Genomic DNA, 122,735 nt, shown 5'->3' on the forward strand with positions numbered 1-122,735 from the left:
CAGTCTCTGTATAATTGTTGCAGGTCCTGTACAGTCACAGTGTAATTGTTGCAGGTCCTCTACAGTCTCTGTATAATTGTTGCAGGTCCTCTACAGTCTCTGTATAATTCTTGCAGGTCCTCTACAGTCTCTGTATAATTGTTGCAGGTCCTCTACAGTCTCTGTATAATTCTTGCAGGTCCTCAGTATGACTGCAAATGTCAGTGTATTTTTTTTAGGTGTCACCTTCCGGTAAGCCGTGCTTTTTGTAAACGCCATGTTGACAGCGATGTAATTAGACAAATCTCCTCTTCTCCGCTGTTGTGATACATTAACGCCATATGTGAACGCAGCCCTAGTGCCAGGTCTCCAGTATCTGAGTTTTTATGAAGCTTATGTGTGATTATTGTTCTAGGTCTCCCAATATCTGTGTCACTATACAGAGGAAGCTGATCCGCCATTAGTCATTGGTGTACGACTAATTCTAGAATATTATTGTCCTCCACAATGTGTTATAACGCTCCGGTGTGTAATACCTCATTCACATGCACTGGGTTTTTACATGTATTTTTATATGAAAGTAATAAACAAATCATGTTTATGTTATGTTATGTTAATGTCTCTACCTCCGTACAGTGACGGATATGGATATTTAGATAATTTCTGCCCTGAGCTGAGCCTCCATGTATCTGATGATTACACGACTATTCTCCGATATAATGAAAATGTCAAACCGTAATATTAATGAGATAATAAAACCCAAATATTCTACTTTGTGTGTTTCCTTTTATTAATAAGCTCATCCTGTCCCATGTCTACAGCTCACTGAGGCCACGGGGGCGTTAATGAGAACATCATGTACCTACATCTACTAATAGATAGATAGACAGATAGATAGATAGATAGATAGATAGGAGATAGATAGATAGATAGATAGATAGATAGATAGATAGATAGATAGATAGATATGAGATAGATAGATAGACAGATAGATAGATAGATAGATAGGAGATAGATAGATAGATAGATAGATAGATATGAGATAGATAGATAGATAGATAGATAGATAGGAGATAGATAGATATGAGATAGATAGATAGGAGATAGATAGATATGAGATAGATAGATAGGAGATAGATAGATATGAGATAGATAGGAGATAGATAGATAGATATGAGATAGATAGGAGATAAATAGATAGGAGATAGATAGATAGATAGATAGGAGATAGATAGATAGATAGATAGATAGATATGAGATAGATAGATAGATAGATAGATAGATATGAGATAGATAGATATGAGATAGATAGATATGAGATAGATAGATAGATATGAGATAGATAGATAGATGAATAGATAGATATTAGATAGATAGATGGATATGAGATAGATGTGCAACACCCTCGCCGATGCAATGGCGAGGTAGGGTTTGCGAATACGTCCCACCTGCATGTAATCACCTTACACTACATGGTCCTGATAGGACATAGGGGTATTGCAGTGGTGAATCCTGCCTGGCAAGGCAGGAGTTAAGTATTTTGTATGATGCCAGATGCTGTTATCCAATGATATGTGTTACATCCTGTGCTCTGTAAGCTGAGATGTGATTGGAGGAGCAGCCACCACCTGACCAAAGGAAGGTAATAAAACCTCTGGCCAGGAATGTTCTAGAGGTCTTTCTAGGGAGATTCCAGTGTAGGAGAATCCTAGAGATCAGTGAGTGAGTGAGCAATCTCTGTCTGGCCCATACCAGAGCAGGAAGAGCCTAGCCCCTGCCTCTGAAGAGTGGAGCATCAGACTAGAGTTAGTGTAGTGAGGAAAAGGGGTATCATCTTACCTTTAAAGGTGATACCTGAAGCCCTACAGGACAAGCTGAAGCTTCCTACCAGGACACAGCTGCCTCCCAGCCTGCCCTCTACATCCAGGCTGGCGAACTATCTCCTGAGGCTCCCTCCAATTCACATCTCAGCACTCCATCTACCTGTTAAAGGCACGTTTGCTGCGGTTCCTGCGGTTCAAATAAAGAACTGTAAGTTGTTTTCTTCAACTTCTGTCTCCGTCTGGTCCCTGCTAATACGGCTGCCTTCATCACCGGCACCCTGTCCATCACCCAGAGACTCACCCTCGGGACATTAAGGGGTTGCCCCAGGGAGATCCGCTATAGCAGCCTCTCCCTCATCTTTTCTTGCCAACACCACCCTGCTGGAGACCTGCCAGGCTGTAGGACAGCCCTCCGGTTCCCCCGTACCAAGCACCGTGACAATAGCGTGCTTAGGCCGCAACCGCCAGCCACTCCGGTACCGCGGGCCCCGGCTGTCGTCAGGCCTCACCTCAAGGGCTAGGCCCCGGTGGGGGATGTTGCAAGTGGCGTCACGAATCACAGGATATATACTTCTGTGCCTTATCCTGGCACTAAAGACTGTACTTTATTAAGAAAAAGACTGTGCTGCCTAACCCTGCTGCCATCCGGGTTTAGGCCCAAGTATTTGTGTGTTTCTACATTGAACTTTATACTGCTGCCACGTGCTGTCGAGCGCCGCTCCAGCACTCAAGAGGTTAATTCCTGCAAGGACTGTGTCAGCTCTGCTACATCCGGCGCTGCTGCGCCTGAAGCATTTACCTCAGAGGCGTGTGGCGCAGCAAGTATTTCCAGCCCGCCAAATCCTCACTGGCGGGAACTCCAGAGGCGTCACTAGGCTTCGCCCCCTGCGCGAGTGGCGCGAACTACCGTGGAGGAGGAGCTGGAGCGAGTGCGGCCGGCAACGAAGAGGGTTAATCGGCCATCTTGGATTTCGGCGCAGGCCGCGCCTGAAGCCTGCCAACAGTGTGCGCCTCATCCGGAGGTCCGGCGCACGTGTCCTGCGACTGGAGGAGAACACCGCTGAGCATCACCGAGCCCCTGCTGCCTGCCGGACATCGGGAACGGAGTCCTTCATGCACCGGAGCTGTCCTGTCACCGCGGCTGATCCTGAGTGAGTACCGCTGGGGAAGTTAAAGGGGGGTAGAGATTGTTTCCGACGCTAGGTTATTGGCTCACCTCCCAGGTAAAATAGTGACTGTGTCTTAAAGTGCCCACGTCCCATTCTAGCCATCGCCCATAGCAACGGACATTGTGTAACCCTACAGACTTCCCTCAGCTAGGCCAGTCATGTCCGCCCAGGACGAAGATACGGGACTGGCGCAAGTCCCGTCCCCTGGTCCCTCCTCAGGGTACCGGAGCATGTTAAGTCCTCCAGAGAGTCCTTTCAGCCCTGCTACAACTAGTGTCCCTGGGACTCCCACCATGATGCCTCTGACTATGCCCTACTATCCGGGGGCCCCCTGGTTACCCCACTACGAGGGAGAATCACACACTCTCTCTGAATTCAGAGACAAATTGTTAGCCACCTTCGCCCTGTGTCCGTTTACAGAGGAACAGAAAGTGGGCATCCTCATCGGGCAGTTGAAAGGACCCGCTCTCCGGGAAGTCAAGTCTTGGCCCCGAGAACAGTGTCAGAATGTGGTCCAGATTCTTGATAGGCTACGCAATACCTTTGACAAGTGTACTGTCTCCGAGTTGAAGCAGAAATTCTTCGGGAAAAGACAGAAGCCCCAAGAGTCCCTCCGAGACTTTGCCCTCTCCCTACAGGAGACATGGAAGGCCATCACCTGCCTTGAGCCCAAAGACGCTGAAACCTCTGATCAAACCTTAAGGGAACAATTTATTAATGGACTTGTTGATAGAAATCAAAGGTATCAACTAAAGATCATCTCTTCTCAACATGCCCAGGCCTCCTTCCTTGAGTTTAAGGAAATTGCCATTGACATATTAGGGGACCGACCGCCTACTGGACCGCAGAAAGAGCCTGAATCCGTGGAAATGGAGGAATCTGCTCTAGCTTGCTATCCAATGCAGTCGACATCACCTACTCCTGCGGCTACGGAAGTTGCTGACTTAGCAGGACAGGTCTCTAATCTGGCGGACACCCTGCATCAAATCCTCGATCGGTTGACCCAGTTGGAAGTAACTGTCTCCGCTAGGAGGAGGAAACCTCCAGAGAACCCGGTACGGTCAGCTACTCCTCGTGAATCTCCGACTAAACAGCGCCCAAAAGAAGCGAAGTCGTTAAGCACCTGGAGTCAGAAGAAACCCCGTCAGCGGTGCAGCTACTGCCATAAATATGGGCATGAAGAGAATGATTGTCGTCAGTTAAACGACAAACCCTTGGAGCTAAGGGACGACCTCCAAGGGAAGAACTTGTAAGTCCCCGAGATGCCAACTGGATGCCCAGGTTCGTGGGGACTCGCCCCATGGTTCATGTAACCATCAATGGAGTTACCCTACCGGCCTTAATTGATACCGGATCTCAAGTGACCACCCTCCGGAGTGCTGCCTTCGAGAAGTGCCGAGGAAAAGCATCCTTAATCCAGCCTCCCAAGGCTTACTTGAACATTATTGCTACGAACGGAAAACCCGTACCCATCCGCGGCTACTGGGAGCCCACGCTAACCATTGGAGACACTGAGTTAACCAGACAGGGCGTAGTGGTGACACGTGTGCCCGAAAACGGTAACTTCTCCCTGGTACTGGGTACCAATGTCCTCCGCAACTGCTACCCTGAAGTGCTGCAGGCTCTCCACGACTCCCTGCCAACAGTGCCCAACGGTTCCCGGAAGGTAATTCAGGAGACTATGCAGGTTCTAGCGGCGCAACAGAAGTTCGCTGGCCCTAATGGGGAAATCTGCAGAGCCCGGATCAAGGATCCCCAACCTGTCCGCCTTCAACCTGGGACTGAGACGTTAGTATGGTGTCGAGCCTGCATGGGCGTCCAAGGTCAAGACTACCAGGCGATAGTAGAACCTCTACCAGCTGATGAAGACCTGCCCATTCTAGCCGCCAGGAGCCTAGTCACTGTATCCCGAGGACAAGTACCCATTCGATTACTAAATGTGGGAGACTCCCCAGTGGATCTGAGAAAGTATCAAGCTGTAGCCACTCTCTTCAGTGTCCATCCTGAAGACTTGGTGGAAACCTCTCTGTCTGCCTCTCAACAGTTGGAAGTGAAGCAAGGTGCTGAAGATGAGCCTGCCGAGCAATCCTGGTGGCTTGAGCTCAATATTGGAGATGACGATTTTACTCCTGCAGACCAAGTACAAGGTGTCCTGGATGTCGTTATGAAGCATCAACAGGCCTTCAGCAAACACCCCCTGGATTTTGGGCAGACTACTCTGATCCAACACACCATCCCTACTGGCTCTCATCCTCCTATCAAGGAACGATATCGGCCCATACCTCCAGCCCGTTACCAAGAGGTGAAGAAGCTGGTACAAGAGATGAAGACAGCCAACGTTATCCGGGAGAGTCGCAGCCCATGGGCTGCCCCGCTGGTCCTTGTGAAGAAGAAGGATGGAACCCTTCGATTCTGTGTTGACTATAGGAAAATCAACAATATCACCCACAAGGACGCCTATCCTCTGCCTCGAATCGAGGAATCCCTCGCAGCCCTAGGGTCAGCTGCCTACTTCTCTACCCTGGACCTGACCAGTGGCTACTGGCAAGTGGCCATGGCGCCAGAAGACCGAGAGAAGACGGCTTTCACCACCCCAATGGGCCTGTTCGAGTTCAACAACATGCCGTTCGGGCTATGCAACGCCCCAGGCACATTTCAACGGCTGATGGAAAGATGTTTGGGTCATCGCAACTTCGAGACCGTCCTGCTATATTTGGACGACATTATCATCTACTCCAAGACTTATGAAGACCACCTCCACCATCTAGCTGAAGTCTTCCAAATCCTGACCCAACATGGGTTGAAGGTCAAGCCATCCAAGTGCCACCTGCTACAACCTAGCGTCAAGTACTTGGGACATGTGGTGAGCGCTCATGGAATTGAGCCAGATCCAGAGAAGATTGCAGCTGTCCACGACTGGCCTACCCCATCAACCGTACGGGACATCAAAAGCTTCCTGGGATTTGCCAGTTATTACAGGCGTTTCATCCCGAAGTTTGCCCAGCTGGCGGCTCCCCTGCAAGAGCTTCTACGGGGCCTGCCAAAGGAGAGCCAACGTTCCCGAGTATCCATTGAGTGGACGGCCGAACGAGAAGCTGCCTTCCAGATGCTCAAGCAACGGCTGACTGAACCTCCGGTGTTGGGATATCCAGACTATAGTCTGCCTTTCACCCTATACACTGATGCCAGCAAGCAAGGTCTAGGGGCGGTATTTTCCCAGCTCCAAAACGGAACTGAAAGGGTCATAGCCTACGCCAGCCGTTCCCTCCGAGAACCGGAGCAAAACGACCAGAACTATAGTTCCTTCAAGTTGGAGTTTCTGGCGTTAGTCTGGGCTGTGACCGAAAAGTTCAAGGACTACCTAGCTGCATCATCTTTCACTGTCTTCACAGACAATAATCCTTTGGCGCATCTGAACACTGCACGTCTTGGAGCACTGGAACAACGGTGGGCCTCCAGACTTGCCAATTTCAGCTTTACCATCAAGTACCGGGCTGGTAAGACCAATGACAACGCCGACGTTCTGTCCCGTCTCCCTGACCAGTGGGAGGGACCCTCCACGGATGCTCAGTGGGAAGATGTGGAGATGCCAGCGTTCTATGCCCGGTTTGTGCGTCAAGATGCCCAGAGAGTTTACTCCCTACCGACAGAGGCAGCGCCAGCTACTCCTCAAGAAGAGTCAGAGCCCCCTGCGGAAAAGGACCTCTGGATGAGTCTTCAGGCTGATAGCCGTGCCATAGGAGAAGTAATGGACTATCTCTCTAGTGGGCGAGTGCCTGAAAGAATCCGGCGCAGAAGAGCTGATGGAGAACTGTCTCAATTGTGGCGCCAGAGAAAGACTCTGAGCATGCACCAGGGTCTGCTAAAGAGAAGAACTCTGGACCCTATCACTTATGACCGGATATACCAGATTGTGATTCCCAGGAGGGCCGCCAAGATAGTACTGGAAATGTACCATGACCAGTCCGGACACTTTGGCGCTCAGAAGACTGAAGCCACCCTCCGAAGGCGATTCTTCTGGGTCAACATTGAAGCCGACATTGAAGCCTGGTGTCGAGAATGCCCAGCCTGCGCCATCGCTCGAGGAGAGCGACACAATCAAAGGGCCCCTCTACGTCCCATTGTGAGCCAACGGCCCTTGGAGATCCTGGCATTGGACCACGTGAAGTTGGAGCCCAGCAGATCCGGTCACAGTTATGCTCTTACGATCATCGACCACTATACCAAATTTGTGGTTGCAGTACCTGTCAGAGATCTGTCTGCAAGGACTACCGCAGCGGCCCTGTGGAAGAGCTTCATCCTCCCCTATGGCTGTCCGGACCAGATCCTTACAGACCAAGGAACAGCATTTGAGTCCCAAGTCTTCCAGGAGCTGTGCACTCTATATGGCTGCAAGAAGCTGAGGACCACAGCCTATCATCCCCAAGGCAACGGGCTTTGTGAAAAGATGAATCAGACTCTAATCAATATGCTGAGGACTCTGACCCCTGCAAAAAGGGCTGACTGGCCAAAACTATTGCCCGAATTAGTGTACCTGTACAACAATACCATTCATTGCTCCACAGGATACACCCCGTATTATCTGATGTTCCGGAGACACGGCCATCTCCCTGCTGATATGACCTGGGACATGGAGTCCCCTGATTCCCAGTCTTTACTCCCTCAGACTGACTGGGTTCACGAACACCAGAGGCGCCTGGCGGATGCCAGAGAAGTTGTGGATCTGCGGTTGGAAGAGGCCCGAGAGAAACAAAAAAGGGACTTCGATCGTAATGCCTGTGCTGAGCCTTTTGCCCCAGGAGATCGAGTGTGGCTGCGCAACAACCATCCTACCAGTAAGCTAGATGGGCGTTGGGAGCGTGAGCCATACCTAGTTAGGGACAGTCTCTCCCTGAAGTCTACGAGATTTCAAGAGGAGACCGTCCACCACTCCGGGTACATAGGAACCGGCTGAAGAGATGTCTTCGTCCTTTTGCCCCTATGTCTACACCTCTCACCTCGTCCCCCAACTTACAGACCTCCTTGTGTTCGCCTACCCCCAGTTTCTTGGAACTTGTGACTGTGCCTCAATTCTGTTTTGTTTCCACTCCAGTAAGAGGTACCTCGCAGAGACCATCATCCCCACCGCAGTCTCCAATACTGCTGCCTGTGGAGGATGATCCGGCTCCACTGTCTGCAACCCCTGAAACATCAGAGCCAGCTGAGACTCCGACTCCAGCGCCTGAATCAGAGGACGACGATGAGGAGATTGTTATCTTCTCCAGGCCGGAACTTCGAAGGTCTCAAAGGGAGACAAAAGGTAAAGCTCCTGCGTACCTGCAGGAGTACCAGCTGGTGACCCGCAGGAGCAGGAGGCAGGTACGTTTTTCTGACACCGAAGTACTTACCACCGAGGAAGATGCAGAGTAACCCCTGAAGGGCTGTAGCCCGCTTCAGGTACTGTACTATGTACATATTGTATATTTCTGTCCTTACCCCAAAGAGCCAGAGACTTTCCTGAGACTCTCACCCCTATTTATCTCAGTCAAGAGACATACCTTGAACTGATTATTGTCATGTACTATGATAGCACCTCTTCCTCTGCCACAGCAGAGATTTCTTCAAAGGACTCTGTCCCTCTCAAAAAAAAGAGGAGACCCTTTGCTTCTTCATTGCACTTTTCCCCCACATCAAGGGCTGTACCCAGAAGATGGACTTTGTCATTAGAGACCTTCTGAGAGACTTTTGCCAGATACTACAAGGGAAAAGTGGCCATTGACTACTATTTTGCACTTAATGCCTTCCTTTTAGGTACGGACATTCTGTTTGCACTTTTTATGCCTTTCCTTTGCAGGAAAAGAGACATTTACTACCGTGCTACCCTGAGTAGCCTATCCACCTCTGTAACGTTTGTAACGTTCAAGATGTGTACCCATTGGGCTCCTAAGCCAATGTGAATTAACCTGTTTGCACACTGTCATATATGCCAGTAGTCTGCATTAACCCTTTCATAGGCTTTTCAGGTTGTAGAGTGGCTGTGTCGGACCGTCTCTATGTAGTACAATGTTTTATTGTGTCACATATGCCAATGTATGCATATATACACTATATAATTGCCGCCAGGGAAGAAGTGTTGATAAAACAAATATACAGGCCTTGGTGCAAGGAGTGGATTACAGGACATGACACCACACCTTTCCTACTGTACAGTTCGGTTTAATGGCGTCAGCGACCAACTGTCATACAGCTACATATTTTTGTCTTAGTCCGACACCAACCCAGGTGCCTGTCTCCAGGACCATGGGCGGTTTGTCCCTACACCTCACATAGCCTGCACTTCCTCGAAGTGCCCTTAGCCCCCTCTGTGCCCAAACCATCGGTAGTCGAGCCGAGGGCGGCTCTTTCAATTGCCCCCGGGGTATGCAACACCCTCGCCGATGCAATGGCGAGGTAGGGTTTGCGAATACGTCCCACCTGCATGTAATCACCTTACACTACATGGTCCTGATAGGACATAGCGGTATTGCAGTGGTGAATCCTGCCTGGCAAGGCAGGAGTTAAGTATTTTGTATGATGCCAGATGCTGTTATCCAATGATATGTGTTACATCCTGTGCTCTGTAAGCTGAGATGTGATTGGAGGAGCAGCCACCACCTGACCAAAGGAAGGTAATAAAACCTCTGGCCAGGAATGTTCTAGAGGTCTTTCTAGGGAGATTCCAGTGTAGGAGAATCCTAGAGATCAGTGAGTGAGTGAGCAATCTCTGTCTGGCCCATACCAGAGCAGGAAGAGCCTAGCCCCTGCCTCTGAAGAGTGGAGCATCAGACTAGAGTTAGTGTAGTGAGGAAAAGGGGTATCATCTTACCTTTAAAGGTGATACCTGAAGCCCTACAGGACAAGCTGAAGCTTCCTACCAGGACACAGCTGCCTCCCAGCCTGCCCTCTACATCCAGGCTGGCGAACTATCTCCTGAGGCTCCCTCCAATTCACATCTCAGCACTCCATCTACCTGTTAAAGGCACGTTTGCTGCGGTTCCTGCGGTTCAAATAAAGAACTGTAAGTTGTTTTCTTCAACTTCTGTCTCCGTCTGGTCCCTGCTAATACGGCTGCCTTCATCACCGGCACCCTGTCCATCACCCAGAGACTCACCCTCGGGACATTAAGGGGTTGCCCCAGGGAGATCCGCTATAGCAGCCTCTCCCTCATCTTTTCTTGCCAACACCACCCTGCTGGAGACCTGCCAGGCTGTAGGACAGCCCTCCGGTTCCCCCGTACCAAGCACCGTGACAATAGCGTGCTTAGGCCGCAACCGCCAGCCACTCCGGTACCGCGGGCCCCGGCTGTCTCCAGGCCTCACCTCAAGGGCTAGGCCCCGGTGGGGGATGTTGCAGATGATAGATAGATAGATAGATATGAGATAGATAGATAGATAAGAGATAGATGGATTTATAGATAGATATGAGATAGATAGATAAGAGATAGATGGATTTATAGATAGATATGAGATAGATAGATAGATATTAGATAGTTGCCTCCTCCTCAGGATGATCTCTCTCCATATTCCACATATAACTGATTAGTTCCGCAGGAGGAGAACCATCGACCCGCACATTGGATATTCGTCTCTCTGCCAATATCTCCTATTGACTGGATCTTTCTTCTGAGGAGTTTGTCTTCTAGTGACACGGACATCTCTGACCTTCCGCCGCAGACTCTTCGTCTTCATTAGGGGATGGCAGCTCTCAGATACATCAGTGATCGAATGTCTTCACCTGGCGTAATGATAGGAATGTGGAAAATCTATTGATCGAGACGATCAAACTCATAAATCATAAATCTCTACTACAGATAATATACCCGCTGTCTCTAAACTTATAAGTCACGTAGTGCTGAGGCATCATGGGATTGACAGCGAAAAGGAAATGAAAGCCAAAGAAATCTAAAAATTAAGACTGAGTCTCTACTGAAGGCTCCAATGCAAAAATCGAGTGCAATGTGTATGAAATGCAGGAATAGAAAGTTGTGTTTCTGCAGGAGGTTTCCTTTAATTCTGTTTAGAACCCCCAAGAGTTTCCATTTACACTCCATGATGATATTGATTTTTATGATGCAGCCCCTTCAAAGGATTAACATGAGATTCAGAAACCATTGTATGATTAGATCATTGTTCAAACAGCACCACTCTAGTCCTCAGGCCATGTCTGGTACTGCAGGTAAGTAACACATAATTCATACTGAATATACATGATGTAAGCAGCACATTGATGAAAGAGATGACTCAGCAGGTTTAGATTTACAGCAAATTAAGTTTAAAAAGGTAACACATGAATATTTGAAAGTGTTAGGAGAAGTATGAAAGTCGAGAAATGTCAGCGAGCGCCATGAGATTAGCTGAAATATTTATATATGAGGGGTAGAGGTTGATACTAATTGGAATATTAATTCTCTTTACAGTGGGCCACATTTATCACTTGTTTTTTCTGTTGTTTTTGCGCCTTTTCGTTTAGGCGCACCGTTTTTGCGCCCGTTTTGCGATTAAACGTCAAATTAGCCGCGCAGCTAAAATAACCACCTTTCCCTCATCTATCATTCAATTCCAGATGTTTTGCTGCGCCTAATGATATTCATCACGTGCGACTTTTGCATTTAGGCGCAAAAACGGGCGCAAAAACACTCCAGCCCGAAGGTGGCGTTATCTGAGAAGAAAGCACTGAGCCCCTTTGCAGAAGAGCTCATTTCTAGCAGCAAAGCTCAGCCAGACACTGGAACATATAATAGATACAATTAGATACATTACAGACAGGAGCTGCAGACTCTATTTACAGTTCATCACCTTCTATTTACAAAACATTCTGCAAAACGCTGAGCTCACAGCAAGAGCAAGAGAAGTTTGCACAAGTTTGCAGAAGTTTGCAGATACAACATACAAGTGTCCCCCATGTAATTCTGCACAGTGTCTGAGGGGAATACTGTGCCGAATTAAAGGGGTGCAGCAGGAGACCAGCACTGGGGGATCCCCTCCAGGAGAAGCCACTGCTGAGGAGGTCACTGGGTGCTGGGTGTCACACACCTGGGTGCTGCTGTGAGTGTTATCTTCATTCTGGGCTGTGGGAGAAGCAGAGAGGAGCTTGTAGCAGGATGACATGTAAGTGCCCGAATCTAACATTGCGCCTAAACTGCGCCTAAACTGTGTTAAAGTAAAGTGATTAATAAGAGGCAGAAAATATACTTATCACAGATGGTTGTAGCTTGTGATAATTCTGGCAAAACAGTGCGCCTGAATTTAGGCGCAACTACTACACTTAGGCACACAAAAGTGATAAATGTGGCCCCGTAAGTCTAACAAGATAAACTACAAAATTTGTCTCTGAATAGTTTCTTAAAGGGGTTGTCCACTTTCAAAAAAAGAATTGATATTGTTTGTGTAATGAAAAGCCCTGCAATTATCCAATAAACTTTCTGTTCTCAAAGCTTCATTGTTTACTTCCCATGGATTTGGCCTTTGGAAGTTTATATATGAGTTACTGCATATTAGCCAAGGGGGCTGTATAGCCAAGGGGGCGGTAACTTTTTTAAAATTTTCTTTGTATTTGTCTCTGTCTGCTGTATATGAAATTAAACGTTATTGCTCCCTTTGCTAATTTATTGGTAGTGGTCACATGAGGTGTGTTATTTAGTATTTTATACTTGCTGACAGGTCCTCTTTAAAGTTTACAAACTTTAATTGGTGGAAATCCTGGTAGTTAAAGTAAATTTACCATCAAAATCCATCCTGATAAACCAGGGACATTACTCATAGATCCATCGGGACTGTGGTAATCGTCTTATGTCTTTTATCCCTGGCCTCCTTCCTTCTAAAATCAACTTTTATGATTATGCTAATGAGCCTGAAGGGCTTTGGGGGGTGTTACCAGAGCCCCTTTGTGCTGAATATTCACAATGGGGTCTTAAATCGTCTTCTGGATCAACACTGTAGGATTATAGGTTGGACTTGTGTATTTATTCATGATTTCGGATCTCATAACCACAGACTGAGGTTGATGTATAGAAAGGGCGATGATCCCGGCTTTCTGCTGTGAGGGATGAGTATAACACTGATGAATTGCTCGGCTCGGCTTCCGAGGGATATTAAAATACATTGCTGCCATTTATAAGAGAATGCACAGCCTGACGTGGCGGCATATGTGAGAACTGATCGCTGCGCGCAGCCTCCCGTACACCAGGAAGGTTATTGCTTCATGAATTATTAAACGGCAAGAAAACTTCTATTGTACGAGTTTCCAAAAATATCACCCGCCACATTACCGCCCCGTACTGCCCTATATCAACCCCCAGGATAATTATCTTCCTGGTGGTAGATTTTATGAGCACAGTAATAGAATTTTTAAGAAGCTTTGTAGATTTTACCGATGAAATATGTTGCTGTTGCCGTAGGGCGATGGATCACTTTATTTTCTTATAATTTTCATCCAAATTGCAGGTCCTGAAATATCGACCCCTGAGATCGGTGGAGTAAAGGGATAAAGTGGAGTCAGAATACCCCTTTATGGGTTAATATGACTTCTATAGATAAGGTGTGAGTATATACTGTGAGTCTGTGTCCCTGTAATCCAGAGGTGATACATGGACAGTGGCTTCCCGCTCGCTCTCTCGCCCGCTTGCTCATCCGCCTCTGTAAGGACATTCCAGCTCAGCGTGAACTCTCCGTCAGAAATTGCTCCGAGCCCAGAATGTCACTTCCTCTCCCGGGAGGATCGGCCTCCAGATACAAGACGCTCTCGTCTCCCGTCAATGTCACGGGAAGGAAGAATCCTCTGTTATTCTCAGCGCCCGGACCGAGGAAAAACATACAAAAAGTCCAAATCCATAATAAAAGAATCATTAATATAACATAACCCCTTCCTACATATACATGCAGACGGGGGGTTAAATTGTTTTCCAGTGTTCAAGATCTCTGCTTGCTGTGTAGATTACTACATTGTTTGACCAGACCTTTGTGTATGTTAGCATACCAGACCAGACCTTTGTGTAGTAGCAGCAGGACTGTGAAATATGGATTTATATGTCAGGTTTGCACTAGGTGTGTTTCCTCACACTGCTGTGTTGTACATGTGCAACATCCCCCACCGGGGCCTAGCCTTTTCCTGGGGCCTGGAGGCAGCCGGGGCCCAGAATACCGGAGTGGCTGGCGGTTGCGGCCTAGGCACGCTCATGTCACGGTGCTTGGTATGGGGACCGGAGGGCTGTCCTACAGCCTGGCAGGTCTCCAGCAGGTGGTGTGTGCAAGAAATATGGAGGGAGAGGCTGATGTACTGGTTCTCCCTGGGGCAACCCCTGAGTGTCTGTAAGATAAGTCTCTGGGTAATGAATGGGGAGCCCGCGGTGGTAACAGCCGTATCCAGGGATCAGACGGAGGCAACGTTGTGCAAATCAACTCACGGTTCTTTATTCAACAACTGCAGGCAACGGCCAAACGATTAACAGCAGATTTCAGCAAGCTGGTGAGCTGGTGGGAGAGAGCTGGTCCGCAGGAAGGTTACATGCATTCTGGTGGTAACTGCAGGCTGGGCTGGTAAGGATGAAGCTGAGTCCAGATGGGAACCTCTGCTCTGGGGCTTAAGTCTCCTGAATTTCTGTCAGGTATCAGACGAGGTACCTCTTCTTTCTGGTAGTGGGTCTGGAGGGAGCTTCACACTGGACCTGGTTCTCTATCTACTGACTGGAATCCAAGACCATGTGCTCCGGCCCACCAGGGGTTTATATACTCCCCTGGTCAGGTGGTAGAACTCCTCCAATCAGCTTCCAGCTTGCCTCACAGTATCAAAAGAAACATCATTGGGCCAGAACATTCCACAGTGTTAACTCTTGCCTATCCCAGCAGTGGCTACAGCTGCAATTACCAAGTTACTTAGAGACCTCCCAGAGAGGTGATCAGTCTCCCTAACAGCTCCTGACATGGAGAGGGCGCTATTCACAACTACCAGTCTGCCTGTGCGTTAGCAAATGTTGCAAATGTCAGAATCTGCGATCCACAAATTCCTGGCAGAGAAAGCTCCAGCAGAGAAGCATCCTTCAAATCATCATCATCATCAGCTGGTGGGTTGTTACAATGTATCAGTCTGGAGTCCAGGCTGTTCAGCTCACAGCACATTAGCCAAAAGGGATACATTGGGCAACATTTATTAAAGTGTTTGCGCCAGTTTTTTGCACTGAAAAGAACGTGCAAACTGCTCGTACATGTAATTATAAGGTGTCTGTAATCTTTACAATGTGCAGTGTGTGTAGGGTGCAGGGGCACCAGATTTAGTAATTTTGTCTCCTGGTCTTCATGAATCTGGCGCCCCCTGCACTACTCGGGAAGTGGGCACCATTATTTTTGGTGCACTTTGTTCATGCTGCAGAATTGTGGCGCACGTTGGTAATAAATATGGTGCATAGTCCGACTTAGCAGTAACAGCCCCTTAAGGGAACATTTTTTCATTTTTGTTGGACACAAAACTGGCGCAGACACTTTATAAATACATGTACAAACAGTTTCCACGTTCTTTCTAGTGCAAAGTCAGACAGAAAACTGGTGCAGACCCATTGGGGTACAATTACTAAGGGCTTTTCCCACACTTTTTTTCGGACTTTGCACGTTCTTTTGGTGGAAATTGGTTTATTGAAGAAGTGTCTGCACTGCTACTGGGATTCGCAATACAATACAATAGCGATCCAGATTTGCTACAATGTACAGTATCAGTCTGGAATTGTCTACACTGGATACAGTTGTCATATGTCCTTATGATCAGAGATATAGGGGGAGGCCTGTGAACAACCTGCGGTAACAGAGGGGATCAGAGAAACCTCTAAACACAATGGTTTAACCCTTCGGAGACCACCTGATCAACAGCTGCAGAAAATGGAAATATAAGATGTGACGGTCAAGCTTTCGGGACTGCATCAGGCTTTCTAGAGTGACACAGATTTTATATACAAGCATTTAGCCATGAAGAGGTATCACGGTCTCAGGAAGGTGACTTTATTTGACCTATGAAAAGCAACAGGATTACTGCAGAAATTGGAAATGCCACAGCTGGCAGCTTTAAAGGGCAACTCCACAGCAGACACACAAGTGATGGAGGGGGAAGGGGCTGGTTATACACGGGGAAGACTCAGGTTTTACATTCTCCCACGCTGTACAATACACAGGTAACTAGGATATTATACAGCATGTTGTATCAGTGGGGAAATTAGAAGTGAAAGTCTTTATGGGTAATAAATTATGTAAATTAAGAAATAAGTAAAAATAGTAAAACGCAATGTTGACATCTATTCATTAGGTTCTACAATCTGTGTACGGATGATGTCAGGTGAGGCCAGGTTTTCATTGCTATTGAACGTTCATTATTTTGATTGATAAAGTATAGATAAAGAAAGGGCAGCACTCCAAAAAAATCTTGTAAGGGCGCCGTCACACGGTGTGTTCTTGGACCGTCTTGGAACGTTTTTAAACGCATGTGTTTTTGTATGATTATCATGAGTTTGGCTGGTTTGAATCTGTTTATCTTCATATCAAGAAGTGTAAGCAGCTGTGATATGGATTAAAACCAGCAAAACGCATGGTAACAATACAAAATTCATGCGTTTTCAGTCCGTTTAAAAACGGTCCAAGAATGCACCGTTTGACAGCACCCTAACGGAGAAAAGTGGACCTTTTTTCCATAACAGGCGAGGTTTCGGTTCTCTGAGCCTTTCTCAAGCAGTTGACAAGGTGATCTAGGGAGGGGAATATATTCGTTCCCTATCACCCCCTCCTTAAAGGGGGTATGTGGTCTATGATACGGAAACATAAGTGTTTAAAAAGGTGCAAAAAAATTCTCAAATACCCAAATGCGCCCAAAAAGTCACTAAGATACAACCAAAAAACATGAATTGAATTTCCATATTTTTCGGATGATAAGGCGCACCAAACTATAAGGCGCATTTTGAATAAAGGCCAGCTACGACGTCTAGGTGCATATATAAGGCGCACCGGACTATAAGGCGCAGGTTCCTGGTGGCTGCTTGGGTTAGAAGGGGGTCCAGGGGCGTGGTGTGGATGCCGAGCGGAAAGGTCGCAACCAGCTCTGGTAAAGCGACTCTCCACAGCAGTGACCCGGCAACTGTCAGCACCCCAAATAGATGCGGACCGTATTCGGCACCATCCTCCCCAAGCAGCAGCAAGGACACAGGGAGCAGAGGTGAGCGGTGACACAGGGAGATGACAACGGGCGTGGCAGAAGTTGGTTCATGCTATGGCGCATGTTGTTCGCGCCCCGTGTAGTCTGCAGTTTCCGCTGGTGATTTGCAGTGTAGGGGCGGTAGCGGGGACCCATGTAAGTAGAGTCCACTGCCCTCCTCCGACTTGCCTCCTCCAGTCACTGCCGAGTCCCCCTCTGGCACTGCCGGCCATGCAGCTGTGGCTCTGGTCTCTTCCTGCTACTGCCCTGCTCCGATGCACGGAGGGGCACGATGTTGTTATCACTGTGCCAGGGCACCGATGTGGGGTATTGTGCCCGTGTGCAGGGTGTTGGCAGGATATTGCTGGAGTGGCCCGGAGCTTGTTTCATATATAAGGCGCACCGGACTATAAGGCGCACTTTGGATTTCTAAGAAAATCTTAGTTTTTTATGTGCGCCTTATAGTCCGAAAAATACTGTAGACTAAGATAAATCTGCCCACTTATACCTTGATTGGCAACATTTTGGTATCTGCACAGTTTTGTCAAGGTTGAATATAGATAGATAGATAGATAGATATGAGATAGAGAGATAGATAGATAGATAGATAGATAGATAGATAGATAGATAATAGATAGGAGATAGATAATAGATAGATAGATAGATAGATAGATAGATAGATAGATAGATAGATAGATATGAGATAGATAGATAGATAGATAGATAGATAGATATGAGATAGATAGATATGAGATAGATAGATATGAGATAGATAGATAGATAGATAGATAGATAGATAGATAATAGATAGGAGATAGATAGATAGATAGATAGATAGATATGAGATAGATAGATAGATAGATAGATAGATAGGAGATATATATAAACATACATACATATATATATACATAATATATATTACGTGCACACCTTTGTCAAGCCTTGCATATAGATAATAGATAGATATATAGGAGACAGGATTACCTGTGACAGAAATATAACTAATGTATATTGTATCACCTCCTCACATGGCGCCCGATGCCGCTCACATCGTGGATATAAGTGATGGATCTGTGATCAGTAATTGGTTGAGGTCTAAGATGTCACGCAGCCCTCAGCCTAGCATGACCAGTGGTGAGATCGACTTCCCGTGTGCACAGCACCTGATACACATTGTGTAACCTTCACCTATGGCTGCCCTCCCAGGTATCATATTGTAGACAGGTTAGCGGCCTGTAGTGTGATCCCCTCATGGCTCGGTGTGGATAGCGTTTCCTTCATCTTTGGACAGATTGTACATTACCTGCACCGGAATGTATTATACATCAACATATTCATCTCAGATGTTACCAACCCTGATGTGAAGCCATTATACACCGCCTAGGGCCGAAGAGCTTACAATCTAATCCACTACTCCATGTACAAGCAAAAGAGAAAGTACACCACCTTTGAATTCCATTTATATTGTAAAAAACATCTGACACTTAGAAGGTCTAAAATTTCAGCACATCCAATCACAGATGAAGAATATTCCACTGGATCATTACGCAATTACCAAATCTTGAGCCAAAATTCACTGCAACCCTACTTCCTTAATAGAAATGAAGACGTCATGTAGCCTCTGTGTGCTGGAAATCAAATTCCCTTGATCAGTTGACCATCAGCCAGTGGGACCTTCTCCATACTGGCAGAAGTTTGGACAGTTTTTTTATCTGGATCATTCAGATATGTGTTAACACAATCCAAGAGGGAAAAACCTCAACAATCATCCAAGTGAAGTAATTGTTGCTCCCCATTTATCTGGAGGGGTTTATAAGGCCAGATCCAGACAATCTGACATCCATCTTTAGTAAATCCCCCTCATATTGTGGCCCCTCTCATCTCCTCCTCAAATTTTGGCCCTTCTCATCTCCTCCTCATATTTTGGCCTCTCATCTCCCATTCATATTGTGGTCCCTCTCATCACCCCCTCATATTGTGGTCCCTCTCAACACCCCCTCATATTGTGGCCCCTCTCATCTATCCATTATATTGAGGGCCCCAGGCATACCCACCATATTGTAGGCCCCTTGCCTTAATCCCCCATATTGTGGGCTTCCTTTCATAGCCGCTGCATTAAGTGGACCCCCTCGCATACCTCCCCATATTGTAGGTCCCCACTAAACTCATACCCCGCATATTGTGGGCTTTTTACTCGTATTGTACTATTGCCCCCTTAACACCTGTCCAATGTGACTGTGGCATAATGGTAGAGCAGGAAGTCAATGGCTCCCTGCTTCACCATTCCATTAAATATGATATGCATCCAGAGGACACACCCCCTTGGGACATGCAACCCCTTGAGTAGGCCTACCAGTGCACCGGGGCAGATCGGAGGGCAGTGCCAGTCTCCTGTTGAGTGCGGGCAGATGATCCAGTATTAATCACTGTCATGATGTAATGATTAGCAGGGGGCAGATTATTGTGTGTGCGGGGAGGGTGGCGGGTGCCGGTGACTCCATACTTGGCTTGACATGACCTTGTAGGACTTGTGCTCCTTTGTTTATCCTGTATCTTCCTGTAGTTCCTGATATTCGGAGAAGTCCCGCAGGAGCCGCGCTGAATACATTACGTGGCGGCATGAGAGGAATATAAATGTACGACCGTAATGATACAAGAGACAAGGCAGGATAGCCCGAGTATAAAGTGCTATGGATTTTCCTGCTCAAGGATAGAACAGATTAACCCCTTCTTACACCTGGGCCATGGGAGGGAATTAAGTAATACACAAGATATTAACCTAATAGGGCGCGTTTTACATCTTGCGCTTCATAATTCATAACTTTTTATTTTTCAGTTAATGTAGAACAGATTGTATTTCCTTGCATGTCGTGCCCTAAATTATATATATGCAGCACTCTCAAATATAATATATAGCACCTGCGGACACTATATACTTCCTGTGCTTCCAAATGATGTACATGCAGCACCTCCAGATGAAATACATGCAGTACCACCATATGCTCTGAACAGGTAGTGCTTCCGAATGATATATTTAGGCAACAAATATATAAAACCTCCAAATAATATATCCTTTCTGTGCCTCCAAATGTAATATATATTCAGCACCTCCAAACAGGGGGGGGGCCTAGGACCCACCAGTAACTGCAGCCTATGACCATCTGCACAAGATGCAATTGAATTGTGTTTTGAAACACATTTTCTGCGTCTTTAGACCTAAATAATTGTGTTCGGTAATAACAAGCCCCAAAGCAAATAACGAAGGGGCTGAGGACTGTAGGGGGTGGTTTCAAGCCTTCTGGTAGGCTGGTGGGGCTTCCCCCATTACTCCTCCCGTGTGAGGTCACCGGAGGCGATGTTTGGGGGCAGGTAAGGACCCGCCCGGTGGTTTTATAAAGTCCGAGAGTACGTGGGGGGGCCTCTTTCCTTCTGCCCCCTGGACCGAAGAGGCAAGAAGTCTCCCTCCCACCCTGCCCTCAGAATTATTTCTTTTCAGCTTTTCTTTCCTCGGTTCTGGCTGTTTCCTTCTGTTTTCCTACAGATGTCACAGCGAAGGCGGAAGTTACAAAGGCCCTAAGGCGCTGGAAGATGCCCACATGCCGGCTGCAGGGCCGCAGCCGCCATTTCGGGCGAAGTTGGTTCTCAAGATTTTGAAGATGCCAAGCGGGCCGTGCAAGTTGGGAAATGTTTTCATTTATAACGTTATTTAATAAATTATCTTAGTTGTTAATAAACGCTGTGGCCTTCCCACATTACCCAAACATTTAGTTTCCCGGTCTGTTGATGGGTGGTTAGTCTAGGTACACGGTCATGTACCAGACGGTTGGGTGGTTAGTCTAGGTACATGGTCAAGTACCAAACGGCTGGGTGGTTAGTCTAGGTACACGGTCAAGTACCAGACGGTTGGGTGGTTAGTCTAGGTACACGGTCAAGTACCAAACGGCTGGGTGGTTAGTCTAGGTACATGGTCAAGTACCAAACGGCTGGGTGGTTAGTCTAGGTACACGGTCAAGTACCAGAGGGTTGGGTGGTTAGTCTAGGTACACGGTCAAGTACCAAACGGCTGGGTGGTTAGTCTAGGTACATGGTCAAGTACCAAACGGCTGGGTGGTTAGTCTAGGTACACGGTCAAGTACCAGACGGCTGGGTGGTTAGTCTAGGTACACGGTCAAGTACCAAACGGCTGGGTGGTTAGTCTAGGTACACGGTCAAGTACCAAACGGCTGGGTGGTTAGTCTAGGTACACGGTCAAGTACCAGACGGTTGGATGGTTTATCAAGGTACACGGTCAAGTAGCAGACGGTTGGATGGTTGATCAAGGTACAGGGGCAAGTACCAAGTTTAAGGTTTGGGTTTGCCAATCCCTGCAGTCTTAGTAACGCACTTTGTTGCTACTTATCCAGCGCAAGCATTTAAGTCTAAACACGTCTGTATTCAGGGAGGAGATTCTCCAGATTCACCTAAAATGTAATAACCTGTTAAAAGCAATCACTGCCCCTGCCAGCTCCTAGTGTGGCCTCTTATCTCCCCCTCATTTTATTGGTTCTCTCATCTCCTCCTTATATTGTGAACCTTTTCATCTATACCTCATATTGTGGACCCTCATCTTCCCTGGGGATTAGCAAATTTGTCAGATGGAACAAATATTTTCCCTAAATTGGATAATACTGACTTCTGTCATCGGGGAATATGATTTTTCTGGATAAATATTGATGGAATCTACAGGAAATATTGTCCATTACTGAGAGAGACTGCCCACTGGACTCCTAAAAGTGGCAACACCCACTGGACTCCTAAAAGTGACAACGCCCACTGGACTCCTAAAAGTGACAACGCCCACTGGACTCCTAAAAGTGACACCACCCACTGGACTCCTTAAACTGACAACTCCCACTGGACTCCTTAAACTGACAACTCCCACTGGACTCCTTAAACTGACAACGCCCACTGGACACCTAAGCATATAATAATATCAAAACCATAAAATTATTCAGAATTTTTCCCTCCTCTGAGCTTGGCTTACGGTGTATGGGGGTGACTGCCACCTCTGCACCCCCTATAGTTGTTCCACTGGACAGACCCCACTATTTTGACTCCCCAGTAACTCTTGCAGGAGGCTTGGCTGTAGGGTTGGGTTTCCTACCGGAGAAGATGTAGGGAAGGACTCATCTGCAGGAGAAGCTTTATTATTAATGACAATTTGCACTAAAAGGCAATGTCAACATGTTCCTCCACTTCCTTGAATAACACTCATCTTGAATATCACGTAATGTCATCTACATGAAATTTTATAACAACATTAACATTTCAGAGGGTGAAACTTTAAATCCAGCACTCTGTAAATATTTTAGAGAACACGCAACTAAATGCCGCCGACCTTGGAAAACCGGATTATTTTTTTTTTTGCTTTTTCAGCCATTAGTTCCCCAAATTAAGCCCAGACATGACAAGTTGCTGCATTACTGTTACTAAATGTATAAAGATGGGGAAGCATCAGTCCACAAATATGCAGATGCAGCAGAGCCGAGCTTGTCATGTGATTCCAATCCCGGCATATCAGCTGTTGAAAAATCTGAAATGTCGGACTCACTGTTCCTAGACATCATACGGACATAATCCTTCATTTCACCTGTGGTGGCACTGCTGGAGAATGCAACATTGCAACAAGGTTACACCCCTTTAAAGGGGAAGTTGCTTTCTAAATTTCATTAGGCAAATCATTTTGCAAAAATATTTTTTTTAAAAAAGTGTTAGTTCCTTACACCGGTGTGAAGTGGCACCAATGTCTGAGAGGAGCCATCTGTGCCGTCAGACAACCACTCTCACCTGCACTGACCTTGGAATGTACCTGACTACTCTTTTGCCTGACACTTGGTGCTTCCCAGTGGTGTCTTCATTTCTTGGGTGGTCTTCATCTACAACAAGACTATTCCAATCGGTAGTGACCTGGTGATCTCCCTACAGTGATCTCCATAACCCATATAAAGGTCAAAGGGTGACCATCTAGACAAAGCCCTTAAGAACTTTCCAAAGGTAAAGGTGATAGAGCCGCATCACTGCCCGGTTTTAATGGGGCAAACACAGATACAATACATTGCAGTAGAGAAGTACTGCAATCTGTTGTTAGATGGATCAAGGTATTCCTAGTATAAGTCCCCTACTGGGACAGTACAAAAAAAGTTAAATTCCGAAGATGTAAATAAACATAAATAAATAAAAATACAAAAACACCACAAAAATCTTCCATTCCCTATATATAATTTTATTTTGTGTTAAAAATAATAGCATTAAAAAAAAAAACACAGCAGAAAATTGATACCATTGTGTCCGTAGTGTTCTTGGCCAAGCAGATATAACATTATTAAACCATATTGTGAAGGCTTTAAAAAAAATACAGAGCGGGGCTGGAGCGGGCATGGAGGATCTGCAATGTGTTCTTCACACATATTGTTCTTCATATACTATTGTGAAGAACACTGTTCGGCACGCGTGTCTTCCGGTAAGTTATCAGATGTACGCATCTGCAATGTGTTCTTCACTGTGTTCTTTCAATGTGTTCTTTCAGTGAAAACATCTGCAAACATCTGCAATGTGTTTTTCTTTAGTGTTCTTTCAATGTGTTCTTCTTTCAATGTGTTCTTTCTGTGAAAAATGCTCGAGTTTCCCATTGACTTCAATGGGGCTCGTTATTCGAGGCGAGCACTCGAGCATCGGGAAAAGTTCGTCTCGAATAACGAACACTTGAGCATTTTAGTGCTCGCTCATCTCTAGTCAGATCCCTTTAATAGTCCTTTTCTAATAGACACTGTGGGGCATATTTATCAGGGCCTCTGCGCACCGCCAGTGGCGCAGAGGCCCTGAAATAATCGCAAATGCTAGCTTATTGCTAGCTTTTGCGATTATTTTCCCCAATCCGCCACCTTCACGCCAGTGGGGCGTGAAGGGGAGTGAAGGGGGGGCGCGGCCGGACGGGAGTGGGCCGGCGCGGGGCGTCACTGTCCCCGCTCCTGCGCACTCGCTGCTGCCGGCGACTTTTCATACGTGTTTTTTCGTAGGATACACGTTTTTTCGTAGGATAAGCGCTGCGCTACTGGCAGCCCGATACATCAAGAGGCAGAAGCCTCTTGATTTATCGGGCTGCGAATTCGCAGCGGTGGGGCGATCATATGCTGGCGCACGAGAGCCAGCGTATGATAAATATCCCACAGTATATACTGGCTTAACATCACTAGTATATACAGTATATAATAAATATGACATGTTTTTACCCTAAACACATGGGGTTAAATATATGTTTTACAGTTTGGTAGTAAAAAGGCATTAAAAAAACCCTGACACACATCTATGAATGACTGTGCTGGCACTGACACAGAGAGGAAGACGAGCCAAAAACTACATCAAATCTGCTCTCGAGAAAATTCATTGCAGGAAGATTACAGCTCAATTTAGACAGAGACTGCACTACAGCAAAACTGAGAGTGCTGATTCGGCGACATGACCGGACACTCGCTCCTGTGATTAGATTGATGGCGGAGACCTTGGCGGTAGGATTAGGGTACAGCCGAATCCGCCAATGTATCATGTGCAGAATGATAACTGTACTGAGGCTACAGACATCGCAGTGTGATGTTACCCGGCTCTGCTACATCACTATGTGCCTTTAGGTTTACGTTTGGTTGTTATTTTATGTGTATGTAACGCCGCGGTGACAGGCGACATCTTTTACCGACAATATTTATCGTTTTGCCTAAATGAGAGCAATATATCAAGACATAGCTGAAATCCATCAGTTGGATGACGAGCTGGCGCTGATATCGAAAGTTTCAGGCTCGCGGAATGAAAACATCCGGAAATCATCTCCTGCTGCACAATGCCAGTGTGAGGTGCTACAGCACCCACAATTATTAGCGTGTTTTTGTGGCATTCATTCAGATGTCAGATTGTTGAGGGGGGGTCTCCCACATGAGCATTGGTTTGAGGAAAGGATGTGTTGTGGTGTTACTTATGGGTGCTAATACAGAATCAACGGGTAAGAGGCCTTAAAGGGCATGTTCAGGAATTAGCATTGCATGTCAATATACAATAGGGGACCTGGACTATGCACTGGTCAGCTGCTTGGGACATCATATATATCAGAGCAAGGAGATTAAAGTTTTTTGGTTTGTTTTTTCTTGTGTTGCTGAAAAAAACTAGATACGTCTTCCGGCCACTATATACAGAATAAAGCCAACTACTTCCAGCTCTGTTTATTAGCATACCTCCCAACATTTGTGAAAAGGAAAGAGGGACAAAATGGCGGCACGCGATCCCCCTAAGCCACACCCCAATCACTCCCTGGCCACGCCCCAAATTTTAGCCATATTAAAATAATAAAAATCATCTCAATAAAAAAAAAAAAAATTATCCTCATTGGGATTTGAACCCAGAACCTGCAGTGTCCATGTAAAATAATGTCACAGTGCCTCAACCAACTGAACTATAATCTCAGTGATTAACAAGGTAGAGAATTTTGGTAACTAAGAACTCTGACTATATACTGCCTTGGTATATAGGGAGGGATCTTCTCAGATTATTGTAATTATTGAGACTATTATTATTATTATGGAGATTATTATTATTATTATTATTATTATTATTATTATTATTATTATTATTATTATTATTATTATTGAGATGATTATTATTATTTTTTCTATTATTAATTATCGTCTCCATAATAATAAAAATAATAATAATAATAGTCTATAATTACAATAACAATCTCTGAGAAGATCCCTCTCTATATATCAGTGCATTAGTCTGTGTCACAGTGTAACACTGGCTGATAACACTTCTTAGTTACCAGAAATCCTCAACTCTGTATCACTGGGCTTATATCTCAGTTAGTTAAGCTTCTGTCTACAGTGCAGAGGGTCCCAGGTTCGAATCTCAGCCTGGCCAAAACTTTATGTAATTTAATTATATAAAGAGCTTGTGTCTGGGGAAGCCCTGGAGACCATATATGGACAGATCTGATCTGAAGCTGATGACGTGGTCCCTGCTCTCCGCTAAGCCGACACTTCTCTGAAAAGGATTCCCTGCCCGATGTCTGCTCTGGGGAACCCTAGGAGATGCAGTGACCATATATGGACAGATGCTGATCTGACCTGATGACGAGGTCCCTGCTCTCTCTGCTAAGCCCGACACTTCTCTGAAAAGGATTCCCTGCCCGATGTCTGCTCTGGGGAACCCTAGGAGATGCAGTGACCATATATGGACAGATGCTGATCTGACCTGATGACGAGGTCCCTGCTCTCTCTGCTAAGCCCGACACTTCTCTGAAAAGGATTCCCTGCCCGATGTCTGCTCTGGGGAACCCTAGGAGATGCAGTGACCATATATGGACAGATGCTGATCTGAAGCTGATGACGTGGTCCCTGCTCTCTGCTAAGCCGACACTTCTCTGAAAAGGATTCCCTGCCCGATGTCTGCTCTGGGGAACCCTAGGAGATGCAGTGACCATATATGGACAGATGCTGATCTGAAGCTGATGACGTGGTCCCTGCTCTCTCAGCTAAGCCCGACACTTCTCTGAAAAGGATTCCCTGCCCGATGTCTGCTCTGGGGAACCCTAGGAGATGCAGTGACCATATATGGACAGATGCTGATCTGAAGCTGATGACGTGGTTCCTGCTCTCCGCTAAGCCCGACACTTCTCTGAAAAGGATCCCCTGCCCGATGTCTGCTCTGGGGAACCCTAGGAGATGCAGTGACCATATATGGATAGATGCTGATCTGAAGCTGATGACGTGGTCCCTGCTCTGCGCTAAGCCCGACACTTCTCTGAAAAGGATTCCCTCCCGATGTGTGTAGAAGCCATTCTGTACTGTGAGTTCAGACTTTCAAAGTATTTACTATGGGGACACAGCGCCGGGACACAGCGGGACCTGGGGGGAAAATCCGTGACAATCTCATAGCTGCCCGTGACACGCGGCAGAGGTACGAAAAACGGGAAAGTCCCGTCAAAATCGGGACGGTTGGGAGCTATGTTATTAGTAATACTGACTTATTTGCTCATAGCAACCAACCACAGTTCAGCTTTCATTTTTCAAAAGCAGCATAAGAAATTAAAGCTGATCTCTGCTTGGTTACTACAGGCATTTTTGATAAATTAGGCCTCCCTAGTCTGTGTTTATGCCAGGTCGACTAACAAGCCCCCTGCAATCCTGTAGATCAATGTTTATTCCTAGAAAACCTATTTGAAAGGTTTGTTTAGGTCTACAGAAACATGGCGGCTTTCTTTGTGAAACAGGAAATTCTTGTTTTCTGTGACAACCAATCACAGTGTAGCTTTTATTTCTTACAGTGCACTGGGGAAATGAAAGCTGTGCTGTGATTGGATGCTATGGACAGCAGCGATTTTCCTTCCCCTACTCAATTCTCTACCGCCATGACTCCTGCGGTGGTCCCATTATCTTTATGTAGAAATTAATGCCAGATAATTTCTCCTAGGAAATCCCCAAAAATAATTTACATAAAAAACATTTTCTGTTCCAAATAAAACAGGGGAATAATTAAAGGAAGAAGAAGCCAGATGACAAGTCGGCTTTTTGGCTGTTCATTTGGAAACAAATATCCTACGGGTTGAGGCGATGCCAAGCACTTCATCCTTCACTGCGGAGATTAGAAGAAGATAGTCCCTGCTGGTGTGAGGAATTGTTTCTGTGTAGTCATATAGAGCTTCCTGGTATAACCTGGGGATCTCCTGTATATAATGATATATGTACAGCCGGTATAACCTGGGGATCTCCTGTATATAATGATATATGTACAGCTGGTATAACCTGGGGATCTCCTGTATATAATGATATATGTACAGCTGGTATAACCTGGGGATCTCCTGTATATAATGATACATGTACAGCTGGTATAACCTGGGGATCTCCTGTATATAATGATATATGTACAGCCGGTATAACCTGGGGATCTCCTGTATATAATGATATATGTACAGCTGGTATAACCTGGGGATCTCCTGTATATAATGATATATGTACAGCTGGTATAACCTGGGGATCTCCTGTATATAATGATATATGTACAGCTGGTATAACCTGGGGATCTCCTGTATATAATTATATATACAGAGGGTATAACCTGGGAATCTCCTGTATATAATGATATATGTACAGCCGGTATAACCTGGGGATCTCCTGTATATAATGATATATGTACAGCCGGTATAACCTGGGGATCTCCTGTATATAATGATATATGTACAGCTGGTATAACCAGGGGATCTCCTGTATATAATGATATATGTACAGCCGGTATAACCTGGGGATCTCCTGTATATAATGATATACGTACAGCCGGTATAACCTGGGCATCTCCTGTATATAATGATATATGTGCAGCCGGTATAACCTGGTGATCTCCTGTATATAATGATATATGTACAGCCGGTATAACCTGGGGATCTCCTGTATATAATGATATATGTACAGCCGGTATAACCTGGGGATCTCCTGTATATAATGATATATGTACAGCCGGTATAACCTGGTGATCTCCTGTATATAATGATATATGTACAGCCGGTATAACCTGGGGATCTCCTGTATATAATGATATATGTACAGCCGGTATAACCTGGGGATCTCCTGTATATAATGATATATGTACAGCCGGTATAACCTGGGGATCTCCTGTATATAATGATATATGTACAGCCAGTATAACCTGGAGATCTCCTGTATGTAATGATATATGTACAGCCAGTATAACCTGGGGATCTCCTGTATATAATGATATATGTACAGCCGGTATAACCTGGGGATCTCCTGTATATAATGACATATGTACAGCTGGTATAACCTGGGGATCTCCTGTATATAATGATATATGTACAGCTGGTATAACCTGGGGATCTCCTGTATATAATGATATATGTACAGCTGGTATAACCTGGGGATCTCCTGTATATAATGATATATGTACAGCTGGTATAACCTGGGGATCTCCTGTATATAATGATATATGTACAGCCGGTATAACCTGGGGATCTCCTGTATATAATGATATATGTACAGCCGGTATAACCTGGGGATCTCCTGTATATAATTATATATGTACAGCCAGTATAACCTGGAGATCTCCTGTATATAATGATATATGTACAGCTGGTATAACCTGGGGATCTCCTGTATATAATGATATATGTACAGCCGGTATAACCTGAGGATCTCCTGTATATAATGATATATGTACAGCTGGTATAACCTGGGGATCTCCTGTATATAATGATATATGTACAGCCGGTATAACCTGGGGACCTCCTGTATATAATGATATATGTACAGCTGGTATAACCTGGGGATCTCCTGTATATAATGATATATGTACAGCTGGTATAACCTGGGGATCTCCTGTGTATAATGATATATGTACAGCCGGTATAACCTGGGGATCTCTTGTATATAATGATATATGTACAGCCGGTATAACCAGGGGATCTCCTGTATATAATGATATATGTACAGCCGGTATAACCTGGGGATCTCCTGTATATAATAATATATGTACATCCGGTATAACCTGGGGATCTCCTATATATAATGATATATGTACAGCTGGAATATCCTGGGGATCTCCTGTATATAATGATTTATGTACAGCCGGTATAACCTGGGGATCTCTTGTATATAATGATATATGTACAGCCGGTATAACCTGGGGATCTCCTGTATATAATGATATATGTACAGCCGGTATAACCTGGGGATCTCCTGTATATAATGATATATGTACAGCTGGTATAACCTGGGGATCTCCTGTATATAATGATATATGTACAGCCGGTATAACCTAGGGATCTCCTGTATATAATGATAGATGTACAGCCGGTATAACCTGGGGATCTCCTGTATATAATGATATATGTACAGCTGGTATAACCTGGGGATCTCCTGTATATAATGATATATGTACAGCAGGTATAACCTGGGCATCTCCTGTATATAGTGATATATGTACAGCTGGTATAACCTGGGGATCTCCTGTATATAATGATATATGTACAGCTGGTATAACCTGGGGATCTCCTGTATATAATGATATATGTACAGCCGGTATAACCTGGGGATCTCCTGTATATAATGATATATGTACAGCCGGTATAACCTGGGGATCTCTTGTATATAATGATATATGTACAGCCGGTATAACCAGGGGATCTCCTGTATATAATGATATATGTACAGCCGGTATAACCTGGGGATCTCCTGTATATAATAATATATGTACATCCGGTATAACCTGGGGATCTCCTATATATAATGATATATGTACAGCTGGAATATCCTGGGGATCTCCTGTATATAATGATTTATGTACAGCCGGTATAACCTGGGGATCTCTTGTATATAATGATATATGTACAGCCGGTATAACCTGGGGATCTCCTGTATATAATGATATATGTACAGCCGGTATAACCTGGGGATTTCCTGTATATAATGATATATGTACAGCAGGTATAACCTGGGCATCTCCTGTATATAGTGATATATGTACAGCTGGTATAACCTGGGGATCTCCTGTATATAATGATATATGTACAGCTGGTATAACCTGGGGATCTCCTGTATATAATGATATATGTACAGCCGGTATAACCTGGGGATCTCCTGTATATAATGATATATGTACAGCCGGTATAACCTGGGGATCTCCTGTATATAATGATATATGTACAGCCGGTATAACCTGGGGATCTCCTGTATATAATGATATATGTACAGCTGGTATAACCTGGGGATCTCCTGTATATAATGATATATGTACAGCCGGTATAACCTGGGGATCTCCTGTATATAATGATATATGTACAGCCGGTATAACCTGGGGATCTCCTGTATATATTATCTGTACAGCTGGTATAACCTGGGGATCTCCTGTATATAATAATATATGTACATCCGGTATAACCTGGGGATCTCCTATATATAATGATATATGTACAGCTGGAATATCCTGGGGATCTCCTGTATATAATGATTTATGTACAGCCGGTATAACCTGGGGATCTCTTGTATATAATGATATATGTACAGCCGGTATAACCTGGGGATCTCCTGTATATAATGATATATGTACAGCCGGTATAACCTGGGGATTTCCTGTATATAATGATATATGTACAGCCGGTATAACCTGGGGATCTCCTGTATATAATGATATATGTACAGCCGGTATAACCTGGGGATCTCCTGTATATAATGATATATGTACAGCCGGTATAACCTGGGGATCTCCTGTATATAATGATATATGTACAGCCGGTATAACCTGGGGATCTCCTGTATATAATGATATATGTACAGCTGGTATAACCTGGGGATCTCCTGTATATAATGATATATGTACAGCCGGTATAACCTGGGGATCTCCTGTATATAATGATATATGTACAGCCGGTATTATTTGGGGATCTCCTGTATATAATGATATATGTACAGCCGGTATAACCTGGGGATCTCCTGTATATAATGATATATGTACAGCCGGTATAACCTGGGGATCTCCTGTATATAATGATATATGTACAGCTGGTATAACCTGGGGATCTCCTGTATATAATGATATATGTACAGCCGGTATAACCTGGGGATCTCCTGTATATAATGATATATGTACAGCCGGTATAACCTGGGGATCTCCTGTATATATTATCTGTACAGCCGGTATAACCTGGGGATCTCCTGTATATAATAATATATGTACATCCGGTATAACCTGGGGATCTCCTGTATATAGTGATATATGTACAGCTGGAATATCCTGGGGATCTCCTGTATATAATGATATATGTACAGCCGGTATAACCTGGGGATCTCCTGTATATAATGATATATGTACAGCCGGTATAACCTGGGGATCTCTTGTATATAATGATATATGTACAGCCGGTATAACCTGGGGATCTCCTGTATATAATGATATATGTACAGCAGGCATAAAAATATAATAGATCTTGCTGTATATAGTGATATGCATTATGCTGGTATAACATGGGCTTCTTCCAGTTCTACACTGCCCCCTTGGTTTCTTTCATTTGAAGCCGGTTATTTCCCTGTAATGCAGGACAACATGCATATAGCCGGGGTGTGACGTGGCGTATTGTCCCTGTGTATAGGAATCAGCTTATTCTGCCGGCATCTTTTGACCCGCGTATAATTCTCCGGGATATTTTCTTTTCATAGGCTGAGGGTTCACGGTCATATAGTTTCTCTATTATCTCGCCCTTGGAGCGTGTGACTCATAACGTTGCCTTCTCCTTATATAGTAATATAACTTACCTTGGTAACGCAATGTGCAGCTTTGTATGAGAACCAAAACATTATTAAAGCCACAGCCCGAGACCTGGTGGGGACTGTGGGACCACCCTCCGGAGTCAGTTATGGTCTCCACCAGTCTCTGGAGTCAGTTATGGTCTCCACCAGTCTCTGGAGTCAGTTATGGTCTCCACCAGCCTCTGGAGTCAGTTATGGTCTCCACCAGTCTCTGGAGTCAGTTATGGTCTCCACCAGTCTCTGGAGTCAGTTATGGTCTCCACCAGTCTCTGGAGTCAGTTATGGTCTCCACCAGTCTCTGGAGTCAGTTATGGTCTCCACCAGTCTCTGGAGTCAGTTATGGTCTCCACCAGTCTCTGGAGTCAGTTATGGTCTCCACCAGTCTCTGGAGTCAGTTATGGTCTCCACCAGCCTCTGGAGTCAGTTATGGTCTCCACCAGTCTCTGGAGTCAGTTATGGTCTCCACCAGTCTCTGGAGTCAGTTATGGTCTCCACCAGCCTCTGGAGTCAGTTATGGTCTCCACCAGCCTCTGGAGTCAGTTACGGTCTCCACCAGCCTCTGGAGTCAGTTACGGTCTCCACCAGTCTCTGGAGTCAGTTACGGTCTCCACCAGCCTCTGGAGTCAGTTACGGTCTCCACCAGTCTCTGGAGTCAGTTACGGTCTCCACCAGTCTCTGGAGTCAGTTACGGTATCCACCAGTCTCTGGAGTCAGTTACGGTCTCCACCAGTCTCTGGAGTCAGTTACGGTATCCACCAGTCTCTGGAGTCAGTTACGGTCTCCACCAGTCTCTGGAGTCAGTTACGGTCTCCACCAGTCTCTGGAGTCAGTTACGGTCTCCACCAGTCTCTGGAGTCAGTTATGGTCTCCACCAGTCTCTGGAGTCAGTTATGGTCTCCACCAGTCTCTGGAGTCAGTTAAGGTCTCCACCAGCCTCTGGAGTCAGTTATGGTCTCCACCAGTCTCTGGAGTCAGTTATGGTCTCCACCAGTCTCTGGAGTCAGTTATGGTCTCCACCAGTCTCTGGAGTCAGTTATGGTCTCCACCAGCATCTGGAGTCAGTTATGGTCTCCACCAGTCTCTGGAGTCAGTTACGGTCTCCACCAGTCTCTGGAGTCAGTTATGGTCTCCACCAGTCTCTGGAGTCAGTTATGGTTTCCACCAGCCTCTGGAGTCAGTTATGGTCTCCACCAGTCTCTGGAGTCAGTTATGGTCTCCACCAGTCTCTGGAGTCAGTTATGGTCTCCACCAGTCTCTGGAGTCAGTTATGGTCTCCACCAGTCTCTGGAGTCAGTTATGGTCTCCACCAGTCTCTGGAGTCAGTTATGGTCTCCACCAGTCTCTGGAGTCAGTTATGGTCTCCACCAGCCTCTGGAGTCAGTTATGGTCTCCACCAGCCTCTGGAGTCAGTTATGGTCTCCACCAGCCTCTGGAGTCAGTTACGGTCTCCTCCACCAGTCTCTGGAGTCAGTTATGGCCTCCATCAGTCTCTGGAGTCAGTTAAGGTCTCCACCAGTCTCTGGAGTCAGTTATGGTCTCCACCAGTCTCTGGAGTCAGTTATGGTCTCCACCAGTCTCTGGAGTCAGTTATGGTCTCCACCAGTCTCTGGAGTCAGTTAAGGTCTCCACCAGTCTCTGGAGTCAGTTATGGTCTCCACCAGTCTCTGGAGTCAGTTAAGGTCTCCACCAGTCTCTGGAGTCAGTTATGGTCTCCACCAGTCTCTGGAGTCAGTTATGGTCTCCACCAGCCTCTGGAGTCAGTTATGGTCTCCACCAGTCTCTGGAGTCAGTTATGGTCTCCACCAGTCTCTGGAGTCAGTTATGGTCTCCACCAGCCTCTGGAGTCAGTTATGGTCTCCACCAGCCTCTGGAGTCAGTTATGGTCTCCACCTGTCTCTGGAGTCAGTTATGGTCTCCACCGGCCTCTGGAGTCAGTTATGGTTTCCACCAGTCTCTGGGGTCAGTTTGGTCACTACCAGTCTCTGGAGTCAGTTATTTCCCGATTTCTGTTGCGTGAAAGTCGGCACTGATGCGCCAAAATCTGATCACGTGCGCCAGAATCCCCGGGCACTGAGGGGGCATTATACTGTGTGGGGGCACTGAGGGGGGATTTTACTATGTGGGGGTACTGAGGGGGCATTATACTGTGTGAGGGCACTGTGAGGGCATTATACTGTGTGGGGGCACTGAGGGGGCATTATACTGTGTGGGGGCTTTGACGGGGTATTATACTGTGTGGGGGCACGGATGGCGCATTATACTGTGCGGGGGCACTGAGGGGGCATTATACTGTGTGGGGGCATTGATGGGGTATTATACTGTGTGGAGGCACTGAGGGAGCATTGTACTGTGTGGAGCCACTCAGATGGGCATAATAATATATGGGGGAACTGAGAGGGTAGTATACTGTGTGGGGGCACTCAGGGGGCATTATGATATATGGGGCACTCAGAGGGTATTATACTGTGTGGGGGGCACTGAGGGGGCATTATACTGTGTGGTGGCATTGGGGGGGGGCATTATACTGTGTGGTGGCACTCGGGGGTTTTATATTGTGTGGGGGCACTGAGGGGGCATTAAACTGTGTGGGGGCACTGAGGGGGCATTATACTGTGTGGGGGCACTGAGGGTGCATTATACTGTGTGGGGGCACTGAGGGGGCATTATACTGTGTGGTGGCACTCGGGGGTTTTATATTGTGTGGGGGCACTGAGGGGGTATTATACTGTGTGGGGGAACTGAGGGGGCATTAAACTGTGTGGGGGCACTGAGGGGGCATTATACTGTGTGGGGGCACTGAGGGGGCATTATACTGTGTGGTGGCACTCGGGGGTTTTATATTGTGTGGGGGCACTGAGGGGGCATTATACTGTGTGGGGGCACTGAGGGGGGACTATACTGTGTGGGGGCACTGAGGGGGTATTATACTGTGTGGGGCACTGAGGGGGCATTATACTGTGTGGAGGCACTGAGGGGGCATTATACAGTGTGGGGGCACTGAGGGGGCATTATACTGTGTGGGGGCACTGAGGGGGCATTAAACTGTGTGGGGGCACTTAGGGGGGCATTATACTGTGTGGGGGCACTGAGGGGGGCATTATACTGTGCGGGGGCACTGAGGGGGTATTAAACTGTGTGGGGCACTGAGGGGGCATTATACTGTGTGGTGGCACTGAGGTGGGCATTATACTGTGTGGGGGCACTGAGGGGGCATTATACTGTGAGGGGGCATTATACTGTGTGGGGGCCGGAGGGGGTATTATACTGTGTGGGGGCACTGAGGTGGGCATTATACTGTGTGGGGGCACTGAGGGGGCATTATACTGTGAGGGGGCATTATACTGTGTGGGGGCCGGAGGGGGTATTATACTGTGTGGGGGCACTGAGGGGGCATTATACTGTGTGGGGGCACTGAGGGGGGCATTATACTGTGTGGGGGCACTGAGGGGGCATTATACTGTGAGGGGGCATTATACTGTGTGGGGGCACTGAGGGGGCATTATACTGTGTGGGGGCACTGAGGGGGGCATTATACTGTGTGGGGGCACTGAGGGGGCATTATACAGTGTGGGGGCACTGAGGGGGGCATTATACTGTAAGGGGGCATAATATTGTAGGGGGTTATAATACTGTTAAGTGGCAAGGGGCTGAAGTATAAGCCATAGTAACAGTCTGAGAATACCTGTGATGGGGTAACATGGGCTGTGGGCAGAGGGATACCAGGGAGCTATGGCTCTATAGGTTCTGTATTATCATCATGTACATATTGTATATATTGTCATGAGATGTTATTATGCACAATTACATCTGTTTCTAAGCTCCAAGCCCTGGACACCCTCCGCTCTGCACATTGCAGCGCTCCCTGTCACTCCACTTCTCACCACTAGGTGTCCCCTCAGACTTTGCCATAAGACACTGTCAGCTGCAGGTCTCCTATTGGCTGGCAGGACCAGTGATGCCACAGGGTAGCCCCTTTTAAGAGAAAAAGCTTAGTACATTACACCAGCTCTAGCCGTACGTCCTTCAGTGCTATAACCAGGTGGAGACCTAAGGACTGTCATCTCAACGCCACCATGAGCGAGGTAAGTGATCAGGGCTAGAAGAGCGGAACATCTGCAGCAATGCAACGCTACCTGTATTATACAGATGTAGCAGAGCCAAATGTGCTCTTCAACCATTTTTGACTTACGGTTTTACCAGCAAATCTTTGTGAACTGCCTACAGTCTTATCACTATACGTCGCACCAGGTGACAAACTCAGCACTGCTACATCCGAGGTCAGTAATAACCCTGAATGTGGTCTCTCCAGTGCTCACAAGGTGCCGGGACTTGTGGAGGACCTCATTTGCCTGTTGTGTGGGTCCTTAGAGGGTAATATTATCCACCTTTGTTTGTTCTATAATTATGTCCTATAATAACACGCGGCGTAAATCCTGAACAAACATCGCCGGGCGAGCGGGATAAATATTTCACAAGTATTGATTTGCATTCCCAGGTAACAAGTCTGCTATCGATGCATGAGATGCGGATGAATATTTAATGACGGGGGACACGGGGAATGAATGACTTTATGTTCTGCAGCGATTACACCTGGGGGATACTCTGCCGTGTACTTACATTATACATCTATATCTACATCTATATATATATAATACCGCGCTCTATACACATATGTAACACTGTGCTCTATACACATATATAATACCGCACTCTATATACTATATATAATACCGCACTCTATATACACATATATAATACAGCACTCTATATACTATATATAATACAGCACTCTATATACACATATGTAATACCGTGCTCTATATACACATATATAATACAGCACTCTATACACATATATAATACAGCACTCTATATACTATATATAATACAGCACTCTATATACACATGTATAATACAGCACTCTATACACATATATAATACAGCACTCTATATACTATATATAATACAGCACTCTATATACACATATGTAATACCGTGCTCTATATACACATATATAATACCGCACTCTATATACACATGTATAATACAGCACTCTATACACATATATAATACAGCACTCTATATACTATATATAATACAGCACTCTATATACTATATATAATACAGCACTCTATATACACATATATAATACCACACTCTATATACACATATATAATACAGCACTCTATATACACATATATAATACCACACTCTATATACACATATATAATACCGCGCTCTATATACATATATAATACAGCACTCTATATACTATATATAACACCGCACTCTATATACACATATATAATACAGCACTCTATATACTATATATAACACCGCACTCTATATACACATATATAATACCGCACTCTATATACATATATAATACCACGCTATATACACCTATATAATACCGTGCTCTATATACATATATATAATACCGCACTCTATATACATATATAATACAGCACTCTATATACACATATATAATACAGCACTCTATATACACATTTATAATACCGCACTCTATATACATATATAATACCGCACTCTATATACACATATATAATACCTCACTCTATATACACATACATTGTCTGCAGGTGACGCTTTTTCCGTGTATAGCAATACTGTATCTGCTCCAGGTAATAGCAGGAGACCCAGTCCATGGACGTCTCATAAGACACAGATGTACGGAGGATATGAGGTGCAGGAGGACGAGGCATCGATACACATTAAGACAATGTAGCGAGATAGAAACGTAGAATTAAAACTCGAGGTTATGAAACAATTCATACACTGACATTTAGGGGACACAGATATATTCTGATACTTGGAGCTGGACAGGGACACACTGACATTTTGGGTACAAGACAATGACCTGATGATATTTGAGGTACTGGATAAATAACATATTGGGGCACATTTACTTACCCGGTCCCGTCGCGATCCCCGAGGTGCGTTGTCCGAAGAGGATGTAGTCCGGCGCAATTCACTAAGATTGTGCGCCCAATATCCTGCATGTGTCTCTTCCCCGCTCAGGTCCCTGGAGTTCACCTTCTTCTTCCTGGTGCATGTAAGTGCATTGTCCGTGTATAATGCGCTGTGCGGGGAGTCACTAAGATTGTGCGCCCGATATCCTGCATGTGTTACTTCCCCGCTCAGGTCCCCGGAGTTCACCTTCTTCTTCCTGGTGCATGTAAGTGCATTGTCCGTGTATAATGCGCTGTGCGGGGAGTCACTAAGATCCAGCACCCGATATCCTGCATGTGTCTCTTCCCCGCTCAGGTCCCCGGAGTTCACCTTCTTCTTCCTGGTGCATGTAAGTGCTAGGGCTTTCAACACAATTCGAATTTTAAATCCACGCTCAGTCGGGTTGTCTGATTTGTGTTGCATAAAAGTCGGCGCAATTGCGACAAAATCCGATCGTGTGCGCCAAAAACCCCTGTTAAATGCGGCGCAAATACTGGAAATAGTCGGGAAACCCGAAGGAAATGCGGTGTGCGGACCTTTTATAAATGTGCCCCAATGACTCCTGGGGTACAGTACCTGTCATGATGACTATTGGGGCTCAGGACAATGACCCCCCATTGACACTCTGACATGTGAATTCCTGGCTCATTGATTTATGCAAACATTTCCAAGGTGTCTTGTAAAAAAAAGAAAAGGTTGTGATGTGCAGGGAACAGGACAGAACAGAGCACTGACATCCAGGTACCAGGTGCGCAAAGGCATTTGGGGTGACTTCTAAGACTTGATGGGGAACATGATAATGACAGAATGACAGTGACACGCTGACACTTGGGGTACAGGACAGGGACACGCTGACACTTGGGGTACAGGACAGGGACACGCTGACACTTGGGGTACAGGACAGGGACACGCTGACACTTGGGGTACAGGACAGGGACACGCTGACACTTGGGGTACAGGACAGGAACACGCTGACACTTGGGGGACAAGACAAGGACACGCTGACACTTGGGGTACAGGACAGGGACACGCAGACACTTGGGGGGACAGGACAGGGACACGCTGACACTTGGGGGACAGGGACACGCTGACACTTGGGGGGACAGGACAGGGACACGCAGACACTTGGGGGACAGGGACACGCTGACACTTGGGGTACAGGACAGGGACACGCAGACACTTGGGGGACAGGGACACGCTGACACTTGGGGGGACAGGGACACGCTGACACTTGGGGGACAGGACAGGGACACGCTGACACTTGGGGGACAGGACAGGGACACGCTGACACTTGGGGTACAGGACAGGGACACGCAGACACTTGGGGGGACAGGACAGGGACACGCTGACACTTGGGGGACAGGGACACGCTGACACTTGGGGGGACAGGGACACGCTGACACTTGGGGGACATGGACACGCTGACACTTGGGGGACAGGACAGGGACACGCTAACACTTGGGGTACAGGACAGGGACACAATGACACTTGGGGGACAGGACAAGGACACGCTGACACTTGGGGGACAGGACAGGGACACAATGACACTTGAGGACAGGACAGGGACACGCTGACACTTGGGGGACAGGACAGGGACACGCCGACACTTGGGGGACAGGGACACGCTGACACTTGGGGGACAGGACAGGGACACGCTGACACTTGGGGGACAGGGACACGCTGACACTTGGGGGACAGGACAGGGACACGCTGACACTTGGGGGACAGGACAGGGACACGCTGACACTTGGGGGACAGGGACACGCTGACACTTGGGGGACAGGACAGGGACACAATGACACTTGGGGTACAGGACAGGGACACGATGACACTTGAGGACAGGGACACGCTGACACTTGGGGAACAGGACAGGGACATGCTGACACTTGGGGGGACAGGACAGGGACACGATGACACTTGAGGACAGGGACACGCTGACACTTGAGGACAGGACAGGGACATGCTGACAATTGGGGGACAGTACAGGGACACGATGACACTTGAGGACAGGACAGGGATACGCTGACACTTGGGGGGGCAGGACAGGGACACGCTGACACTTGGGGGACAGGACAGGGACACGCTGACACTTGGGGGACAGGACAGGGACACGCTGACACTTGGGGGACAGGACAGGGACACGCTGACACTTGGGGGACAGGACAGGGACACGCTGACACTTGGGGGACAGGACAGGGATACGCTGACAATTGGGGGACAGTACAGGGACACGATGACACTTGAGGACAGGACAGGGATACGCTGACACTTGGGGGGGCAGGACAGGGACACGCTGACACTTGGGGGACAGGACAGGGACACGCTGACACTTGGGGGACAGGACAGGGACACGCTGACACTTGGGGGACAGGACAGGGACACGCTGACACTTGGGGACAGGACAGGGACACACTGACACTTGGGGGGACAGGACAGGGACACACTGACACCTGGGATACAGTTCAGGGGGACACTGACAGTTGGGGTGCAGAACGCTGATACTTGGGGTCAATACTCCCACCCATCATCTCCACTGATATCTTTGGATATTTCCCCTGAGCTCCTTCTTCTGATTATCGTCAATTATAACATTTTCCCCAGAAATTAAAATGGCAGAATATTTTCTGGGAGCGGGGCCCTGGGAGGACAGCCGGGGAGCAGTGCATGCTGGGAGCGGCAGCGATATCTGTGACTTCTCTCCTCCGACTTTTGTCCTCCGCCATTCATCTTTTTCGGATTTCCCATCCAAATTATGTTTTGAATTTAGAAATTTCTCTATTCAAATCAATTCCAGCAATTTCCATAAATTTCAATTAATGTCTGACTTTTTCGCGAGGCCTGAATGTCATTTCCATGGCAGAGCGATCCATCACGCCTCGGGCGGCGCTCCCTCCTGTTTTTTCTTTTTTTTTTGACTAAACAACAACCTGGTGACAAGATGATGTATGACGACTCCACTCGTCCACACTGGAAAGTTTTGGTTACGTCGCCCTCATTAACACCCGCCTTGTGCTGAGCTCAGCGCTCACATTTTGTCAATTTTTATCACCTGTCTTCTGAATTGATCGGTGAGGAGATCGCTGATGCTTTATAATCCAGGAGAATCGATTCCACCATCACTTAAACTCAACCCTGACTCAACAGTAGGTCTTATCCCCAAAGAGGGGTCTATATTCTCCAAAATGTAGGGCGAGGTCCATAGTCCACATTAGACAAGTCCCGCTATAAACCTGTTGTACTACTAGCCAGTAATAAGGCTAATCTCGTGTGTCATTTCCCTGCAGCGCCTCTATAGGCCAAATGAAGTATTACATACTAAATGCAACATTTTATACAGGAAATCTGCCATATAAATCAAACCACCCAAAATACATGTTTAAAAAACATTGGTCTTATCCCTAAATGGTTTCTTTCCATGGCTGCAATGTTAAAAAATCAGTTTGTAAACCTATATGCAACTCAATGGGGCACATTTACTTACCCGGCCGACAGAGTTCACCCGAAGTGCAGTGTCCGACATCAATGCCCTGTGCCGCGATTCACTAAGATCGTGCGCCCGATATCCTGCATGTGTCGCTTCCCCGCTCAGGTCCGACAGAGTTCACCTTCTTCTTCCCGGTGCATGTAAGTGCATTGAATGCGACACAATTTGAATATTTAATCCCGAGCTCAGTCCGAATCAGTCAGAGCATCCAATAGCTGCCCCCCCCCATTTCTTTCACATGAAATTCGACAATTTCGAAATTGACAATTCGATCGCGTGCAACACAATCCCCAATTCTATACCTGTCACAGCACCGCAAATTTAAAAAATCAGACTAAAGTGCGATCTGCAGACCCTTAGTAAATGAGCCCCAATGGGGCACATTTACTTAGCCGTCCCGTTGCGTCCGGGATTCACTAAGGTAGTTCCTCCGCCGTCCACCAGGTGGCGCTGCTGCGCTGAAGTTCCCCGGAGGCGCGCTGGAATGCCCTGAAATTCACCGGCCTATACCTGGTGAAGGTAAGTGTAATTTTCGCGACATCCATGGAAGTATAGGGAGGAGTAGAAGACCATGGAGGCTGCTGTGATTTCATGTGATCAGATATCAGAATCTGTAAAGCTCTACGGAATTTGATGGCGCTTTATAAATTAAGATTATTGTTATTATCGACTGCACAAATATTACAGGGTAAATTTTTCACAAATACATCTAGTGACAGGTTCCCTTTAACTCAATGGGACACATTTACTAAGAACAGTGCAGTGTGCACTATGTGCAGTTCCCTGTGTAGTGTGCAGGGGGCGCCAGATTCAGGATTTCTGGCCGTTCTTCATGAATCTGGCGCCCCCTGCACTGCTCCTGCACTTTTTTTTGGTGCACCTTTAACATGGGGCATGCAACACATTTCTGTTGAACTTTGCATGTTAAATCTGGCGCAGCGGGATGCCCCCCTTCATTGCAGAAGCTACTTTGTAGTATCTAACGAAGTTGTATCCCTAAATTGGTTGCCCCATGAGCAGTAAGAACGTAAGAAAGGCATCTCCTGGCCACAAGCAATACAACCTTAGAAGACGATGAAAGTTGAGACTGTTGTCAGGGTCTCACCATCTTATTCTTCTCCTATCGGTGGAGGATCATCTCCTGATGTGTAGGATGCCATCTGAATCCAAAAATTCTTCCATGGGGAGTTGGTGGCCCTCAAGAAGCTGGAAGAAGAAAGGTCAAGGAGAAATTAGTAGAGTTTTGGTGGTAGCAGAGGATAATAAGAAGCTTACGGATAACATTAGCACAGTTGACCACAGGTCTAGAAGCTAGAGGTGGCCTGTTGGACCATGAGCAATGGGTTCTGGGCGAGCAGTAAGAGGCCTCTGGGTCTTTGTTTACTTGATGGCCTAGGGCAGCAAACCTGGTTGATGGAAAGTCAAGTATTGCGCATTGTCTATTAATATTGTAATGGAGGTTCTTCAGAAAGTTACTTACTCTTTGCACACAATCTCCATGGTGGCCAAGAAATGAGGACCCCCATAGAATTCCCTAAAATGGTGTATGAAGACTGTGGGGCAGATTTACTTACCCGGTCCGTTCGCGAACCAGCGGCGCGTTCTCTGCATTGGATTCGGGTCCGGCCGGGATTCACTAAGGTAGTTCCTCCGCCGTCCACCAGGTGGCGCTGCTGCGCTGAAGTTCCCCGGAGGCGCGCTGGAATGCCCTGAAATTCACCGGCCTATACCTGGTGAAGGTAAGTGTAATTTTCGCGACACATTTTTTGTTTTAAATGCGGCAGTTTTTCCAAATCCGACGGGTTTTCGTTCGGCCACGCCCCCGATTTCCGTCGCATGCATGCCAGCGCCGATGCGCCATAATCCGATCGCGTGCGCCAAAATTCGGGGAAAGTCGGTGCAAATCGGAAATATTCAAATATACACGTCGGGAAAATGCGAATCGGGCCCTTAGTAAATGACCTCCTGTGTGTTTGTGTGAGACAATGCTACCTGGAGGACAAAGTAATAGTCAATTTGGACAAAGGTGCAGATATATTTATTGGGGCGTGAGAGTTGGAGAACACGGAGGAATGGATAGAAGAGTTGGGAGGAATCATAGAAGAAAGAGAAGTCAACAAAAGGTCCATATTTTGGCTGTTGAGCTGCAGGCAACCTCTTTTTTTGGAACAAAGCAAATTGAGTTGTTGCCCATAGTAACCCCTCAGATTGCATTCTAATATTTTTGTAGATTCTAATCTGTAATTTATTTTGAAATGAGCCCTTTTAACGTATTTTTATTCCGATAAATTATGTCCAGGAAAAAAAATGGGGGATAAGAATTTAATCCTCCTCCACCTCCTCCACCAGCTCCATCTCTTTGCTTCCTTTAATAGGTGTCGCTCCTCTGTTTACGGTGCAGTTGCAATTTTGTTCACAAATAATCATTGACATCGCTTTATACAGTCATGTGGGTGGAGCACCAGCAAAGGATTACTGCAACGTTTTGACACATCATATTTCTCAGGCTTCCCTTCTCAAAGCTGTTTAAACAAACACCAGGAGATCCTCCATAGACATGCACTGTACAGGCTGGAATACAAGTGTCTATGGGGGTGTAGCTGGACATTATTCTTTACATCTTTTATATTTGTTCTCCCTCCGCTGTCCCTTAGTGGCAGCACTGCCCATATTAGGAAATCCTGATATGATCATACAAGGCTCGTGGAGAATCAATTCTACCATCACTAAAAGTCAATTCGAGAGTCAAAATGAAGTCTTCTACCCAAAAAGGGGCCTAAGATCTCCAAAATAGGGGGCGAGGTTAGTCCATTATGAACAATCCCAACTAGGAGTGGATTGTAATACTAGTCTGTACTGGTGGGGTGATCAAGCGTTTCATTTCCTAGAGTGCCTCTGCAGGCCACATGAAGTATTGCATGCAAAATTTGACTTTTTATTAAACTTTATTGATAGATGTACATACTGGGTGCTCCAAAGAGACACATCGGTGGGATTTCCTATATAATGAAGACCACTTCTCCCTGTCACAAGAGGTGGAGTATCTATTCTCCCAGTCTACAGTCTATTTCCTTATCGGTCCATGGGATAACACAAGTACAAGAATGATTTAAAAAGCCTAGAAAGTTTTACAATTTCAGAAACTTTTTGCATCATTCAGTTTCAGGAGTATCCTGGAAGTCCAGGACCGTTCTGACGCTCTCTTGTGTATACTCCACCGGACTCATTGATCAGTGCCTGTTGTATTCAGGGGTTAATCACCATTAAGAATCTTTTTTTCCATGTGTAATGGGACGTTGTGACACGGATACGGCGGCCGTGTAGCCTGATTGGTGCTTGATAGCTGAGCATATGCCGGATGGGTAATAACAAGCGACGTTCTAATGACACGAGTGTCAGGATGATAATAACGAGCGGCGCTGCCTCCTCCTGATTAATGGAGCGCCATAATATCAGACATTAATAGTCCGCCAATCCCGCGCCCCCCCGTGTGATGAGGATGTGTCACTTGATTAATGTCCCGTCCACACTCGGCAGCGACGCCTGGGACACGTTATACTAGATGTGTAGGACCATTGTTATTCATGTAGCAGAGCTGAGTGTGTCATAGGTTCCGCATCTGCTTTGTAGACAAATGGAGGTTTGATTTATTTGCTGATACAAAGTTACAAATCCTCTGCATAGCAGTGCACTTAAAGGGGGTTTCCAAGACTAAAGATAGACATGAGATACCCTAAGGTGAGGTTCTGATGACTAACACTCCCCTGATCTGCTGTTTAAAGGGGCTGTCAGATTGGCAGTCTTTCCCTTTACTACCAGGTAAAGCACCACACTTTGTTTAGTGGCAGTGATTGGTATTGCAACTCATTCCTTTTAGTTTAAACACAACAGCTGCAAGAATGTGACATCCCTGGTTCGAAAAAGAAGCATTGTCTAAGCATTATGTGTTATTTTTACACAGATGATCCACCGGGGTTCAAGGTTTTGACCCCCATTTAATAGTCAAAAATGAATTGACAATATGCTAGATCTAAATGACAAAAAAAGTTCTGGTTCCCTACAGCCACCTAGGGGGAGCTCACTATCTTATTGTAGCTTATACATAGAACTCTATGATAACACAGTACACAGTAAGCTCCTGAGCTCCATCTAGTGGTGACTGGAATAAGGAATAATACATATCTGTGCTTAAACTCTCCTGTGCTGCTGTGGATACACAATTTAAAACACTTATATTGATCTATATTTGCAGAGTAGATATACATTGTATATACTATTCCTTTACTCCAGAACCTGATATGTGTTCTTTGATTGGATACAGTAATGTGCGCTGAGCCGCCATCCGATGGTTCACATCAGGACACGGATTTTCATGCTGCCGATAAAATCAGGAAGCGATTGTCTAATAGCTGCACATTATTGGGAGAGCGGTTATTAGCGCCTGTGTTACCGGAGCAGCGTTTCTGCACTAATAATTCTGCACATTGCAGAAATCCTGCACATGGCAACAGCGCGGATAACCAGGAGATGGAAGATGTAACGTCACAGGAGGAATGTGCTGCAGGATACACAGGACACACACAGGAGGAATGTGCTGCAGGATACACAGGACACACACAGGAGGAATATGCTGCAGGATACACAGGACACACACAGGAGGAATGTGCTGCAGAATACACAGGACACACACAGGAGGAATGTGCTGCAGGATACACAGGACACACACAGGAGGAATGTGCTGCAGGATACATAGGACACACACAGGAGGAATGTGCTGCAGGATACACAGGACACACACAGGAGGAATGTGCTGCAGGATACACAGGACACACACAGGAGGAATGTGCTGCAGAATACACAGGACACACACAGGAGGAATGTGCTGCAGGATACACAGGACACACACAGGAGGAATGTACTGCAGGATACACAGGACACACACAGGAGCAATGTGCTGCAGAATACACAGGACACACACAGGAGGAATGTACTGCAGGATACACAGGACACACACAGGAGGAATGCGCTGCAGGATACACAGGACACACACAGGAGGAATGTGCTGCAGAATACACAGGATACACACAGGAGGAATGTGCTGCAGCATACACAGAATACACACAGGAGGAATGTGCTGCAGCATACACAGGACACACACAGGAGGAATGTGCTGCAGGATACACAGGACACACACAGGAGGAATGTGCCGCAGGATACACAGGACACACAAAGGAGGAATGTGCTGCAGGATACACGGGACACAAACAGGAGGAATGTGCTGCAGCATACACAGAATACACACAGGAGGAATGTGCTGCAGGATACACAGGACACACACAGGAGGAATGTGCTGCAGGATACACAGGACACACACAGGAGGAATGTGCCGCAGGATACACAGGACACACAAAGGAGGAATGTGCTGCAGGATACACAGGACACACACAGGAGGAATGTGCTGCAGGACACACAGGACACACACAAGAGGAATGTGCTGCAGGATACACAGGACACACACAGGAGGAATGTGCTGCAGGACACACAGGACACACACAGGAGGAATGTGCTGCAGGATACACAGGACACACACAGGAGGAATGTGCTGCAGGATACACAGGACACACACAGGAGGAATGTGCTGCAGGATACACAGGACACACACAGGAGGAATGTGCTGCAGGATACACAGGACACACACAGGAGGAATGCGCTGCAGGATACACAGGACACACACAGGAGGAATGTGCTGCAGCATACACAATACACACTGTGTAGATGAATGGAGGGCACAGTTTAGCAAATATTTTATACCAAAACTCTTTATTTTTATCTTACATAAGATCTGCCCCCAAAGCACTTACATATAATCCCCACCCCAAAGCACTTACATATAATCCCCACCCCCAAAGCAGTTACATATAATCCCCACCCCCAAAGCACTTACATATAATCCCCACCCCAAAGCACTTACATATAATCCCCACCCCCAAAGCACTTACATATAATCCCCACCCCCAAAGCACTTACATATAATCCCCACCCCCAAAGCACTTACATATAATCCCCACCCCCAAATTGGTCAAATATAATCCCCACTCCCAAACTGCTCATATATAAGCCCCAACCCCAAAACTTATTGATGACTGGACCAGTTTGAATGCAGAAATCAGAGCACAAGACACACCCCCAGTGAAGCTAGCAGAGAAGCTACAATCCTGGAATATCATTCCATATATTCCAGTTCTGCTGCTACAAGCAACATACACCAAGGTATGACTCTCTCCAGGGACAATACATAGCAGAGAGCACAGGCCACAGAGGTGTGAGGAGACTCCCCCAGAAATACTTGCAGAAGCTACAATCCTACAATTAAATAGTAACAACATAACAAATGTATGATTAAGGATCTCCAGAGACAATACATAACACTGGCTGCAGTTTGCATGGTCACACCTGCTGACAGGTTCCCTTTAACTATTACACGCATCCCCCCCACCCCCTCACATATGTAACAATGCACACACAGGTCCACATTGTAGCCATATTTGGATAATGTATTTGGACAAACTATTTCTCAATTTGCAAAGGAAATTTTTTGTGCAAAAGGGGGGGGGCCTTTAACTTTTTCCAGGTTTTCCGCGTCTCTGGAAGTGGATCCAAACTATGGATCCACTTCTCTGTCCATGGTCTATGACACTATGAAGTAACTCATTATGGAGTTAACCCTGTGCTCAGGTAGAGCAGAATTTGGTGGCGCTCGTTCATTCTAATGTCATCCATCATAAGTACTTACCGTACAGGAATCTTACAAATGAGATGAGATAGATCTGATGACGGAGGAGACGCTGGTGGCATAAAGACGTGGGCTGCTAAGATTTTCGGCTTTTTAAAAATATTTCTTCTAAAATTAAGTCTGCCCCAAAAAGTTGCATGTGTTAACTGTATAATTGGCTGGCACCTACAGGGGGCACTACAAATAAAAAAGAGCCGAATTCTGCAGGACTCATTGGGGCACATTTACCCGGTCCAGTCGCGATCCAGCGGCGCGTTGTCCGACGTGGATTCTGGTCTGCCGGGATTCACTAAGGTCGTGCACCCGATATCCAGTAGGTGTCGCTGCTGCGCCGAGGTCCGCCGGAGTTCACCTTCTTCTTCCCGGTGCATGTAAGTGCTGATCTTGTGACACAAATTCTTTTTTAAATTCCGCAGCTTTTCCGAATGCGTCGGGTTGTCCAACGGCCACGCCCCCCCATTTCTGTTGCGTGCAACCCGGCGCCGATGCGCCAAAATCCGACCGCGTGCGCCAAAATCCCAGGGCAATTCGGCGCAAATCGGAAATATTCGGGAAACCTGACGAAAGTGCGGCGTTCGAACCCTTAGTAAATGAACCCCACAGTTATTGTATTCCTAGATCCTTGCTAGAAGCCGGGGTCCTGTTCCTCCCTTCAGGCCCCTGGTAAGGTGTAATTCAATGAATTTTTATCTTTATGCAAATGAGCTTCTCAGTGCACTGTGGGCGGGACCTCTCCAGCAGGTGCACCTGATTTCTTCTACCTATGTTACCCGTCACTACTTAACACTTCCCTTTTATACAAGAATTTGTATCTTCCTTAAAGGAAATCTACCATTTGATTTGATGCTTTGTGAACCAAACATACCTTGAGAATGCTGTAGCTACACTGATGCAGAAACATATCTTGTTTAATCCCCGAATTGAGTGGATTTGCTAAAAAAACTATTATGATAATGAGGCTCTTTTGCTCCTGTGGCTTCTCCAGCACTTCCCCTCTTACCCTAATTATACACTGCTCCAGAGAATGATGTAATTCCTATGTTGTCACTGACAGGCAGAAGTAATCAGTCGCTACACCATCCCCCAGCTGCTCTGTATTAGTCATCCAGCTGAGGTTGATTAGTCCTGTCTGGACAGTTCAGGAAGCTCAGTGTAATGTGTTTATGTAGGCAGCCAGCTTGCACCCAGCTTTCTCAAGGTCCTGAATTTAAGCAAAACCACTTGGATCAGGGATTAAACAAGATATGTTTCTGCATTAGTGTCGCTACAGCATTTTCAAGGTATGTTTGGTTCACAATGTATAAAAACAAATGGTAGATTTCCTTTAACAATAAGTTACAGAAAAGAGAAAATGGTTGTACCGACAATTACAGCCCCGCCTCCAGGGCACCAATAAACTAATTTGCATATAGTGGGATTTTCTCTCTAAAATTACAGATTAGTTGGGAAACAAGAAATGCTTGTGCAGAAAGCTTATAATCCGGAGGCTTTACTTACCAAATGACTCCCTTTAAAGAGGTCAAAATATCCTGTGTAGATTTATGTCTAATATCTATATAGGAAAATTGAGTTCTGTTTTTTTTAGATATAGGACAAAATCTATTGGAGAGGCATAAAAAATTCTATTCAATTCAGGGACTGTAGTCTTTTTATACATTGAATTCTTTGTTCCCACAGTGCACAGCACAGCTCCCTCTAGTGGTGACTGCAGGTAGACAACTTTATATCATTGCTCTCTTTGTCTGTGCGGGGGATTTGGAGCTGCGTATCAGTGAAATAATCATGAAAAGCTCTCAATGTATTAAGGGATAAATCGGCACAATATGTTGAGACAATATTTGGGACCCTGTTCTGTGACAATGTGATGTCATCCCCTATAGTCATCCTCCAGGATATCTTGGAGTTCGCTTCTTTTTGAAAGACTTACTGTAAATATTTACTATATATGGTGGTCTAGACGATCTTAAAAGGATGTTAGTCAAATATTTAGCTTTTTCAGTATATTAATAACATTATATATATACGCCGGGGGGGGGGGTCCCACTGATGCAGACGCAGACAGAGCTAAGTTACAGATGATTATCTTATGTTTTTCCTAAAACTGATGCTATCACTGCGCTGTTCATCCAGAACTTCATGATTCATAAGGAAAAAAAACCAGACTGATGTATCCAATCTATACAGTGTATCCAATCAGCCTAGACGCCACACCAATAACATTCTTCTTGTACTGATACATTGTAACAAACAGAGGAAAAGGGAACCTGTCAGTGGGTGTGACCATGCAGACTGCAGCCAGTGTTGGGTATTGTTCCAGAAGACATGTGTAATCAGCTCTGTATGTTGTTAGTAGCAGCAGAGCTGTGATATATGGATTTATATTCCAGGATTGTAGCTTCTTTTAGAGAGGACTGTCCTCACACTGCTGTGCTCATAGATTTTCCTCCATTGTTCTGCTCCACATCCTCTCCCTTCTGCTGTGGGTAAAAGCTGCAGCAGACTTCAGGTTGTGTGCTATAGCTTTTAGAGAAACTGTGAGTGTCTCTGCTGCTGATACATCCAGAGAACACAGCAGTGGCACAGCAGTGTTAGGACTTGTGCACTAATCATTTAATATAAGTCTATATTTCATTGTGTTGCTACTACTAATCCCACATGGAAAGACATTTGGTTACGCTTCTCTCCAGGGACAGTACCTAATACTGGTTGCAGTATTGTATTCCATTAGTTTAGTGATAAGTCAGGAGCTGCAATACCAGACCTATCCTGCAGAAAATGGTGGCGCTATGTCTGCTAAAACAAACCCTTTAAGAAATGCTGTCTCCTGCCACTACTTAGCCCGATCTTGTCTGGTAAGGTCTAAGTTGTCCAAGTTGAAGTCTATCCATGGTAGGGTGACTTGTTGGCTCTGCACCCCAGCACCCATGCACTGACATATACGGTGTATGGAGCTACAGACCCCCCGCAGACACTCACTAATGCACCTATGTATATATAAACATGTCAGGAGGACGATCCGTCTTGTGAATTGTACATTACACTTCTGGAAACCTAACAAAACCTTAAAAGCTTTGTATGAATGGAACATAGTGACCCGCGCCCCTGGTGGCACCGCTCTGAGTGCCTCGTACACGCCCGGGTACAGCCCGAAGATAAATGAGGCTGGAGAAGACCTGTCTTTGTACACAGACAGTGACTTCTTCATAGACTCAGATGTAAGAGATATATTTCTGCTTTACGAAAAGTTTACAGCAGTGTTTTCCAAAGGGGGTCCTGCACGAGCCCCTGAGAGTCATTTGGGGCAGCAAGTGATAGTCCTGTTACATAAAAAGGACATAAACCTATAATTTAGTTATCTGATCAGGGGTCTGTATGAATTTACAGGAACTGATTTGGTGTCAGAATTAGTTAAAGGGTTGAAACTTATATAAATATAAGGGTTTGATCAAAAGTTCTAATTAATTTGGGGGGCTGAATTCATTTAGGAGTCTTGGGGTTCAGGTATCCTAATTAGTTTAGGATTCTGATCTTGGGTTTGGGTCATCTTATATTTGTTATCCATGGCCTCCGTCCGTCTAAAATCAACTTTAATAATTATACTAATGAGGCTGATGGATGCTGTGCAGGTGTTACCAGAGCCCCTCCGTATTGTAGCTTCACAGGCTCTTACAATGTCTCACCCTCCCCCATGTTATCTCAGCACTTCCCCCTCCCTCTGCTTATTGTAATCTCACATGGACGGGGGAGGAAGTCCTCCTGTACAATGTAATATTCTGTGAATCTGCAACATAGAGGGGCTCTGGTAATCCCTCCCCCCTCAGAGCCCATCTGGCTCATTAGCATTATCATTATCTATGAGTAATGCCCCTGGTTTATCATGATGGATTCTGTTGGTAGATTTCTGATCTAGGGATTTAATTATTTTAGGATATTGATCTGGGGTCTAAAAAACTTTCCAGGTCTGGACTGGGGTCAGTATTTATTTAAAGGTCTTACAAATATTAGTTGTATGATGGGGGGTCCAGAGTAGATTTAGGGATCTTGTCTGGGATCTGTATTTTTCTGGGGGGTCTGGTCTGGGGTTTACATTCTCTAAGGGGTCAGATCTAAGGTCAGAATTTTCTTAGATGTGTGCTTAGGAGTAGTCTGTATTTGTTTAGAGGTCAGGTGAAGAAGCTTCACAGTGCATCATTCTGAGACTGACCTTGAGAATGTCCTTGGAGATACACGTCACACATGTTGGAATGTTGTGGCAAAAATTATTTGGGTAGCAACAAGCTGTTGGCTGCTCCCACACCAATACATTGTACAGCTGCTCCCATGAGACCTCTATGAGATCATCTATTGTCAGTAGTGATGTAATGATGGATCAGTATTATCTATATAGAGGTCATTGTACAGGGAGGGGGAGAAGATAAGCTGTGACATCATCTATTGTCAGTAGTGATGTAATGATGGGTCAGTATTATCTATATAGAGGTCATTGTACAGGGAGGAGGAGGAGATAAGCTGTGACATCATCTATTGTCAGTAGTGATGTAATGATGGGTCAGTGATATCTATATAGAGGTCATTGTACAAGGAGGGGGAGGAGATAAGCTGTGACATCATCTATTGTCAGTAGTGATGTAATGATGGGTCAGTGTTATCTATATAGAGGTCAATGTACAGGGAGGGGGAGGAGATAAGCTGTGACATCATCTATTGTCAGTAGTGATATACTGATGGGTCAGTGTTATATATATAGAGGTCATTGTACAGGGAGGGGAGGAGATAAGCTGTGACATCATCTATTGTCAGTAGTGATGTAATGATAGGTCAGTGTTATCTATATAGAGGTCATTGTGCAGGGAGGGGGAGGAGATAAGCTGTGACATCATCTATTGTCAGTAGTGATGTAATGATGGGTCAGTGTTATCTATATAGAGGTCAATGTACACGGAGGGGGAGGAGATAAGCTGTGACATCACCTATTGTCATTAGTGATGTAATGATGGGTCAGTGTTATCTATATAGAGGTCATTGTACAAGGAGGGGGAGGAGATAAGCTGTGACATCATCTATTGTCAGTAGTGATGTAATGATGGGTCAGTGTTATCTATATAGAGGTCATTGTACAGGGAGGGGGAGGAGATAAGCTGTGACATCATCTATTGTCAGTAGTGATGTAATGATGGGTCAGTGTTATATATATAGAGGTCATTGTACAGGGAGGGGGAGGAGATAAGCTGTGACATCATCTATTGTCAGTAGTGATGTAATGATGGGTCAGTGTTATCTATATAGAGGTCATTGTACAGGGAGGGGGGAGGAGATAAGCTGTGACATCACGTATTGTCAGTAGTGATGTAATGATGGGTCAGTGTTATCTATATAGAGGTCATTGTACAGGGGGGGGAGGAGATAAGCTGTGACATCATCTATTGTCAGTAGTGATATAATGATGGGTCAGTGATATCTATATAGAGGTCATTGTACAGGGAGGGGAGGAGATAAGCTGTGACGTCATCTATTGTCAGTAGTGATGTAATGATGGGTCAGTGTTATCTATATAGAGGTCATTGTGCAGGGGGAGGAGATAAGCTGTGACATCATCTCTTGTCAGTAGTGATGTAATGATGGGTCAGTGATATCTATATAGAGGTCATTGTACAGGGAAGGGGAGGAGATAAGCTGTGACATCATCTATTGTCAGTAGTGATGTAATGATGGGTCAGTGTTATCTATATAGAGGCCATTGTACAGGGAGGGGGAGGAGATAAGCTGTGACATCATCTATTGTCAGTAGTGATGTAATAATGGGTCAGTGTTATATATATAGAGGTCATTGTACAGGGAGGGGGAGGGGCTAAGCTGTGACATCATCTATTGTCAGTAGTGATGTAATAATGGGTCAGTGTTATATATATAGAGGTCATTGTACAGGGAGGGGGAGGAGAGAAGCTGTGACATCTATTGTCAGTAGTGATGTAATGATGGGTCAGTGTTATCTATATAGAGGTCATTGTACAGGGAGGAGGAGGAGATAAGCTGTGACATCATCTATTGTCAGTAGTGATGTAATCATGGGTCAGTGATATCTATATAGAGGTCATTGTACAGGGAGGGGAGGAGTTAAGCTGTGACATCATCTATTGTCAGTAGTGATGTAATGATGGGTCAGTGTTATCTATATAGAGGTCATTGTACAGGGAGGGGGAGGAGATAAGCTGTGACATCATCTATTGTCAGTAGTGATGTAGTGATGGGTCAGTGTTATCTATATAGAGGTCATTGTACAGGGAGGGGGAGGAGATAAGCTGTGACATCATCTATTGTCAGTAGTGAAGTAATGATGGGTCAGTGTTCTCTATATAGAGGTCATTGTACAGGGAGGGGGAGGAGATAAGCTGTGACATCATCTATTGTCAGTAGTGATGTAATGATGGGTCAGTGTTATCTATATAGAGGACATTGTACAGGGAGGAGGAGGAGATAAGCTGTGACATCATCTATTGTCAGTAGTGATGTAATGATGGGTCAGTGTTATCTATATAGAGGTCATTGTACAGGGAGGGGGAGGAGATAAGCTGTGACATCATCTATTGTCAGTAGTGATATAATGATGGGTCAGTGATATCTATATAGAGGTCATTGTACAGGGAGGGGAGGAGATAAGCTGTGACGTCATCTATTGTCAGTAGTGATGTAATGATGGGTCAGTGTTATCTATATAGAGGTCATTGTGCAGGGGGAGGAGATAAGCTGTGACATCATCTCTTGTCAGTAGTGATGTAATGATGGGTCAGTGATATCTATATAGAGGTCATTGTACAGGGAAGGGGAGGAGATAAGCTGTGACATCATCTATTGTCAGTAGTGATGTAATGATGGGTCAGTGTTATCTATATAGAGGCCATTGTACAGGGAGGGGGAGGAGATAAGCTGTGACATCATCTATTGTCAGTAGTGATGTAATAATGGGTCAGTGTTATATATATATAGAGGTCATTGTACAGGGAGGGGGAGGGGCTAAGCTGTGACATCATCTATTGTCAGTAGTGATGTAATAATGGGTCAGTGTTATATATATAGAGGTCATTGTACAGGGAGGGGGAGGAGAGAAGCTGTGACATCTATTGTCAGTAGTGATGTAATGATGGGTCAGTGTTATCTATATAGAGGTCATTGTACAGGGAGGAGGAGGAGATAAGCTGTGACATCATCTATTATCAGTAGTGATGTAATGATGGGTCAGTGTTATCTATATAGAGGTCATTGTACAGGGAGGGGGAGGAGATAAGCTGTGACATCATCTATTGTCAGTAGTGATGTAATGATGGGTCAGTGATATCTATATAGAGGTCATTGTACAGGGAGGGGAGGAGTTAAGCTGTGACATCATCTATTGTCAGTAGTGATGTAATGATGGGTCAGTGTTATCTATATAGAGGTCATTGTACAGGGAGGGGGAGGAGATAAGCTGTGACATCATCTATTGTCAGTAGTGATGTAGTGATGGGTCAGTGTTATCTATATAGAGGTCATTGTACAGGGAGGGGGAGGAGATAAGCTGTGACATCATCTATTGTCAGTAGTGAAGTAATGATGGGTCAGTGTTCTCTATATAGAGGTCATTGTACAGGGAGGGGGAGGAGATAAGCTGTGACATCATCTATTGTCAGTAGTGATGTAATGATGGGTCAGTGTTATCTATATAGAGGACATTGTACAGGGAGGAGGAGGAGATAAGCTGTGACATCATCTATTGTCAGTAGTGATGTAATGATGGGTCAGTGTTATCTATATAGAGGTCATTATACAGGGAGGAGGAGATAAGCTGTGACATCATCTATTGTCAGTAGTGATGTAATGATGGGTCAGTGTTAACAGAAACAGAAATGTTAAATTAGGCATGTTCCCTTACATATTATTCTTTGCCCAGTAACATCTCTGCCCCTGGGACTCGTTACCTCCCCCCCCCCCCAACCATGAACACGTGAATTCTCATATATCATACTGAAAAGACGAGAAGTTCTTTCCTGAATGTAATACTGCAGGGCTCCAATGGGGGGCACACTTCTTTTAGCCTCATATGGAGATGAACTAAAGATGACAATTCCTTTAAGTTCAGAAAGAAAACCCGTCGCTGTGCCTGGCAATGCTACCATGCCTATATTACATTTCTTCTGTAGAAGTGCTTCTTCCTGTTCTTCCACATCACAATGATACAAATTGCCTAACAGCGAGGACTCCTGCAGATCTATCACTGCTCAAGACGTCTTGTCTGAAACGATGGAAATTACCCGGGCCGTATCCTGCTGTCGCTCAATTGCCGCCTGCGCAGGAGGACGCGGACCATAGAAGAGGATGTGACAGCTATAAAGACAGCGAGATCCTCGGTGCAGAACATGGCTGCACGCGGAGTTAAGCGGCGGCCCGGACATCTATCCGTGATTGATGCCGCATCGTGATGGGACCCTCATTTACATAAGTAAATACTTTTAAACAACGATTTTAGACACTTCCCCAAGAAAAGGAACACAATGTGCGCCAGTTTTCTGTCTGACTTTGCACTAGAAGGAACGTGCACACTGCTTGTACATGTATTTATAAGGTGTCTGCGCCAGTTTTGTTGATGGATTTGTAGCCAATCCAGCACATAGATGCCCCTACCAATTAGCCATAGCTATGATTGGCTCATCTCTACACTGTATAAAGCCCCTTCTTCGCAGGAAGGTGCCTGAGCAAAATGGTTTTCTATCTGAGCAATTCATGTTTTTTCTGTGTTCCTATGTTTTTTTTTGTGTACTTGATCTCGGCTTGTTCCTTGACCAGCCTATTTTACTCCTCCTTGACTGCAGATCCCTGCTTTGACTGTGGAGCTCATTTACTAAGGGTCTGTCGGGCGCATTTTCGTCGGGTTTCCCGACGATTTCTGTTTTGCGCCGAATCACCCCAGGATTTTGGCGCACGCGATCAGATTTTGGCGCACCGGTGCCGGCTTTCACGCAACACAAATCAGGGGGCGGACCATCGGACAATACGACAAATTTGGACAACGCGCAGAATTTAACAATTAGAAATGTGTCTTCTTCCCGGTACTTACAAGCACCGGGAAGAAGAAGGTGAACGCCGGTGGACCTCAGTGCAGAAGCGACGAATGCAGAAACTCGGGCTCACGACCTTAGTGAATCACGCCGGACCCGAATCCTCGTCGGACAACGCACCGCGGGATCGCAACAGGACCGGGTAAGTAAATCTGCCCCTGTGTCTTCCCTGACCTTATCTCCTTACTCTTCCCTGACTGCAGAAACCTCCATGACTTGCCTCTGACTTGGTATCACAGCATTGTACCTTGACCTCGGCTTGTTCCTTGACTACCTCTTCTTACTCATTCTTGACTTGCATATCTATCTAGTTTGACCCCTGTGAATCCCACGCTACAACCTGATTATCAACAAACTCTTCATGTCTTCCCTGACCTTGGCTTGTACTTGATGTCTCTTTTACTGGACCTCAGTTGTTCCTGGTGACCCTGTAACTGATGCTGGATACTTAGATAAAGGTTAAAGGGGTAATACCAGAGAGTTCACTTAGATAACGTGTCTGTAGAAGTCATCACAGTTACAATAGGACCACAAATCTCTGCTAATAGCAATAAAGCATAAATCGTCTGCCATTGTTGTCACTTCAGTTTCATGTTTGATATCTATTACTAAACAGAATATGGAATTTATGATTTTGTATAAATAAATAATATAAATGCACAAGATTAAAAAAAATATATATATATCCTCATCTATTATTTTTCTTGCCCCTCCAGTGGCTATGCCCTGGGATTCACTGATCAGGGAGGATTCGAAAGGGGCAAATTTATTTATCCTAATCCTACATAACCATAAAGTAACTTTCTTCATCTTATAAAGTAATAATTATATTTGATCTGAGCTCTAGGACCTCCAACAACCTTCAGAAGTTAGTATGTTTTTGTTGTGAGGTCCTGTAAGTATCCTGCTGCCTAGTCCTTGTCTCTGACTGTCTCTGTTATGGGGGTCCTGTCAGTATCCTGCTGCCTAGCCCTTGTCTCTGACTGTCTCTGTTATGGGGGTCCTGTCAGTATACTGCTGCCTAGCCCATGTCTCTTGCTGTCTCTGTTATGGGGTCCTGTCAGTATCCTGCTGCCTAGCCCTTGTCTCTGACTGTCTCTGTTATGGGGGTCCTGTCAGTATCCTGCTGCCTAGCCCTTGTCTCTGACTGTCTCTGTTATGGGGTCCTGTCAGTATCCTGCTGCCTAGCCCTTGTCTCTGACTGTCTCTGTTATGGGGTCCTGTCAGTATCCTGCTGCCTAGCCCTTGTCTCTGACTGTCTCTGTTATGGGGGTCCTGTCAGTATCCTGCTGCCTAGCCCTTGTCTCTGACTGTCTCTGTTATGGGGTCCTGTCAGTATCCTGCTGCCTAGCCTTTGTCTCTGACTGTCTCTGTTATGGGGTCCTGTCAGTATCCTGCTGCCTAGCCCTTGTCTCTGACTGTCTCTGTTATGGGGGTCCTGTCAGTATCCTGCTGCCTAGCCCTTGTCTCTGACTGTCTCTGTTATGGGGTCCTGTCAGTATCCTGCTGCCTAGCCCTTGTCTCTGACTGTCTCTGTTATGGGGGTCCTGTCAGTATCCTGCTGTCTAGCCCTTGTCTCTGACTGTCTCTGTTATGGGGGTCCTGTCAGTATCCTGCTGCCTAGCCCTTGTCTCTGACTGTCTCTGTTATGGGGGTCCTGTCAGTATCCTGCTGCCGAGCCCTTGTCTCTGACTGTCTCTGTTATGGGGTCCTGTCAGTATCCTGCTGCCTAGCCCTTGTCTCTGACTGTCTCTGTTATGGTGTCCTGTCAGTATCCTGCTGCCTAGCCCTTGTTTCTGACTGTCTCTGTTATGGTGTCCTGTCAGTATCCTGCTGCCTAGCCCTTGTCTCTGACTGTCTCTGTTATGGGGTCCTGTAAGTTGTGATCGTTACAGGAAGCAATGAACATATAAATCAGGATGCTCTTGTATAAATATGTGCCCCCCCTCCCTCCCTTTAATCACCCTATTAAACATTAATATGCCTGGGAGCGGGACACAAATTCCGCCTCCTCCTACACAGTAACAAACTGTTTATCCTTCCATAATGTTACCCCACGGACCCTCCTGGCTTGTGCAGCGCCGGTAATTGGGAGCCGCGTCCCTTCCCGCAGCCAGAACACAGGCACCAGGGGAACGGGGACATTTCCACCTCCGTACACCTGCCACATGTAATACCTCCATTCCATGGGGGATACAGGAATAGATGATGTCCTATTATATGTGACATACGGCTGGGAGAAGTTCCCATCATATCTGATCCATATGATTTAAAGGGCTGGTGAAACATCCTTTTCTTAGGTTTTTTTTTAACTTTTTGAATCCCCATCTCACTCCCCAGTTTCTAAATTTGCATCAACACTTTGCTTGTCAATTTAATAACGTAAGAATTTTCTCTTCTTTTCTGGATCTAGAGACAAAGTTCTGGAGCTGCAAGTGTAAAGGACAAGAAATCAGGGGAAAACGGTAAGATGCGTCCACTTCTTTTCTCGATAAAAATTCTCAATGGACGTCTACCACCAGGATGAAGGATTGTAAACCAAGTACATTGACATACTGGTGTGCGCCCCCTCTGGCAGGATACACTCTCACTTTAGCTTCTTATGCCCTAGTTTTTACAAAAATATGGTTCAAACATTATTCAAATGAGCCTGAGGGGCTCCGGGCTCCATCATTTGAATACATTAGAAGTCAAAAGAAGAGTGGATCCTACCAAGGGGGCACACACCAGTATGTCAGTGCGCTTGGTTTACAATCCTTCATCCTGGTGGTAGATTTCCTTTAAAAGGGTAAAAATCAGTTGTCCCCATAACATGGTGTTGCCTCATGAGAACCCTTCTTTCTGGAGGCCGGTATAAGCCACTGCATGCACATGCAGTTGCGCATGCACGGCCAGTTTTCTATTCATTGCGGCTGCGAGGGGTAATGGAGGACCCTGTTCTCAAAGTCGAGGTGAGACTCACACCAATCTAGAGCCCAGGGGACTCGCACTGATCTAGAGCACAGGGGTCCTCCACCATACCTTTTCCGTGGCTCTTTCCACCCACCTCTATGAGACTTCATGGAATAGACAACCCATAGACGTCAATAGAAAAGTTGCACATGCGCAACCAGCACAAGAATATCGCTGGAGAACCTCTGTGCTCAAAATAGATGTGGGTCTCACCTCTAGACCTTGAGAACGGGGTCCTCCAACTCCTGTATTGTAGCCTCAGTGAATGTAATGGTCACCGCGCATGCGTTCACTGCTATGGTCATGAGGAGACTTGCGTATTCAGTCCGATAGTGGTGAAAAGGGAGAGCGCTACCATTGGTGTCCAACAAAAAGAAGAGAGGGAGGTCCTGTGTGTCCCCGCTTTTGATATAATGACTGTGGAATTTTGTGCATGCGCTCGGCCTCTTCATTTTATCCAGATTTGTTGGAGAAATCCATGTACGAGTCTCATAGACCGGTGACCTGCATGTGTGTCGGCTGCTTCCTTTAAATGGGGAACATGGATGCTAATACTTGTGATTATTGGGGGTCCCGGTGGTCAGACCCTCAGAGGAGGAAGGGGCTGAATATTCTTTTTTTTTTTTTTTGCAACAGTCACCTAAAGGGATCCGTCAGCAGTTTTGAATAAGATGTTTAGTTGTTGTGCCTGGAGAGATGTGTAATCAGACCTTTGTGTATGTATATGTAGCAGCAGAACTGTGATATATGGATTAATATTCAAGGATTATAGCGTCTGGGGGCATGTCTTCACACTGCTGTGCTCTGTGCTCTCTGCAGACAGAGTGGGGCACATTTACTAAGGGTCCGAATCGGGTTTTGCCGCCGGGTTTCCCAAATTTTTCCGATTTGTGCCGAATTGCCCCGGAATTTTGGTGCACGCGATTGGATTGTGGCGCATTGGCGCCGGCATGCATGCGACGGAAATATGGGGGTGTGGCCTTTGGAAAACCCGACCGATTCTGAAAAACCGTGGTATTTTTTAAAAAAAATGTGTCGCTTGACACGCGCTGCTAACAACATACACAAAGGGATGATTACACATCTCTCCAGGGACAATGCCTTGCACTGGTTGCAGAGAGCTAAGAGCTCAGCAGTGTGAGGACATGCCCTCTTTGCAGTAGGAGAATCCATGCAATGGATGAATCCATATTTCACAGTCCTGCTGCTACTAACAACATACATATATGGATGATTAGACCTCTCTACACTGACTGCAGAGTATTCCATACTCCGCATGGAGGTCATAGAGGACACAGACTCTGGTAAAGGTGCAGCCCTTTAAGACCTCTATAATTGCTGAATCAGACAAGCTGCCAGCAGTGGGATCACGCAGAGCAATGACCTGGCGCAGCGCCCGGGCTCGCTGTCGCAGGAATCAATGCAAGACAAAGCTGCTGCTTGAGTAAGTAATCTCGCAGAGACGATGGTTAAATAATTATGAATTTGGCAGAGCTGGAGGAGCTGCTGCGGGAGCTGCGCCACCGTGGGGGGAGAGCGGCAGCGTGCGGCGCAGGATTAATATTCCCCCCATGGTTCTTTACAACCTGCGCTTTTCCTCGAGATGAAAAGTTTTATTATCCCATTATGTAAACCTGAAAGCTAATATTTATACCGATCCCGGCGTCCGCGCACCGCGGCGCTGAATGTGGGCGCATTGTGCACCGCGCAACTGAATTATGTGCAGCCCCGAAAAGATTTATTATCTGACTGTCACTTCTCAGCCGCGGACGCAGCCGGGAGAAGGGTTTTGTCTACGGCTTTGATTTCATTATAGATCCTCCAAGAGCCGAGAAATGACATTCCCCTTTTATATAACAGCCAAATGTATGAAATAAGGAACCGCGCCATTTATGTCTGAAGGTTGTGTATGGCAGCAGATATACCAGCGTCATACAGTGTGTATATAGCAGGACCATGCAGTGTATATACAGCAGGACCATACAGTGTATATACAGCAGGACCATGCAGTGTATATACAGCAGGACCATACAGTGTATATATAGCAGGACCATGCAGTGCAGGAGCCCAAGAAGGACCAGCAACCACCAGGACTGTCTCTTACAAGTGTCTCAGCTTGGGGATGGGGCTCCCAGCAGTGCAGAGCTTGCTCAGGAATGGCGGCAGGCAGGTGTGAGGCATCTGCACGCACTGTGACACTGCGGAGACTCCCGGAGCAAGGCCTGGTGTCAAGGAGGGCAGCAAAGAAGCCACTTCTCTCCAGAAAAAACATCAGGGACAGACTGATATTCTGCAGGAGGTACAGGGAGTGGACTTCTGAGGACTGGGGGAAAGTCATTTTCCCCTTTCCGATTGTTTGGAACATCTGGAAAACAGCTTGTTGGGAGAAGACAAGGTGAGCGATGCCCCCAGTCTTGTCTCCTGCCACCTGTAAAGCATCCTGCAACCATTTGCAACATCCCCCACCGGGGCCTAGACTTTTCTTGGGGCCTGGAGGCAGCCGGGGCCCGGAATACCGGAGTGGCTGGCGGTTGCGGCCTAGGCATGCTAGTGTCACGGTGCTTGGTTTGGGGACCGGAGGGCTGTCCTACAGCCTGGCAGGTCTCCAGCAGGTGGTGTGTGCAAGAAATTAGATGAGGGTGAGGCTGATGTACTGGTTCTCCCTGGGGCAACCACTTAGTGTCTGTAGTATGAGTCCCTGGATGATAAATGGGGAGCCCTTGATGGTGATACAGCCATAGCAGGGACCAGACGGAGGCAACATTGTGCAAAAATAACTTACAGTTCTTTATTCGAACAACAGTAGGCAACGGCCTAAACGATTCCATACAAATGGCCGGATTACTGGGAAGGATCCGGAGTACTGGAAGTGCTCATGGAGAGTGAACCACAGGAGTTTGGTCATCAGCCTGGATGCAGGCTGGGATGGAGCTGTGTCCAATGCTGGAAGCTTCAGCTTTGTCCTGGGTCTTCTGTGTATCTGCGCTAGTGGTGCACTGACACTCTGTAAGCTCTATAGTGAGAGCTGAGGCCTAGGGGGCCTGTAGTAAGAGCATGTGCTCTGAGGTCTCTCTGGTAAGAGAGCTTGATGGAAAGAGAAGGGAGTGTCATTTCCTGTCCAGGGGTTTTGTTACTCCCTCTGGTCAGGTGGTGGCTCACTCTCCAATCACACTCCAGTTTACAATGACGCACGTGATTGGACATTAACAGTATACAATAATATTAACCCTTGCCTATCTAGGCAGAATCTACGGCTGCATAATTTCCTCTAGATGTACTGAATGGTACAAGGGGCTTTTTCGCAACCACTCCTCTGCCCATGCATTGGCAGGGGTGTTGCACATTCATGTGTGGGGTGGCTTCTCAGCCTCTCACATTTTTGCCTAAAAACACCTCCATGAATAAAGAATGGGACCAGAATGTCCTCCAAGAGCAACTTCTCCCAACCCTCCAGGAGCAGATGGTGATCAGCAATGGCTTCTCCAGCATGATGGAGCACCTTGTCATAAAGCAAAGGGGAGAACTAAATGGCTCAGGGAACAGAACATAGAGATTTTGGGTCCTTGGCCTGGAAACTCCCCAGATCTTAATCCCATTGAGAACTTGTGGTCAATCATCAAGAGACGGGTGGACAAACAAAAACCAACAAATTGTGACAGAATGCAGCAGTGATTGTGCAGGAATGGACGGCTATCAGTCAGGATTTTCGTGCAGGAGGTGATTGAGAGCTGCCAGGGAGAATTGCAGAGGTCCTGAAGAAGAAGGGTCAACACTACAAATACTGACTCGCTGCAGTAACTCCTCCTACCTGACAATAAAAGCTTTTATACTCATAATATGATTGCACTTGTATCTCTGTATGTGATAAAAGCAGAGGGCAACACATCATGTGACAATATAATATTTGTGTCATTCTCAAAACTTATGGCCATGACTGTACAGTCCACATATAGCAGAGCTGTTTGGTGTCTAAATGACAGGATCCTGCAGTGAGAATACAACAGGAGGGGCACATAGGGAATATATACCTACAGAGTGTATATAATAGTGCCATACAATGCATACAGCACAGAGAGCAGAGGAATTGGGGCTGTGGAGAGGCTTAATGCAGAGAGCTAAGAGCACAGCAGTGTGAGGACAGGCCCTGTTTCTCCCAGTCCTGCACATAGGGACTCCCATGGAATGTCCTCACATAGTGGTTACCCATGCGGCTAGTGGTTGCCAGGTAGAATACAGTGGCGGAGGAGGGGGCCGGCTGCGGATAGTTACTGCAGTTACTGTAGTGAAGTGTGGATTGGAAGCAAATTAGGATTCATCTATCTGCGGTGAATGTTTGCAGAAATCTTATCCGCGCACTCGCTTTAATGTGTGGCAGAGCCCGGCAGACGGCTGCGGAGCCCCACAGGTTATTGATTCTTCCGTCTCTCAGACACAGAACATTGCGGAGCAGCCGGAGCGCAGGTAAATGAGGAGCGGACCCCAGGAACCGCCGGCTACAGTCTGTACAAGAGCCGAGTGATTGGTTTTATAATTCCTTCTATTTAACTCCAGATCTCACCCTGTAATATTCACATCACAGGAGGTTAACACTGCACAAGGTTACACTTACCTCTTCCCGTGGGTAGAAGGAACGCACAACCTCACAGTGTTCAGAGACATCTTCCCCTCCATGTGTTATTATAATGAAGAGAATATTATACACACTTTTTTAATACATTCTGTATCATACTCTAGAGCTGCACTCACAATTCTGCTGCTGGTGCAGTCACTGTGTACATACATGACATTACTTATCCTGTACTGATCCTGAGTTACATCCTGTAGATCTTTTATTTTATATAAAAGTAAAAAAACATAACAATACAAACAAAACCTAATATACAATATATACAATATCTTACTTGCTGGTCCAGCCCCATTCATACCTAGCAAAAACAATAACTTACAATACACCGAAAAGATTAAACACCAAATACCACAACCCCCACCCAACCGATTATCACAACCTAAACCAAACCAATAAACAAAGACAAGCCACACCCACAAATAAACATAAATGACTATAAATATACATAAACCCACCCCACACCCTCTAATAACAAACCACCCCACACCCATTTTTTTTTTTTTTTTTTTAAATATATAATAACAAATACACACAACACTACACTAAACTAAATCCCTCGCCCGCACCCTCCCCTTCCCCCCAGACACTGGTCTAACGTCCAAAGTTTGCGTTAAGTAGTCCAGACCAGTGCCCAGGGTCAGTTCATAAGTCCCACCACCATCACCCCCCTCCCAACCTAACACTATGTCCCAAACCCCACTATATACAATATATACACTAATTACAACATAACAAAGAAAACAGAATACAAATTAAACCTGAACAACATTAATCAAAACCACATAAAGCCCAGGTTCGGCGCCTGCAAGCCCCTACATCACTACATGCCCAGATACAAAACAAAAATCTACAGTGCAGCATCAGCCCAACACCAGGAGAGGAGATGACAGACTAAGGGACACTAAAGGAGAACCCCCTCCAAAGGAGAGAGGCCCTCCCCGTGCCCAGCCTCTCATACTCCAGAGAGCGCACCTTCACCAGGTCACCCAGAATGTTCCTAACCACCTCATCCACCGGGAGGATTTTACGCTGCGTCGATACTAAACACCGTGCGTTCCACGTGTGGTACCTGACCACTAGACTAACTAGGAATAACGTGCAGCGGTCCCGGCCACCCAGGCCTCTGAATGCTCCATAGGCCCACTCCGCATAGGAGAGACCGGCCAACCCGGGCCAATGGATGGAAGCGCCCACCCGGTTGTACACCTCTGTGTTAAAGGGGCACTGAAGCAGGAAGTGGTCCATGCTCTCCAGCAGGCCACCGCACTCCTCCCGGGGACAACCCCTTTCCTCAGAGCTCCTACACTTCAGATTGTCCCTCACACACAGCTTTCCATGGAAGCAGCGCCAAGTCACGTCCCAAAACTTCAAGGGGATCCTGATGGAATTCAATAAACTCAAACCCACCCCAAGATCCCGACTTGGGCAATCCCTGAGGGCCAGAGGCTTCTGGAAATGGGTCAACAGAACCCTCTTGTCAAGGACTTTCCTCGACATGGTCCTGATCTCCCACATTCCCAGACCCCACCGGCGAATCACCTTCAGAACCGGGGTAGCGTAAGCCGGAAGATGCCCATGTGGTGTACGGAGATCCTTCACTCGCCCTCCTGTCTCCCATTCCTGGAAGAAAGGCCGAAACCATCCCCTGCAGGAGTATACCCACGGAGGAGCCCTCTCTTTCCAGAGGTTTGCTACATTGATCTTAAGAAAGGTATTCACTAGGAATACCACAGGGTTGACCATACACAACCCTCCTTGTCTCCTCGTGCGGTAAGTAACCTCCCTCTTGATAAGGTTCAGCCTATTCCCCCATAACAGCTGGAAGAACAGACTGTAAACCCGAGTCCAGAGGGGTTCTGGCAACATGCACACACTGCCCAGATAAATCAGTAATGGGAGCAGGTAAGTTTTAATCAGGTTAACCCTTTCTCTGAGGGTCAAAGACCAACCCTTCCACTGGTCCACCCTCTGAGCGGCGATCTTAAGCCTGCCGTCCCAGTTTTGCATGGGGTAATCCCCCTGGCCAAATTCGATGCCTAGAACTTTGGCAGAGTCCTGGGGCCCTGGAAGAGTGTCCGGGAGATCAAAGCCTGGATCCCCCTCTCCCAGCCAGAGACTCTCACACTTATCCCGGTTGATCTTGGACCCAGAAACCTCTGAGTAGCGGTCAACCTCTGACATCACCCACTGCGCCTCCCCTCCCGAGGACACGAAAACGGTGACATCATCAGCATACGCTACCACCCTTAGAGTGGCTTCCGGTGCTGCCCGATCCATCCCGACTCCCACCAACGGCCCACGATCAACCCTCCTAAGGAATGGGTCAATCGCGAACACGTATAAAAGTGGGCTCAGAGGACAACCCTGGCGAACACCAGACCCGACCTCAAAAGAGCGGCCAATCCAACCGTTCACAAGCGGGAAACTCTCTGCCCCTGCGTACAAAACTTTCAGCCAATTGACAAACCCACACGGCAGGCCAATTGCCTGCCAGAAGGACAGACCAGAGGTACTCGTGGTTAACCCGATCAAACGCTTTTGCCTGATCCAAGGACAGCAAGTACCCCTTCCAGTTACCAGCCCTGCCCTGCTCCACTGCCTCCCGGACACAAAGCACAGCACTAAATGTACTGCGGCCTGGAACAGAGCAGTGCTGGGTCCCCGAAAGGAGCCGGGGCGCAAACTGCACCAGCCGATTAAACAGCACCTTTGCCAAAACCTTTCTGTCCGCACTGAGAAGCGCTATGGGACGCCAGTTCTCAATACGAGATCGGTCCTTACCCTTTGACAGGATGATCAGGGCTGACCTCCTCATTGACTTCGGCAGAACGCCCGAGGAAAGACACTCATTGAATACCTCAGTCAAGAGGGGAACCAAGGCGTCCTTAAAGGTCTTATAAAACTCAGATGTTAAGCCATCCGGGCCTGGCGATTTCTTGAGGGCGAGCCCTTCAATCGCCCGGCTGACTTCCTCTTCCCTGATCATCTCTGTCAAAACATCAAGAGAGGGGTCTACTCCTGGCTCAGGGACAGTTTCAGCCAGGAAAGCCGGCATCACATCCCGATCTAGATCCTTCCTGCCCAAGAGGTGCGAGTAGAAGGATCTGACGACCTCCAGAATCCCTGATCTGGACCTTTTCAGGGATCCCGTACTGTCAACCAGTCCTGTGACAACTTTACCATTCACTGACATCTTGCAGTTTCTGTAAGGGTCGGGCGAGCGGTATTTCCCGTAATCCCTCTCAAAAACCAAAGATGCGTGTCTATCGTACTGACACCTCTTCAGCAAGGATTTCACTCTGGAGATGTCCTCACGACTACCTCCAGTCGAGACGAGATGCTCGAGTTTCCTCCTCAGGCCCTGATACAGGCGGTACCTGTCCAGGCTCCTGAGGCTCGAGAGCTGGCGGAAGAATCTCGCCACCCTTTTCTTGAGCATCTCCCACCACTCTGACTTACTGCTACAAAGGCCCAGCAATGGTACCTGGCTCTGAAGAAAGTCCTCAAAGGATTGTCTGATCTCCGCTTCCTCCAGGAGAGACGAATTGAGCTTCCAGTAGCCTCTTCCCATCCGGGGGGTCTCTGTAACATTCAGAGAAAACAAAATTAGACAGTGGTCGGAGAACTCCACCTCAACAACGGACACTGCTGAAGAGATGGCTTCCTCCTTTAAATAAAACCTGTCTATTCTAGACCTACAGCTACCCCTATAATAGGTGAACCCCGCGTGGCCTGGGGTGTGCCGGATGTGGACATCCACCAGGCGAGCCTCACTGGCTATGCTATTAAGAGCGACGCTATCATAAGTCAGCTTGTCTCTGGAACCTCCCCTATCCTGGGACCTCGTGACAGCATTGAAGTCCCCTCCAAAGACCACCTGCCGACTTGTAAAAAGGTAGGGCTTGATCCTCATAAAGAGACACTTCCTGTCCCACTTGGACTGGGGACCATAGATGTTAATTAGGCGAAGTTCTTGTCCCTTCATGAGGACATCCAGGATCAGGCACCTCCCCATTTCTAACTCAATAACTCGTCGGCATTCTACCGGTGCGGTAAAAAGGACCGCCACTCCGCTATACGGCTCGGCCGCAAGAGACCAATAGGAAGGCCCGTTTCTCCATTCCCTCTTAGCTTTAAACACGGCCGCCAAATCTGGCAGCCTGGTCTCCTGCAAAAATAAAATGTCGGCTTCAACGCGGCCGAGAAAATCAAAGGCCGCAAATCTAGCCGCATCAGACTTAATGCTGGCGACATTAATGGACGCCAGCGTCAACGGAGTGGGTGCCGCCATCATGAGTGATTGAGTTGGACGGCTTTCTTTTTACCCATCTTACCACCACCCTCGGGAAATGAACACCCCCTTTTTAGACATATTGTGGTGTCCATCTCCCGCACCTCTGATGCTTCAGGGGCAGATCCAGGACCTGCCCCCTCATCCTCGTCTCCAGACTCTGGGCCAGTCTCCCCTCCTGAGGACCCTGACTCCCCAGGGGGAGACTCGGCACCCCCTGCAGGCTCCGCCACCTCTGGCCCTTCACCCTCAGCCCCTCCATCGGCAGGAGAGGCTCCATCCAGGGCCAGGAATCGATTTGAAAGTTCGACCAGCGGGGGGTTGGTTGCACCTTCCTTGGGTACCTTAGTCAGGGAGGGAGAAGATCTTACACCTCCCTTCTTTTTACCCTTTTTCTTCTTTTTGGCGCCACGCTTACGCTTTTCCTCTAGCCACGCCCTATTATCCTCGTCCATACTCTCATAATGGGAGGAGTCTGAGGACTTGGCACCTTCCTCTCTCTCGATCCTCCTGACCTCCTCATCCAGCACATCATCCCCTGGGGCCTCAGCGACAGGTGAGGTCTCCAGGAGAGCGCCAGAGGTTGTCCCAGCAGCCCGAGACTCCCCCCGCTCTCTCTCCTGTTGACGCTTCTCTAGACGCCTTAGCTGGGCAGGCGTCTTTTTCCTGTCTTTCTTCCCTGGCCCCTCCATTCCTCCGCCTCTGCTAGTCCCCTCCCCAGCAGATTCAGCCTCATGGCTTTCATCCGCTGAGGTTGAGCCCGCATTAGCGAAGGAAAGAGGACAACGACTGTACGGGTGACCGAGATCACCACACAGGTTACACCTAATCTGCCCTGTACAGGATGCAGCGAGATGGCCGACACCCCCACACAACGCACACTTCTGCACGGTGCAGTTTGCGCTGAAATGTGTGGGGTCACCGCACCTGTGACACAGCTTAGGCTGCCCCCGGTAGAAGATCAGGATCCGATCCCTCCCTAGGAAGGCTGATGAAGGGATGTGGGCGACTGAGTTACCTGAACGCCTCAACTTCACCATGAAGGTCCAGGCCCCTGACCAGATACCATACTCGTCACGATTTTTTTCTGGTAATCCTAGCACCTCTCCATAACGATTCATCCAGGTCATGATGTCAAAGCAAGATAGTGATTCGTTACGGGTAAGAACGGTCACTTTCTTGAGTTCGCTCTGGCGGGACACTGCTTGCACAGCAAAGTCCCGCCACTCGGGCTCGTTGTATCTCAGCTCATAGTTGGACCAGAAGAGCTCAAGCCCCTCCGGCCGAACAAAGCTGATATCAAACTCAGATGTACCATAGGGATGGATCAAGGCAAAGATGTCAGCCGCCTTGAAGTCCATCTTCAGCAGCAGCTCAACTACCCGTGCCCGAGGGGGACACACATCACTGCCACGCCACCGAAGACGGACCACATTCCTACGGTTAGCACCCGGCCCGGTTGTCGGGAGCGACCATGATGTCTCCCTGCCTCTTTGCTCTCGGAAGGCAGACAGGCCGTGCCTCTCTATCCAAAACGACAAATCAACCTCCTGCCCCGCTACATTGATCGTCCTTTCACCCTTCTGTAAGGCCTGCAGGAGGCGCCGTTGCAAAAAGCCGTCCCCAGAGCCCAGAGACGAGGATGATGGAACCCTACGTCCCCCAGCAGCGACACTGGCATAGCTCTTAATAGGGGCCGCCACTGGGGGAGCAACCGGACCAACCCCTGCACCCACCACATTAACACTACCCACCTCAGCCGCGCCACCCACACCACCAGTCACTCCATCACTCACACCCAAAGCTGGAAAAGATTCAGCACCACTCACACCATTCACATTATCCACCACAACATTACTGACACCATTCACACTGGCTGGACCAGCAACAACATCAGGGGACATGACCACCTCCGCATCTTCAGGCACAAGGGACGGGGGTCCCCCCACAGCGCATCGCCCAGAGGGGACCCCAACTTGTGTCACACTTGTGCCCTCCGCATCATCGGTAGCAGATGTTATTTTACTTTTCTTAGAGGAAGGTAGGAGTCGCCGCTGATCTTTGGCCGGTGTGAGGCGCCGCTGATCCCCACCTTCCTCAGCACTTCTCTGCAGATTATCTCCAACTCCTACGCAAAACAGGACTTTAGGTTTGGGAGGTTCGGAGCCCTCAGCCTCAGCAACCCCTCCACGCTGCCGCCGCCCCATAACCAAGTGATCAGCGGCAACAGCATGAAGAGGCGCCGAGGCACCGGAAGCTGCCACCAGTGCTGGGCTATCCCCCCCTCCCACTGGGGGACGCACCACAGCACTGGATTTCGATGGTATCGCCACTGCCGAGCCGCCCTTACTGTCCGGCCTTGCGGCCGATGTCTCCCCTGCTCCCCCACTGTTACCACAAACAGAGACGGAGCCCATCGCCACATCAGATGTCACACCTGTAATCTCCCCGCTCCCTGGCACTGAGTCCACTGCAGGACCCGTGCTGGGCTGGGTAACGGGGCTCGCACAGTGAGCTGACCCTGCGGCCGACTCGGGTTTTACGGGGAGGGGGCTGTAAACTAGACTCACCACTTCCACGGATTTGGTCTTCTTCTTTCGTGGTTTGCTGCCCCCCGGTGCATCCTCCGGCAGATCGTCTCCAAAAGTAAAGTCCTGGAGGTGCACAGGGGACTCGAGCCGTCGGATCTCCTCCATCAGCGCCCCTCCCTGGTGGCTGTCACTATCCTCACCCGGGCCGGCAGAACCGCAGCCAGATGACAAGGCCGCTTGTCCTGCAGGGGGCCCACTGTACCGGACTTTCCTCCTCCGTCTGACTCTCTGGCTGAAGCCCCATCAGCCGCCTCTGCTTCTCCTCCTCCATCTCCCGGAACCTCTCATCATTAAGGATCTTTTCCTTGAATGGACCGCTCCTCTCTAGCAGGTAAGCCTTCCTCTCCTCCAAGGCCTGGATGTCAGTCTGGAGCCTGGAAATCTCTGCCATAATCTGCTCCTTCTTCCTCTTTGGGGCAGAGCTTGCCCTGGCATGGGCGCACCTGAGCTCCTCCCGCAGTCTCCTCACCGTCTTGCTGGCTTCTTCGTACTCAGAGAGGTGGCCCAGAGCCCGGGAGGCATAGCTGGAAATAGACTCCCGGGTCCTCAGCATTCCCCAGCCCTCTTCACTGAGGTCAGCCTCACCTCCCTGAGCACTCAGCTTTCCCGCAGTATCCAGCTTTTCCTTGGTACCCAGCTTTCCCGAGGTGTCCAGCTTTCCTGGGGTTTTGGCGCTTTTTGAAGCCTTAGCTGGCCTGGGGGTACTTGGAGCAGCATTGCTGCTGTTCCTCGCAGATCTTCTTACCCCCAAGGCTTCCGCAGCGCTGGCCGGTTCCTGGCTACCCCTGCCTCCCGCCGGCCTAGACCGGGAAGCAGGAGCCTGGGACTTGCTGCCCTGGCTCATGCCTGGAAACCCACTCCCTCCCTGGGAGAGGAGAGAGCAGGCCCCAGGTGGAGGTGGTTTTCCCTGGAGCTCAGGAGCAGCGGCAGCACACAGCCTCTCACAGCAACAGAGAGTTAACGAGCTGACTAGCAACACCAGAGATGCACTCACTATCTGCTGCTGGTGCAGTCACTGTATACATACATGACATTACTTATCCTGTACTGATCCTGAGTTACATCCTGTATTATACCCCAGAGCTGCACTCACTATTCTGCTGCTGGTGCAGTCACTGTATACATACATGACATTACTTATCCTGTACTGATCCTGAGTTACATCCTGTATTATACTCCAGAGCTGCACTCACTATTCTGCTGCTGGTGCAGTCACTGTGTACATACATGACATTACTTATCCTGTACTGATCCTGAGTTACATCCTGTATTATACTCCAGAGCTGCACTCACTATTCTGCTGCTGGTGCAGTCACTGTGTACATACATGACATTACTTATCCTGTACTGATCCTGAGTTACATCCTGTATTATACCCCAGAGCTGCACTCACTATTCTGCTGCTGGTGCTGTCACTGTGTACATACATGACATTACTTATCCTGTACTGATCCTGAGTTACATCTTGTATTATACCCCAGAGCTGCACTCACTTTTCTTCTGCTGGGGCAGTCACTGTGTACATACATGACATTACTTATCCTGTACTGATCCTGAGTTACATCCTGTATTATACTCCAGAGCTGCACTCACTATTCTGCTGCTGGTGCAGTCACTGTGTACATACATGACATTACTTATCCTGTACTGATCCTGAGTTACATCCTGTATTATACTCCAGAGCTGCACTCACTATTCTGCTGCTGGTGCAGTCACTGTGTACATACATGACATTACTTATCCTGTACTGATCCTGAGTTACATCCTGTAGATCTTTTATTTTATATAAAAGTAAAAAACATAACACAAACAAAACATAATATACACTATATACAATATCTTACCTGCTGGTCCAGCCCCATTCATACCTAGCAAAAATAATAACTTACAATACACCAAAATGAATAAACACCAATTACCACAACCCCCACCCAACCGATTATTACATCCTAAACCAAACCAATAACAAACACAAGCCACACCCACAAATAAACATAAATGACCATAAATATACATAAACCCACCCCACACCCTCTAATAACAAACCACCCCACACAGATCACATCCCACACCCGTTTTTTTTTTTTTTTTTTTTTTTTTTCAATATATAATAACAAATACACACAACACTACACTAAACTAAATCCCTCGCCCGCAGCCTCCCCTTCCCCCCAGACACTGGTCTAACGTCCAAAGTTTGCGTTAAGTAGTCCAGACCAGTGTCCAGGGTCAGTTCATAAGTCCACCACTATCACCCCCCTCCCAACCTAACACTATGTCCCAAACCCAACTATATACAATATATACAATATATATACAGTAATTACAACATAACATAAAGAAAACAGAATACAAATAAAGTCTAAACAACATCAATCAAAACCACATAAAGCCCAGGTTCGGCGCCTGCAAGCCCTACATCACTATAACCTCAGATACAAAACAAAAATCTACAGTGCAGCATCAGCCCAACACCAGGAGAGGAGATGACAGACTAAGGGACACTAAAGGAGAACCCCCTCCAAAGGAGAGAGGCCCTCCCCGTGCCCAGCCTCTCATACTCCAGAGAGCGCACCTTCACCAGGTCACCCAGAATGTTCCTAACCACCTCATCCACCGGGAGGATTTTACGCTGCGTCGACACTAAACACCGTGCGTTCCACGTGTGGTACCTGACCACTAGACTGACTAGGAATAACGTGCAGCGGTCCCGGCCACCCAGGCCTCTGAATGCTCCATAGGCCCACTCCGCATAGGAGAGACCGGCCAACCCGGACCAATGGATGGAAGCGCCCACCCGGTTGTACACCTCTGTGTTAAAGGGGCACTGAAGCAGGAAGTGGTCCATGCTCTCCAGCAGGCCACCGCACTCCTCCCGGGGACAACCCCTTTCCTCAGAGCTCCTACACTTCAGATTGTCCCTCACACACAGCTTTCCATGGAAGCAGCGCCAAGTCACGTCCCAAAACTTCAAGGGGATCCTGATGGAATTCAATAAACTCAAACCCACCCCCAGATCCCGACTTGGGCAATCCCTGAGGGCCAGAGGCTTCTGGAAATGGGTCAACAGAACCCTCTTGTCAAGGATTTTCCTCGACATGGTCCTGATCTCCCACATTCCCAGACCCCACCGGCGAATCACCTTCAGAACCGGGGTAGCGTAAGCCGGAAGATGCCCATGCGGTGTACGGAGATCCTTCACTCGCCCTCCTGTCTCCCATTCCTGGAAGAAAGGCCTAAACCATCCCCTGCAGGAGTATACCCACGGAGGAGCCCTCTCTTTCCAGAGGTTTGCTACATTGATCTTAAGAAAGGTATTCACTAGGAACACCACAGGGTTGACCATACACAACCCTCCTTGTCTCCTCGTGCGGTAAGTAACCTCCCTCTTGATAAGGTTCAGCCTATTCCCCCATAACAGCTGGAAGAACAGACTGTACACCCGAGTCCAGAGGGGTTCTGGCAACATGCACACACTGCCCAGATAAATCAGCAGCGGGAGCAGGTAAGTTTTGATCAGATTAACCCTTTCTCTGAGGGTCAAAGACCAACCCTTCCACTGGTCCACCTTCTGAGCGGCGATCTTAAGCCTGCCGTCCCAGTTTTGCATGGGGTAATCCCCCTGGCCAAATTCGATGCCTAGAACTTTGGCAGAGTCCTGGGGCCCTGGAAGAGTGTCCGGGAGATCAAAGCCTGGACCTCCCTCTCCCAGCCAGAGACTCTCACACTTATCCCGGTTGATCTTGGACCCAGAAACCTCTGAGTAGCGGTCAACCTCTGACATCACCCATTGCGCCTCCCCTCTCGAGGACACAAAAACGGTGACATCATCAGCATACGCTACCACCCTTAGAGTGGCTTCCGGTGCTGCCCGATCCATCCCGACTCCCACCAACGGCCCACGATCAACCCTCCTAAGGAATGGGTCAATCGCGAACACGTATAAAAGTGGGCTCAGAGGACAACCCTGGCGAACACCAGACCCGACCTCAAAAGAGCGGCCAATCCAACCGTTCACAAGCGGGAAACTCTCTGCCCCTGCGTACAAAACTTTCAGCCAATTGACAAACCCACCCGGCAGGCCATACCTCAGAAGGACAGACCAGAGGTACTCGTGGTTAACCCGATCAAACGCTTTTGCCTGATCCAAGGACAGCAAGTACCCCTTCCAGTTACCAGCCCTGCCCTGCTCCACTGCCTCCCGGACACAAAGCACAGCACTAAATGTACTGCGGCCTGGAACAGAGCAGTGCTGGGTCCCCGAAAGGAGCCAGGGCGCAAACTGCACCAGCCGATTAAACAGCACCTTTGCCAAAACCTTTCTGTCCGTATTGAGAAGCGCTATGGGACGCCAGTTCTCAATACGAGATCGGTCCTTACCCTTTGACAGGATGATCAGGGCTGACCTCCTCATTGACTTCGGCAGAACGCCCGAGGAAAGACACTCATTGAATACCTCAGTCAAGAGGGGAACCAAGGCGTCCTTAAAGGTCTTATAAAACTCAGATGTTAAGCCATCCGGGCCTGGCGATTTCTTGAGGGCGAGCCCTTCAATCGCCAGGCTGACTTCCTCTTCCCTGATCATCTCTGTCAAAACATCAAGAGAGGGGTCTACTCCTGGCTCAGGGACAGTTTCAGCCAGGAAAGCCGACATCACATCCCGATCTAGATCCTTCCTGCCCAAGAGGTGCGAGTAGAAGGATCTGACGACCTCCAGAATCCCTGATCTGGACCTTTTCAGGGATCCCGTACTGTCAACCAGTCCTGTGACAACTTTACCATTCACTGACATCTTGCAGTTTCTGTAAGGGTCGGGCGAGCGGTATTTCCCGTAATCCCTCTCAAAAACTAAAGATGCGTGTCTATCGTACTGACACCTCTTCAGCAAGGATTTCACTCTGGAGATGTCCTCACGACTACCTCCAGTCGAGACGAGATGCTCGAGTTTCCTCCTCAGGCCCTGATACAGGCGGTACCTGTCCAGGCTCCTGAGGCTCGAGAGCTGGCGGAAGAATCTCGCCACCCTTTTCTTGAGCATCTCCCACCACTCTGACTTACTGCTACAAAGGCCCAGCAATGGTACCTGGCTCTGAAGAAAGTCCTCAAAGGATTGTCTGATCTCCGCTTCCTCCAGGAGAGACGAATTGAGCTTCCAGTAGCCTCTTCCCATCCGGGGGGTCTCTGTAACATTCAGAGATAACAAAATTAAACAGTGGTCGGAGAATTCCACCTCAACAACAGACACTGCTGAAGAAATGGCTTCCTCCTTTAAATAAAACCTGTCTATTCTAGACCTACAGCTACCCCTATAATAGGTGAACCCCGCGTGGCCTGGGGTGTGCCGGATGTGGACATCCACCAGGCGAGCCTCACTAGCTATGCTATTAAGAGCGACGCTATCATAAGTCAGCTTGTCTCTGGAACCTCCCCTATCCTGGGACCTCGTGACAGCATTGAAGTCCCCTCCAAAGACCACCTGCAGACTTGTAAAAAGGTAGGGCTTGATCCTCATAAAGAGACACTTCCTGTCCCACTTGGACTGGGGACCATAGATGTTAATTAGGCGAAGTTCTTGTCCCTTCATGAGGACATCCAGGATCAGGCACCTCCCCATTTCCAACTCAATAACTCGTCGGCATTCTACCGGTGTGGTAAAAAGGACCGCCACTCCGCTATACGGCTCGGCCGCAAGAGACCAATAGGAAGGCCCGTTTCTCCATTCCCTCTTAGCTTTAAACACGGCCGCCAAATCTGGCAGCCTGGTCTCCTGCAAAAATAAAATGTCGGCTTCAACGCGGCCGAGAAAATCAAAGGCCGCAAATCTAGCCGCATCAGACTTAATGCTGGCGACATTAATGGACGCCAGCGTCAACGGAGTGGGTGCCGCCATCATGAGTGATTGAGTTGGACGGCTTTCTTTTTACCCATCTTACCACCACCCTCGGGAAACGAACACCCCCTTTTTAGACATATTGTGGTGTCCATCTCCCGCACCTCTGATGCTTCAGGGGCAGATCCAGGACCTGCCCCCTCATCCTCGTCTCCAGACTCTGGGCCAGTCTCCCCTCCTGAGGACCCTGACTCCCCAGGGGGAGACTCGGCACCCCCTGCAGGCTCCGCCACCTCTGGCCCTTCACCCTCAGCCCCTCCATCGGCAGGAGAGGCTCCATCCAGGGCCAGGAATCGATTTTAAAGTTCGACCAGCGGGGGGTCGGTTGCACCTTCCTTGGGTACCTTAGTCAGGGAGGGAGAAGATCTTACACCTCCCTTCTTTTTACCCTTTTTCTTCTTTTTGGCGCCACGCTTACGCTTTTCCTCTAGCCACGCCCTATTATCCTCGTCCATACTCTCATAATGGGAGGAGTCTGAGGACGTGGCACCTTCCTCTCTCTCGATCCTCCTGACCTCCTCATCCAGCACATCATCCCCTGGGGCCTCAGCGACAGGTGAGGTCTCCAGGAGAGCGCCAGAGGTTGTCCCAGCAGCCCGAGACTCCCCCCGCTCTCTCTCCTGTTGACGCTTCTCTAGACGCCTTAGCTGGGCAGGCGTCTTTTTCCTGTCTTTCTTCCCTGGCCCCTCCATTCCTCCACCTCTGCTAGGCCCCTCCCCAGCAGATTCAGCCTCATGGCTTTCATCCGCTGAGGTTGAGCCTGCATTAGCGAAGGAAAGAGGACAACGACTGTACGGGTGACCGAGATCACCACACAGGTTACACCTAATCTGTCCCGTACAGGATGCAGCGAGATGGCCGACACCCCCACACAACGCACACTTCTGCACGGTGCAGTTTGCGCTGAAATGTGTGGGGTCACCGCACCTGTGACACAGCTTAGGCTGCCCCCGGTAGAAGATCAGGATCCGATCCCTCCCTAGGAAGGCTGATGAAGGGATGTGGGCGACTGAGTTACCTGAACGCCTCAACTTTACCATGAAGGTCCAGGCCCCTGACCAGATACCAAACTCGTCTCGATTTTTCTCTGGTACTCCCAGTACCTCTCCATAACGATTCATCCAGGTCATGATGTCAAAGCAAGATAGTGATTCGTTACGGGTAAGAACGGTCACTTTCTTGAGTTCGCTCTGGCGGGACACTGCTTGCACAGCAAAGTCCCGCCACTCGGGCTCGTTGTATCTCAGCTCATAGTTGGACCAGAAGAGCTCAAGCCCCTCCGGCCGAACAAAGCTGATATCAAACTCAGATGTACCATAGGGATGGATCAAGGCAAAGATGTCAGCCGCCTTGAAGTCCATCTTCAGCAGCAGCTCAACTACCCGTGCCCGAGGGGGACACACATCACTGCCACGCCACCGAAGACGGACCACATTCCTACGGTTAGCACCCGGCCCGGTTGTCGGGAGCGACCATGATGTCTCCCTGCCTCTTTGCTCTCGGAAGGCAGACAGGCCGTGCCTCTCTATCCAAAACGACAAATCAACCTCCTGCCCCGCTACATTGATCGTCCTTTCACCCTTCTGTAAGGCCTGCAGGAGGCGCCGTTGCAAAAAGCCGTCCCCAGAGCCCAGAGACGAGGATGATGGAACCCTACGTCCCCCAGCAGCGACACTGGCATAGCTCTTAATAGGGGCCGCCACTGGGGGAGCAACCGGACCAACCCCTGCACCCACCACATTAACACTACCCACCTCAGCCGCGCCACCCACACCACCAGTCACTCCATCACTCACTCCCATAACTGGTAACGGTTCTCCACCACTCACACCATTCACATTATCCACCACAACATTACTGACACCATTCACACTAGCCACCACAACATTACTGACACCATTCACACTGGCTGGACCAGCAACAACATTAGGGGACATGACCACCTCTGCATCTTCAGGCACAAGGGACGGGGGTCCCCCCACAGCGCATCGCCCAGAGGGGACCCCAACTTGTGTCACACTTGTGCCCTCCGCATCATCGGTAGCAGATGTTATTTTACTTTTCTTAGGGGAAGGTAAGAGTCGCCGCTGATCTTTGGCCGGTGTGAGGCGCCGCTGATCCCCACCTTCCTCAGCACTTCTCTGCAGATTATCTCCAACTCCTACGCAAAACAGGACTTTAGGTTTGGGAGGTTCGGAGCCCTCAGCCTCAGCAACCCCTCCACGCTGCCGCCGCCCCATAACCAAGTGATCAGCGGCAACAGCATGAAGAGGCGCCGAGGCACCGGAAGCAGCCACCAGTGCCGGGCTATCCCCCCCTCCCACTGGGGGACGCACCACAGCACTGGATTTCGATGGTATCGCTACTGCCGAGCCGCCCTTACTGTCCGGCCTTGCGGCCGATGTCTCCCCTGCTCCCCCACTGTTACCACAAACAGAGACGGAGCCCATCGCCACATCAGATGTCACACCTGTAATCTCCCCGCTCCCTGGCACTGAGTCCACTGCAGGACCCGTGCTGGGCTGGGTAACGGGGCTCGCACAGTGAGCTGACCCTGCGGCCGACTCGGGTTTTACGGGGAGGGGGCTGTAAACTAGACTCACCACTTCCACGGATTTGGTCTTCTTCTTTCGTGGTTTGCTGCCCCCCGGTGCATCCTCCGGCAGATCGTCTCCAAAAGTAAAGTCCTGGAGGTGCACAGGGGACTCGAGTCGTCTGATCTCCTCCATCAGCGCCCCTCCCTGGTGGCTGTCACTATCCTCACCCGGGCCGGCAGAACCGCAGCCAGATGACATAGCCGCTTGTCCTGCAGGGGGCCCACTGTACGGTACCGGACTTTCCTCCTCCGTCTGACTCTCTGGCTGAAGCCCCATCAGCCGCCTCTGCTTCTCCTCCTCCATCTCCCGGAATCTCTCATCATTAAGGATCTTTTCCTTGAATGGTCCGCTCCTCTCTAGCAGATACGCCTTCCTCTCCTCCAAGGCCTGGATGTCAGTCTGGAGCCTGGATATCTCTGCCAGAATCTGCTCCTTCTTCCTCTTTGGGGCAGAGCTTGCCCTGGCATGGGCGCACCTGAGCTCCTCCCGCAGTCTCCTCACCGTCTTGCTGGCTTCTTCGTACTCAGAGAGGTGGCCCAGAGCCCGGGAGGCATAGCTGGAAATAGACTCCCGGGTCCTCAGCATTCCCCAGCCCTCTTCACTGAGGTCAGCCTCACCTCCCTGAGCACTCAGCTTTCCCGCAGTATCCAGCTTTTCCTTGGTACCCAGCTTTCCCGAGGTATCCAGCTTTCCTGGGGTTTTGGTGCTTTTTGAAGCCTTAGCTGGCCTGGGGGTACTTGGAGCAGCATTGCTGCTGTTCCTTGCAGATCTTCTTACCCCCAAGGCTTCCGCAGCGCTGGCCGGTTCCTGGCTACCCCTGCCTCCCGCCGGCCTAGACCGGGAAGCAGGAGCCTGGGACTTGCTGCCCTGGCTCATGCCTGGAAACCCACTCCCTCCCTGGGAGAGGAGAGAGCAGGCCCCAGGTGGAGGTGGTTTTCCCTGGAGCTCAGGAGCAGCAGCAGCACACAGCCTCTCACAGCAACAGACAGCTAACGAGCTAACGAGCAACACCAGAGATGCACTCACTATCTGCTGCTGGAGCAGTCACTGTGTACATACATGACATTACTTATCCTGTACTGATCCTGAGTTACATCCTGTATTATACCCCAGAGCTGCACTCACTATTCTGCTGCTGGTGCAGTCACTGTGTACATACATGACATTACTTATCCTGTACTGATCCTGAGTTACATCCTGTATTATACTCCAGAGCTGCACTCACTATTCTACTGCTGGTGTAGTCACTGTGTACATACATGACATTACTTATCCTGTACTGATCCTGAGTTACATCCTGTATTATACTCCAGAGCTGCACTCACTATTCTGCTGCTGGTGCAGTCACTGTGTACATACATGACATTACTTATCCTGTACTGATCCTGAGTTACATCCTGTATTATACCCCAGAGCTGCACTCACTTTTCTGATCTTGGTTGTGTTGTCTGGATGTCAGGGGTTAAACATCAGGCAGTCATTTTAGATTTCACGGGACCCCTATAAATCCCCCCTGTTCTGTCTTGCCGTCTCATTGTGCATTTGGCTCATGAGATATTTTTATGTTTCTATGCAAATCTATTCAAATTGGTGATTAAATGTGGAAATACGCGTGGGGGTGCAGTGTATTTGGTTATTGGAGCAGGATTAGTTAGTGACACCAGGTGACGGTTTGCATAACTGGAGGCGGAGTGTGACAACAAATCATTTGTTATGACCCCTCTGGCCACCACCATCATATATCAGGGATCCATCTACTAGTGTTGGCAGCCGGTCTAAGTGAAATATACTATATGGAGCTATTATAATTCAGCACTGTAGAGCAGCATTATTTATCCATACATTGTTCTATTATTTGGGCGTCATTATATGGGTTACTCTATGGCTGCAATGAAGGAAATGATGTGGCAGTGTTATAGGATCATTGTTATTTGGACACCATATGGCAGTATTACTGGACACTAAATTGCTGTGTTATTTGGATACTATATGGCAGTATTATTCTGGATAATATATGGCAGTGTTATTCGGACACTGTATGGCACTGTTATAGGACACTACAGGCAGTCCCCGGGTTGCGTACAAGATAGGTTCTGTAGGTTTGTTCTTAAGTTGATTTGTATGTAAGTCGGAACTGCATATTTTATAATTGTAGCTCCAGTCAAATATTTTTTTTTTCTCTGTGACAATTGGATTTTAAAAATGTTGGATTGTCATAAGAACCAGGATTAACAATAAAGCTTCATGTCAGACATCTTTATTAACTGTTAGAGCTGTTTGTTGTATCCTGGGACCAGAGGTTCGTAACTGGGGGTCGTTGTAAGTCAGGTGTTCTTAAAGGAAACCTACCACTTGTAGTGGCAGGTTTCTGATGGCAATACCGAGCACCAGCTCAGGGTGAGCTGGTGCCGGAGCTTATTTTAGTTAGTGTTTTAAACCGCGGTATCGCGGTTTAAAACACTTTTTAAACTTTATAGCCGGCGCAGGCAGGTACGCGCTCGGCGCTTACCATGCGCGCGGCTCTCGTTCACTTCCTATGTAGCCGCGCGCACGGTAAGCGCCGAGCGCGTACCTGCCTGCGCCGGCTATACAGTTTAAAAAGTGTTTTAAACCGCGATACCGCGGTTTAAAACACTAACTAAAATAAGCTCCGGCACCAGCTCACCCTGAGCTGGTGCCCGATATTGCCATCGGAAACCTGCCACTATAAGTGGTAGGTTTCCTTTAAGTATGGGACCACCTGTATATTCAAGTGTTATAGAACTGCACCTTCCCCCCACCGGGACCTAGCCTTTTCTTGGGGCCTGGAGGCAGCCGGGGCCCAGAATACCGTAGTGGCTGGCGGTTGCGGCCTAGGCACGCTGTGGTCACGGTGCTTGGTATGGGGACTGGAGGGCTGTCCTACAGCCTGGCAGGTCTCCAGCAGGTGGTGTGTGCAAGAAATATGGAGGGAGAGGCTGATGTACTGGTTTCTCCCTTGGGCAACCCCTAAATGTCTGAGGGATGAATCATTGGGTAATGAATGGGGGAACTCGTGGTGGTAACAGCCGGATCCAGGGATCAGACAGAGGCAACGTTGTGCAAATCAACTCGCGGTTCTTTATTGAACAACAGGTATCAGGCAACGGGCCAAAACAGTCAAACAGCAGATTCGGATTCTGGAGTGGTCATGGAGAGGTGTCCTCAGGAATAAAGCTTGGTAGTATATGCAGGCTGGGATAATGGAGATGGAGCTGTGTCCAAACTGTGGAAGCTGCAGCTCTGGATTAGAGTCTCCTGACTCAGTTCCTGGGATTGGTTTCTGTGGCAGCACTGAAGGCGTACTGTGCACTGACTCTCTGTTCACTCTGACTCTGCAGACTAGCTAAATTTGGACCCTGCCCTCCCCCTGCACAGGGGTTTTATACTCCCCCTGGTCAGGTGGTAGCTCCTCTCCAATCACACTTTAGTTTACATTACAGCCACATAATTGGATAACATCTAATATCTAATTAACTATTGCCTTTCCAGGCAGAGGCTACAGCTTCTTTTACACAATAACCAGGTTCTAGTACCTTCATAGAGGGTTCGCGACTCCCCCTTAGAGCTCATAGGGCGCTATTCGCAACTACCAGCCTGCCTATGTATTGGCAGGGGTGTTGCAGAACCCTATATGGCAGTGTTATTTAGACACCATATGGCAGTGTTTATGGATACTATATGGCAGTGATATTATGGATTATTTATAGCAGTCTTATTTGGACTCTATATGGCACTATTATAGGATCACGTGGCATTTTATTGAAACGTTGTAAAACCGTTGCCTACACTATATGGTGGTATTTATGTAGATATGATATATTTTATAATCAAATAATTATTAACCAGTTTTTTTGGTAATTAATTCTCAATTTTCCTAATTCGTAGAGATATCTCTTCCAATATTTGTGTTTTCCTGGCTGAAATAGTTATTAAGGTAATAAAAAATGTAATTTAGGTAAAGAAACCCAATTGGGGCTTATTGGGGCCCAGACCAAAGAGATAAAAGTGTGTGACGGGAGAGGAAGGAGATTTGTGCTGCTTCTGTCTCACTCTGATATAATTGTAACAAACCCTCAGCTGTAGAGAAATTGCATCTTAGTTGCAGTCGGAAAGCTGCGGATCTCAGGGGCTTTGAGGATTTACAGCACAAAATACATGAGAAAGTCCCAGAACTTTCCGTAACGAGGCGACTTTCAGCGTTAGTTCTATTTCTTTTAAAGGGATCGGTCATTTCTAATCTTCCATCAGATTTGCTTCAGGACTCCATGTCTGATACATTTTGGACATTTAGAAGTGGCGCTGGAACCGGCCCAGACCTTTCTTCTTCAAATACTTGAGAAATTATTAATCAACCTGAATAAACACAAGGTTTTCCATTTGCAATGTGTTTGGATTGTGTCCTGCCAGAGATGTGACATGATGAGTCCATTACAGCACCCGAAATACCGCCGCCCTGCCATCTGACCACATGTGCCGCACATTAAAACAGTCCAGACCCCCTCACGACAGGATAGGAGAACCGTCACCACTCAACTACATCTAAAGTAATACAACTTTATAAACAGTAAGCTTTGTGTATACAGCTCCTGTGCAGATGTATGGGTCTCCATGGCAACAGACTACAGTGTATCTCCTGAGTACACAGTCATGTGTTCCACCTGTCGAAGAGGAGCAAACAATGTGCAGAGTATCAGCCCTGCAGGATCAGACTGCTTTACATAGGTCTGCATAGGACAGTGATGGGCAACCTTTTGAGCTAGGTGTGTCAAAATTCGCCAAAAAAACGAGCATAACTCGGGTGCTGTGTCACCTAACCTAATTTTGTAATAACATGTCCAGCAGCGGCCTCCCTTTACTACTAAAATACCCCTAGCGGCCTCCCTTTACTACTAAAATACCCCTAGCGGCCTCCCTTTACTACTAAAATACCCCTAGCGGCCTCCCTTTACTACTAAAATACCCCTAGCGGCCTCCCTTTACTACTAAAATACCCCTAGCGCCCTCCCTTTACTACTAAAATACCCCTAGCGGCCTCCCTTTACTACTAAAATACCCCTAGCGGCCTCCCTTTACTACTAAAATACCCCTAGCCGCCTCCCTTTACTACTAAAATACCCCTAGCGGCCTCCCTTTACTACTAAAATATCCCTAGCGGCCTCCCTTTACTATTAAAATACCCCTAGCGGCCTTCCTTTACTACTAAAATACCCCAAGCGGCCTCCCTTTACTATTAAAATACCCCTAGCGGCCTCCCTTTACTACTAAAATACCCCTAGCGCCCTCCCTTTACTACTAAAATACCCCTAGCGCCCTCCCTTTACTACTAAAATACCCCTAGCGGCCTCCCTTTACTACTAAAATACCCCTAGCGGCCTCCCTTTACTATTAAAATACCCCTAGCGGCCTCCCTTTACTATTAAAATACCCCTAGCGGCCTCCCTTTACTACTTAAATACCCCTAGCGGCCTCCCTTTACTACTAAAATACCCCTAGCGGCCTCCCTTTACTACTAAAATACCCCTAGCGCCCTCCCTTTACTACTAAAATACCCCTAGCGGCCTCCCTTTACTACTAAAATACCCCTAGCGGCCTCCCTTTACTACTAAAATACCCCTAGCCGCCTCCCTTTACTACTAAAATACCCCTAGCGGCCTCCCTTTACTACTAAAATACCCCTAGCGGCCTCCCTTTACTATTAAAATACCCCTAGCGGCCTTCCTTTACTACTAAAATACCCCAAGCGGCCTCCCTTTACTATTAAAATACCCCTAGCGGCCTCCCTTTACTACTAAAATACCCCTAGCGCCCTCCCTTTACTACTAAAATACCCCTAGCGCCCTCCCTTTACTACTAAAATACCCCTAGCGGCCTCCCTTTACTATTAAAATACCCCTAGCGGCCTCCCTTTACTATTAAAATACCCCTAGCGGCCTCCCTTTACTACTAAAATACCCCTAGCGGCCTCCCTTTACTACTAAAATACCCCTAGCGGCCTCCCTTTACTACTAAAATACCCCTAGCGGCCTCCCTTTACTACTAAAATACCCCTAGCGGCCTCCCTTTACTATTAAAATACCCCTAGCGGCCTCCCTTTACTACTAAAATACCCCTAGCCGCCTCCCTTTACTACTAAAATACCCCTAGCGCCCTCCCTTTACTACTAAAATACCCCTAGCGGCCTCCCTTTACTAATAAAATACCCCTAGCGGCCTCCCTTTACTAATAAAATACCCCTAGCGGCCTCCCTTTACTACTAAAATACCCCTAGCGGCCTCCCTTTAAATATAATATAATAATAAACTTACATACTTACCCAGTGATGTCTTCTTCCCTGTAGCTTTACTGCAGGCGGCTCGGCTCCTCCAGGTTGCAATGCGCGCCTCGGGTCACGTGACTGACGTGACCTGACGTTAGGTCGCCTCAGTCACGTGACGGCAGCCTGGAGGAGCCGGAGGAGTTGCAGAAGGTGGGCGGACCAACGCGGCGCCGGACAGGTAAGCAGGGGGCAGAAACATAGGGACGGGGGCGGGACATTAACACAGGGGCAGCACATTACACAGGGACATTAACACAGGGGGAGCACATTGCACAGGGACAGAAACACAAGGACGGGGGCGGCGGGACATTAACATAGGGGTAGCACATTACACAGGGAAGGGGAGGACAGCGGGCGCTGGGCGGCCGCGTGTCAGCAAAAATGACTACGCGTGTCAGTGCTGACACGCGTGTCATAGGTTCGCCATCACTGGCATAGGAGCTACAAAACAGAAGCAAGATTTATTTTTTATTGAAAGGATTTTTTTCTTTGCACAGGGACAAGAAAAATCCAAGTTTGACTTGATAAATTTGAATAATATTACCCTCAGTGGCGTAATTTAAAGGGAACCTTATTTTCACTAAAGACAGGTTACAGCCTATAACAGCTGCATTGCAAATATGTCTTTCTACTTTTTCCAAGCATTTGCATTACAATATAATTGTGTGTTATAGCTTACCTTTCACCTTCACAGACTCCTCTGTGTAGTCCCAGGGGTTGGGCTTTGGTTTGGATGCATTTCAAAAAACAGTAAGTGACTTGTCTGTGCTGCAGACTCCTCAGCTCTCAGCCCCCACCTTCCTGCTCCTGTACAGCTCCTCCCTCTCCCACTGATGTCAGATCACCCGGCTGTGAGCTCTGTGAAGGAGCAGGAGGGAGGAGCTGTACAGGAGCACAAAGGTGGGGGCTGAGAGCTGAGGAGTCTTTAGTGAAAATGAGGTCCCCGGTGACAGACTACCTTTAAAGCTTCCATGCAAAGTCTGTGGCAGATCCCGACTATAACCTATGGTTTATAGCACTAGTCTTCTCATATTTGAAAGTGTCACCATATGAGTCCCATAAGCCTCTTGGGCCTGGTTGCGACTGCACCCCTCAAGTTACGCCCCTGATTACACTACTGATGATAGAGTGTCCTGGGGTTGTGACATTGCATGATATTTACAAAGGGGGGCCAGAGTGCATCATACATGAGGTGAGTTGAGCCTCTTGCCTCAGGCAGCACCCTCTGCAACAAGATGTGGGCAGATTCACCTGCTATGAAGCAGGACCTGACACCTAAAATTAGTGTCTCTTAACACCTGATGTCAGCCTGGGGGTGAGATACTGCATGGAGAACCCACTTACTAAAGAAATAACCTGATCTATCACGTCTGGAGGAGGCAGAGGGCGCGCTGTTCTATAGCTCAATTCCCACAGTAGAGAGTTAAGATTGATACCCGAGGCAGGGGGAACTTAAAGGGGACTTCCTGTACACAATATTTCTCCTATATCCACATACAACTGCTGGGACCCTACGTGATCAACAGAATTGGGACTTTGTTTCCTCCTTGGCTGCTCCGACTGCTGCCATCGGTTCATCCCTTGGGCCGTAGTGGATGTCGTGTAGATATCAATGTAGCACAGGGCATCTTAGACCAACTAGGAGGAAAGGTGAACGGGCAATTTTGGGGGGTCCTGACAGCATTTTGTGGATAGGTAAAACACATTTAGGGACGAAATAAAGTTCCGGAGGTGCTGAGGTTCCACCACTTGTGCTCTGGTTCTCAGGGTGATGACATCACGTCCATTGGGGCTCATTTACTAAGGGTCCTTTGGCCGCGATTCCGTCGGGTTTTCCCGGTTATTTCGGATTTGCGCCGAAGCGCCCCGGCTTTTGGCGCACGCGATCGTATTGTGTCGCATAGGCGCCGGCTTGCATACAACGGAAATTGGGGGCGTGGCCATCGGAAAATCCAACGGATTCGAAAAAAATGCGATATTTAAAAAGAAAAAATTGTGTCGCTTGACACGCAATTACATGCACCAGGATGAAGATGGTGAACTCTGATGGACCTTGGCGCAGAAGTTACACGTGCAGGATATCGGGCGCACGACCTTAGTGAATCCCGGCAGAATCCGAATCAGCTTCGGACAACGTGCCGCGGGATCGCGAATGGACCGGGTAAGTAAATGAGCCCCATTGTGTATGGTAAGCAATTGTCAGCCAATCACTGGCCTCAACTGTCCCACCATGTGTAGGTGACCAGCATGTGACCCCTGACGCCATTATTTCACTGATCTGTCACTCAAAAATGTGGCATCATCACCAAAACCCCGAGGACCAGATCACCAGTGGTGGAACTTTGGAACCTCTGAAACGGTGAATGTAACTTTTTTCATTCTGACTCATTGTAAAAGCCATTTTCTGACAACGCCTTTGCCAATGGGGCGGTAACCTCCTAATTAGATAGACTCCTCCCCCAAAGAAAATGAAAGGTCAACCCTCTATTGACTAATATGCAATCATATGCATGTAAACTTTTTAGGGCCGTATCTTACGAGCGGGTGGACGGATTTTGATGAAACATACACTGAATTGATCAGGGATAAAGCGACAATCACGTGAGGTCAGGGTTTTGTACAGGTGACAGCAATACGGATTTGTGTCTGTGACCTGGTGACAGGAAGGGTAACCCCTCAGAAACAAAGATGGCCGACAGGAAGTTAGAGAATCTGAGGCAGGAGAAATCAGAACTCAACTTGAGGAGCTTAAGTGTCTTCATAGCCTGCGTGTCCGGGCAGCAATCCATTATATTATGATGAATAGCGCAAATCTCCCTTATATCAGCTATTATACCGCCCCGTAATAAGCTTCTTACCGTCCCATTTTTCATGTGTCAGGAGAAAATATTGCTGCTCTGTTACATCATTACATGTGGCGAAAACAGATTAAGTGGTGGAGAGGAGATAAGAGTATAATATTATTAAAGGGGCGGTCAGCGGGATGATATGAATAGCTATATACACCGTATACTCCCATTGTGAAGAGATGAGCGCCCCCTGTCTGGGGGATCAGTCAGCACAGATGGACGGCTGGATGCAGGACACACAATGGACGGCTGATCTCTAGTAATATCATCCAACACGATGATAGCGACCAAAGGAAACATTTACATAATCTGCAGGGATTTCAGCAATTCTAGATTTTAAAATGTTGGTGCTCCCTGTATGACGATGTAATTCCAGCACTATATGGTAGTATTTTTTACAGTACTGTTACTACATTGTATAGTAGTAATAGAATAGCTCTGTATGATGGTACTTTTTCTGCTCTACATGGTAGTATTCTTTAGAACTTTATCAGTTTTAGGTGGTATCGTTTCAGCACTTTATGGCGGTACTATTTTAACACCGTATGACGGTATGCTGTCAACACTGGACGGTAGTATTGTTTCAATGCTGTACAACATTATTATTTACCTTTTTATGGTGGTATTACAGTATTTTAGCACTGTATGACGGTATTCTAAAGTATTCTTTCAGCAGAGTATGGTAGTATTATTCCAACACTTCATGGTGCTTTTATTTTGGATATGGCGGTATTCCTTCAAGACTTAGTGGGGGTTTCATTTCAACAATGTGTGATCGGGTTATTTCAGCACATTTCGGAAGTATTGTTACAGCACTGTATGGCAATATCATTGAGCACTGAATGGTAGTATACTTTGTGCACTCTATTGTAGTATTATTTCAGCACTTTATGGTGATATTATTTCAAGACTGACTGGTAATATAATTTCAGCACTATATAGTAGTATACTATGCGCACTCTATTGTAGTATTATTTCAGCACTTTATGGTGGTATTATTTCAAGACTGACTGGTAATATAATTTCAGCACTATATAGTAGTATACTATGCGCACTCTATTGTAGTATTATTTCAGCACTTTATGGTGGTATTATTTCAAGACTGACTGGTAGTATGTTTCAGCACTGTATGGTGCTATTGTTTCTTTACTATATGGCGGTATGATTCAGAAATGAGGGTCGGTATTGTTTCAGCGCTGTAAGGTGGTCCTATTTCATTGTTTAATGATGGTATTATATTAGCACTTTATGGCGGAACAATGTGACCACAGTATGACAGTATTATTTGAGCACTATAAGGTAGCATTGTTTTAGGATTGAATGGTATAATTGTAATAAGGAGGCATTAAAGGTGTTGGCCACTTTTCAATAACTCTCTTCCATTAGACTTGCCTTTGCGTGTATATGTAACTATGTATTTGCCTTTATTGAGAACTTCAGCCTTTGCCTGTTCTCACCATGCTGCTCTCTGCATAAACACAACTTCCATGACTTCTCCCACTGTGTCTCTCTTCTCACTGCCCATTTTCACTGACCGAGACAGGAAGAGGGGAGGCAGCAGGTAATTCATAATCCCCTGCGACAGCTCCTCCTATTCAACTGAGCCCAGACATATAAACAAAAAAAGCACAAAAGTAAATAGCAGGACTGCTGAATCACTTGATGAACATAAAGGAATTATCCACTAGGTATTAAAGGCACATGGTCAATTTAGGTAAAAGGGTGGCCAAACCCTTTAAGGCAGCATTATCTGCATAATATTTTACCACCTTGTGGCATAATATTATTGTAGTAGTGTCTGTATCTGCTTCTTAGACACTGTACATTATATAAAGTTTAATATTTCTGATGGCAGCATTATATAGCATTGAAATTTAGACAACTGGTTGTATTATTTGGCAATGTTATTTGGGCACCATATTGGGACATGTGGGTAATAAGTCCATTGATTTAACTATATATAGTGATAGTATAATAAGTATAATAATCATTTCATAGGTTCCGTCTTTGTCAAGCTGTATCTTTCCTTCTCTATTTGAGGAATATTTTCTACTATACAGTTGCTGGATGCCTAGATCTGCTGGGAGTTGTAGTTTCACGACAAATACAGAACCACTTTTTCAAGGAAAAGTCAAAAAGTTGCATTGAACACGACTCCCCATCCCATTCATCATCATTTGCGTCCGTATGTTTCCCAGGATTCTCATCAATCCTGATGATACTTATATAGTTTTTACCTTCATGCGCTAACATCAATCACCTGCGGATGATGGGAGATTGATCCCTCCTTTCCCTCCATTCTCCCAGGATCACATATTACGGTACATTTTTAGATTTCCGCAGTCTATAATCTTATATGTCCTTTCATCATGTGGGACATGATTTATGTACAAACCTCTATGATATTTCTTATTGAAAAATATGAAAATATTTTGGAAAAAAATTCTCAGGAAAGGGTTTGGGAGGATTGGAGCTGTGAGACAACAGAAACATAACAGATTCCTAATATTGGAATTCAGCTTGTGGTTCTCCATTTCATGACATTTTTAATAAAGCAGGATTGGATCCTCGTGGGCGGGGCTTACCTATGTAGTTCTTGTACCTTATGTATCTAGAATGATTTTATTTCATTTTAATACCACCACAGCTCAAGTAACTAGAACTCACAGCATGAATACACAGACAAATCACAATCACAAAAAAGTACCACATCATTATACAGTTGGTGTGTGGTACTGCACCGTAATAGTGCATTTTTATCTAAAGGATTTAATACATGGAAAAAGCTATATAAATACTATTATACTATATATATACTATATAATCAGAATGTTTTAAAGCTTCAGAAGAACTATTAAATTGTGCCATTAGGAAGTACAGTCTGTCCCACAGAATACAAGCCCTCATATGTCTCTAAAGTAAAGTCTGCCCTGCAGAAAACAAGACCTCTTATGGATCTAGAGCACAGTCCATCCCACATAAAAGAAGCCCTTATATGGAAATAGAGTAGTCTGTTCTGCAGAAAAAAAACATCATATGGTTCTAGAGTAGACTGTCCCATGGAAAACAGGCCCTCATAATGCTCTGGAGTACAACCTGCCCCAAAGGCAACAAGTCCTCATATGGCTCTGGAGTATTTTGCTTAAAGGAAACCTACCATTTCCAATGGTAGGTGTAAGCTGTAAGTACCGAGCACCAGCTCAGGGTGAGCTGGTGCCGGTACTTACTTTCGTTAGTGTTATAAACCGCGGTATCGCGGTTTTAACACTTTTTAAACTTTATAGCAGAAGCTGCTTCGGCGCTGCCCGCGACCGTGCCTGCGGCATTTCCTATGTAGGCGCGCGCACGCAGCGCCGAAGCAGTTTCTGCTATAAAGTTTAAAAAGTGTTAAAACCGCAATACCGCGGTTTTAACACTAACGAAACTAAGCACCGGCACCAGCTCACCCTGAGCTGGTGCTCGGTGTTTACAGCTTACACCTACCATTTGAAATGGTAGGTTTCCTTTAAAGTTCAATATTGCTCTAGAGTACAGACCATCCCACAGAAAACAAGCCCTCATATGGCTTTAGACAGAAATCTGTCCTGTAGACCACAAACATTCATATGGCTCTAGAGTAGTCTGTTTGAAGTTCAGTCAGTCCCAAAGGAAACAAGCCATAATACATGCAGTACCTCCCACAAACATCAAGCCCTCATATGGCTCTAGAGTAGTCTTTCCTGCAGAAAACAACCCCTCTTATGGCTCTAGAGTAATCTGTCTCACAGAAAACAAGCCCTCATATGGCCCAAGAGTACAGTCCGTCCCACAGACAACAATCCCTCATATGGCTCTAGAATACAGTCTGTCCCACATAAAACAAGCCCTCATGTGGCTCTAGAATACAGTCTGTCCCACATAAAACATGTAGCTTTATACAAGGAAGTTAAAGAATTATGGTTTATGGAAGACGAGAAGTATAAAAATCCTGAAACGGAAAACCGCTGCGTCCTTGTGGGGTTAAATGAAATGTGTGAAGCGGAATGTCCCCACCCCAGGCCGGCAGCAGATGACCTCCCTGCTGGATGATTACGCCGATTGCCCACAGCACTTCTAGGATGGCGGAGATAATGATGGTGGGGTCACTCTTCTTCATGGGAGTTGACGTTAAAGGATCATTAATCCCCGGATTTTGCCTTTGGAATTCAGCACATTAAACATTTCTTTCATCCTCGGAGCGTAGGACGATCATTCCCAGATAATGATCCCGTCCACACTCATCCACATCTCTGGGTGTTAGGAGAGATTTGACTTTATGTTGATTTTTTTGGATGTTTTTCCGTATTTTATTATTCCACTTCCCATTTAAGAAATATAATATTTGTAAATAGATAGAAGATACCTTCAGGGCTATAAAGTTGGACGTTAAATTTGACCACACCCATCGATGGCCCTCAAAAGTGCCCTAGATAGAAGAAATTAGGACCTTCAAGGGATGTGAAGGACAGATGAGCGCAATCATCCCTGTAATTGTGTTAATGGTCTATTTTTCCTTCTGAGACGGAACATTCTTGGTTTTTTCCCTCGAACTTGCGGAATTCCTTCCTCTCCGGGATCATAAATCTTTGTCCTCTTTTACAATTGCAGGTGAGATTCTCATGGAATTTAACAAATCCTTCCAGTAAAGCTTCCCCTCCCCCTTCTCCGCTCCATCAGCCTTGAGGGGAGGCAGATCGAAGTCTCATATTTTCTGGTGCTGTCATTGTTCATTTTCTCTCCGAGTGGAGGAAAGTAAACGGAATAATTTGCTGCGAGCAAAAGTTGCAAGTAATAACTGGGGGATGAAATTCGTCAGATGTCAGCGCATCTCCAAGAAACAAGTAGTAACGGCTTTCCTAGAATATTAGGAAGAAAATGAACTGAATGCCCCCCCCAATGTCATAGTCGTGGTGGCCATTATAGGTGCTCGAGCACATGGCCGAACATGTCCCTAGTGACCATACATGGAAAATGTTACTGCAAGGACAGACTCATCATAGGGCCTTTATGATAGATTTCAAGGGCATTTCAAGGGCCCACAGTCATATGTGGCCCTTGCAGCACTCGGAAAAGCACTCTGTTTTTGATGTTTTTTCCCAGAATTCTTGAAATTCCTCTAGGATTTGTCAGTATGTCTTTAGTGTTACCAATCCTTTTAGATTCCTTTTCCGCGACTTGTGGTCACTCCTCTAGATCTTGTGACTCCACCCTGATACTCACCTCATCTACTCAAGAACATGTGATCTAGATCTTGTCAATTCATCCCTAATTTTCGCCTCATCCACTCAAGGACTTTTTACTCCCATTCTAAACCTTCTCACTCCTCCCCTAATTCTTGCCTTGTCTACTCGAGGACTTGTGACACTGCTTCTAGATCTTGTTGCTCTACCGCGAATTTTTGCATCCTCTACTCAAGGACTTGTGACTCTTCTTCTAGATCTTATCACTTCTTCCCTAATTCTCACTTCTTCTACTCGAGGACTTGTGACACCCATTCTATATCTTGTCGCTTCACCCCTAATTCTTGACTCATCTACTCAAGAACTTGTGACTCCTCTTCTTGATGCCCTTAACTCAACAAGTCATCATCTACTCAAAGAATTTTGACTCCCATTCTAAATCTTCTCACTCTTCCCCTAATTTTTGCTTAGTCTAGATCTGGTTACTCCCCCACTAATTTTTGAATCCTCTACTCGAGGACTTGTGACTCCCCTTCTTGATGTCCTCAAACCTTCTACTCTTGTCTTCCCGCTGTAGAACTTGATATTGTCACTTCTTCCCCAATTCTCACTTCTTCTACTCAAGGACTTGTGACATCCCTTCTAGATCTTGTCGCTCCACCCCTAATTCTTGACTCATCTACTCAAGAACTTGTGACCTCCCCTTCTTGATGTCCTCAATCCTTCGAACTCTTGCCCTCCCGCTGTAGAACTTGTGATTCTGCTTAAAACTTGTGACACTATTTGGCAGGGACTTGTCATTCCACCCTCTAATTCTAACCACTTCTTCTCCAAGACTTGTCCCTTCTGCCATTCTTCAGCTAGAACTTATCACTCCACCCCTAATTCTCGCCATCCTACATCTCAGACATGTCAATCCCGTAATAAATCTGTGATCTCTTACTCTTCGGCTAGTCAGTCTACCCTTTACTCTTATTCTAGATCTTGCGAGTCCCCTCCTGAATGTTCTTCATTAGAGGTTTTACTGTTCCTCCTCCAGGACTTGTCTCTCCATTGGTAGCTCTCACCACTCCTCCTCCAGGACTTGTCTCTCCATTGGTAGCTCTCACCCCTCCTCCATCAGGACTTGTCTCTCCACTGGTAGCTCTCACCACTCCTCCTCCAGGACTTGTCTCTCCACTGGAAGCTCTCACCACTCCTCCTCCAGGACTTGTCTCTCCACTGGTAGCTCTCACCACTCCTCCATCAGGACTTGTCTCTCCACTGGTAGCTCTCACCACTCCTCCTCCAGGACTTGTCTCTCCACTGGAAGCTCTCACCACTCCTCCTCCAGGACTTGTCTCTCCACTGGTAGCTCTCACCACTCCTCCTCCAGGACTTGTCTCTCCACTGGTAGCTCTCACCACTCCTCCTCCAGGACTTGTCTCTCCACTGGTAGCTCTCACCACTCCTCCTCCAGGACTTGTATCTCCACTGGTAGCTCTCACCACTCCTCCTCCAGGACTTTTATCTCCACTGGTAGCTCTCACCACTCCTCCTCCAGGACTTGTATCTCCACTGGTAGCTCTCACCACTCCTCCTCCAGGACTTGTATCTCCACTGGTAGCTCTCACCACTCCTCCATCAGGACTTGTCTCTCCACTGCTAGCTCTCACCACTCCTCCATCAGGACTTGTCTCTCCACTGGTAGCTCTCACCACTCCTCCTCCAGGACTTGTCTCTCCACTGGTAGCTCTCACCACTCCTCCATCAGGACTTGTCTCTCCACTGGTAGCTCTCACCAGTTCTTCATTAGGACTTGTCACTACAACCCTAATTATTTTTACTCCCGGATGGATTCACCTACAACCCATTCCTCACAATGGCATGGGCCACCAAAGACCAGGAGAAGCCCAAACATTGGTGGGATGAAGACCATCCTCCTCCCCACCAATCCCTTGGTGTAATGTGGTGCTGCTATCCTCCTCCTCTCCACACAAAGAGGGGGCATTAGAGGGGTCCTAAGACATAACATAGCATAGGGCCACCCCCCCTCCTTCCGGAACTTTCACTTCTTCGCAGGTCTAAAAATATTAACGTTCTCTTCATAATAATTTGCCTGGTATATTTGTCTCCTCTTCGCTGCCTGAAGGAATAATGATAATCGCTGGACTTTTATTTGTAATTTTCTGCCTGGAAAATGGTTTTTTTGTTTTCTGACTGGGTTTTATCTCTGAATGTCCCGTCCTGTCACTTCCACACGGATGACGTTCTGCTGCTTTTTAATGTGACTTTCATGCTTTGTGAAAGTCATTGTTCTTAATTCCGCGAATATGCGAAAAATTCCTCTGTAGAAATTCAAGTGGAGCTTCCTGGTATAACCTGGGGATCTCCTGTATATAATGATATATGTACAGCCGGTATAACCTGGGAATCTCCTGCATATAATGATACATGTACAGCTGGTATAACCTGGGGATCTCCTGTATATAATGATACATGTACAGCTGGTATAACCTGGGGATCTCCTGTATATAATGATATATGTACAGCTGGTATAACCTGGGGATCTCCTGTATATAATGATATATGTACAGCCGGTATAACCTGGGAATCTCCTGCATATAATGATACATGTACAGCTGGTATAACCTGGGGATCTCCTGTATATAATGATACATGTACAGCTGGTATAACCTGGGGATCTCCTGTATATAATGATACATGTACAGCTGGTATAACCTGGGGATCTCCTGTGTATAATGATACATGTACAGCTGGTATAACCTGGGGATCTCCTGTATATAGTGATATATGTACAGCTGGTATAACCTGGGGATCTCCTGTATATAATGATATATGTACAGCCGGTATAACCTGGGGATCTCCTGTATATAATGATATATGTACAGCCGGTATAACCTGGGGATCCCCTGTATATAATGATATATGTACAGCCGGTATAACCTGGGGATCTCCTGTATATAATGATATATGTACAGCCGGTATAACCTGGGGATCTCCTATATATAATGATATATGTACAGCTGGTATAACCTGGGGATCTCCTGTATATAATGATATATGTACAGCTGGTATAAACTGGGCATCTCCTGTATATAGTGATATATGTACAGCTGGTATAACCTGGCGATCTCCTATATATAATGATATATGTACAGCCGGTATAACCTGGGGATCTCCTGTATATAATGATATATGTACAGCCGGTATAACCTGGGGATCTCCTGTATATAATGATATATGTACAGCTGGTATAACCTGGGGATCTCCTGTATATAATGATATATGTACAGCCGGTATAACCTGGGGATCTCCTGTATATAATGATATATGTACAGCCGGTATAACCTGGGCATCTCCTGTATATAATGATATATGTACAGCCGGTATAACCTGGGGATCTCCTGTATATAATGATATATGTACAGCTGGTATAACCTGGGCATCTCCTGTATATAGTGATATATGTACAGCTGGTATAACCTGGCGATCTCCTATATATAATGATATATGTACAGCCGGTATAACCTGGGGATCTCCTGTATATAATGATATATGTACAGCCGGTATAACCTGGGGATCTCCTGTATATAATGATATATGTACAGCTGGTATAACCTGGGGATCTCCTGTATATAATGATACATGTACAGCCGGTATAACCTGGAGATCTCCTGTATATAATGATATATGTACAGCTGGTATAACCTGGGGATCTCCTGTATATAATGATATATGTACAGCCGGTATAACCTGGGGATCTCCTGTATATAATGATATATGTACAGCCGGTATAACCTGGGGATCCCCTGTATATAATGTTATATGTACAGCCGGTATAACCTAGGGATCTCCTGTATATAATGATATATGTACAGCCGGTATAACCTGGGGATCTCCTGTATATAATGATACATGTACAGCTGGTATAACCTGGGGATCTCCTGTATATAATGATACATGTACAGCTGGTATAACCTGGGGATCTCCTGTATATAATGATATGTGTACAGCTGGTATAACCTGGGGATCTCCTGTATATAATGATATATGTACAGCTGGTATAACCTGGGGATCTCCTGTATATAATGATATATGTACAGCTGGTATAACCTGGGGATCTCCTGTATATAATGATATATGTACAGCCGGTATAACCTGGGGATCTCCTGTATATAATGATATATATACAGCCGGTATAACCTGGGGATCTCCTGTATATAATGATATATGTACAGCCGATATAACCTGGGGATCTCCTGTATATAATTATATATGTACAGCCGGTATAACCTGGGGATCTCCTGTATATAATGATATATGTACAGCCGGTATAACCTGGGGATCTCCTGTATATAATGATATATGTACAGCCGGTATAACCTGGGGATTTCCTGTATATAATGATATATGTACAGCCGGTATAACCTGGGGATCTCCTGTATATAATGATATATGTACAGCCGGTATAACCTGGGGATCTCCTGTATATAATGATATATGTACAGCCGGTATAACCTGGGGATCTCCTGTATATAATGATATATGTACAGCTGGTATAACCTGGGGATCTCCTGTATATAATGATATGTGTACAGCCGGTATAACCTGGGGATCTCCTGTATATAATGATATATGTACAGCTGGTATAACCTGGGGATCTCCTGTATATAATGATATATGTACAGCCGGTATAACCTGGGGATCTCCTGTATATAATGATATATGTACAGCCGGTATAACCTGGGGATTTCCTGTATATAATGATATATGTACAGCTGGTATAACCTGGGGATCTCCTGTATATAATGATATATGTACAGCCGGTATAACCTGGGGATCTCCTGTATATAATGATATATGTACAGCCGGTATAACCTGGGGATCTCCTGTATATAATGATATATGTACAGCCGGTATAACCTGGAGATCTCCTGTATATAATGATATATGTACAGCTGGTATAACCTGGGGATCTCCTGTATATAATGATATGTGTACAGCCGGTATAACCTGGGGATCTCCTGTATATAATGATATATGTACAGCCGGTATAACCTGGGGATCTCCTGTATATAATGATATATACAGCTGGTATAACCTGGGGATCTCCTGTATATAATGATATATGTACAGCTGGTATAACCTGGGGATCTCCTGTATATAATGATATATGTACAGCCGGTATAACCTGGGGATCTCCTGTATATAATGATATATGTACAGCTGGTATAACCTGGGGATCTCCTGTATATAATGATATATGTACAGCTGGTATAACCTGGGGATCTCCTGTATATAATGATATATGTACAGCCGGTATAACCTGGGGATCTCCTGTATATAATGATATGTGTACAGCCGGTATAACCTGGGGATCTCCTGTATATAATGATATGTGTACAGCTGGTATAACCTGGGGATCTCCTGTATATAATGATATATGTACAGCCGGTATAACCTGAGGATCTCCTGTATATAATGATATATGTACAGCCGGTATAACCTGGGGATCTCCTGTATATAATGATATGTGTACAGCCGGTATAACCTGGGGATCTCCTGTATATAATTATATATGTACAGCTGGTATAACCTGGGGATCTCCTGTATATAATGATATATGTACAGCCGGTATAACCTGGGGATCTCCTGTATATAATGATATGTGTACAGCCGGTATAACCTGGGGATCTCCTGTATATAATGATATGTGTACAGCCGGTATAACCTGGGGATCTCCTGTATATAATGATATATGTACAGCTGGTATAACCTGGGGATCCCCTGTATATAATGATATATGTACAGCCGGTATAACCTGGGGATCTCCTGTATATAATGATATATGTGCAGCCGGTATAACCTGGGGATCTCCTGTATATAATGATATATGTGCAGCTGGTATAACCTGGGGGTCTCCTGTATATAATGATATATGTACAGCCGGTATAACCTGGGGATCTCCTGTATATAATGATATATGTACAGCTGGTATAACCTGGGGATCTCCTGTATATAATGATATGTGTACAGCCGGTATAACCTGGGGATCTCCTGTATATAATGATATATGTACAGCTGGTATAACCTGGGGATCTCCTGTATATAATGATATATGTACAGCCGGTATAACCTGTTGCTCTTCTCATTACAGATGACCAGAAGAAGGTGCAGGAGGACTTTGATATCGACATGGGTGCCCCAGAGACAGAGCGAGCAGCTGTGGCAATACAATCTCAATTCAGAAAATTCCAAAAGAAGAAGCAGGGGGCAGATGACTCGTAGTACCTACCTCTCACCACTAGGGAAATGAGAAAATACAATTTTATCTGAATAACAATTAAAAAAAAACTGAGGATAAAATGATCTGTGAGGAGACTCAGAATATATAAGGTGCATGTACAAAGGGTGTAATATTTATAGTCTATTAGACACAGTCACTGAGGCTTCTGCACTAAGTTATCTAGAACCCGATCCATCTGTAACCTCCGATTTTATGTGATGTTATAATAAAACCTGCTGAGATGATACCTGGAAAATCGCGTGTTCATTTTTATATGGCGCTAGCTCAGGGGCCGAGGGGAATGTGCGGCTCATAATCCCATCCGGGCCACCGCTAGATCCCCAGGTCCTGAGGTCTCCAATTTGAAGTTTTAGGTATATACTGTATATATATATATATGACTGCTCTACAGGAAGGAGCAACTATTATAGGAAGGTCCAGGAACCTGGCAAACAGCAGCCAAAGGTTCACAAAAAGTAACAATCTTATGGTGCAGTTAGGGTCCATGCGGACTAATGAGTAGCTGTACGGGCACACGTCTGGCGCGGGAGAGGAGGAGAAGCGGGTGCTGCTCGCCCTTACCCTCTCCATACAGAATAGTGACGCACATCAAAGATAGAGCATGCGTTGTGCTCATTGTACCGCGCCTGAGCGCCATAGACAACTACAGGTATATACGGCTGCAAATTTCCGGTTGCATATACGTTCCACATACGTTTGTGTGCATGGGGCCTTACTGTGTACATGACATTACTTATCCTTTACTGATCCTGAGTTACATCCTGTAAATCTTTTATTTTATATATAAAAATGAAAAACATTACAACAATAAACATAAATCAAGCCATAACTTCTGGCAAAACAAAACAATAATAACAAAACAATAATACAAACTAAAAGAGACTTACAAAAATCTCCTGGCCCAGCCACACACACACCACACAATCAGCATTATAAAACAAAACCTTCACCCAATCCCACCACCTAATTTTTTTTTTCTTTTTTTTTTTCCATAAATAACTAAAGAATACACAGCAAAAAAAAGACAAACAGGAAATAAAAACATTAAATATAACTAACTAAATCCCACGCCCATCACCCTCCCACCCAGACACTGGTCTAACGTCCAAAGTTCGCGCTATATAGTCCAGACCAGTGCCCAGGATCATATTGTCCAAATCCCGTCCACCCCCCCTCCCAACCTAACACCCTAACACCAACACCCCAAAACCAACAACCTATATACACATTAACTATAACTACATAAATACACACTCAACACAAAATACAAACACATTAAACATATCAACATATAACAAACCAACCACATAAAGCCCAGGTTCGGCGCCTGCAAGCCCCTACATCTCTATATGTTCATAACACAAAACAAAAATCTACAGTGCAGCATCAGCCCAACACCAGGAGCGGAGATGACAGACTAAGGGACACTAAAGGAGAACCCCCTCCAAAGGAGAGAGGCCCTCCCCGTGCCCAGCCTCTCATACTCCAGAGAGCGCACCTTCACCAGGTCACCCAGAATGTTCCTAACCACCTCAACCACCGGGAGGATTTTACGCTGCGTCGATACTAAACACTGTGCGTTCCACGTGTGGTACCTGACCACTAGACTAACTAGAAATAACGTGCAGCGGTCCCGGCCACCCAGGCCTCTGAATGCTCCATAGGCCCACTCCGCATAGGAGAGATCGGCCAACCCGGGCCAATGGATGGAAGCGCCCACCCGGTTGTACACCTCTGTGTTAAAGGGGCACTGAAGCAGGAAGTGGTCCATGCTCTCCAGCAGGCCACCGCACTCCTCCCGGGGACAACCCCTTTCCTCAGAGCTCCTACACTTCAGATTGTCCCTCACACACAGCTTTCCATGGAAGCAGCGCCAAGTCAAGTCCCAAAACTTCAAGGGGATCCTGATGGAATTCAAAAGACCTAAACCCACCCCAAGATCCCGACTTGGGCAATCCCTGAGGGCCAGAGGCTTCTGGAAATGGGTCAACAGAACCCTTTTGTCAAGGACTTTCCTCGACATGGTCCTGATCTCCCACATTCCCAGACCCCACCGGCGAATCACCTTCAGAACCGGGGTAGCGTAAGCCGGAAGATGCCCATGCGGTGTACGGAGATCCTTCACTCGCCCTCCTGTCTCCCATTCCTGGAAGAAAGGCCGAAACCATCCCCTGCAGGAGTATACCCACGGAGGAGCCCTCTCTTTCCAGAGGTTTGCGATATTGATCTTAAGAAAGGTATTCACTAGGAACACCACAGGGTTGACCATACACAACCCTCCTTGTCTCCTCGTGCGGTAAGTAACCTCCCTCTTGATTAGGTTCAGCCTATTCCCCCATAACAGCTGGAAGAACAGACTGTACACCCGAGTCCAGAGGGGTTCTGGCAACATGCACACACTGCCCAGATATATCAGCAATGGGAGCAGGTAAGTTTTAATCAAGTTCACCCTTTCCCTGAGGGTCAAAGACCAACCCTTCCACTGGTCCACCTTCTGGGCGGCGATCTTAAGCCTGCCGTCCCAGTTTTGCATGGGGTAATCCCCCTGGCCAAATTCGATGCCGAGAACTTTGGCAGAGTCTTGGGGCCCTGGAAGAGTGTCCGGGAGATCAAACCCTGGATCCCCCTCTCCCAGCCAGAGACTCTCACACTTATCCCGGTTGATCTTGGACCCAGAAGCCTCTGAGTAGCGGTCAACCTCTGACATCACCCATTGCGCCTCCCCTCTCGAGGACACAAAAACGGTGACATCATCAGCATACGCTACCACCCTTAGAGTGGCTTCCGGTGCCGCCTGGTCCATCCCGACTCCCACCAACGGCCCACGATCAACCCTCCTAAGGAATGGGTCAATCATGAACACGTATAGAAGTGGGCTCAGAGGACAACCCTGGCGAACACCAGACCCAACCTCAAAAGAGCGGCCAATCCAACCGTTCACAAGCGGGAAACTCTCTGCCCCTGCGTACAAAACCTTTAGCCAATTGACAAACTCCCCCGGCAGGCCATACCTCAGAAGGACAGACCAGAGGTACTCGTGGTTAACCCGATCAAACGCTTTTGCCTGATCCAAGGACAGCAAGTACCCCTTCCAGTTACCAGCCCTGCCCTGCTCCACTGCCTCCCGAACACAAAGCACAGAACTAAATGTACTGCGGCCTGGAACAGAGCAGTGCTGGGTCTCCGAAAGGAGCCGGGGCGCAAACTGCACCAGCCGATTAAACAGCACCTTTGCCAAAACCTTTCTGTCCGTATTGAGAAGCGCTATGGGACGCCAGTTCTCAATACGAGATCGGTCCTTACCCTTTGACAGGATGATCAGGGCTGACCTCCTCATTGACTTCGGCAGAGCGCCCGAGGAAAGACACTCATTGAATACCTCAGTCAAGAGGGGAACCAAGGCGTCCTTAAAGGTCTTATAAAACTCAGATGTTAAGCCATCCGGACCTGGCGATTTCTTGAGGGCGAGCCCTTCAATCGCCCGGCTGACTTCCTCTTCCCTGATCATCTCTGTCAAAACATCAAGAGAGGGGTCTACTCCTGGCTCAGGGACAGTTTCAGCCAGGAAATCCGACATCACATCCCGATCTAGATCCTTCCTGCCCAAGAGGTGCGAGTAGAAGGATCTGACGACCTCCAGAATCCCTGATCTGGACCTTTTCAGGGATCCCGTACTGTCAACCAGTCCTGTGACAACTTTACCATTCACTGACATCTTGCAGTTTCTGTAAGGGTCGGGCGAGCGGTATTTCCCGTAATCCCTCTCAAAAACCAAAGATGCGTGTCTATCGTACTGACACCTCTTCAGCAAGGATTTCACTCTGGAGATGTCCTCACGACTACCTCCAGTCGAGACGAGACTGAGAGTTTCCTCCTCAGGCCCTGATACAGGCGGTACCTGTCCAGGCTCCTGAGGCTCGAGAGCTGGCGGAAGAATCTCGCCACCCTTTTCTTGAGCATCTCCCACCACTCTGACTTACTGCTACAAAGGCCCAGCAATGGTACCTGGCTCTGAAGAAAGTCCTCAAAGGATTGTCTTATCTCTGCTTCTTCCAGGAGAAACGAATTGAGCTTCCAGTAGCCTCTTCCCATCCGGGGGGTCTCTGTAACATTCAGAGAAAACAAAATTAAACAGTGGTCGGAGAACTCCACCTCAACAACGGACACTGCTGAAGAAATGGCTTCCTCCTTTAAATAAAACCTGTCTATTCTAGACCTGCAGCTACCCCTATAATAGGTGAACCCCGCGTGGCCTGGGGTGTGCCGGATGTGGACATCCACCAGGCGAGCCTCACTGGCTATGCTATTAAGAGCGACGCTATCATAAGTCAGCTTGTCTCTGGAACCTCCCCTATCCTGGGACCTCGTGACAGCATTGAAGTCCCCTCCAAAGACCACCTGCCGACTTGTAAAAAGGTAGGGCTTGATCCTCATAAAGAGACACTTCCTGTCCCACTTGGACTGGGGACCATAGATGTTAATAAGACGAAGTTCTTGTCCCTTCATGAGGACATCCAGGATCAGGCACCTCCCCATTTCTAACTCAATAACTCGTCGGCATTCTACCTGTGCGGTAAAAAGGACCGCCACTCCGCTATACGGCTCGGCCGCAAGAGACCAATAGGAAGGCCCGTGTCTCCATTCCCTCTTAGCTTTAAACACGGCCGCCAAATCTGGCAGCCTGGTCTCCTGCAAAAATAAAATGTCGGCTTCAACACGGCCCAGAAAATCAAAGGCCGCAAATCTAGCCGCATCAGACTTAATGCTGGCGACATTAATGGACGCCAGTGTCAACGGAGTGGGTGCCGCCATCATGAGTGATTGAGTTAGACGGCTTTTTTCTTACTACCTCCCTTCCCTCTACTGTCCTCTGAGGATGATCCCTTTTCCCTTTTCCCTTCAGAATTGGGGCAACTTCTTTTTAACGAAATTGAGGTGTCCATGTTATTACTGGCCCCCAAGGACCCACCCGGACCACCCTCTCCTTCGTCCTTGTCTCCTGACTCTGAGTCAGTCTCCCACTCTGAGGACCCGGCTTCCCCAGAGGATAGAGACTCGGCGCCCCCTGCAGGCTGCTCCGCCGCCACCTCCAGAACCCCACCCTCAGCCTCTCCTTCCGAGGAGGCGATCTCATCGAGGGTGAGGAACCGGTTGGAAAGCTCAACCAGAGGGGAGGAAGTTTTCCCTTCCTTAGGTACCTTAGATACGCCGCGTTTTTTCTTTTTCTGCTTGCGCTTATTTTCTAGCCAAATCCTGTTATCCTCATCCATACTCTCATAATGGGAGGACGTGGAGGACATGGCACCTTTCTCGCGCTCCATCCTCCTGACCTCCTCATCCAACTCATCATCCCTCAGGGCCTCAGTAGCATGACCAGCCTCTGAGGAAGGACCAAGGGTCACCCCAGCAACCTGAGGCTTCCCCAGTTCTCTCCCTTTTTGTCTGGCTTCAAGCCGCCTCAACTGAGAAGGTGACTTATTCTTACTTTTCTTCACAGGCCCCTCAGCTCCTCCACCTCTGCTGGTACCTTCCCCAGCAGAAGCAACCTCATGGCTCTCCTCCACTGGGGTCACAACCGCATTGGCAAAGGAGCGAGGACAACGGCTGAAAGGGTGACCGAGCTCACCACACAGGTTACACCTAATGTCCTTACAGGATGCAGCGAGATGACCTAGCCCACCACACAAAGCGCACTTCTGCACTTGGCAGCTGGCGCTAAAGTGTGTGGGGTCACCGCACCTGTGACAGACCTTCGGCTGCCCCTGGTAGAAAATCAGGATTCTGTCCCGTCCAAGAAAGGCTGAAGAAGGAATGTGGGCGACTGTGCCGCCTGAACACTTCAACTTCATCATGAAGGTCCAGGCCCCAGACCAAATGCCAAATTCATCACGGTTTTTCTGAGGTACCTGTACAACCTCACCATAACGACTGAGCCAAGTCATGATGTCCATGCAAGAAAGTGACTTGTTACGGGTCAAAACGGTCACCTTCTTGACTGCATTTTAGCGAGACACTGCTTGCACAGCAAAGTCTCGCCATGCGGGCTCGTTCTTTGCCAGCTCATAATTCGACCAGAAGAGCTCTAAGCCCTCCGGCCGAACAAAGCTGACATCTAACTCCGGAGTACCATAAGGATGTATCAGGGCAAAGATGTCACTAGCCCTGAAGTTCATCTTCAGGAGGAGCTCCACCACCCTTGACCTGGGTGGGCATGCGTCACTGCCCCTCCAGCGAAGACGAACCACATTCCTACGGGAAGCTCCGGGCCCGGTTGTGGGTAAAGACCATACAGTCTCTCCCCCCCTTTTCTCTTGGAAGGCTGCCAGACCATGCCTGTCTGTCCAGAAGGACAAATCAACATCTCTCCCCTCTACAGTGATTGACTTTTCCCCTCTCCTGAGAGCCTTCAGAAGACGCCTTTGCAAAACGCTGTTCCCAGAGCCAGGAGACAAGGAGTTAACCCCACTTGCCCCAGCGGTGACACTCGCATAGCTCCTTATAGGAGCGGCCACCACTGGGGGTGCAGAAGGTCCAGCACGCACAACAGGATCACCCCCCTCAGCACCATGCACCACTCCCACATTCACCACACTATGTGCATTACTGCCTCGCTTCCTTGCATCACTCACACCAGCTGGGCCAGGAGGACCTGGGGTTGCCTCGGCGTTACTGGGCACTGGGGATAGAGCCACCTCCATAGCTGATACAGCCTGAGAAGAGGCAGCTCCAACCCCGATCTTACTTGTGCCCTCTGCCTCATTGGCATTAACCCCTTGTTGTCCAGCTTTTCTTTTAATGTTTGTCCACCGCTGCTCGCTGGATGAAAGAGGCCTCTTATCTTTATTGAGTCCGGACAGTTTCTTATTACCATCTCCTGGGTCTGATGCCCCAATGCAAAATAACATTTTTCCTTCGCCCTTTCCCGCAGGCTGCACAGGACGCTTGGGAGGCGCCGCACCACAGGCCCCAGCAGCCCCATCACACTGCCGCTGCTCACCGGAGCTAGATGCAGCCACAGCACTAGGGGCCACAGGAGCCACCGCCACTGCCCCTGGCACTGGGCCACCCCCCCTCCCACTAGGGGGCAGCGCACAGTACCAGGACCTGCTGGATCGCCCTCACTGTCCGGCCTTTCGGCCGATGCCTTCCCTGCACCATCCTTGCTACTGCAAACAAGGCTGGTGCTCTGCGCCATGATGGAACGTGGCTTTGCACTCTCCCCGCACCCTGGCACCGAGTCCACTGCAGGATTCGTGCTGGGCTGGGTAACGGGGCCTACACGACAGGCTGGCACTGCTGCCCGCCCGGAGGGAACAGGGAGGGGACGAAACACCAAGCTCACCTCCTGAGATGCCTTGGTCTTCTTGGGTCTCGTCTTCTTTCTCTTTAGGTCGTCATCTGGCATATCATCGCCGAAAGAAAAGTTCTGGAGGTGAACTGGGGACTCAAGCTGACGGATCTGAGCCATTAGCGCCCCTCCCTGGCCGCTGTCATCACTTTCCTCCTCCAGGTTGGCAGAGCCGCAGCCTGATGGTAATGGCGCTTGCTCTGCAGGCAGCCTGTCGTGCGAGGCCTGCTGGTGTTGGCGCAGGCCACCAGACGGACACGGCAGGTCTTCCTCATCCTCCTCATCATCACCATCGCCTTCATCCGCCTGGATCTCAAGCCCCTTCTGCTTTCTCAGCTGCTCCAGGCGCATCTCCTCAAACCGGGCGTCATTCTCCAGCTTTTCCCTGAACGGACCGCTGTGCTCGCAGATTAGATGACCTTGATCTTCTGTGAACCGGAGACCTTGCGGCTTCCCTGGGTCTTGGGGGTGGCAGCCGAGGTCACATCGCTGCGTCCTTGGCTCCGGGCAGATCTTCTTACCCCCTCCGCTTTGGCCGGTATCTGGCTTCTCCTGCCCCCCGCCGGCCTGGTCCGGGAGGCAGAAGCCTGGGATTTTCCTGCAGGATTCATCCCACAGAACCCACTCCCTCCCTGGGGAGTAGAGAGCAGGCCTGGGTGGATCGGTCTTCCACCAGGTGGTGCAGGAGCTCAGCAGCACACAACCACACCCGTCAGTAGCAGACAGCAGAATGAGATTGCACGCACTATTCTGCTGCTGGTGCAGTCACTGTGTGCATACATGACATTACTTATCCTGTACTGATCCTGAGTTACATCCTGTATTATACCCCAGAGCTGCACTCACTATACTGCTGCTGGTGCAGTCACTGTGTGCATACATGACATTACTTATCCTGTACTGATCTTGAGTTACATCCTGTATTATACTCCAGAGCTGCACTCACTATTCTGCTGCTGGTGCAGTCACTGTGTACATACATGACATTACTTATCCTGTACTGATCCTGAGTTACATCCTGTATTATACCCCAGAGCTGCACTCACTATTCTGCTGCTGGTGCAGTCACTGTGTACATGACATCACTTATCCTGTACTGATCCTGAGTTACATCCTGTATTATACTCCAGAGCTGCACTCACTATTCTGCTGCTGGTGCAGTCACTGTGTACATACATGACATCACTTATCCTGTACTGATCCTGAGTTACATCCTGTATTATACCCCAGAGCTGCACTCACTATTCTGCTGCTGGTGCAGTCACTGTGTACATACATGACATTACTTATCCTGTACTGATCCTGAGTTACATCCTGTATTATACTCCAGAGCTGCACTCACTATTCTGCTGCTGGTGCAGTCACTGTGTACATACATGACATTACTTATCCTGTACTGATCCTGAGTTACATCCTGTATTATACCCCAGAGCTGCACTCACTATTCTGCTGCTGGTGCAGTCACTGTGTACATACATGACATTACTTATCCTGTACTGATCCTGAGTTACATCCTGTATTATACTCCAGAACTGCACTCTCTATTCTGCTGCTGGTGCAGTCACTGTGTACATACATGACATTACTTATCCTGTACAGATCCTGAGTTACATCCTGTAGATCTTTTATTTTAAAGTAAAAAAACATAACAAAACATAACACAAACCAAACATAATATACAATATATACAAAATATATACAATAGCTTACCTGCTGGTCCAGCCACATTCACACCTAGCAAAAACAATGGGGCAGTTTTACTTACCCGGTCCGTTCGCGATCCAGCGGCGCGTTCTCTGCGGTGGATTCGGGTCCGACCGGGATTTATGAAGGCAGTTCCTCCGATGTCCACCAGGTGGCGATGCTGCGCTTAAGTTCCCTGAAATGCACCGAAGTTCACGATCCTATCCTGGATGAAGGTGAGTGCAAGCTCCGCAACACAATTTCCTTTTTTAAATGCGGCGGTTTTTCCGAATCCGTCGGGTTTTCGTTCGGCCACTGATTATAACATCCTAAACCAAAACGACAATCCACACCCTGAAATAATTTTTTTAAATATATAACAAACACATAATACACATATCACTACACTAAACTAGATCCCTCGCCTGCACCCTCCCCTTCCCCCCAAACAGTCAGCTCATAAGTCCCACCACCATCAACCCCCTCCCACCGCCATCACCCCCCTCCCAACCTAATGCTATGTCCCAAACCCCACTTTATACAATAAATACACTAATTACAACATGACTTGAAGAGAACATAATACAAAAAATGGCTGAACGACATAAATACAAAACCACATAAAGCCCAGGTTCGGCGCCTGCAAGCCCTACATCACTACATGCCCAGAACACAAAACAAAAATCTACTGTGCAGCATCAACCCAACACCAGGAGAGGAGATGACAGACTAAGGGACACTAAAGGAGAACCCCCTCCAAAGGAGAGAGGCCCTCCCCGTGCCCAGCCTCTCATACTCCAGAGAGCGCACCTTCACCAGGTCACCCAGAATGTTCTTAACCACCTCATCCACCGGGAGGATTTTACGCTCCGTCGATACTAAGCACCGTGCGTTCCACATGTGGTACCTGACCACTAGACTGACTAGGAATAACGTGCAGCGGTCCCGGCCACCCAGGCCTCTGAATGCTCCATAGGCCCACTCCACATAGGAGAGACCGGCCAACCCTGGCCAATGGATGGAAGCGCCCACCCGGTTGTACACCTCTGTGTTAAAGCGGCACTGAAGCAGGAAGTGGTCCATGCTCTCCAGCAGACCACCGCACTCCTCCCGGGGACAACCCCTTTCCTCAGAGCTCCTACACTTCAGATTGTCCCTCACACACAGCTTTCCATGGAAGCAGCGCCAAGTCACGTCCCAAAACTTCAAGGGGATCCTGATGGAATTCAAAAGACCAAAACCCACCCCCAGATCCCGACTTGGGCAATCCCTGAGGGCCAGAGGTTTCTGGAAATGGGTCAACAGAACCCTTTTGTCAAGGAGTTTCCTCGACATGGTCCTGATCTCCCACATTCCCAGACCCCACCGGCGAATCGCCTTCAGAACCGGGGTAGCGTAAGCCGGAAGATGCCAATGCGGTGTGCAAAGATCCTTCACTTGGCCTCCTGTCTCCCATTCCTGGAAGAAAGGCCTACACCATCCCTTACAGGAGTATACCCACGGAGGAGCCCTCTCTTTCCAGAGGTTTGCGATATTGATCTTAAGAAAGGTATTCACTAGGAACACCACAGGGTTGACCATACACAACCCTCCTTGTCTCCTCGTGCGGTAAGTAACCTCCCTCTTGATTAGGTTCAGCCCATTCCCCCATAACAGTTGGAAGAACAGACTGTACACCCGAGTCCAGAGGGGTTCTGGCAAAATGCACACACTGCCCAGATAAATCAGCAACGGGAGCAGGTAAGTTTTAATCAGGTTGACCCTTTCCCTGAGGGTCAAAGACCAACCCTTCCACTGGTCCACCTTCTGAGCGGCGATCTTAAGCCTGCCATCCCAGTTTTGCATGGGGTAATCCCCCTGGCCAAATTCGATGCCGAGAACTGGGGCCCTGGAAGAGTGTCCGGGAGATCAAAGCCTGGATACCCCTCTCCCAGTCAGAGACTCTCACACTTATCCCAGTTGATCTTGGACCCAGAAGCCTCTTAGTAGCGGTCAGCCTCTGACATCACCCATTGCGCCTCCCATCCCGAGGACACGAAAACGGTGACATCATCGGCATACGCTACCACCCTTAGAGTGGCTTCCGGTGCTGCGCGATCCATCCCGACCCCCACCAACGGCCCACGATCAAAACTCCTAAGGAATGGGTCGATCGTGAACACGTACAGTAGTGGGCTCAGAGGACAACTCTGGCGAACACCAGACCTGACCTCAAAAGAGCGGCCAATCCAACCGTTCACAAGCAGGAAACTCTCTGCCCCTGCATACAAAACTTTCAGCCAATTGACAAACTCCCCCCGGCAGGCCATACCTCAGAAGGACAGACCAGAGGTACTCGTGGTTAACCCGATCAAACGCTTTTGCCTGATCCAAGGACAGCAAGTACCCCTTCCAGTTGCCAGCCCTGCCCTGCTCTACTGCCTCCCGGACACAAAGCACAGCAGTAAATGTACTGCGGCCTGGAACAGAGCAGTGCTGGGTCCCCGAAAGGAGCCGGGGTGCAAACTGCACCAGCCGATTAAACAGCACCTTTGCCAAAACCTTTCTGTCTGTATTGCGAAGCGCTATGGGACGCCAGTTCTCAATACGAGATCGGTCCTTACGCTTTGACAGGATGATCAGGGCTGACCTCCTCATTGACTTCGGCAGAGCGCCCGAGGAAAGACACTCATTGAATACCTCAGTCAAGAGGGGAACTAAGGCGTCCTTAAAGGTCTTATAAAACTCAGATGTTAAGCCATCCGGACCCGGCGATTTCTTGAGGGCGAGCCCTTCAATCGCCAGGCTGACTTCCTCTTCCCTGATCATCTCTGTCAAAACATCAAGAGAGGGGTCTACTCCTGGGGACAGTTTCAGCCAGGAAAGGCGACATCACATCCCGATCTAGATCCTTCCTGCCCAAGAGGAGTGAGTAGAAGAATCTGACGACCTCCAGAATCCCTGATCTGGACCTTTTCAGGGATCCCGTACTGTCAACCAGTCCTGTGACAACTTTACCATTCACTGACATCTTGCAGTTTCTGTAAGGCTCGGGTGAACGGTATTTCCCGTAATCCCTCTCAAAAACCAAAGATGCGTGTCTATCGTACTGACACCTCTTCAGCAAGGATTTCACTCTGGAGATCTCGTCTCGACTGGAGGTAGGTGTGAGGACATGCTCGAGTTTCCTCCTCAGGCCCTGATACAGGCGGTACCTGTCCAGGCTCCTGAGGCTCGAGAGCTTGCGGAAGAATCTCGCCGCCCTTTTCTTGAGCATCTCCCACCACTCTGACTTACTGCTACAAAGGCCCAGCAATGGTACCTGGCTCTGAAGAAAGTCCTCAAAGGATTGTCTGATCTCCTCTTCTTCCAGGAGAGACAAATTGAGCTTCCAGTAGCCTCTTCCCATCCGGGGGGTCTCTGTAACATTCAGAGAAAACAAATTTAAACAGTGGTCGGAGAAGTCCACCTCAACAACAGAAACTGGTGAAGAAATGGCTTCCTCCTTTAAATAAAACCTGTCTATTCTAGACCTGCAGCTACCCCTATAATAGGTGAACCCCGCGTGGCCTGGGGTGTGCCGGATGTGGACATCCACCAGGCGAGCCTCACTGGCTATGCTATTAAGAGCGACGCTATCATAAGTCAGCTTGTCTTTGGAACCTCCCCAATCCTGGTACCTCGTGACAGCATTGAAGTCCCCTTCAAAGACCACCTGCCGACTTGTAAAAAGGTAGGGCTTGATCCTCATAAAGAGACACTTCCTGTCCCACTTGGACTGGGGACCATAGATGTTAATAAGACGAAGTTCTTGTCCCTTCATGAGGACATCCAGGATCAGGCACCTCCCCATTTCTAACTCAATAACTCGTCGGCATTCTACCGGTGCGGTAAAAAGGACCGCCACCTCGCTATACGGCTCGGCCGCAAGAGACCAATAGGAAGGCCCGTGTCTCCATTCCCTCTTAGCTTTAAACACGGCCGCCAAATCTGGCAGCCTGGTCTCCTGCAAAAATCAAATGTCGGCTTCAACACGCCCGAGAAAATCAAAGGCCGCAAATCTAGCCGCATCAGACTTAATGCTGGCGACATTAATGGATGCCAGCGTCAACGGAGTGGGTGCCGACATCATGAGTGATTGAGTTAGACGGCTTTCTTTTTACCCATCTTAGCACCACCCTCGGGAAATGAACACGCCCTTTTTAGGCATATTGTAGTGTCCATCTCCTGCACCTCTGATGTTTCAGGGGCAGATCCAGGACCTGCCTCCTCATCCTCATCTCCAGACTCTGAGCCAGTCTCCCCTCCTGAGGACCCTAACTCCCCAGGGGGAGACTCGGCACCTCCTGCAGGCTCCACCACCTCTGGCCCTTCACCCTCAGCCCCTCCATCGGCAGGAGAGGCTCCATCCAGGGCCAGGAATCGATTTGAAAGTTCGACCAGCGGGGGGTCGGTTGCACCTTCCTTGGGTACCTTAGTCAGGGTGGGAGAAGATCTTACAACTCCCTTCTTTTTACCCTTTTTCTTCATTTTGGCGCCACGCTTACGCTTTTCCTCTTGCCACGCCCTATTATCCTCATCCATACTCTCATAATGGGAGGAGTCTGAGGACGTGGCACCTTCCTCTCTCTCGATCCTCCTGACCTCCTCATCCAGTACATCATCCCCTGGGGCCTCAGCGACAGGTATGGTCTCCAGCATAGCGCCAGAGGTTGTCCCAGCAGCCCGAGACTCCCCCCGCTCTCTCTCCTGCTGACGCTTCTCTAGACGCCGAAGTTGGGCAGGCGTCTTTTTCCTATCTTTCTTCCCTGGCACATCCATTCCTCCACCTCTGCTAGTCACCTCATCCGCTGAGGTTGAGTCTGCATTAGCGAAGGAAAGAGGACAACAACTGTATGGGTGACCGAGATCACCACACAGGTTACACCTAATCTGCCCTGTAAAGGATGCAGTGAGATGGCTGACACCCCAATGCTGCATGGTGCAGTTTGCGCTGAAATATGTATCTCAGCTCATAGTTGGACAAGAAGAGCTCAAGCCCCTCCGGCCGAACAAAGCTGACATCAAACTGAGATGTACCATAGGGATGGATCAAGGCAAAGATGTCAGCCGCCTTGAAGTCCATCTTCAGCAGCAGCTCAACTACCCGTGCCCGAGGGGGACACTGATCACTGCCACGCCACCGAAGACAGACCACATTCCTACCGTTAGCACCCGGCCCGGTTGTCGGGAGCGACCATGGTGTCTCTGTGCCTCTCTATCCAAAACGACAAATCAACCTCCTGCCCCGCTACATTGATCGTCCTTTCACCCTTCTGTAAGGACTGCAGGAGGCGACTGCAAAAAGCTGTCCCCAGAGACGAGGATGATAGAACCCCACTTCCCCCAGCAGCGACACTGGCATAGCTCTTAATAGGGGCCGCCACCGGGGGAGCAACCGGACCAACCCCTGCACCCACCACATTAACATTACCCACCTCCACGCACCACCAGTCACTCCAACACTCACTCCCATAACTGGTAAAGGTTCTGCACCACTCACTCCACTCACATTATCCACCACAACATTACTGACATCACCCACACTGACTGGACCAGCGCCAGCATTAGCAGACATGACCACCTCCGAATCTTCAAGCACAAGGGATGAGGGTCCCCCCGCAGAGCACTCTGCATCATCAGTAGAGGTGCCGCTCATATCCAGTTATCCAACAACACTGACACAAAAGAGTACTTTTTGTTTGGGAGATCCGGAGCCCTCAGCCTCAGCGACCCCTCCACACTGCCGCCGCCCCCCACCTAAGTGATCAGCGGCAACAGCATGAAGAGGCGCCGAGGCACCAGAAGCTGCCACCAGTGCCGGGCTATCCCCCCCTCCCACTGGGGGATGCACCACAGCACTGGATTTAGATGGTATCGCCACAGCCGAGGCGCCCTGACTGTCCGGCCTTGCGGCCGATGCCTCCCCTGCTCCCCCACTGTTACCACAAACAGAGACGGAGCCCATCGTCACATCAGGTTTATCTGTGATATCCCTGCACCTTTGCACCGGGTCCACAGCAGAACTTGGGGGGGTTTGGGTAGCAGGGCTTGACTGGGAGGTAGTAAACATTACCCATTTAACTCCACATTAAGGCACTTTAGTAAAGATACATAATCCTACCCGTAACATTAACCCCATAACCATTTATAACTAAACATAACTAAGAAATGATGACACGAGGCTTCCTGTTGGGCAGAAAAGGTCACAGCTATTTATTGCTGATAAACACAATTATTATTATTTTAATATTCTCAAAATCAACCGCAATCTCTGTTCGTTTCTTTGTAAACCATCGCTGCCGAAGTGGTTTGTTCATCCGGACTCCCGAACCACCACTTCGACTTCCGAAAAAATCCACATAAATTCTCTTTTCCGCCAGCTGTGACTTGAGATGAGCACCGAAAACCATTATTACTTTAATACTCAAAATTAACCACTTTCTCCTCCGTCTCTTTGTAAACCATCGCTGCCCGAAGCGGTTTGCTCAACCGGACTCCCGAATTAGCACTTCGACTTCCGGGCAAATTCCACATCAATTCTTATATTCCTTCAGCTGATGATCTCCGAAAACAATTATTACTTAATACTTTTTAAAAATTAACCACAATTTTCATCCATCTCTTTGTAAACCATCGCTGCCCGAAGCGGTTTGCTCAACCGGACTCCCGAATCAGCACTTCGACTTCCGGGCAAAATCCACATCAATTCACATTTTCCGTCAGCTGTGACTTGAGATGATCACTGAGAACCGAAAACATCAAAAAACAAAAACCAAGTAACAGTAGGGAGGGAGGGAGGGACAGCTTGAAGATGGCGCGGGCAAGAGGAAGTGCAGGCCCAGAGCCTGCCCTATAAAGGCTCAGCTATGGGAGGGACTGAGCAGCAGCAGCAGCAGGGAGGAGAAAGGAAGCAAATACCACCCCTATTTAAAGTGCAAACGTCCCATGTAATAAATTGCAACACTAGGACACCCCCAGTCAGTGGGCGCCCTCCTTATGCAGTCGGGGGCACCCTTCAGCACAGTGAGCTGACCCTGCGCCACTCCCTGGCTGCCAGTGTCACTGTCCTCCCCCGAGCGAGGTGTTACTGCTGGCTGTCCTGCAGGGGGCCCACTGCACAAGGCCTGCTGATCTTCCTGCAGGCCGCCAGGTGTGTCCTGCTGCTCATCATCATCCTCCTCCTCCACCTGGCTCGCAGGCTGCAACCCCATCAGCCTTTGCTCTCTGTTATCAGCCATCTTTGCAAATTGGTCGTCATTCATTCGTTTTTCTTTAAACGGTCCACTATTCTCACAAATGAAGGTCTTTCTTTTCATCAGCTTAGCAATCTCAACTTTCAGGCTATTAATCTCTCCTTTAACCTCCATCTTGCGCTTCTTCGCCACTGTGTTGGCCCTGGCGCGGGCACATCGCAGCTCCTCCCGGAGCCTCCTGATGGTCTTGGTCGCCTCTTCATACTCACAGAGGTGGCTCTGGACCCGGGAGGCATAGGTTGACAAAGACTCCCGGGGTCCCTGCACCGCCCAGCCTCCCCCCGCATGGTCAGCCTTACCTCTGTGAGCACTCCGCTTCACACGTTCAGCCCCGGAAGGACCGCTCTCACCCGCATCGACATGGACATTCTGGGTTTGCCTCTTCACATTAGACCCAGGGGGAGTAGGACTGGCGACTCCTGGTGGAACGTCTCACCCCTGAGTCCTCCATAGCGCTGGCCGGTAGCCGGCTACCCCTGCCCCCCGCCGGCCTGGCCCGGGAAGCAGGAGCCTGGGGCTTGCCGCTCTGGCTCATGCCTGGAAACCCACCCTCTCCCTGGGAAGGGAGAGAGCAGGTCCCAGGTGGATTATTCCTGGAGCTCAGAGCGGCAGCAGCACATAGCCTCTCACAGCAACAGACAGAGATAACAAGATAACGAGCTCCAGAGATGCACTCACTATCTGCTGCTGGTGCAGTCACTGTGTACATACATGACATTACTTATCCTGTACTGATCCGGAGTTACATCCTGTATTATACTCCAGAGCTGCACTCACTATTCTGCTGCTGGTGCAGTCACTGTGTACATACATGACATTACTTATCCTGTACTGATCCTGAGTTACATCCTGTATTATATTCCCGAGCTGCTCTCACTATTCTGCTGCTGGTGCAGTCACTGTGTACATACATGACATTACTTATCCTGTACTGATCCTGAGTTACATCCTGTATTATACCCCCCAGAGCTGCACTCATTATTCTGCTGCTGGTGCAGTCACTGTGTACATACATGACATTACTTATCCTGTACTGATCCTGAGTTACATCCTGTATTACACCCCAGCACTGCACTCACTATTCTGCTGCTGGTGCAGTCACTGTGTACATACATGACATTACTTATCCTGTACTGATCCTGAGTTACATCCTGTATTATACTCCAGAGCTGTACTCACTATTCTGCTACTGGAGCAGTCACTGTGTACAAAAATGACATTACTTATCCTGTACTGATGATGAGTTACATCCTGTATTATACCCCAGAGCTGCACTCACTATTCTGCTGCTGGTGCAGTCACTGTGTACATACATGACATTACTTATCCTGTACTGATCCTGAGTTACATCCTGTATTATACTCCAGAGCTGCACTCACTATTCTGCTGGTGCAGTCACTGTGTATATACATGACATTACTTATCCTGTACTGATCCTGAGTTACATCCTGTATTATACTACAGAGCTGCACTCACTATTCTGCTGCTGGTGCAGTCACTGTGTACATACATGACATTACTTATCCTGTACTGATCCTGAGTTACATCCTGTATTATACCCCAGAGCTGCACTCACTATTCTGCTGCTGGGGCAGTCACTGTACATACATGACATTACTTATCCTGTACTGATCCTGAGTTACATCCTGTATTATACCCCAGAGCTGCTCTCACTATTCTGCTGCTGGTGCAGTCACTGTGTACATACATGACATTACTTATCCTGTACTGATCCTGAATTAGATCCTGTATTATACCCCAGAGCTGCACTCACTATTCTGCTGCTGGGGCAGTCACTGTACATACATGACATTACTTATCCTGTACTGATCCTGAGTTACATCCTGTATTATACCCCAGAGCTACACTCACTATTCTGCTGCTGGTGCAGTCACTGTGTACATACATGACATTACTTATCCTGTACTGATCCTGAGTTACATCCAGTATTATACACCAGAGCTGCACTCACTATTCTGCTGCTGGTGCAGTCACTGTGTACATACATGACATTACTTATCCTGTACTGATCCAGAGTTGCATCCTGTATTATACCCCAGAGCTACACTCACTATTCTACTGCTGGTGCAGTCACTGTGTACATACTTGACATTACTTATCTTGTACTGATCCTGAGTTACATCTAGTATTATATCCCAGAGCTGCACTCACTATTCTGCTGGTGGTGCAATCACTGTGAAGATACATGACATTACTTATCCTGTACTCATCCTGAGTTACATCCTGTAGTATACCCCAGAGCTGCACTCACTATTCTGCTGCTGGTGCAGTCACTGTGAACATACATGACATTACTTATCCTGTACTGATCCTAAGTTACATCCTGTATTATACCCCAGAGCTGCACTCACTATTCTGCTGCTGGTGCAGTCACTGTGTGCATACATGACATTACTTATCCTGTACTGATCCTTAGTTACATCCTGTATTATACTCCAGAGCTGCACTCACTATTCTGCTGCTGGTGCAGTCACTGTGTACATACATGACATTACTTATCCTGTACTGATCCTGAGTTACATCCTGTAAATCTTTTATTTTATATAAAAGTGAAAAACATAACAATAATAAACATAAATAAAGCCATAACTTCTGGCAAAAGAATTACAAAAGAACAAATATAAACGAAAATAAACTTACAAAACCTCCTGGCCCAGCCACACACACACCACACATTCAGCATGAAAACAAACAAAACCTTCACCCAGTCCCACCACCTAATTTTTTTTTTTTTTTTTTTATATCGAAATACACAGCAAAATACACATAAATAAATAAACAATAAATAAACACAGAAATAACAATGAATATAACGGAAATAACATTAACATTAAATAACAATAAATATAACTAACTAAATCCCACGCCCATCACCCCCCCCCCCCCAGACACTGGTCTAACGTCCAAAGTTCACGCTATATAGTCCAGACCAGTGCCCAGGATCGTATAGTCCAAGTCCCGTCCACCCCCCTCCCAACCTAACACCCTAACACCGAAACCCCAAAACCAACCAACCTATATACGCACAAGAACTATAACTACATATAACACAAGATACAAACACATTAAACAAACCAACATATATCAAAACCACATAAAGCCCAGGTTCGGCGCCTGCAAGCCCAACATCACTATAACCTCAGAACACAAAACAAAAATCTACAGTGTCAGCTTCAGCCCAACACCAGGAGCGGAGATGACAGACTAAGGGACACTAAAGGAGAACCCCCTCCAAAGGAGAGAGGCCCTCCCCGTGCCCAGCCTCTCATACTCCAGAGAGCGCACCTTCACCAGGTCACCCAGAATGTTCCTAACCACATCATCCACCGGGAGGATTTTACGCTGCGTCGACACTAAACACCGTGCGTTCCACGTGTGGTACCTGACCACTAGACTAACTAGGAATAACGTGCAGCGGTCCCGGCCACCCAGGCCTCTGAATGCTCCATAGGCCCACTCCGCATAGGAGAGACCGGCCAACCCGGGCCAATGGATGAAAGCGCCCACCCGGTTGTACACCTCTGTGTTAAAGGGGCACTGAAGCAGGAAGTGGTCCATGCTCTCCAGCAGGCCACCGCACTCCTCCCGGGGACAACCCCTTTCCTCAGAGCTCCTACACTTCAGATTGTCCCTCACACACAGCTTTCCATGGAAGCAGCGCCAAGTCAAGTCCCAAAACTTCAAGGGGATCCGGATAGAATTCAATAAACTCAAACCCACCCCCAGATCCCGACTTGGGCAATCCCTGAGGGCCAGAGGCTTCTGGAAATGGGTCAACAGAACCCTCTTGTCAAGGAGTTTCCTCGACATGGTCCTGATCTCCCACATTCCCAGACCCCACCGGCGAATCACCTTCAGAACCGGGGTAGCGTAAGCCGGAAGATGCCCATGCGGTGTACGGAGATCCTTCACTTGTCCTCCTGTCTCCCATTCCTGGAAGAAAGGCCGAAACCATCCCCTGCAGGAGTATACCCAGGAGCCCTCTCTTTCCAGAGGTTGGCGATATTGATCTTAAGAAAGGTATTCACTAGGAACACCACAGGGTTGACCATACACAACCCTCCTTGTCTCCTCGTGCGGTAAGTAACCTCCCTCTTGATAAGGTTCAGCCTATTCCCCCATAACAGCTGGAAGAACAGACTGTACACCCGAGTCCAGAGGGGTTCTGGCAACATGCACACACTGCCCAGGTAAATCATCAACGGGAGCAGGTAAGTTTTGATCAGATTAACCCTTTCTCTGAGGGTCAAAGACCAACCCTTCCACTGGTCCACCCTCTGAGCGGCGATCTTAAGCCTGCCGTCCCAGTTTTGCATGGGGTAATCCCCCTGGCCAAATTCGATGCCGAGAACATTGGCAGAGTCTTGGGGCCCTGGAAGAGTGTCCGGGAGATCAAAGCCTGGACCTCCCTCTCCCAGCCAGAGACTCTCACACTTATCCCGGTTGATCTTGGACCCAGAAGCCTCTGAGTAGCGGTCAACTTCTGACATCACCCATTGCGCCTCCCCTCTCGAGGACACAAAAACAGTGACGTCATCGGCATACGCTACCACCCTTAGAGTGGCTTCCGGTGCTGCCCGGTCCATCCCGACTCCCACCAACGGCCCACGATCAACCCTCCTAAGGAATGGGTCAATCGCGAACACGTACAGTAGTGGGCTCAGAGGACAACCCTGGCGAACACCAGACCCAACCTCAAAAGAGCGGCCAATCCAACCGTTCACAAGCGGGAAACTCTCTGCCCCTGCGTACAAAACTTTCAGCCAATTAACAAACCCACCCGGCAGGCCATACCTCAGAAGGACAGACCAGAGGTACTCGTGGTTAACCCGATCAAACGCTTTTGCCTGATCCAAGGACAGCAAGTACCCCTTCCAGTTACCAGCCCTGCCCTGTTCCACTGCCTCCCGGACACAAAGCACAGCACTAAATGTACTGCGGCCT

The 122,735-nt window shown here is 47.5% G+C and overlaps 1 protein-coding gene across 1 annotated transcript; it reads left to right on the plus strand.

Moving 5' to 3' along the window:
• Nucleotides 1-36,410: 36,410 nt before the first annotated feature.
• Nucleotides 36,411-101,689, plus strand: PCP4 (Purkinje cell protein 4). Its single transcript, XM_072133236.1, has 3 exons — nt 36,411-36,566; nt 60,237-60,288; nt 101,316-101,689. Exons 1-3 carry the CDS (start codon nt 36,558-36,560, stop codon nt 101,444-101,446), a joined length of 192 nt encoding a protein of 63 aa, XP_071989337.1. The 5' UTR covers nt 36,411-36,557; the 3' UTR covers nt 101,447-101,689.
• Nucleotides 101,690-122,735: the final 21,046 nt, after the last annotated feature.

Source organism: Engystomops pustulosus, chromosome 2, assembly GCF_040894005.1.
Source record: "Engystomops pustulosus chromosome 2, aEngPut4.maternal, whole genome shotgun sequence".
NCBI classification, from domain to species: Eukaryota; Metazoa; Chordata; class Amphibia; order Anura; family Leptodactylidae; genus Engystomops; species Engystomops pustulosus.

Bases quoted from the DNA above. Each gene is read 5' to 3' on its own strand.
- PCP4 (XM_072133236.1), top strand. The intron at 60,289-101,315 runs GTAAGATGCGTC...TTCTCATTACAG, and splicing joins CAAGAAATCAGGGGAAAACG to ATGACCAGAAGAAGGTGCAG.